Source organism: Oncorhynchus keta, chromosome 11 (genome assembly GCF_023373465.1).
Source record: "Oncorhynchus keta strain PuntledgeMale-10-30-2019 chromosome 11, Oket_V2, whole genome shotgun sequence".
NCBI classification, from domain to species: Eukaryota; Metazoa; Chordata; class Actinopteri; order Salmoniformes; family Salmonidae; genus Oncorhynchus; species Oncorhynchus keta.
In genome coordinates this window covers 14,234,501-14,378,679 of record NC_068431.1, presented here as the reverse complement: position 1 = coordinate 14,378,679, position 144,179 = coordinate 14,234,501, and the positions used below count along the sequence as shown (strand labels likewise).

General features: G+C 43.3%; 1 protein-coding gene and 1 long non-coding RNA gene across 3 annotated transcripts; one reads left to right on the top strand and one right to left on the bottom strand.

Annotated features, from left to right (window-relative positions):
• The first annotated feature begins 38,709 nt into the window (after positions 1-38,709).
• LOC118372923 (gamma-aminobutyric acid receptor subunit gamma-2) lies at positions 38,710-136,567 on the top strand. 2 transcript variants are annotated; one of them, XM_052529469.1, is made up of 10 exons: positions 38,710-39,138; positions 50,261-50,400; positions 52,519-52,586; positions 68,591-68,811; positions 69,429-69,511; positions 72,713-72,850; positions 113,609-113,761; positions 118,947-119,152; positions 125,818-125,841; positions 130,619-136,567. In XM_052529469.1, the coding sequence occupies exons 1-10, from the start codon at positions 39,023-39,025 to the stop codon at positions 130,895-130,897; spliced, it is 1,428 nt and encodes a 475-aa protein (XP_052385429.1). In that variant the 5' UTR covers positions 38,710-39,022; the 3' UTR covers positions 130,898-136,567. The 2 variants fall into 2 exon arrangements, with proteins under 2 accessions (XP_052385429.1, XP_052385430.1); XM_052529470.1 differs by lacking the exon at positions 125,818-125,841.
• Positions 79,931-80,651, bottom strand: LOC127933086 (uncharacterized). Its single transcript, XR_008147314.1, has 3 exons — positions 80,584-80,651; positions 80,134-80,193; positions 79,931-79,953 (listed from the first exon to the last, which is right to left on the bottom strand). It is a non-coding gene; the product is annotated as an uncharacterized LOC127933086 (long non-coding RNA).
• Positions 136,568-144,179: the final 7,612 nt, after the last annotated feature.

Below are 144,179 nucleotides of genomic sequence, written 5' to 3'. Positions count from 1 at the left end.
GGAAGAAAATAATTGACTGAATGACACTGAAGAGGTACCTTAACAAAAAAGATAATGACCATGTAAAGTTGAAGTCAGAAGTTTACGTACAACTTAGCCAAATACATTTAAACTAAATTTCACAATTCCTGACATTTATCCTAGAAAATATTGTTCCCTGTCTTAGGTCAGTTAGGATCACCACTTTACTTTAAGAATGTGAAGTGTCAGAATAATAGTAGAGAGAATGATTTAATTCAGCTTTAATTTCTTTCATCACATTCCCAGTGGGTCAGAAGTTTACATACACTCAATTAGTATTGGGTAGCATTGCCTTTAAATTGTTTAACTTGAGTCAAATGTTTCGGGTATCCTTCCACAAGCTTCCCACAATAAGTTGGGTGAATTTTGGCCCATTCCCCCTGACAGAGCTGGTGTAACTGAGTCAGGTTTGTAGGCCTCCTTGCTCGCACACGCTTCTTCAGTTCTGCCCACAAATGTTCTATGGGATTGAGGTCAGGGCTTTGTGATGGCCACTCCAATACCTTGACTTTGTTGCCCTTAAGTCATTTTGCCACAACTTTGGAAGTATGCTTGGAGTCATTGTCCATTTGGAAGACACATTTGCGATCAAGCTTTAACTTTCTGACTGATGTCTTGAGATGTTGCTTCAATATATCCACATAATTTTCTTTCCTCATGATGCCATCTATTTTGTGAAGTGCACCAGTCCCTCCTGCAGCAAAGCACCCCCACAACATGATGCTGTCAACCCTGTGCTTCAAGGTTGGGATGATGTTCTTCGGGCTTGCAAGCATCCCCTTTTTCCTCCAAACATAAAGATGAAGTGCTTTGAGAGACTAGAGAGACTAGTCAAGGACCATATCACCTCCACCCTACCTGACACCCTAGACCCACTCCAATTTGCTTACCGCCCAAATAGGTCCACAGACGATGCAATCTCAACCACACTGCACACTGCCCTAACCCACCTGGACAAGAGGAATACCTATGTGAGAATGCTGTTCATCGACTACAGCTCGGCATTCAACACCATAGTGCCCTCCAAGCTAGCGCTCTGGGATAGGGGACGACCGTGATGAAAGGAGTGAGGAGGAGGGGAGGAGAGCAGCTCCGTCTTGATCATCAAGCTCGAGACCCTGGGTCTCGACCCCGCCCTGTGCAACTGGGTACTGGACTTCCTGACGGGCCGCCCCCAGGTGGTGAGGGTAGGTAACAACATCTCCTCCCCGCTGATCCTCAACACTGGGGCCCCACAAGGGTGCGTTCTGAGCCCTCTCCTGTACTCCCTGTTCACAATCATCAAGTTTGCGGATGACACAACAGTGGTAGGCTTGATTACCAACAACGACGAGACGGCCTACAGGGAGGAGGTGAGGGCCCTCGGAGTGTGGTGTCAGGAAAATAACCTCACACTCAACGTCAACAAAACTAAGGAGATGATTGTGGACTTCAGGAAACAGCAGAGGGAACACCCCCCTATCCACATCAATTGAACAGTAGTGGAAAGGGTAGCAAGTTTTAAGTTCCTCGGCATACACATCACAGACAAACTGAATTGGTCCACTCACACTGACAGCGTCGTGAAGAAGGCGCAGCAGCGCCTCTTCAACCTCAGGAGGCTGAAGAAATTCGGCTGGTCACCAAAAGCACTCACAAACTTCTACAGATGCACAATCGAGAGCATCCTGGCGGGCTGTATCACCGCCTGGTACGGCAACTGCTCCGCCCTCATCCGTAAGGCTCTCCAGAGGGTAGTGAGGTCTGCACAACGCATCACCGGGGGCAAACTACCTGCCCTCCAGGACACCTACACCACCCGATGTTACAGGAAGGCCATAAAGATCATCAAGGACATCAACCACCCGAACCACTGCCTGTTCACCCCGCTATCATCCAGAAGGCGAAGTCAGTACAGGTGCATCAAAGCTGGGACCGAGAGACTGAAAAACAGCTTCTATCGCAAGGCCATCAGACTGTTAAACAGCCACCACTAACATTGAGTGGCTGCTGCCAACACACTGTCATTGACACTGACCCAACTCCAGCCACTTTAATAATGGGAATTGATGGGAAATATATCACTAGCCACTTTAAACAATGCTACCTTATATAATGTTACTTACCCTACATTATTCATCTCATATGCATACGTATATACTGTACTCTACATCATCGACTGCATCCTTATGTAATACATGTATCACTAGCCACTTTAACTATGCCACTTTGTTTACTTTGTCTACATACTCATCTCATATGTATATACTGTACTCGATACCATCTACTGTATGCTGCTCTGTACCATCACTCATTCATATATCCTTATGTACATATTCTTTATCCCCTTACACTGTGTATAAGACAGTAGTTTTGGAATTGTTAGTTAGATTACTTGTTGGTTATCACTGCATTGTCGGAACTAGAAGCACAAGCATTTCGCTACACTCGCATTAACATCTGCTAACCATGTGTATGTGACAAATAAAATGTGATTTGATTTGATTTGACATAAAGATGGTCATTATGGCCAAACAGTTCTATTGTTCTTTCATCAGACCAGAGAACATTTCTCCAGAAAGTACGATCTTTGCCCCCATGTGCAGTTGCAAACCGTAGTCTGACTTTTTTATGGCTGTTTTGGAGCAGTGGCTTCTTCCTTGTAGAGCGGCCTTTCAGGTTATGTCGATATAGCACTCGTTTTACTGTGGATATAGATACTTTTGTACCTGTTTCCTCCAGCATCTTCACAAGGTCCTTTGCTGTTGTTCTGGGATTGATTTGCACTTTTTGTACCAAAGTACGTTCATCTCTAGGAGACAGAACGTGTCTCCTTCCTGAGCGTTATGACGGCTGCGTGGTCCCATGGTGTTTATACTTGCATACTATGTTTGTACAGATGAACATGGTACCTTCAGGCGTTTGGAAATTGCTCCCAAGGATGAACCAGACTTCTGGAGGTCTACAATTTTTTTGTTGAGGTTTGGTTGATTTCTTTTGATTTTCCCATCATGACAAGCAAAGAGGCACTGAGTTTGAAGGTAGGCCTTCAAGGTACACCTCCAATTGACTCAAATTATGTCCATTAGTCTACCAGAAGCTTCTAAAGCCATGACAATATTTTCTGGATTTCTCCAAGCTGTTTAAAGGCACAGTAAACTTTGTGTATGTAAACTTCTGACCCACTGAAACTGTGGTACAGTGAATTTATGACTGAAAGAATCTCTGTAAACAATTTTTGGAAAAATTACTTGTTTCATGCACAAAGTAGATGTCCTAACATACTTGCCAAAACTATAGTTTGTTAACAAGAAATTATGTGAATTTGTTGAAAAACTAGTTTTAATGACTCCAACTTAAGTGTATGTAAACCTTCGACTTCAACCCTACCTGTGTGAAAGAGAGTCTATGATAGAGTAGCAGAGGCACACAAGGTCTTATCTGATGACATGGAGTCAGAGCTTGATAAACACATCAAGAATCTCACCAGTCTCATGGGGTTAATAGCCTCAAATGCAGAGAAATACAAATTGGCTCATCGAAACAACATTTTTGTCCCTGGTCAAGAAATGGAAGGGTAAGTGATATTGAACAGATAAATCTATATCTGAATGTAGGCATATATTTAAGATTTACAATATACCACACCCCCATACCATGAATTAAACTTTGACCTACCAGCACCATCATCCACTGTCACAGGACACCATCACCCACTTACCCCAAGGAGGCTAAACCTACCCCCAAAACAGGTAAAGTTTTGCCAAGAGGACCAGCTATATTTTCAAACTGTTTCCAGGAATACACAACATCCTGAAATATACAGTATGGAGATATCTTTGTTAGAAAGAACACTATATTTTCCTTGATGTAGTGATGCTGAATGCAACAAAAAATGGCTAAATTTACCCCATCTTATACCCTACTGTGCAAACATGCACCTCATATCAGCTCCCTGGGGAGCCAGTGGCCTCTTCACCATCCAAACACACCGACAATGGATCCTTAACGCACCTCAACACCGTGCAACCGGCTGCAAATAGCATACATGTACGTACATGGACGTGAAAACAACCTAGTGCATCATCCAACCAACTCTTTTTTTTATACCAACCTCGTTTTATCTTCTTGTTGTTCAGCGATCCAGAAGAACTCAGAACCAGCAGATAAAATGAGGAGAATGAAATACATTGAAGGCCAAATGAATAGGAGCCCTTGTGATTGCAGCAGACAAACATGGAACAACCACCCGGAGTGAAGCAAAAGCCTTCTCCCTGCATGAAGTCAACTGATTAGCTTATCTGCATTTTTACTAAACCACTTCTCTTCTCCTGTTTGGCGAGCTCCCTCCTGTCCACCGACCTGCACTGCCTGCCGCTGACAATGCCATCCTGTCTCATTAATGAAACTGAGAATTACTAAGGTCCAAAATGAAGATAGAAAACTTTTTCATAAAAAGAGTATCTTCCAATCTCTGAAGTGGTTGATGTGGCCCTCAATGGCTGAGAGACCAAGAATGTTCCAACATTCGATTCCACCAAAGGACTATAGAGGTCATGCAGTGGAAGGTCATGCAGTGGACAATGTACAGGACCACTCAAGAAAAGAGGGTTTTGAATAGGAGCTGGATTATTATTCTGGTTTCAAACCTAGAAGGCTGTGGTAGTCAGCTGCTTTAACAGGGGGCTTGGACCATCTTAATATGGCATTCCGCCTGGGGACTCAGAGCAAGAAAGATTTGCTTATTTTCTCAAGCACTTAAGCTCCAGTTGCTTCGGAACACTCACCTTTTGTCCCTCATCTTTTGAAGACACTAATGGTTTTCAAGGAAGGAACTTGACTGGGTTTTTTCCCCCTTCTACACCCAAGGTCACCTTGACATGGAGGAATGAAATGTCCTCCATCACATGACATTGCCCTGTGTTCTCTGCCTCCCGGGTAACCTTTACACACTGCCTGTTTATGTTGATGTTACTAGGGGGGATATTTTAGTGGCAGAATTACATTTTTTTCTTATGGATTCATGTTGTTTCATCTGGCTCACAGCTCCGCGCCTCTGGCATATTGACAGCCGTTTAAGTCTTTATCGCGAGACAAAAAAACACATTTTGTTTGGTTGTTCTTTGACTCTTTCTGTGACACGTTGTGTGAATACTGATGGTGGACTTTGTGTGACACTGCACACGCTGTGTGAATACTGATGGTGGACTTTGTGTGTGACACTGCACACGCTGTGTGAATACTGATGGTGGACTTTGTGTGTGACACTGCACACGCTGTGTGAATACTGATGGTGGACTTTGTGTGACACTGCACACGCTGTGTGAATACTGATGGTGGACTTTGTGTGACACTGCACACGCTGTGTGAATACTGATGGTGGACTTTGTGTGACACTGCACACGCTGTGTGAATACTGATGGTGGACTTTGTGTGACACTGCACACGCTGTGTGAATACTGATGGTGGACTTTGTGTGACACTGCACACGCTGTGTGAATACTGATGGTGGACTTTGTGTGTGACACTGCACACGCTGTGTGAATACTGATGGTGGACTTTGTGTGTGACACTGTGTGAATACTGATGGTGGACTTTGTGTGACACTGCACACGCTGTGTGAATAATGATGGTGGACTTTGTGTGTGGCACTGCACACGCTGTGTGAATACCGATGGTGGACTTTGTGTGTGACACTGCACACGCTGTGTGAATACTGATGGTGGACTTTGTGTGACACTGCACACGTTGTGTGAATACTGATGGTGGACTTTGTGTGTGACACTGCACACGCTGTGTGAATACTGATGGCTGACTTTGTGTGTGACACTGCACACGCTGTGTGAATACTGATGGTGGACTTTGTGTGACACTGCACACGCTGTGTGAATACTGATGGTGGACTTTGTGTGACACTGCACACGCTGTGTGAATACTGATGGTGGACTTTGTGTGTGACACGCTGTGTGAATACTGACGCTGTGTGAATACGCTGATGGTGGACTTTGTGTGACACTGCACACGCTGTGTGAATACTGATGGTGGACTTTGTGTGACACTGTGTGTGAATACTGATGGTGGACTTTGCACACACGCTGTGTGAATACTGATGGTGGACTTTGTGTGACACTGCACACGCTGTGTGAATACTGATGGTGGACTTTGTGTGACACTGCACACGATGGTGGACTTTGTGTGAATACTGAATACTGGTGGACTTTGTGTGTGACAATACTGATGGTGGACTTTGTGTGACACGCTGTGTGAATACTGATGGCTGACACTTTGTGAATACTGATGGTGGACTTTGTGTGACACTGCACACGCTGTGTGAATACTGATGGTGGTCTTTGTGTGTGACACTGCACACGCTGTGTGAATACTGATGGCTGACTTTGTGTGTGACACTGCACACGCTGTGTGAATACTGATGGTGGACTTTGTGTGTGACACTGCACACGCTGTGTGAATACTGATGGCTGACTTTGAGAGGGACGTTCGTTCCCATTGATTCAAACCATTGCAATTGACTGACATCAACTCTCATAAACATTCAAATTTCAGCCCTACCTAAAAATCCCCCTGAAAAAAACGTCCCCCACCTCCCTTTATTACAGTCAGTGCCTTATTTTGCACAGCCAAATACAAGACACATCGTGGGAGCTGTGTGAATACTGAGGTGGACTTTGTGGGACAGGTGTGAATACTGATGGTGGACTTTGGAGTGGGACAGGTGGTCTTTGTGTGTGAGTGGGACAGGACTTTGTGGGACAGGCTGTGTGAGATGGGACAGGAGAAAAGTAGCAAATAAATGAGGAAGAAGAAAAAACCATGCAAGACTGAATGTGGCAAAAATGAAAAACGACCTCCCTTTATTACAGTTAGTGCCTTTGCACAGCCAAAGAAGACACATGAAAGAGACAGCAGAGTTAAAGTGGGACAGGAGAATAGCAAATAAATAGAAGAAGAAAATGCAAGTGAATGTGGCAAAATGTGAGAAAAAGAGGAGAGAGTGAGAGAGAGAGAGAGAGAGAGAGAGAGAGAGAGAGAGAGAGAGAGAGAGAGAGAATATCAGCATACTCTCCATAATTCATCAGCACATCTCACTGCAGTATTTCCAGCAGGGGGAGTTGTTGCAGTATTTGGTGGTGTGAGCAGCGCGGCGTCAGGCAGGCAGACATCTACAACCAGAGACAGCCTAACTCTATCACTCCAGTTAATCTCACCAAGTGCAGTGAGGGACAGCCAACTCAGAAGAGTCCCGTGACAATAACGGAAACAGGCCTCTGTCACCGACTGTCGAAGATCACTGTAGGTGTGCAGCCAGACCGGCACAGACAGAGCCAGCCACACAGTCCCTGCACTTAGGAGGCACTGACATTTTGCCTGCTATAGTTCTCTGGTCTCACGCGGACCGGCTGAGACAGTCTGAGCTGAACTGTCTTTTATTCAGAGCTGTGGTATGCGATAGCATGGGTAGTATGGATATCTGTTTGTTTGGGTTGCAGGGACGAGTTTGCCTCTGAGCACTTAGGATGTGTAATTTCTTTCTGTGTACTATACCTGAATTTGGAAAACACGAAAAGGAACTCACCCATGGTTTTAGAGGAAATTGATGACATATTAATAATGCATAACGTAATGAATAACAGATGTTTGTGTTGAGTCATAAAAATAGATTATGCCCTGTGGTGGTGATATGAATGAAGTCTTATTTTCTGTAGCATTATGCCCGGTCGCAACGCTTCCAGGGACTCCGCTGCTACAGTACTACTCAATGTTTCCACTAGAAAGCTAAGCGTCAGTATAGAGACAAAGTAGAATCGCAATTCAACGGCTCAGACACAAGAGGTATGTGGCAGGGTCTACAGTAATTCACGGATTACAAAAAGAAAACCAGCCCAGTCACGGACCAGGATGCCTTGCTCCCAGGCAGACTAAATAACCTTTTTGCCCGCTTTAGGGACAATACAGTGCCACTGACACGGCCCGCAACCAAAACATGCGGACTCTCCTTCACTGCAGCTGAGGTGAGTAAAACATTTAAACGTGTTAACCCTCGCAAGGCTGCGGGCCCAGACGGCATCCCCAGCCGCGCCCTCAGAGCATGTGTAGACCAGCTGGCTGGTGTGTTTACGGACATATTCAATCAATCCCTATCCCAGTCTGCTGTTCCCGCATGCTTCAAGAGGGCCACCATTGTTCCTGTTCCCAAGAAAGCCAAGGTAACTGAGCTAAACGACTACCGCCCCGTAGCACTCACTTCCGTCATCATGAAGTGCTTTGAGAGACTAGTCAAGGACCATATCACCTCCACCCTACCTGACACCCTAGACCCACTCCAATTTGCTTACCGCCCAAATAGGTCCACAGCCACAGACGATGCAATCTCAACCACACTGCACACTGCCCTAACCCATCTGGACAAGAGGAATACCTATGTGAGAATGCTGCTCAGCATTTAACACCATAGTACCCCGCCCTGTGCAACTGGGTACTGGAATTCCTGACGGGCCGCCCCCAGGTGGTGAGGGTAGGTAACAACATCTCCACTCTGCTGATCCTCAACACTGGGGCCCCACAAGGGTGCGTTCTGAGCCCTCTCCTGTACTCCCTGTTCACCCACGACTGCGTGGCCACGCACGCCTCCAACTCAACCACCAACAGTGGTAGGCTTGATTACCAACAACGACGAGACGGCCTACAGGGTGGAGGTGAGGGCTCAGGAGTGTGGTGTCAGGAAAATAACTTCACACTCAACGTCAACAAAACAAAGGAGATGATTGTGGACTTCAGGAAACAGCAGAGGGAACACCCCCCTATCCACATCAATAGAACAGTAGTGGAGAGGGTAGTAAGTTTTAAGTTCCTCGGCGTACACATCACAGACAAACTGAATTGGTCCACCCACACAGACAGCATCGTGAAGAAGGCGCAGCAGCGCCTCTTCAACCTCAGGAGGCTGAAGAAATGTGGCTTGTCACCAAAAGCACTCACAAACTTCTACAGATGCACAATCGAGAGCATCCTGTCAGGCTGTATCACCGCCTGGTACGGCAACTGCTCCGCCCACAACCGTAAGGCTCTCCATACGGTAGTGAGGTCTGCACAACGCATCACCGGGGGCAAACTACCTGCCCTCCAGGACACCTACACCACCCGATGTCACAGGAAGGCCATAAAGATCATCAAGGACAACAACCACCTGAGCCACTGCCTGTTCACCCTGCTATCATCCAGAAGCCGAGGTCAGTACAGGTGCATCAAAGCTGGGACCGAGAGACTGAAAAACAGCTTCTATCTCAAGGCCATCAGACTGTTAAACAGTCACCACTAACATTGAGTGGCTGCTGCCAACACACTGACTCAACTCCAGCCACTTTAATAATGGGAATTGATGGGAATTGATGTAAAATATATCACTAGCCACTTTAAACAATGCTACTTAATATAATGTTTACATACCCTATATTATTTATCTCATATGTATACGTATATACTGTACTCTATATCATCTACTGCATCTTTATGTAATACATGTATCACTAGCCACTTTAAACTATGCCACTTTGTTTACATTCTCATCTCATATGTATATACTGTACTCGATACCATCTACTGCATCTTGCCTATGCCGTTCTGTACCATCACTCATTCATATATCTTTATGTACATATTCTTTATCCCTTTACACTTATGTGTATACGGTAGTAGTTTTGGAATTGTTAGCTAGATTACTCGTTGGTTATTACTGCATTGTCGGAACTAGAAGCACAAGCATTTCGCTACACTCGCATTAACATCTGCTAACCATGTGTATGTGACAAATCAAATTTGATTTGATTTGATTTAGATTCTATATCCACAAAGTCCGATTCCACAGCAAGTCCAAATTGGCTACAAAAATGAGTTTCTTGATCTTAATTTAAGGTTAGGACTAAGCATAATATTATCAGTGTGGTTAGGATTAATGTTAGGGTATAGAAGTTAGTGATGACCATTACTCACTGAGACTGCAGTGGGAGAAGTTGATTTTTCACCACTTAATAAATCATGCCATGTCCCAAAGCCATGGTGAGCACTGACATTACTGCTTTCAGCTGGACTCCAGATAGATTCAAATTCTTCTTCATTTGTATATTTTATATAACTTTCTTTCCTTAATTGAGAACCATCCTTCTTGCACAGCACATCCAGACTAATTAGAGTAATTAGTGCCAGGTCATAGGGTTTATATTGGTAACATTTTAGCTATAAATATTTCATTATCACTATTAAACTTGCGAGCAGGAGACACATACTGTATAGCAGTATGGTGTGACGGTGAGATAACGATTTGTAAAATGCATGCGTCAGAGCTGAAGCGGAGCACCAGGCAAAGCCTTCCCAACACAGGCTAGGCAGCAGAGTGTATGCTCGGACTATGGGTCTGCTGGTGCCGGCTGTGGGTCGGCTGGGGCCCGGCTGTGGGTCTGCTGGGGCCGGGCTGTGGGTCTGCTGGGGCCGGGCTGTGGGTCTGCTGGGGCCGGGCTGTGGGTCTGCTGGGGCCGGGCTGTGGGTCTGCTGGGGCCGGGCTGTGGGTCTGCTGGGGCCGGGCTGTGGGTCTGCTGGGGCTGGGCTTTGGGTCTGCTGGTGCCGGCTGTGGGTCTGCTGGGGCTGGGCTTTGGGTCTGCTGGGGCCGGGCTGTGGGTCTGCTGGGGCTGGGCTTTGGGTCTGCTGGGGCCGGGCTGTGGGTCTGCTGGGGCCGGGCTGTGGGTCTGCTGGGGCTGGGCTTTGGGTCTGCTGGTGCCGGCTGTGGGTGTGTGGGAGGAAAGGGTGGAGGTAAAGGAGGGGAGGCACAAAAAAAATGAAATCCAAATTTGAACGCTCCACAGAAAATACATTAAAAGTTCTAACCTAAATCTATTATACTCAAGTAAGAGGGTTAGCCAACTTAGCCTTCCACTTAATTGAATCATAGGGCCGAGTAATTGTTATCATGTTAGAAAAACAGGCCCCTGACCTAGACAGTGGACGGCTGAGAGGTAGGATAAGGTGTGGATCAATTTACAGAAGTGGATCTAATGCAGAGGGAGAGGCTGCTTCTCAGCCAGAGCACTTCTCAGCCCGACAGAGATATTGTAAATTAGACTTAATGCATATTTGATCAACTCATAAATAACCCAATAAGGCACAAATCAGAAGTTAATACACATTGCAGCCAGGGTGCATTATTTTTCATTTGTTCTGGCCAAGTATGAAAAATGAGTGTGTATCTCCAGATGTGTAACTCAAACCTTCACCATGTGAAGCTGAAATTGGCCTTTACATGTGGGGGGAAAAGGGGTTGTGCGTAAATGAAAATCTTTCAAATATAAATGCAGGCCTTCTCAAAGTATTATCTGTAAGCATCGTGCAAATTTCAGATAAGACGCTGACAAATGGAGTCTGACATTTACTTCTGATAAAGGAGTAATTATTCTGTATCATGAATTGAAGATTATTAATAGAACAGTGTTTGGTCACATTGTAAAACATTAAACACATGTAACACCAATATCCTATGCCTCTAAATCCTTAACATGGCTATGCTGTTACTCTGGCATCCTCACCTGTTAGGTGGATGGAGTCTAAATCCTTAACATGGGCTATGCTGTTACTCTGGCATCCTCACCTGTTAGGTGGACCGGAGTCTAAATCCTTAACATGGGCTATGCTGTTACTCTGGCATCCTCACCTGTTAGGTGGATGGAGTCTAAATCCTTAACATGGGCTATGCTGTTACTCTGGCATCCTCACCTGTTAGGTGGACCGGAGTCTAAATCCTTAACATGGGCTATGCTGTTACTCTGGCATCCTCACCTGTTAGGTGGACCGGAGTCTAAATCCTTAACATGGGCTATGCTGTTACTCTGGCATCCTCACCTGTTAGGTGGACCGGAGTCTAAATCCTTAACATGGGCTATGCTGTTACTCTGGCATCCTCACCTGTTAGGTGGATGGAGTCTAAATCCTTAACATGGGCTATGCTGTTACTCTGGCATCCTCACCTGTTAGGTGGATGGAGTCTAAATCCTTAACATGGGCTATGCTGTTACTCTGGCATCCTCACCTGTTAGGTGGACCGGAGTCTAAATCCTTAACATGGGCTATGCTGTTACTCTGGCATCCTCACCTGTTAGGTGGATGGAGTCTAAATCCGAACAGATGCATCATATGCCATCCTCACACTGTTATGGACAAAGTCTAAATCCAAACATTTGCTATGCTGTTACCTGGGGATCCATGTTGGCCTGGGCAAGGCAGCAAATCCTAACAGACACTGCTGTTACTCTGGCATCCTCACCTGTTAAATAAATGGAACACTTAAACAACACAATGTAACTGGGTCAATCACTGTTTCTGTGAAATCAAACTGTCCTGTTAGGAAGAACACTGATTGAAATAAATGGGCTATGCTGTTACTGCAAATGGAATCCTCACCTGTTAGGTGGAAGTCTAAATCAATTAACATGGGCTAAGGCAGGTTACTCTGGCATCCTCAGAACACTTTAGTTCCTATGCTTCCTGGCTGAACATGTTTTGGTCAGTTTTGAATGCTGGCATCCTCACCTGTTAGCATGGACCGGAGTCTAAACCCACACAAGTGGCTAGGTTAGTGCAGCCTCATCCAGTTAGAACATCAATGGAGCTGTGGCAACATGGGTTTGCTGTTACTCTGGCATCCTCACCTGTTAGTGGACCAGAGAATCTAAATCCAACAGGAGACAGGCTGTTACATCAGGCAGACCTGGAGGGCCGATGGAGGGCAAATCAACCCAGCAGCTGGACCGGCATCCTCCACCTTTGCAAGGAGGAGCAGGAGGAGTACTGCCAGAGCCCTGCAAAATGACCTCCAGCAGGGCTATGTGTCTGCTCAAACGGTCAGAAACATCCTCCCTGTTAGGTGGATGAGGGCCTAAATCCAACATGGGGGTATGCTGTTACTCTGGCATCCTCACCTGTTAGGTGGACCGGAGTCTAAATGGCTTAACATGGGCTACTGCTGCCTGGCATCCTCACAGTTAGGTGGATGGAGTCTAAATCCAACAGAGCACATGTGACAGACCACAGAGTCTGGAGATGCCGTGGAGAACGTTCTGCTGCCTGCAAAATCCTCCAGCATGACCGGGGGCAGTGGGTACATGGTGTGGGGTGGCATTTATTTGGGGGCCGCACAGCAGTGCTCAAAGACACCATTAGGTAACAAATCCTCAATATACACTGCTCAAAAAATATGCTGGTGCGGTTGGCCCTGGGTTTCTCTAAACAAGACAATGCAAGACAATCATGTGGCTGGAGTGTGAAATCAAAGTTCCTGCAAGAGGAAGGCATTGATTGACTATGAACATGATGTTGTGCAAACCTGAATCCAACAAGCAGGGGAAATTATATGCATTAGCAAGACAAGGCAGGTGGCGACCACAGAACACTTCTCAGTTCCTATGCTTCCTGGCTGATGTTTTGGTCAGTTTTGAATGCTGGCGGTGCTTTCACTCTAGTGGTAGCATGAGACAATGAGTCTACAACCCACACAAGTGGCTCAGGTAGTGCAGCTCATCCAGGATAGAACATCAATGCGAGCTGTGGCAAGAAGGTTTCACTGTAATTCTGTATCAACGTTCCAGTGTCAGAAGTTTAATCGAAGTTGACTGCCTTTAAGACAGGCCAGAAAATCAGAAAATGATGTCAGGCTTTAGAAGGGCAACAACCCAGCAGCTAGGATTAACTAATTTGAGCAAGGAGGTGTAGGAGGGATGTATTTCAGAGCCCCTTCAAAAGTGACCTCTTTGCAGGCCACAATGTGCAAATGTAAAAGAAATCTGCTCAAACGGTCAGAAACATACATTGGTAGAGGGCCCACGTCCACAGGTGGGGGAGCAATTTCCAAACCGTGAAGGTACGTTTATTTGCCAGTAGAACACCAAGAATGGCAAACACCACTGGGACCCTGTGCCTTCACAGATGAAAGCAGGTTCACACTGAGCACATGTGACAGACGTGACAGAGTCTGGAGATGCCGTGGAGAATCAATCTGCTGATCAACATCCTCCAGCATGATGCTGGAGGGGTAAGTCATGGTGTGGGGTGGCATTTATCCACAGTAAAACATGTGCCTCACCAGAACCAGAAATGACTGCCATTAGGTACTCGAGATGAGATCCTCAGACCCACAGACCATATGCCTGGTGGGCTGTTGGCCCTGGGTTTCTCCTAATGCAAGACAATCAACCTCATGTGGCTGGAGGGTAGTGAGGAGTTCCTGCAAACGAAGGCATTGATGCCCTCCAGAACCTGGCACCACCCGTTCTCCAGACCTGAAGGCCAATAAAGATCATCAAGGACATCAACCACTCCATCCACCAATGCCACGTTGCACCACAGACTGTCCAGGAGTTGGCGGATGCTTTAGTCCAGGTGCATGACACATGATACTTTGAGACTGAAAAAGCTTCTTATAATTCAATGTATCACAATCAGTGGTCAACAGCCACATACACTGAGTTGACTGCCTTTAAACACTGTCATTGAAAATGACCAGAAAATGATGCCATTTTAATAGAAGGGAATTGATAGGCTAATTAACATAATTTAGTCAATTTAAACAATGCTACCTGTGGATGTATTTCAAGGCCTACCTTCATTACTCATCCTCATTGCCTATGACATCAAGGGAAAATTAAAAGAGATCAGCTGCAAAACCTCAGAAAATGTATAGCCATTTAACTATGCCACTTTGTTCTTCCTTGTCTAGCAATTTCTCAAACGTATAAGGTACCATACATTTATCTGTACAAACAGTAGTACCATCACTCATTCAACACCATGGGACATGTTCCTTATCCCCTTACACTGTGAAAGACAGTAGTTTTGGAATCTCCTAGTTAGATTAACTTGTTGGTTATCAAAAGTGCAAATCAACCCAGAAGCAAGGACCCTTGAAGATGCTGGAGGAAACAGGTCTGCAAAAGTATCCATATCCACAGTAAAACGAGTTGATTTGATTTGAACCTGAAAGGCAGCTCAGCAAGGAAGAAGCCACTGCTCCAAAATCGCCATAAAAAAGCCAGACTCCGGTTTGCAACTGCACATGGGGACAAAGATTGTACATTTTGGAGAAATGTCCTCTGGTCTGATGAAACAACAACTGTCTGGCCATAATGACCATCTTTATGTTTGGAGGAAAAAGGTGGATGCTTGCAAGCCGAAGAACACCATCCCAACCATTGAAACACGGGGGTGGCAGCATCATGTTGTGGGGGTGCTTTGCTGCAGGAGGGACTGGTGCATTTCACAAAATAGATGGCATCATGTGGAAGGGAAATTATGTGGATATATTGAAGCAACATCTCAAGACATCAGTCAGGAAGTTAAAGCTTAGTCGCAAATAGGTCTTCAAAATGGACAATGACCCCAAGCATACTTCCAAAGTTGTGGTAAAATGGCTTAAGGACAACCAAGTCAAGGTATTTGAGTGGAAATCACAAAGCCCTGACCTCAATCCTATAGAAAATTTGTGGGCAGAACTGAAAAAGCGTGTGCGAGCATGGAGGCCAACAAACCTGACTCAGTTACACCAGCTCTGTCAGGAGGAATGGGCCGAAATCTACCCAACTTATTGTGGGAAGCTTGTGGAAGGCTACCCGAAACGTTTGATCCAAATTAAACAATTTAAAGGTAATGCAACCAAATACTAATTGAGTATATGTAAACTTCCGACTTCAGCTGTATGTTTTCCCAGCAATCTCGACACAATATCCCATAATGACAAAGACAAAAAAGTTTTGTAGAAATGTTTGCAAAGTCAGACCCTTTGCTATGAGACACAATATTGAGCTCCAGTGCATCCTGGTTCCATTGATCATTCTTGAGATATTTCGACACCTTGATTGGAGTCCACCTGTAGTAAATTCAATTGATTGGACATTATTTGGGAAGGCACATACCTGTCTATATAAGGTCCCACAGTTGACAGGGCATTTGTCAGAGCAATATCCAGGCCATGTGGTCAAAGGAATTGTCCCTTGAGCTCTGAGACAGGATTGTGTCGAGGCACAGATCTAGAGAAGGGTACCAACAAATGTCTGTAGCATTGAAGGTCCCCAAGAATACAGTGGCCTCCATCATTCTTAAATGGAACAAGTTTTGATCCACCAACTGAGCAATCGTGGGAGAAGGGCCTTGGTCAGGGAGGTGACCACGAACCCAATGGTCACAATGACAGAGCTCTAGAGTTCTTCTGCGGAGATGGGAGAACCTTCCAGAAGGTCAATCATCTCTGCAGCACTCCACCAATCAGGCCAGACAGAAGCCAAAAGGCACATAAAGACTCTCAGACCATGAGAAACAAGATTGTCTGGTCTGATGTAACCAAGATTGAACTCTTTGGCTTGAATGCAAAGCGTCACGTCTGGAGGAAACCTGGCACCATCCCTGCAGTGAAGCATGGTGGTGGCAGTATCATGCTGTGGGAATGTTTTTCAGTGGCAAGGACTGGGAGACTAGTCAGGATCGAGGCAAAGGTAAACGGAGCAAGGTACAGAGAGATCCTTAATGAAAACCTGAACCAGAGCGCTCAGGACCTCAGACTTGGGCAAAGGTTCACCTTCGAAACAGGACAACAACACTAAGCACACAGCAAAGACAACACAGGAGTTGCTTCAGGACAAGTCTCTGAATGTCCTTGAGTGGCCCAGCCAGAGTGCGGACGTGAACCCGATTTAACATCTCTGGAGAGACCTGAAAATAGCTGTGCAGCAATGCTCCCCATCTAACTTGACAGAGCTTGAGAGGATCTGGATCCCCAAATACACGTGTGCCGAGCTAAAAACCTGTTCTCGCTTCGTCATTATAGGGTATTGTGTAGATTGATGAGGGGGGAAAACAATTTAATCAATTTTAGAATAAGGCTGTAATGGAAAAAAAGGTTGAAAAAGTCAAGGGGTCTGTATACTTTCCGAAGGCACTGTACCTTCAACAAAGTCAAGTACATATCTTCTCCAAAGTCAAGTTTGAGATGTATCACAGAATTAAAGGACAAACCAGTTTGTGACGCCTGGCCTTGTTCTCAAGAGCAGAACACAAGAGTACAAGGCTTAACCTTTTCCTACCTCCTGCCGCTGCACCCTCAGGGATAAGGAGCCCTGATTAAACACAGCAGGCAGAGAGAGAAACACTTACTGTATATTGACATAAGATGACACAGGGCCATACTTTCACTGGATTTAGCACTAACCCTTTCCATAATTGTTCACCCTGTCTGTTTTGTAAAAAATTGTTATCTGTGATATTCTGATGTTAGTGTTCGTTGTCATGGTGATGAGTAAGTTAAAAAAATCTCAACAACTGATAATTACCTCAGCTCAAAACCCAAATCACTCCAATATCTTGTAAAATGTGCTAATATAAATCCTTCCTTGCAATACATTCATTGTCCTCAAGGATGTCTATATTGCACTGATGAAAAATTCACGAGTCTTATTAGGAAACAAGTCTGAGCAACATTCTGTATTATTAAATGATGCAGTTTCTGACCATCAGATTCTGATCCATATACATCCATTTCATATTTTGAGTTGACACACTTTTCAGTAAATGCTTTGTCAAGCGATTTTCTGCCATAACAGCTAAACGTAAGTTTGCAGCTCTGTATGCAACAGTATAAACAGTCATAAAGGTTATTTATTGTCTGTTTCCCCTGGTAATGCCAAGTGCACTTACCTTCATATCCGTAGTCAAGGAGAAAATGTTGAACACGCTCAAAAAACCTGGATGAATGAACAATTGTCGGCTGGGTAACTATTGCTGTCTGTATTCACAGTGAGAGAAATCTATGGCCTTGGGTTGAACAACAGCTATATAACTGCCTGATGAAAATGCAAAAAAGGCTGTGCTTTTCAATACAGCTCTTGGGCAATACATTTGATTTTCATCAACATTTTGCAGCATTCAGACCTACTGAACACAGCACAGCAGTGTGTGATATGTGACATTCTAAAGTGGCTTGCGAAAGTATTCACCCCCTTTGGCATTTTTCATATTTTGTTGCCTTATAACCTGGAATTAAAATAGATTTTGGGGGGGTTTGTATCATTTAATGTACACAACAAGCCTACCACTTTGAAGATGCAAAATATTTTCTTGTGTGACATACAAGAACTAAGACAAAAAAACAGAAAACTTGTGTCACACCCTGACCATAGTTTGCTATGTTTTGTTTGGTCAGGGTGTGATCTGAGTGGGCATTCTATGTTGGATGTCTTGTTTGTCTGTTTCTGTGTTTGGGCCTGATATGGTGGCAGGTGGCAGGTGTTAGTCATTGTCTCTGATTGGGAGCCATATTTAGGTAGCCTGTTTTGTGGGTGATTGTTCCTGTCTTTGTGTTTGTTACACCAGATAGGGCTGTTTTCAAGTGTTGCTTTAGCAGTATGCTGGAAGGTGAACCTCTGTGCCAGTCTCAAATCTCTGGAAGACTGAAACAGGTTTCCCTCAAGAGGTTCCCTGTATTTAGCGCCATCCATCATTCCTTCAATTCTGACCAGTTTCCCAGTCCCTGCTGATGAAAAACATCCCCACAGCATGATGTTGCCACCACCATGCTTCACTGTGGGGGTGGTATTCGCGGGGTGATGAGGGGTGTTGGATTTGCATCAGGCATAGCATTTTCCTTGATGTCCAAAAGCTCAATTTTAGTCACATCTGAGCAGAGTACCTTCTTCCATATATTTGGGGAGTCTCCCACATGCCTTTTGGCAAACACCAAATGTGTTTACTTATTTTTTTCTTTAAGCAATGCCTTTTTTTCTGTCCACTCTTCTGTAAAACCCAGGTCTGGAGTGTACAGCTTAAAGTGGTCTTATGGACAGATACTCCAATCCCCGCTGTGGAGCTTTGCAGCTCCTTCAGGGTTATCTTTGGTCTCTGTTGCCTCTCTGATTAATGCCCTCCTTGCCTGGTCTGTGAGTTTTGATGGGCAGCCTTCTCTTGGCAGGTTTGTTGTGGTGCCATATTCCTTCAGTTTTTTAAATAATGGATTTAATGGTGCTCCTTGGGATGTTCAAAGTTTCTGATATATTTTTATAACCCAACCCTGATCTGTACTTCTCCACAACTTTGTCCCTGACCTGTTTGGGGAGCTCCTCAGGCTTCATTGTGCCGCTTGCTTGGTGGTGCCCCTTGCTTAGTGGTGTTGCAGACTCTGGGGCCTTTCAGAACAGGTGTATATATACTGAGATCATGTGACAGATCGTGTGATACTTAGATTGCACACAGGTGGACTTTATTTAACTAATTATGTGACTTCTGAATAATTGGTTGCACCAGATCTTATTTAGGGACTTCATAGCAACGGGGGTGAATACATATGCACGCACCACTTTCACATTTTTGGAAACAAGTATTTTTTTCAATTTCCCTTGGACTATCTTAGACTATTTTGTGAATGTCCATTACATGAAATCCAAATAAATATCAATTTTGAAATACAGGTTGTAATGAAACAAAATAGGAAAAACACCAAGGGGGATGAATAGTTTGCAAGGCACTGTATTATTTCCACAATAAATATAACATACTGTAGTGGAGACTGGGGCTAGTTGGTACTCAGGTTACATTTACAGTACCAGTCAAAAGTTTGGACACACCTTCTCATTCCAGGGTTTTTCTTTATTTTTTACTATTTTCGACATTGTAGAATAATATTGAAGACATCAAAACTATGAAATAACACACATGAAATGATGTTGTAACCAAAAAAGATTCTTCAGAGTAGCCACCCTTTGCCTTGATGACAGCTTTGAACGTTCTTGGCATTCTCTCAACCAGCTTCATGAGTTAGTCACCTGGAATGCATTTCAATTAACAGGTGTGCCTTGTAAAATGTTCATTTGTGGAATTTATTTCCTTCTTAGTGCTTATGAGCTAATCAGTTGTTCTGTGACAAGGTAGGCTTGGTAAACAGAAGATAGCCCTATTTGGTAAAAGACCAATTCCATATTATGGCAAGAGCAGCTCAAATAAGCAAAGAGAAATGACAGTCCATCATTAATGTAAGACATGAAGGTCAGTCAGTACGGAAAATTTCAAGAACTTTGAATACATGATGTGTAACGGCGTTCTTCGTTTGTCAAAAGAGAGTCGGACCGAAATGCAGCGTAGTGGTTACTCATGACTTTAATAGAAAAAGTGACACATGAAATAACGATACAAAATACAAAACAACAAATGGAACGAGAAACCTAATTACAGCCTATCTGGTGAAACTACACAGAGACAGGAACAATCACCCACGAAATACAAAGCGAAACCAGGCTACCTAAATACGGTTCCCAATCAGAGACAACGAGAATCACCTGACTCTGATTGAGAACCGCCTCAGGCAGCCAAGCCTATACAACACCCCTAATCAGCCGCGATCCCAAATACTACAAACCCCAATACGAAAATACAATAACATAAACCCATGTCACACCCTGGCCTGACCAAATATATAACGAAAACACAAAATACAATGACCAAGGCGTGACATGATGAAAGTGCAGTCACATAAACCATCAAGTGCTATGATGAAACTGACTCTCAAGAGGACCAAGGAAGACCCATAGTTACCTCTGCTGCAGAGGATAAGTTAATTTGACTTACCAGCCTTAGAAATTGCAGACCAAATAAATGCTTCACAGAGTAACAGACACATCTAAACATCAAATGTTCAGAGAAGACTGCATGAATCAGGCCTTCATTGTTGAATTTCTGCAAAGAAACCACTGCTAAAGGACACCAATAATAAGAAGAGATTTGCTTGTGCCAAGAAACACAAGCAATGGACATTAGACCGATGGGAATCTGGTCTGATGAGTCCAAATTTGAGATTTTTGGTTCCAACCACCGTGTCATTGTGAGATGCAGAGTAGGTGAACGGATGATGAAGCATGGAGGAGGCAGTGTGATGGCGTATCTCAGCATTCTGCAGGGATACGCCATCCCATAGTGTTTGCACTTAGTGGGACTATCATTTGTTTTTCAACAGGACAATGACCCAACACACCTCCAAGCTGTGCAAGGGCTATTTGAACAAGAAGGAGAGCGATGGAGTGCTGCATCAGCTGACCTGGCATCCACAATCACCCAACCTCAACCCAATTGAGAAGGTTTGGGATGAGTTGGACCGCAGAGTGAAGGAAAAGCAGCCAACAAGTGCTCAGTATATGTGGGAACTCCTTCAAGACTGTTGGAAAAACATTCCAGGTGAAGCTGGTTCCAAGAGTGTGCAAAGCTGTCATCAATGCAAAGGGTGTCTAAATTGAAGAATATAACATATATTTGGAACACTTTTTTGGTTACTACGTGATTCCATCTGTATTGTTTCATATTTTTGATGTCTTCACTATTATTCTACAATGTAGAAAATAGTAAAAATAAAGAAAAACCCTTAAATGAGTACATGTGTCCAAACTTCTGACTGGTACTGTATATATATATATATTGGCTGAGCTGGCTAATAAGTGGTCTACCCGCATTAATATTTTTAATGACATTATGTCCACACCGTTCCATCACAGAAAGCAGATTTTTAACATACTTATTAAAAACAAATAGAAAGGAAAACTATTTCACTCACATTGTAAGTAATAGGTCATATTTCATAGAAATCTGGAAACACTTGACACTTAATTAAAAATATGTAAGGTGCTGTGAATTGTGTGTCTACAGATCAGCCATGTGATTCGTACATGTCAATGTTGATAAATATTGATAATGAACAACGCCCTACCGATCAGATAGTTGTGAGTACAGTGACCTCTGTCTTCCCTATGTTATAAATCACACCTATCTTGTATACAGCATGAACTCTGTTGAAAGGGTCAGCTTTATAGACAACTCTTCCTTAGATATAGGCTATGCTGTGCTGATGCCCTTTTGCATTAGCTTAACGCATGGACAGTAGTAATCTGTTGACCGTTCTGCACAGTTCTGACTGATACGAAGGACAAGTTTTATTGTTATTAAATGAGACGCAAACAATTTCAGGCTCTGCCATTTGAATTCCCCACTGTTATCTTAATGGCTTTGATTGCGCATTCTGTCTTTGTACTGAATGTGGTAACATTTCAGGGTTAAAGGCCTTTATGATAGTCCCTCATACATGCTTCTCCGGGCATTGTGTTTCATGTGTCATTAAAATCCAAAGCAGTTGATGGTAGATGTGGCTAAATGTCCCCTGGCTATAAGAACCCAGTTACTGGTCTGGAAACTATTCATCCTCACTATGACAAAAACATTACGAAAGACCAGGGTGTCATTATTTCAAGTAGAAATGTCCTTCATTTTGAGGATTTTTGATGGCAGAATGCAATGCGACACAAACCTCAGACTTGCTTGAGAAAGAAAAACTGTAATCCCCCCCCAAAAAAGGGTCATTGCTAATAGTGTTCAATAACAAACATATCCCACTGTCAGAGGGAGCCAAGAGGTTAGTGGAGGCATGGGAGAAGAGTGGCAAAACAATCATATCCCACTGTCAAAGGGAGCCAAGAGGTTAGTGGAGGCATGGGAGAAGAGTGGCAAAACAATCATATCCCACCGTCAGAGGGAGCCAAGAGGTTAGTGGAGGCATGGGAGAAGAGTGGCAAAACAATCATATCCCACTGTCAGAGGGAGCCAAGAGGTTAGTGGAGGCATGGGAGAAGAGTGGCAAAACAATCATATCCCACTGTCAGAGGGAGCCAAGAGGTTAGTGGAGGCATGGGAGAAGAGTGGCAAAACAATCATATCCCACTGTCAGAGGGAGCCAAGAGGTTAGTGGAGGCATGGGAGAAGAGTGGCAAAACAATCATATCCCACTGTCAGAGGGAGCCAAGAGGTTAGTGGAGGCATGGGAGAAGAGTGGCAAAACAATCATATCCCACTGTCAGAGGGAGCCAAGAGGTTAGTGGAGGCATTGGAGAAGAGTGGCAAAACAATCATATCCCACTGTCAGAGGGAGCCAAGAGGTTAGTGGAGGCATGGGAGAAGAGTGGCAAAACAATCATATCCCACTGTCAGAGGGAGCCAAGAGGTTAGTGGAGGCATGGGAGAAGAGTGGCAAAACAATCATATCCCACTGTCAGAGGGAGCCAAGAGGTTAGTGGAGGCATTGGAGAAGAGTGGCAAAACAATCATATCCCACTGTCAGAGGGAGCCAAGAGGTTAGTGGAGGCATGGGAGAAGAGTGGCAAAACAATCATATCCCACTGTCAGAGGGAGCCAAGAGGTTAGTGGAGGCATGGGAAAAGACTGGCAAAACAATCGTATCCCACTGTCAGAGGGAGCCAAGAGGTTAGTGGAGGCATGGGAGAAGAGTGGCAAAACAATCGTATCCCACTGTCAGAGGGAGCCAAGAGGTTAGTGGAGGCATGGGAGAAGAGTGGCAAAACAATCATATCCCACTGTCAGAGGGAGCCAAGAGGTTAGTGGAGGCATGGGAGAAGAGTGGCAGAACAATCATATCCCACTGTCAGAGGGAGCCAAGACGTTAGTTGAGGCATGGGAGAAGAGTGGCAAAACAATCATATCCCACTGTCAGAGGGAGCCAAGAGGTTAGTGGAGGCATAGGAGAAGAGTGGCAAAACAATCATATCCCACTGTCAGAGGGAGCCAAGAGGTTAGTGGAGGCATGGGAGAAGAGTGGCAAAACAATCATATCCCACTGTCAGAGGGAGCCAAGAGGTTAGTGGAGGCATGGGAGAAGAGTGGCAAAACAATCATATCCCACTGTCAGAGGGAGCCAAGAGGTTAGAAGAGTGGCAAAACAATCATATCCCACTGGCATGTGGAGAATTGGAGAGTGGCAAAACAATCATATCCCACTGTCAGAGGGAGCCAAGAGGTTAGTGGAGGCATGGGAGAAGAGTGGCAAACAATCATATCCCACTGTCAGAGGGAGCCAAGAGGTTAGTGGAGGCATGGGAGAAGAGTGGCAAACAATCATATCCCACTGTCAGAGGGAGCCAAGAGGTTAGTGGAGGCATGGGAGAAGAGTGGCAAAACAATCATATCCCACTGTCAGAGGGAGCCAAGAGGTTAGTGGAGGCATGGGAGAGAAGAGTGGCAAAACAATCATATCCCACTGTCAGAGGGAGCCAAGAGGTTAGTGGAGGCATGGGAGAAGAGTGGCAAAACAATCATATCCCACTGTCAGAGGGAGCCAAGAGGTTAGTGGAGGCATGGGAGAAGAGTGGCAAAACAATCATATCCCACTGTCAGAGGGAGCCAAGAGGTTAGTGGAGGCATGGGAGAAGAGTGGCAAAACAATCATATCCCACTGTCAGAGGGAGCCAAGAGGTTAGTGGAGGCATGGGAGAAGAGTGGCAAAACAATCATATCCCACTGTCAGAGGGAGCCAAGAGGTTAGTGGAGGCATGGGAGAAGAAAACAATCATATCCCACTGTCAGAGCAAAACAATGGCAAAACAATCATATCCCACTGTCAGAGGGAGCCAAGAGGTTAGTGGAGGCATGGGAGAAGAGTGGCAAAACAATCATATCCCACTGTCAGAGGGAGCCAAGAGGTTAGTGGAGGCATGGGAGAAGAGTGGCAAAACAATCATATCCCACTGTCAGAGGGAGATTAGTGGAGGCATGGGAGAAGAGTGGCAAAACAATCATATCCCACTGTCAGAGGGAGCCAAGAGGTTAGTGGAGGCATGGGAGAAGAGTGGCAAAACAATCATATCCCACTGTCAGAGGGAGCCAAGAGGTTAGTGGAGGCATGGGAAAAGACTGGCAAAACAATCGTATCCCACTGTCAGAGGGAGCCAAGAGGTTAGTGGAGGCATGGGAGAAGAGTGGCAAACAATCGTATCCACTGTCAGCGGGAGCCAAGAGGTTAGTGGAGGCATGGGAGAAGAGTGGCAAAACAATCATATCCCACTGTCAGAGGGAGCCAAGAGGTTAGTGGAGGCATGGGAGAAGAGTGGCAGAACAATCATATCCCACTGTCAGAGGGAGCCAAGAGGTTAGTGGAGGCATGGGAGAAGAGTGGCAAAACAATCATATCCCACTGTCAGAGGGAGCCAAGAGGTTAGTGGGGGCATAGGAGAAGAGTGGCAAAACAATCATATCCCACTGTCAGAGGGAGCCAAGAGGTTAGTGGAGGCATGGGAGAAGAGTGGCAAAACAATCATATCCCACTGTCAGAGGGAGCCAAGAGGTTAGTGGAGGCATGGGAGAAGAGTGGCAAAACAATCATATCCCACTGTCAGAGGGAGCCAAGAGGTTAGTGGAGGCATGGGAGAAGAGTGGCAAAACAATCATATCCCACTGTCAGAGGGAGCCAAGAGGTTAGTGGAGGCATGGGAGAAGAGTGGCAAAACAATCATATCCCACTGTCAGAGGGAGCCAAGAGGTTAGTGGAGGCATGGGAGGGAGAAGAGTGGCAAAACAATCATATCCCACTGTCAGAGGGAGCCAAGAGGTTAGTGGAGGCATGGGAGAAGAGTGGCAAAACAATCATATCCCACTGTCAGAGGGAGCCAAGAGGTTAGTGGAGGCATGGGAGAAGAGTGGCAAAACAATCATATCCCACTGTCAGAGGGAGCCAAGAGGTTAGTGGAGGCATGGGAGAAGAGTGGCAGAACAATCATATCCCACTGTCAGAGGGAGCCAAGAAGTTAGTGGAGGCATGGGAGAAGAGTGGCAAAACAATCATATCCCACTGTCAGAGGGAGCCAAGAGGTTAGTGGAGGCATGGGAGAAGAGTGGCAAAAACAATCATATCCCACTGTCAGAGGGAGCCAAGAGGTTAGTGGAGGCATGGGAGAAGAGTGGCAAAACAATCATATCCCACTGTCAGAGGGAGCCAAGAGGTTAGTGGAGGCATTGGAGAAGAGTGGCAAAACAATCATATCCCACTGTCAGAGGGAGCCAAGAGGTTAGTGGAGGCATTGGAGAAGAGTGGCAAAACAATCATATCCCACTGTCAGAGGGAGCCAAGAGGTTAGTGGAGGCAAGGGAGAAGAGTGGCAAAACAATCATATCCCACTGTCAGAGGGAGCCAAGAGGTTAGTGGAGGCATGGGAGAAGAGTGGCAAAACAATCATATCCCACTGTCAGAGGGAGCCAAGAGGTTAGTGGAGGCATGGGAGAAGAGTGGCAAAACAATCATATCCCACTGTCAGAGGGAGCCAAGAGGTTAGTGGAGGCATTGGAGAAGAGTGGCAAAACAATCATATCCCACTGTCAGAGGGAGCCAAGAGGTTAGTGGAGGCATGGGAGAAGAGTGGCAAAACAATCATATCCCACTGTCAGAGGGAGCCAAGAGGTTAGTGGAGGCATGGGAGAAGAGTGGCAAAACAATCATATCCCACTGTCAGATGGAGCCAAGAGGTTAGTGGAGGCATTGGAGAAGAGTGGCAAAACAATCATATCCCACTGTCAGAGGGAGCCAAGAGGTTAGTGGAGGCATGGGAGAAGAGTGGCAAAACAATCATATCCCACTGTCAGAGGGAGCCAAGAGGTTAGTGGAGGCATTGGAGAAGAGTGGCAAAACAATCATATCCCACTGTCAGAGGGAGCCAAGAGGTTAGTGGAGGCATGGGAGAAGAGTGGCAAAACAATCATATCCCACTGTCAGAGGGAGCCAAGAGGTTAGTGGAGGCATGGGAAAAGACTGGCAAAACAATCGTATCCCACTGTCAGAGGGAGCCAAGACGTTAGTGGAGGCATGGGAGAAGAGTGGCAAAACAATCATATCCCACTGTCAGAGGGAGCCAAGAGGTTAGTGGAGGCATGGGAGAAGAGTGGCAGAACAATCATATCCCACTGTCAGAGGGAGCCAAGAGGTTAGTGGAGGCATGGGAGAAGAGTGGCAAAACAATCATATCCCACTGTCAGAGGGAGCCAAGAGGTTAGTGGAGGCATGGGAGAAGAGTGGCAAAACAATCATATCCCACTGTCAGAGGGAGCCAAGAGGTTAGTGGAGGCATGGGAGAAGAGTGGCAAAACAATCATATCCCACTGTCAGAGGGAGCCAAGAGGTTAGTGGAGGCATGGGAGAAGAGTGGCAAAACAATCATATCCCACTGTCAGAGGGAGCCAAGAGGTTAGTGGAGGCATGGGAGAAGAGTGGCAAAACAATCATATCCCACTGTCAGAGGGAGCCAAGAGGTTAGTGGAGGCATGGGAGAAGAGTGGCAAAACAATCATATCCCACTGTCAGAGGGAGCCAAGAGGTTAGTGGAGGCATTGGAGAAGAGTGGCAAAACAATCATATCCCACTGTCAGAGGGAGCCAAGAGGTTAGTGGAGGCATGGGAGAAGAGTGGCAAAACAATCATATCCCACTGTCAGAGGGAGCCAAGAGGTTAGTGGAGGCATGGGAAAAGACTGGCAAAACAATCGTATCCCACTGTCAGAGGGAGCCAAGACGTTAGTGGAGGCATGGAGAAGAGTGGCAAAACAATCATATCCCACTGTCAGAGGGAGCCAAGAGGTTAGTGGAGGCATGGGAGAAGAGTGGCAGAACAATCATATCCCACTGTCAGAGGGAGCCAAGAGGTTAGTGGAGGCATGGGAGAAGAGTGGCAAAACAATCATATCCCACTGTCAGAGGGAGCCAAGAGGTTAGTGGAGGCATGGGAGTAGAGTGGCAAAACAATCATATCCCACTGTCAGAGGGAGCCAAGAGGTTAGTGGAGGCATGGGAGAAGAGTGGCAAAACAATCATATCCCACTGTCAGAGGGAGCCAAGAGGTTAGTGGAGGCATGGGAGAAGAGTGGCAAACAATCATATCCCACTGTCAGAGGGAGCCAAGAGGTTAGTGGAGGCATGGGAGAAGAGTGGCAAAACAATCATATCCCACTGTCAGAGGGAGCCAAGAGGTTAGTGGAGGCATGGGAGAAGAGTGGCAAAACAATCATATCCCACTGTCAGAGGGAGCCAAGAGGTTAGTGGAGGCATGGGAGAAGAGTGGCAAAACAATCATATCCCACTGTCAGAGGGAGCCAAGAGGTTAGTGGAGGCATGGGAGAAGAGTGGCAAAACAATCATATCCCACTGTCAGAGGGAGCCAAGAGGTTAGTGGAGGCATGGGAGAAGAGTGGCAGAACAATCATATCCCACTGTCAGAGGGAGCCAAGAGGTTAGTGGAGGCATGGGAGAAGAGTGGCAAAACAATCATATCCCACTGTCAGAGGGAGCCAAGAGGTTAGTGGAGGCATGGGAGAAGAGTGGCAAAACAATCATATCCCACTGTCAGAGGGAGCCAAGAGGTTAGTGGAGGCATGGGAGAAGAGTGGCAAAACAATCATATCCCACTGTCAGAGGGAGCCAAGAGGTTAGTGGAGGCATGGGAGAAGAGTGGCAAAACAATCATATCCCACTGTCAGAGGGAGCCAAGAGGTTAGTGGAGGCATGGGAGAAGAGTGGCAAAACAATCATATCCCACTGTCAGAGGGAGCCAAGAGGTTAGTGGAGGCATGGGAGAAGAGTGGCAAAACAATCATATCCCACTGTCAGAGGGAGCCAAGAGGTTAGTGGAGGCATTGGAGAAGAGTGGCAAAACAATCATATCCCACTGTCAGAGGGAGCCAAGAGGTTAGTGGAGGCATGGGAGAAGAGTGGCAAAACAATCATATCCCACTGTCAGAGGGAGCCAAGAGGTTAGTGGAGGCATGGGAAAAGACTGGCAAAACAATCGTATCCCACTGTCAGAGGGAGCCAAGACGTTAGTGGAGGCATGGGAGAAGAGTGGCAAAACAATCATATCCCACTGTCAGAGGGAGCCAAGAGGTTAGTGGAGGCATGGGAGAAGAGTGGCAGAACAATCATATCCCACTGTCAGAGGGAGCCAAGAGGTTAGTGGAGGCATGGGAGAAGAGTGGCAAAACAATCATATCCCACTGTCAGAGGGAGCCAAGAGGTTAGTGGAGGCATGGGAGTAGAGTGGCAAAACAATCATATCCCACTGTCAGAGGGAGCCAAGAGGTTAGTGGAGGCATGGGAGAAGAGTGGCAAAACAATCATATCCCACTGTCAGAGGGAGCCAAGAGGTTAGTGGAGGCATGGGAGAAGAGTGGCAAAACAATCATATCCCACTGTCAGAGGGAGCCAAGAGGTTAGTGGAGGCATGGGAGAAGAGTGGCAAAACAATCATATCCCACTGTCAGAGGGAGCCAAGAGGTTAGTGGAGGCATGGGAGAAGAGTGGCAAAACAATCATATCCCACTGTCAGAGGGAGCCAAGAGGTTAGTGGAGGCATGGGAGAAGAGTGGCAAAACAATCATATCCCACTGTCAGAGGGAGCCAAGAGGTTAGTGGAGGCATGGGAGAAGAGTGGCAAAACAATCATATCCCACTGTCAGAGGGAGCCAAGAGGTTAGTGGAGGCATTGGAGAAGAGTGGCAAAACAATCATATCCCACTGTCAGAGGGAGCCAAGAGGTTAGTGGAGGCATGGGAGAAGAGTGGCAAAACAATCATATCCCACTGTCAGAGGGAGCCAAGAGGTTAGTGGAGGCATGGGAGAAGAGTGGCAAAACAATCATATCCCACTGTCAGAGGGAGCCAAGAGGTTAGTGGAGGCATGGGAGAAGAGTGGCAAATCAAAATAATTCAGAACAACTTGGCAGAGCCTTACCATCTCTGAGTTTGCTGCTCCAAGAAACCTGGGATAAGTCATGTTGCTCCCGAGCACCACAACTTAAACATACATATATGGGCAACTCATGTTCACCTCAAGTCACTCATGAAACCGAATTATTTGGATTTAGTTTGATTGAGTTAGTTGATTGGAGACTTGTAGGGAGAAAGAACCCTAGATATCCCTAGAGCATGGCAAATGTTCTTCAATAGTCAACAGAAGCTGCATGTAGAATTGGGCTAAATTAATTATTTTGGGCTCTGACATCTAAAATGAAAAATGGCTTTGTACTGCCAATCTAAAAAGTCACACTTTTGTTTTGGTCTGGTAGGGGAGAACTCTAATGAATTTTGATCTGTTGAGGGCAGGGTCTCTATTTACCTCTTTTTGTTTTCTCTATTAGGTGTAATTGGCCCAGTCTCAGTACTTGAATAATGGAAATTAAGTTATACCTTGTATTTGCTTAATTGCTAATGTAATGTTGATCTTAGCAATAATTCCTTATTATTAGCAGGGGAAGTCGTTTGTCAAATATCAACATATTATAGGTGAGTAGTAACTCTATTTTTTACTATTTGATTTGTAACTCTTCTCATGTATGCATTTACCCACAACAAACATGTCTAGTTGCATGACAAGATAGGGCCTTTATTCCAGAGGATCACCTAGTTATATTTATGGATGAGGATATATATTTGGAAGACAGTTTAAATAAAAAAAAGACATACTGGCTTCTTACAAGAAAATTTGATTTGAGTTTAATCAAGCAAACCTGTTGGAATCAAATTATGAAAATTAAAGTTTCATAACTTGAGAGATTGTGGTAAAAACAAGTACATGAGGAGTTGAGGATTTAAACTTGTAATAAGATAAATCCACAGGGTGTGGAATAGTTTACCTGAGGACATGTTCATCTGATTAATGATTGCACTTTGACAACATCTTAAACCAGCTGAATATTTTGTCAACAGAATGACATACTGTATGTGTCTATGCATTACATTTACATTTGAGTCATTTAGCAGACACTTATCAAATGATGCATTTGATTTAGGGTTAGTTTAGGAATGAAGAGACAGGCTTTTTGCACAGATTGAATCAGAACAGTCATTTCTTTGTTTACAATACTCTACACTCTTAGAAAAAGTGTTCCAAAATAATTATTCCACTGTCCTGCTAGAACGGTTTTTGGTTCTCCTAGATCACTTTTTGGTTCCATGTGAATCCCTCTTGCGAAAGTGTTTTACATTGAACCAAAAAGGGTTCTAACTGAAACCAAAAAGGTTTATTCAAAGGGTTCTCCTATGGGGACAGCTGAAAAATACTTTTAGGTTATAGATAGCACCTTTTTTTCTAAGAATGTAGTCTACAATACTTTATTCTTTCCTTGTAATATGGTAATGTGGCTAATCACCTCTTCGCCATCTATAATCTCCTTTTGGATAAAGCTAAAAAGTATCACTGCATACCAGTTGATTGTTCTGATGTCAATTTGAATGGCAACCTCCCTACAGAGAGCATCAAGGCCCTGCAAACAATGTCTAAGCCGAAAGGAATAACCCGGTATGATCTACCTTAGGGAGGGGAGATTATACCTGCTTAACGGAAGCAGACCAAATACTGTATCAGAGCAGGGTTTAAATCAGCCTGTTGACGTCTTCCATAATCACAGCAGAGAGAGAGAGGGAGAGAGAGAGAGAGGGAGAGGGAGAGGGAGAGGGAGAGAGAGAGAGAGAGAGGTTAGGTGTAGCCAGGCACCCCACTGCTCACAGACCTGGAGGAAGGAGTTGCCAGCCTTGCAGAATCATACATAAAGTAGCTTTAGTGTGCTTACAAAGTGCAGGAGTGTATTTTTCCATTCAACTCCAGTTTCAAACTTGTTGGGTTGTCAACCTCTCATGGCATGATTATGTTCTGATGACTACAGTACCATCCTTGTTGTGATAGGCTACTAAAGTGTTAAATGTATCTGCACTGGCCTCCATCCCATGTGTGGAATATCAGGACACACCAGAGGTGGAAGAGGGGTTTGAGGTGCACTGAATTGATTTCATTTGGATAGGTTTAGAATACGGTGCCTTCAGAGAGTATCATACTCCTTGACTTAATCCACATTTTGTTTTGTTACAGCCTGAATTCAAAATGGATTAAAATATATTTTTGTATCACCGATCTAAACACGACACCCCATAAAGACAAAGTGAAACATGAAATGTATTACCTAAATATCTCATTTACATAAACATTCACCCCCCTTTAATTCAGCTCAGATGCATCAAATTTCGAAAAGCATGTTATCAATTTGTCATTGTGATGTATTGTTTGTAGATGGGTGAGATTTTTTAAAATCAATTTTGAATTCAGGCTGTTTAACAACAAAATGCGGAATAAGTCAAGAGGAGTGTGAATACTTTCTAAAGGTATTGTAAATAGTTAACAGACAATATGTGAGCCATAGACACACTGTATAGATAGACTTCCTGGGTACAGTGATATGGCTTAACAGTCTTGGAGGCATGTTTGTTGGTGTTGTCATTGCCAAACCTTTAATGAAAGTCCTCAACTGGGAGCTGTCTGTGTCCTAGATCTATATAGGCAGAGGAATATGTCCCCTGAGGGATTAGGAGACATGTAAATATTATTCCTGATTTTATCTTGATTTTGATCTGTGTGTTCAGATATAGTTTTTCAGAAACCGAATGATAATTGATATATCTAGTTGGTATGCACAGTGATTTGAGTTATTCGGAGGTTTTGAAATGAACTCTGCCTGGCAGACAATACATTGTCTAGTATCTGTAAAGGCCCAAGAAGCCCATGTCCATACTGTAAGGAAGCACTCACTGGAGACAAACATGTCTGCTCCTCTCTTCACGTAGCCTATGTTTGACCAACGGTAATGCGGGGCTTAACCTACTTCTAAAACAATGCTCTGACTGGATTTATACTCATGGAGTCCACATTTTCTTTGTGTCTACAATGCTTTATTTGGTGTTCGTTTGCTGAACAAATGCTGAACAGTTATCCATTAAAACAATAGCCATTCATAATGCATACTATCAACTTGCTATTGACGCTATTAAACATCACATATAGCCAATCAGCATACTGATGACATGTCTGTAGTGGAGTGATGGTGTGACAGCATTTGTGGCAGTTGTAAATCCACAATGACTCCTGTTGGCTACGCATCTGGAGTAAAATGATGATGCCATTGTGGAAGGGCAAACCTACCCAGTCCTCCCTCCTGTTGCTGAAGAGGACCCCACTTACTATACAACTCCATTATCTACCAGCAACCCAGCCTCTATGTTGTGTTCCCTTATTATGTCAACAGAGTAAATGATTCAGAACCGATTGCGCTCATTAGAACGTAATAAGAATATCTACCTGAAAGGCTAGTGGTGTAACCTAAGTATGGCATCTTCATCATGTATTCAAAGTGCCCCGTCTCCAAAATTTCAGCCTATCAATGATGCATAAGATTCTCTTTAAAAGGATGCCCTTAAAAATACATGATGCAAAATCATTTAAAAATATTGGTGATGCAATCAATGACGGAGTTGAAGGATTCAAATTGAACAGGAACAACACTATAAAACACAACAACTTAACAATTACTTCAGTTCATCTAGTCAAGTGAGTATGAAGGGGTGGTGTAGCTAAGAGGAGGCTTACATGTAAAGTGGTTGTCGCTGAGGTGCATATTGCAGGTGAGTATTAGGGAGAGTGTGTAGAGGCACTCCCTGGACAGAGTCTAGGGACAGAGTCCAGGGAGAGAGTCCCGGGAGAGAGTCCAGAGAGAGAGTCCAGGGAGAGAGTCCAGGGAGAGAGTCCAGGGAGAGAGTCCAGGGAGAGAGTCCAGAGAGAGAGTCCAGGGAGAGAGTCCAGAGAGAGAGTCCAGGGAGAGAGTCCAGAGAGAGAGTCCAGGGAGAGAGTCCAGAGAGAGAGTCCAGAGAGAGAGAGTCCAGAGAGAGAGTCCAGGGAGAGAGTCCAGGGAGAAAGTCCAGAGAGAGAGTCCAGGGAGAGAGTCCCGGGAGAGAGTCCAGAGAGAGAGTCCATGGAGAGAGTCTAGAGAGAGAGTCCAGGGAGAGAGTCCAGGGAGAGAGTCCAGAGAGAGAGTCCAGGGAGAGAGTCCCGGGAGAGAGTCCAGAGAGAGAGTCCAGGGAGAGAGTCCAGAGAGAGAGTCCAGGGAGAGAGTCCAGGGAGAGAGTCCAGAGAGAGAGTCCAGGGAGAGAGTCCAGGGAGAGAGTCCAGGGAGAGAGTCCAGAGAGAGAGTCCAGGGAGAGAGTCCAGAGAGAGAGTCCAGAGAGAGAGTCCAGAGAGAGAGTCCAGGGAGAGAGTCCAGAGAGAGAGTCCAGAGAGAGAGTCCAGAGAGAGAGTCCAGGGAGAGAGTCCAGGGAGAGAGTCCAGGGAGAGAGTCCAGAGAGAGAGTCCAGGGAGAGAGTCCAGAGAGAGAGTCCAGAGAGAGAGTCCAGGGAGAGAGTCGAGGGAGAGAGTCCAGGGAGAGAGTCCAGAGAGAGAGTCCAGGGAGAGAGTCCAGAGAGAGAGTCCAGGGAGAGAGTCCAGAGAGAGAGTCCAGAGAGAGAGAGTCCAGAGAGAGAGTCCAGGGAGAGAGTCCAGGGAGAAAGTACAACACAGGTGCCTGCGTGCTAAGGCAGTGTTCCCCAACTCAGCCTTGTGCTGTGACCGCTAAACCAACCTGCCTCTATCAAAATCCCCTATAACCTGTGCTTGCCTTGACTGAATGCCCAGGTAGCACCATGAGTAAATTCCTATATTGGTCCATCTCCAATGGTTATTGTGTATTGTGTAGCAACAGTAGTTTGATTGTATAAAGTAATTACAAGCATTCATGTTCATTAAAAGGATACAGTTATACTTTTATTCATTGACTATCATACACAAATACACAAGTGCAGTGCTGCATCAAAGGTAGCATTGGAATTACGTCAGAGGTTATTTTGCCTGAAACATTGAACGAATTAAACTGAGCAGCAATGACCGCTGGAAAATCAGCATCTAACCAACATCCAACCAAATCAATATGAAATCTCTGTACCATCTTTAGGAGATTAGTAGTGACCTGAGAGGTGTCCATGACAGTACCAATGACATGGAGGTCTGCCTGGGAGTGTGATGCTGATGCATCAGTACCTGGGGTAAGTGTTATTATGGATGTTATCAGCTGAACAACAGGAAATAGAGTCTCGGTCCATGTGAGTAGTCAGACAGAATCACATCAGTACACTGGTGCCTGTTTATCCTGTGGGTAATGACGGCACACAGAGAGGAATCTGACGACTGCAGAACATGGAGGCTGGGTATGGGAAGGAGTGGGTAACTGGCAAAATGCAGATGTTGGATCTTAATTTGATGACCCTGTTGCAGGAAAACTTTCCTGCAATGTAGGAAATGTAAAACCTGTAGTGTATTTGAGGTTTAAAAAGGTTTCTGAAGTTTTTAATTTCCACTTTGAAATGACTTGATTTTCCCTTAAGAAAAAGGCATCAACCCTTACAAAAACATCCATAAATTATAATCCACATAATAGTTCACATTTCCTGTTGCTGCAGGATTCTTTTCCTGCTGTAGCAAACTGGCTTCAGTATAAGTGAGTTATGCTGTGGCTGATTCTAATGAAGCTGATGAAGAATGAAGTCTATCGGTGATCTATAAACAAAGGATGTTTCCCTCCACCATGCAAATTACACATTTGGTCTTATGTTTGTTGTCTTCATATCAGCATATAGGGCCCATGTAGATAAGTAATTAAACCCTACGATAACTGATAATTCAGCAATGTATGTGAGCAATTATTGGAATTAATCTGTATGATACAGAGATTAGCTGAAAGAAAAGGCCTTGGAATGTGTATATAAAATCTCCAGTCAAACACTTCCAACAATCATGCCATGCTGTTTTAAAGTCCTTTGTTTATCGTGTTAATCTGTCTGAGGTGACCTGGAGAGCTGGGTCACTTATATAACACTGAATTAAACAAGAAGAATCTCATTAATCTGCAGACAACGATTGATAAAAACCGCAACCTGGGTCGTGTACTAAGGCAGTGTAATCTTCCTCCTCTCAATTTGTTATAGTAATACACAGGCTCAGATCTGTAGTATGTGGTTCATCCTGACATGTAATACTTAAGTATAGATGTTATACCCACTGGATGTAAAGGTATCATTATCTGAAATCAGCATCCAACTACACAGGCTCAAAGCTCAGTGTAGACTTCTTCACTACCCAGTGGATGTCAAGGTACCATGCGGTGGCTAAGTGTAAAAACTGGTCACTGTGAGAATATAAAGTAACAAGGACAGTAGGAGATGAATAATAATGTCATCCTCTGTCTTCTTTGCCCTTGTGTATCAGACCCCAACACACCCTCTGCTCAACACATCTCCATGCTGTTTCACTGTCACACACATGATCGAAAAATCATCTGTTTTTTGGTGTTGATGTATTTTGTCCTTAGACAAAGGAACAATGAACCATGGTTTTACGCTGGTACCCGACAACTGTATTTATTTGGGGTTATGATGAGGAAATGATTCAGAATCCCTTTTTGCGAGTCACTGATGGGAAATACAATGTTGATTCGATTTATTAGGATCCCCATTAGCCGACGGCAATGGACACATCTAGTCTTACACATAACGAAAAAGACATTACAGACAAAATGTACATTAAAAAAAAAACATTTACATTAACAATATAATGATAATGAACAAAGCAGATACTTTAGTGAGTGTACTGTAGGTGGCATGGCTGGAGAACACCAGGCTTGCCTGTGTCTAGTTTCTGTATTTGATTATACTCAAATTCCAATCATTTCTCAGGTCAGTGCAAAAAGCACAAGAAGCTGGGTTTTGTAAACATGGCAGTATGGTGATTTGTTGTGATCGCTCTAAATGTAGTTAATCATTAGTGTAGATATATGGCTGGTGATTAAAAATGGCCTAAAACTGTTAGCATTTCCACATGTTGCGTGCAGTACATTGTGAATCTGACATTTGAAGAAAAGCTTCAGGCGAGGTGGAGGAATTGTGTTTAAAACTGTTGCTAGGATAATGCAAGATATTTCAACCAACTCTCTTCCTTTTTATTCAAGGTGGTTGTTGAATACAACATTTTTCAAGGAGTTCTATTGTAAATCTGGTGAACCAGCATTAGATTTTCTTGAGATAATTGTAGCACTCCAAGCTTAAATTGGTACAAATGAGTACATGGTTTTGTTGATTAAACCAAGGAACCTCCCCATCCATACATGGCAGAGGCAGCTGGTAAGGCTAGCCATTCAATTGGATTCAGTCAAAACAAATAGTAAAACTTAACTGAACTGTCATTGCTGATTTGCAGAGGGGTCGATGCAAGGACACTGGATCCTCGTGTGTATCTGAATGAAGCAGTTTTTACCATGCAACATTGAATTGATACAGGCAAAGAGTTCATGTGCACTATCCTCATAGGACCCTCATTTTTAAAGAGTGGTGTGTGTCTGTTGTTGTGTATGGATGTGGGCTAAGTGTTCAGAGGGATTGTGGCAGGCAACCCATTACAATATGTAGAATACTGGATACATCTGGTGCCATTTACTTCTGGTGAGTGAGGTTTTCTGACACCGTTTGTTTTGAGCATATTGTTTTTGTTTGAAAAAGCAAGAACACTTTTAGTTTTCATACATCACAGAGCATCTTACATTTGAATGGCTGGTTTGTGAAGGGGAAAACTCTACAGGACAGCACATACAGCAGGTTCAAATGTCACGTGTCCCATGGTGTTGGCCAGGCGATGCATTTGGTGGATTTCAATACATATCGTATCTTGTTGTACTTGAATTGAAGCAATTTCCTGTGGAATACATTACAGAAATATAAGGTACTGTACGAAATATAGGCTACTGTACTGTGACTTTGATGCTTAGGTGTGCCAGTGTTCAACAAATGAATGCATGTGGACAGTGTACTGTACATAGGCTTCCAGGGAGCATCATGCTGCTTTATATCAGAGACTAAGTGGCAAACTTTAAGTGACTGCTGCTTATATACCCCTACTACACTTTATTCAGTAGAGAAGCAAAGCTAAGTAAGTACACGTGAAGCCTTTGACGTCACGAACGTAATTATGTGCATAAATTATATTTCAACATTTTTTTTTTTTGGGGGTTCATCCCTCAGGCAAAAGTAAACTGGGACTGACCAAATACATGTCTCCCATGTTTGAAATGACCCAGACTGAATCAGATAATTTGTCAAACAAAGGATAGCCTATTATCTGATGTTACGTTATTGTTGTTAATTAACCAACTGAGACCTCAGCATGAATGACAGGAAATAGGAACATAAATATAGACATTAATCCATGTGCTGAACAAATTTGGAGACTCTCCAAAAGAGACTATTGAACACCACCACACTGTTCGTAAATTACAATTAACAACAACACAGGGTGGGTTGTTAAAATAGCCCTGAACTACAAACCTCCAAGACCAAGACAAAATAGCCAGTATCACGCACTTTGACAACTAAAAAGTATTAAACATGTTATTTACTACGGAAATATATATATTTGTTAAAGATAGTAAATTATTGATTATTATGTTATAATCAATCAATAAATCAATGAATCAATCAACTCAATAATTTGTTTACAGGGAAAGCCAGACGGTCTAGTTTGCATTTTAACGGGGGTGCTGAAAGCAGAACGATCTGTCCGTGGTGGTGACGGATCGTTTATAGAATACGCAAGATCACATCTTTCAGCTCAATGAATCACATATTGTTCCCATAATTGTTTAAAATGGGCAAGATTTACCTATAGCCTAATTATCACCGGCATATCAGCTGTTTGTTGGCTTTATTTAATCGCACACAATTCAAAACCGTATCGAAACTAACAACTCCCTCTAAACATATAATGCGGCATTTCTATTTTAGGGAAATAACACACACAAAAAAAAACGATTTAGGGTACATTTTTAAGTATAGTAGCAAGCTAAGGTTTATTTTTCTCTCTACAGCTCTGCATCCGCGCAATGAAACCACGCATGTGTTCATCTGTGCTGCGGCAACGTGCATCAATTCCTCTTTGACCCCAGAGTTAATCTGCATTCAGATTTAGATTGACGCTCCAATATATTTCTCAGTTGCTGGATTTTAGGCTATTCCGTTGCCGCTGCATTTATGTAGTTGTTACTGTTATTTCTTAAAGTCCGGGAAGCTTGATTAGATTCAATCGGTTTTGTGTCCGTTTTGCTCAACACCGCAGAGGGTCTACATTTTCCGAACCGAACGCTAACACAAGTTGTTTAGCCTATGCTATGTGCGTGATGTACCACAGTGAGGATAGACAGTAGTCCATCTGCAATAAAGACGAAAAGAAGATGGTGATCATTGCTCCTCCAAATGTAGCATCTAAATGCTCGAAAGCGATGGCGAAGCCTTTCTTCTCTCTAAAGCTATTTCTTTGGGTGTTTTTACTCGCTAATCTTCCTACAAGGTAAGGAGAAAATAATACCAGGCTTTTATTAAAATGCCGTCGACACATACATGTGTGGCCGGGCAAATATTTTGTTTTTGGATACTAGAATGAGCGTCCGGCCCAGTTATTTCAATCTTATGTTTTCCTCTGATCTTCCTTTTATGCTTTCTATCGGACAGGATAACACCCTGCCGTTTATTAGGATGGCTTGTTACAGAACCAGGGCTCGTTTAGTTACTTGTCAAGGAAGGTATTTCGCACATTGTTGGCACCTTGGATGAGTGGTATTGGATCCGTAACTGTAAAGCTTAATGTGACTCCAATAGATATAGTCGTGTTTTTGGGAGGTTAGAATAAAAACAGTGGTCAGGTAAGGATGTCCATTATTTCCACGGGTTTATCCGCTGTATAATGAATATTATAATGGTGATGTAGGCTACTGGGCAAAGCTATTCAGATGTGAACAATATGTAAAGCTAATGTCTTGAAAATAGATGCATAGCATACCATATCATTCTAAATGATTATGTTTATGTACTGTATAAATGGCACGTGAAGACGTAGCCTATTGATGCATGAACCTTATATATTACAAGATCCAAAACGTCCTCATTCCCAGAATGTTTTTAAGGTGATGGATGTAGAACTTCAATGAAACCCATTGGTCTCATATGTACCGCCCCCTTAGCAATTAAAATCATGATTCAAAAGTAATTGTTGATTCCTGTATCTAAATCACGACTTTTCAAAATGGTAGACTTTTATATTTACATAGAAGCAGTGCAATAAAGGCAATAATAGAGAGACACATATGGACTATCTCTGGTTCACTGCTAACTCCACAATCTGTAGAAAGAAATGCTCAATTGACTTGTCACGAAAAGGCACCCATTGCACCAATAAAATATGAACACTTGAGAAGGAAGCGGATGGTTTAAGGGCTCACATCGCTTCTGTCTTGTGTGCTGCCTGAGGGTGAAAAATGGAGGGTGATAGATCAGTCTTCATTCAATCACCATCGTAGAAAACGTGGCCATGGAGTCTCTGGCCTAGATCAAAATGTCTGCACTGTGTGTTCTATTGTGTTCACACATATGCCAGCCTTTAACATGATTCAAACCTCATTTAAAAGGATTCTGTTCTCAAGAATTCAGTAGGCCAGGCTTTTCATATGCATCTGGGAACACGTAAATGAAACGCATGAAATGTAAGGAGCTCACCTTGACTGCAGCTCATGGTTATCAGAGAAAGGCAACATAAGGGTGCATCCTAGGTAGTCATAACAAGTAAACCCCTGTGAAAGAACAACACTGTATATATGGGCTGGCATGGCTAGGTACAACATAAGGTTTGAACTGTCCTAACAACTGGCTAAGGGATTTTATGTTGACACATTTTGAGGGATATATTTGTTATTACAATTGTATTACTATCTATTTGAATTATATATTATATATATATATATATATATTACATGAGTAGGAACTCTATAACCACCGTTAGTGACTTCGTAAGCACCTCAGAATCTCTGGTATTAATTGTATAGTAATAACATACTCATCCAACTTTCACTCCAACTACTTGGTTTACACTGGGCCATGCTCCACGGCCACTCATAGGGCACCCAGGGGAAACATATGCCTTCTGATGTAGCTAATCCCCAAGGAGTATCTGTAAACCCAGAAAGTGCCAAAGCTTTGCCAGCAGGAAGTAGTCCAACAATGAGAGATACCTGTAGTCTGGTGGACCTCCCTTCGACCCCAACCCACCCGGGCAGCTTGTGTTGTGATGTCTCTGCTTCCAAAAGACCAATAGAGCATCACAGGTTAGGTGATCTGCGTTGAGTGGATTATCACAATATGAATAGCTAATAATCCATGTGCAGACAGTGCTGGATTAAGGTGGGCCCTAGGTCGGGGCCATACAAAACAATGGGCATAGGTGTATTAAGCTTTATCACATTGGTGTGCCTTATCAAAGGGTATGTGTAGTGCTTGATCCATATTGCAACCATTTCTGGCAATCATACTTACAACTTGTAGTGGATGGTCAAATCAGCGCTTTGCAAGTCAGAGCTCAATTATAATTTCTGACAACATTGCATGCAATTCGGTATAGGTGGATGACACTACTGTCAAACAGTTTACCTATTGCAAACCCACCATACTCAACATACGTGTATTGTTCATTTGTCTCTCTCAGTGTGTCCTCTCTTTCTTATCACTTGATATACTCAACAACTGTTGTCAAAGAAGCAAACATACACAACTACAGTATAGCATATGGAGGACAATCATCAATGGCCTATGCTTATTATAGGAGCCAAGGGATTAAATCAAGTAAGTCACTGTTTAGCATGCCAGAAGCACGGCCCATGTTGCCCATTGGGTTAAACTGTCCATGACTATAGACTATGTTGTGATTACACAAGCAATACACTACATTACCAAAAAAACACAAGCAATACACTACATGGACAAAAGAACACAAGCAATACACTACATGGACAAAAAAACACAAGCAATACACTACATGGACAAAAAAACACATGCAATACAAACATGGACAAAAAACACAAGCAATAACATGACCAAAAGAACACAAGCAATACACTACATGACCAAAAAAACACAAGCAATACACTACATGGACAAAATAACACAAGCAATACACTACATGGAACAAAATAACACAAACACAAGCAATACACTACATGACCAAAAAACACAAGCAATACACTACATGACAAAAAACAAAAATACACTACATGGACACAAGCAATACACTACATGGACAAAATAATGGACAAAAAACACAAGCAATACACTACATGACCAAAAAACACAAGCAATACACTACATGGACAAAATAACACAAGCAATACACTACATGGACAAAAAACACAAAAACAAAAAACACAAGCAATACACTACATGGACAAAAGAACACAAGCAATACACTACATGGACAAAAGAACACAAGCAATACACTACATGGACAAAAAAACACAAGCAATACACTACATGACCAAAAAAACACAAGCAATACACTACATGGACAAAAAAACACAAGCAATACACTACATGGACAAAAAAACACAAGCAATACACTACATGGACAAAAAAACACAAGCAATACACTACATGGACAAAAAAAACACAAGCAATACACTACATGACCAAAAGAACACAAGCAATACACTACATGACCAAAAGAACACAAGCAATACACTACATGACCAAAAGAACACAAGCAATACACTACATGGACAAAAGAACACAAGCAATACACTACATGGACAAAAAAACACAAGCAATACACTACATGACCAAAAAAACACAAGCAATACACTACATGGACAAAAGAACACAAGCAATACACTACATGGACAAAAAAACACAAGCAATACACTACATGGACAAAAAAACACAAGCAATACACTACATGGACAAAAAAACACAAGCAATACACTACATGGACAAAAGAACACAAGCAATACACTACATGGACAAAAAAACACAAGCAATACACTACATGGACAAAAGAACACAAGCAATACACTACATGGACAAAAAACACAAGCAATACACTACATGGACAAAAGAACACAAGCAATACACTACATGGACAAAAAACACAAGCAATACACTACATGGACAAAAGAACACAAGCAATACACTACATGGACAAAAAACACAAGCAATACACTACATGGACAAAAAACACAAGCAATACACTACATGACCAAAAAACACAAGCAATACACTACATGGACAAAAAACACAAGCAATACACTACATGACAAAAAACACAAGCAATACACTACATGGAATAAAATGGACAAAAAACACAAGCAATACACTACATGGACAAAAAACACAAGCAATACACTACATGGACAAAAAACACAAGCAATACACTACATGGACAAAAAACACAAGCAATACACTACATGGACAAAAAACACAAGCAATACACTACATGGACAAAAACACAAGCAATACACTACATGGACAAAAAACACAAGCAATACACTACATGGACAAAAAAACACAAGCAATACACTACATGACAAAAAACACAAGCAATACACTACATGGACAAAAAAACACAAGCAATACACTACATGGACAAAAAAACACAAGCAATACACTACATGGACAAAAAAACACAAGCAATACACTACATGGACAAAAAACACAAGCAATACACTACATGGACAAAAAACACAAGCAATACACTACATGGACAAAAGAACACAAGCAATACACTACATGGACAAAAAACACAAGCAATACACTACATGGACAAAAAAACACAAGCAATACACTACATGGACAAAAAACACAAGCAATACACTACATGGACAAAAAACACAAGCAATACAAAAAACACAAGCAATACACTGGACAAAAAACACAAGCAATACACTACATGGACAAAAGAACACAAGCAATACACTACATGGACAAAAAACACAAGCAATACACTACATGGACAAAAAACACAAGCAAAAAACACACTACATGGACAAAAAAACACAAGCAATACACTACATGGACAAAAAACACAAGCAATACACTACATGGACAAAAAACACAAGCAATACACTACATGGACAAAAACACAAGCAATACACTACATGGACAAAAAACACAAGCAATACACTACACAAGCAATACACTACATGGACAAAAAACAAAAATACACAAGCAATACACTACATGGACAAAAAACACAAGCAATACACTACATGGACAAAAAACACAAGCAATACACTACATGACAAAAAACACAAGCAATGGACAAAAAAACACAAGCAATACACTACATGGACAAAAAAACACAAGCAATACACTACATGACCAAAAGAACACAAGCAATACACTACATGGACAAAAAAACACAAGCAATACACTACATGGACAAAAAAACACAAGCAATACACTACATGACCAAAAGAACACAAGCAATACACTACATGGACAAAAAAACACAAGCAATACACTACATGGACAAAAAAACACAAGCAATACACTACATGACCAAAAGAACACAAGCAATACACTACATGGACAAAAAACACAAGCAATACACTACATGGACAAAAAAACACAAGCAATACACTACATGACCAAAAGAACACAAGCAATACACTACATGGACAAAAAAACACAAGCAATACACTACATGGACAAAAAAACACAAGCAATACACTACATGGACAAAAAAACACAAGCAATACACTACATGGACAAAAGAACACAAGCAATACACTACATGGACAAAAGAACACAAGCAATACACTACATGGACAAAAAAAAGTATGTGGAAACCCCTTCAAGTTCGTGGAATGAGATGTTCGACAAGCAGGTGTCCACATACTTTTTGGTATGTAATGTATGTCAGACAAACTGCATCTACAGTATAACCCCTCAGGATGTCTATTACTGTGACCTACAGGTGTCTTGTGTGACTACCAGCCTTCATTGAAGTGACTTTTATGGAAAGCACTTTGGATACTGGACCTATTCTTAATCCTAAACAGCACGTTTCTTTCCAACAGGCACAGGGAATAAGCCTACTGTAGTGGGTGACCTGGGGATAATACAACTTTTTCAAAAGCATTTATATCACCTGCTTCCTTAAATTCCTACCTGCATGCAGCTCAGTGTGTCTAGAATTTCAGTAGGCCTCTGTAGTCCCATTTTACAATTTAACTGCTCTGCTTTTATCATGGATTTTGGATTTTGACTGGTATCATTTGCCATCCCATGCTAGTTGTAAAGAAACAGGACACCCTCTTTCCCTCTGTGTACTGTAGACCTACTGGTCCTTTTTCTTATCACCCGCTTTCCAACAGGCACAGGTATCTGAACTAATGTCTGGAACGGCAGGATTAATAATAATAATAATAATATATGCCATTTAGCAGACGCTTTTATCCAAAGCATTACAGTCATGTGTGCATACATTCTACGTATGGGTGGTCCCGGGGATTGAACCCACTACCCTGGCGTTACAAGCGCCATGCTCTACCAACTGAGCTACAGAAGGACCACATTGGAATGGCATCAAACACATAGAAACCATGTGTTTGATTATTTGATACTATTCCACGGATTCCGCTCCAGTCATTACCATGAGCCCGTCCTCCCCAATTAAGGTGCCACCAACCTCCTGCGGTTAATACAAATGAAATCAACAGTCTTGTGCCTCTCAAATTAGCCTTATCTGTCCTAAGCTGTATTTAATAATTGATGGAAAACAATACTTAAAATACTTAGGGATTTTGACAATGAGGCGCTTTATCTACTTCCCCAGATTCAGATGAACTTGTGGATACCATTTTTATGTCTGCTTGCAGTTTGAAAGGAGGTTGCTAACTAGCGCTAGCACCATTACTAACTAGCATGCTAGCAGATACCCATAGACTTCCAGTCATTGCACTAATGCTAGTTAACATTGGCTTGCAAAACTTCCTTTGTACTGGACATAAAAGAGACATTAAAAGAGAAATAAAAATGGTATCTACGAGTTCATCTGACTCCAGGAAAGTAGATAAATGGCCCAAATCCCAAAGTATCCCGTTAAACAATCATAATGTTTCTAATCTGTCTGATCCCATTTAGTTAGGCTTAACTGGGTACACAAATAGAGCTGATGCCAGAGGTGAGCTAATTAGGGAGTACCAGGTCACCACAGGTCAGGTGATCTGTCACTAATAGCTCTGTGTCCTCAGGACAGAGCACCGTGAGGCCATTTTATACAATGTCAGCTAAACTGCAATCTTACCCTCCAAGAAATGAACAAACAGAGGCATTTTCATCTTATTCCACAGGGATAGATCCTAGTACCTTCTCTATGGCGATAACAAGCAAAATGGTGTGAGGACTACGTTAAGGCAGTCAGTGTTAGCTACCATAATGAGTCTTCATTTGGTGTAGTGATTGTAAGAATGGTGTGTGTGGCTGGATAGGAGGGAGTTGGGACGGGCTGTGCCTCATTAGCCCCAGACACAAACCCAGGAAATGATAGCTTATGGAAACGTGACATAATTACTATCAACAGACAAGCAGTGATTTTCCCACCTGATAACATTATGCTCAAATATATAGTTTTAAAGTTAACATCAAATCATCCCAGAATTGTTTGTAGTATTTGAACTGATATTGAAGTAACTGATTTGGGGGTCTGTACATTATACTGGTATTTGGATATCGATGCTCCCGAGTGCCGCAGCATTTGAAGGCACTGCATCACAGTGCAAGAGGTGTCACTATAGTACCTGGTTTAAATCCAGGCTGTGTCAAATCTGGCCTTGATCAGGAGTCCCATAGGGCAGCGCACAATTGGCCCAGCGTTGTCTGGGTTTGGTCAGAGTAGGCCGTCATTGTAAATAACAATTTGTTCTTAACTGACTTGCCGAGTTAAATAAAGGTTAAATAAAAAAATAAATGTTTTATGAATCATTGGAGTTGACGATAAGAATTCAATTAGAGATCATATTTAACAGAACTACTTTAAGGAGTGTTTTCAAATACATCCTAATTGTTTTTCTGAAGACAATTGAATTGTCCTTCATCTGGTACGTGAGGAAAATGTGAATAAAAAAAATACATCTGATAGCAGTTTTCACATGATGCAACTGCGATGAAGGCCAATTTAAACCTTTCAGTATAGGAAACAGTCCTCTTGTGCTTAGCTAGGCCCTGCAGCTGTAGCATGTTCTCAATGGGGGTAGTAGCTACAATAACATTACTGTACTCCAGTGTCACATTCTAAGTTGTACATTTTGATGGGCCTCCCATTACCAAATTAGGCACGGATACTTTAGATCTGTCTGGGGGACATACACAGATTTCTCTTTCATCCAGCTGTCTCTGGGGGATTTCCGTTGACAACTGGGTTCTGCTGAAAAGTAGGAACAGCACCTGAATGCTATTGGCTCAATCGACTCTGCAGTAGATTAGAACTACAGAACAAGTATGTTTAACTATTTCAATCTTCATTCTAGTTCTATTATTAGAACAGAGGGGACTGCTGAACAATTAATCAAATGGCCACCCGGACTTTACACTGCTGCTACTCGCTGTTTATTATCTATGCATAGTCACTTTTATTTTTTAAACTTTAGATTATTGAGTAAATATTTTCTTAATTGCATTGTTGGTTAAGGGCTTGTAAGTAAGCATTTCACGGTAAGGTCTACTACACCTGTTGTATTTGGTGCATGTGACAAATAAAATTTGATTTGATTCGACATCAGGTCCATTTACAATGTCCAAGAATGGCCAAAAGATCCAAGCTGTCCTGAATCCCTCTATAAAGTCTTAATGTGTTGGTGGTGTCACCATACATTGGGGCAAAAAAGTATTTAGTCAGCCACCAATTGTGCAAGTTCTCCCACTTAAAAAGATGAGAGAGGCCTGTAATTTTCATCATAGGTACACTTCAACTATGACAGACAAAATTAGAAAAACAAACCCAGAAAATCCCATTGTAGGATCTTTAATGAATTTATTTGCAAATTATGGTGGAAAATAAGTATTTGGTCAATAACAAAAGTTTATCTCAATACTTTGTTATATACCCTTTGTTGGCAATGACAGAGGTCAAACATTTTCTGTAAATCTTCACAAGATTTTCACACACTGTTGCTGGTATTTTGGCCCATTCCTCAATGCAGATCTCCTCTAGAGCAGTGATGAGCAGTTGCTGTGCAACACGGACTTTCAACTCCCTCCAAAGATTTTCTATGGGGTTGAGATCTGGAGACTGGCTAGGCCACTCCAGGACCTTGAAATGCTTCTTACGAAGCCACTCCTTCATTGCCTTGCCCGGGCGATGTGTTTGGGATCATTGTCATGCTGAAAGACCCAGCCACGTTTCATCTTCAATGCCCTTGCTGATGGAAGGAGGTTTTCACTCAAAATCTCACGATACATGGCCCCATTCATTCTTTCCTTTACACGGATCAGTCATCCTGGTCCCTTTGCAGAAAAACAGCCCCAAAGCATGATGTTTCCACCCCCATGCTTCACAGTAGGTATGGTGTTCTTTGGATGCAACTCAGCATTCTTTGTCCTCCAAACACGACGAGTTGAGTTTTTACCAAAAAGTTATATTTTGGTTTCATCTGACCATATGACATTCTCCCAATCTTCTTCTGGATCATCCAAATGCCCTCTAGCAAACTTCAGACGGGCCTGGACATGTACTGGCTTAAGCAAGGGGACACGTCTGGCACTGCAGGATTTGAGTCCCTGGCGGCGTAGTGTGTTACTGATGGTAGACTTTGTTACTTTGGTCCCAGCTCTCTGCAGGTCATTCACTAGGTGTGGGTCTGGGATTTTTGCTCACCGTTCTTGTGATCATTTTGACCCCACGGGGTGAGATCTTGCATGGAGCCCCAGATCGAGGGAGATTATCAGTGGTCTTGTATGTCTTCCATTTCCTAATAATTGCTACCACAGTTGATTTCTTCAACCCAAGCTGCTTACCTATTGCAGATTCAGTCTTCCAAGCCTGGTACAGGTCTAGAATTTTGTTTCTGGTGTCCTTTGACAGCTCTTTGGTCTTGGCCATAGTGGAGTTTGGAGTGTGACTGTTTGAGGTTGTGGACAGGTGTCTTTTATACTGATAACAAGTTCAAACAGGTGCCATTAATACAGGTAATGAGTGGAGGACAGAGGAGCCTCTTAAAGAAGAAGTTACAGGTCTGTGAGAGCCAGAAATCTTGCTTGTTTGTAGGTGACCAAATACTTATTTTCCACCATAATTAGCAAATAAATTCATTAAAAATCCTACAATGTGATTTTCTGGATTTTTTTTCTTCTCATTTTGTCTGTCATAGTTGAAGTGTACCTATGATGAAAATTACAGGCCTCTCTCATCTTTTTAAGTGGGAGAACTTGCACAATTGGTGGCTGACGAAATACTTTTTTGCCCCACTGTATACCGTATCCCTCGGATTCCATGGTTACTGAGTTGGGTAAAGCTCTTGGTACAGTATGTTCTGACACAATGGAAATCCTTCATATTCCATCATCCATCTATTGGCGATAACAACTTCCCAGAGCCCTGAATCTGTGCTTGTTAGTTTAATCACACACTTCATGACAGTGTGTTGTCATTAGCACTTCTAGATAAGACTCATCTGTGCTGCACTCCAATGCACCATCATAGGTGTATTCACACCTCCAGCCTCAGTATCCCAGCCCCATTGCAAAACACTTTTATTCAATGTGTAATTCAGTTAACTGGCTCTTGGCTGAGTGAAGAACATTTTCATTAGGATTTTTGAGACATTGTAATGCATTGAGATGTTTTACAGAGGTGAGCCAACTCCCAAGACTAACTATTCTGCTTGAGTACTGAAAAGAGAGCAGAGAACCAAGGAATGTCAAAGAAGAAATCTCACAAATGGAACAACAGATCCACTGTTTGTACCTTGCATTTGTTCATTGTGTTATGAAAGGGCCTGAGTAACCAGAACATTCTCTCCCCATGTTTCTCTCCTGACTGGGTTTTTGGTGAAAATGGCACTCTTGGTTGAGACATGTTACAGAGGTGAGCCAACTCACAAGACGGACCCTTCTGTTCAAGCACTGACAAGAGAGCAGAGAACAATCATTCTATTACAAAATCTCACTCAAAGGAACAATGTCAGGTCCACTATTCGCACCGTGCATTTCTTCAGCGTTCTGAAAGGGCCTGGGTAACAGTCTTTCTCTCCTAACTGGGTTTTTGTTTTTGAACACTATGCTACTATTCATTGCCATTATTCTCAGTTCCAGCTGCACTGTGGGGCTGGTGTCACTTTGTGAGGACTTTCATGTAGGGAATCACATAGAGATCAGTGGCAACCAGCAGGAGTTCTGCCCTTTTATCCCGTTTCTGCCTTGTCCTTTGATTTCAACCAGCGGGCAGTGCACATTTGAATGAATGGAGCCTAAACGCATAGCAAGCTTAGCCTAGTATGATTTAGTGGTCTTTTCTGTGCTGTTGTTGTGGATTGTTGCTTTACATATTGACAGCATAACAAAATTCTCTCTCTTTTCATTTTACCTTGCTGTTTATAGTGCTGATGGAAAAATCCTTGCTTCATATTTCCTCTGTTCCCCTTTTCTCTTCCCAGATCCCTCCAGACTGAAAATGACGATGATGTGACAAACAAAACGTGGGTGTTGACTCCCAAAGTGTACGAGAGCGATGTCACCAACATCCTAAACAGCCTACTAGATGGCTACGATAACAAACTGCGACCAGATATAGGAGGTAGGTGTCATACCACTGCACATTGATTGGCTGCTGCTGCTATGGCCGCCCTCCCCAAAGACCAATCTCCATTGGCATCAACGCCTTCGTCACAATCTATCTACATCAGTATTACAGGCCATGAATGATGAGCAGACACTATCATCACTGATAGCATCATCACAGACAGCCCTCTCATTTCACGGAGCCCATTCAGTCGACAGGGCCATGGGCCCACCCCAGTATGACTTGTAAAGGTTGGTGCAACAGAAACAACATTCTAGCATTATTATGCAGACACAGTGTGAGCTGTGAAACCTGGACGTCTGGTTATCCATCATGGGCCTATTAGCCTGGTCTGGCCCTGCACTGCTGTTGGCCAAGTATAGAGCCAGTGAAGTAGCTTTCTCTCCCTTCACTTGGGCTGGCAGCTGGGGTCAGCTCCCATGTTCAGACAGAAAATACATACAGCTACAATAGATTTACAGAGGCAGCCGCCACCATCTTACCATCAAACATGATATGATGTTGCAGCCTGTCATCTCCCAGACTGCCAGAGTTACACACTGGGTATAATTAGCTAACAACTACCAAGAGTGCTACGTTGCACTGAAAACTGGGATTGCTACCATGCACTGAAAACTGGGATTGCTACCATGCACTGAAAACTGGGATTGCTACCATGCACTGAAAACTGGGATTGCTACCATGCACTGAAAACTGGGATTGCTACCATGCACTGAAAACTGGGATTGCCATACTGAAAACTGGATGCACTGAAAACTGGGAAACTGGGATTGCTACCATGCACTGAAAACTGGGATTGCTACCATGCACTGAAAACTGGGATTACTACCATGCACTGAAAACTGGGATTGCTACCATGCACTGAAAACTGGGATTGCTACCATGCACTGAAAACTGGGATTGCTACCATGCACTGAAAACTGGGATCGCTACCATGCACTGAAAACTGGAATTGCTACCATGCACTGAAAACTGGGATTGCTACCATGCACTGAAAACTGGGATTTGGATTAATTGCAGATTGTGGACAGTTCTTTTCAAGGCCATTGTGCAGCTCATTCAATTGTAATGCTGCTGCAGTCTATGTATAGCAAAATAGCTAACAAGAGAGATATGTGGGGAATGACATTTTAATTTCCTCGCATTATGATATCACAAGGACACAGGCTGCAATGTTATCTGCTAAAAAGGAAATGGTGTGCGTCATGGCATGCAGGTATAGACAAGGTATAATATAAAGCCAACCTGGAGCCAAAGGAAATGAGGACGTCCAAACGGTAGCTTGCTGCATTTGTTGTTTGGCCATAGGTTTTACACACCATTGCACCTTTGATGAGTATTCCCATGATGAATGTAGCAGTTTGTTTATACGACTGCATTAATGTTATCATCCTCAAAAGTGGTCTGGGAATTCAGAAAGCCAAGCTATGTTTTTATTTAATTTGTATTCGGTCATATTTATTGTGTTTTTCAAAGAAATCAATTTACCAGCTGGCAATTGGAACTAAGTATGGCTTTAAGTTTGAGTTTTTATCACGCTATGTTTTTGACACCGATTATGCAGTCGGAAACTCACTACATGGGGCCAGTTTATGTTCACTCACTATATAATCTCTAGTAACATTCCTTTTATGGCGAGAGAGTTTGTGATTGGAGATAAACTAGAAGCCTTGTCTATGGTGTGTCAAAGCCGTTACCACATCCATATCTTGGAAAAGCAGAGATCGTCTCAGGCTCAGGACAGATGTAGGATCCTAAAAATATTTTCTCTTACAAACAATATATCAAACCCTACAAAAATGTCCACATAATAATGATCATTTCCTGTTATTTTCCCGCTGTAGCAAACATGGTAGAGAGAGAGAGAGAGAGAGAGAGAGAGAGAGAGAGAGAGAGAGAGAGAGAGAGAGAGAGAGAGAGAGAGAGAGAGAGAGAGAGAGAGAGTCTGTTTTCAGCACCATGGACAGCTCCATGGTGTCATCATTTTACACACACACACGCTAACTGCTATAGTATTACAAGCTACTTAGCTCTGACATAAAATAGACATGAATAATACCTAAACACAGAATATTGAATGTGCATCATAACACTTGTTTTTTCTTCTTTCAGTAAAACCAACCGTGATCCACACTGACATGTTTGTCAACAGTATTGGCCCAGTGAATGCTATCAATATGGTGAGTATATAGAGAGAGTCCCCTCTCAAATTAAAATCTGCTGCTACTGCATATTATTTATCCTGTTGCCTAGTCACTTTATCTCTACCTATATTTACATAGCTACCCCAATTACCTCGTAACCCTGAACATCAACTCGGTACATGTACCCTGTGTATATAGCCAAGTTATCGTTACTCACTGGGAAACTACAGGGCTTTTGCTGTGAAGACCTATAGGGTGGATGAGTTAGGCCTGTTTGTGCAGTACTTTATAGAGACAAGTTATCGTTACTCGCTGGGGAACTACAGGGCTTTTGCTGTGAAGACCTATAGGGTGGATGAGTTAGGGCTGTTTGTGCAGTACTTTATATAGACAAGTTATCGTTACTCACTGGGAAACTACAGGGCTTTTGCTGTGAAGACCTATAGGGTGGATGAGTTAGGGCTGTTTGTGCAGTACTTTATATAGCCAAGTTATCGTTACTCGCTGGGGAACTACAGGGCTTTTGCTGTGAAGACCTATAGGGTGGATGAGTTAGGGCTGTTTGTGCAGTACTTTATAGAGACAAGTTATCGTTACTCACTGGGGAACTACAGGGCTTTTGCTGTGAAGACCTATAGGGTGGATGAGTTGTGCAGTACTTTATATAGACAAGTTATCGTTACTCACTGGGAAACTACAGGGCTTTTGCTGTGAAGACCTATAGGGTGGATGAGTTAGGGCTGTTTGTGCAGTACTTTATAGAGACAAGTTATCGTTACTCACTGGGGAACTACAGGGCTTTTGCTGTGAAGACCTATAGGGTGGATGAGTTGTGCAGTACTTTATATAGACAAGTTATCGTTACTCACTGGGAAACTACAGGGCTTTTGCTGTGAAGACCTATAGGGTGGATGAGTTAGGGCTGTTTGTGCAGTACTTTATAGAGACAAGTTATCGTTACTCACTGGGAAACTACAGGGCTTTTGCTGTGAAGACCTATAGGGTGGATGAGTTGTGCAGTACTTTATATAGACAAGTTATCGTTACTCACTGGGGAACTACAGGGCTTTTGCTGTGAAGACCTATAGGGTGGATGAGTTGTGCAGTACTTTATATAGACAAGTTATCGTTACTCACTGGGGAACTACAGGGCTTTTGCTGTGAAGACCTATAGGGTGGATGAGTTGTGCAGTACTTTATATAGACAAGTTATCGTTACTCACTGGGGAACTACAGGGCTTTTGCTGTGAAGACCTATAGGGTGGATGAGTTGTGCAGTACTTTATATAGACAAGTTATCGTTACTCACTGGGGAACTACAGGGCTTTTGCTGTGAAGACCTATAGGGTGGATGAGTTGTGCAGTACTTTATATAGACAAGTTATCGTTACTCACTGGGAAACTACAGGGATTTTGCTGTGAAGACCTATAGGGTGGATGAGTTGTGCAGTACTTTATATAGACAAGTTATCGTTACTCACTGGGGAACTACAGGGATTTTGCTGTGAAGACCTATAGGGTGGATGAGTTGTGCAGTACTTTATAGAGACAAGTTATCGTTACTCACTGGGAAACTACAGGGATTTTGCTGTGAAGACCTATAGGGTGGATGAGTTGTGCAGTACTTTATATAGACAAGTTATCGTTACTCACTGGGAAACTACAGGGCTTTTGCTGTGAAGACCTATAGGGTGGATGAGTTGTGCAGTACTTTATATAGACAAGTTATCGTTACTCACTGGGGAACTACAGGGCTTTTGCTGTGAAGACCTATAGGGTGGATGAGTTGTGCAGTACTTTATATAGACAAGTTATCGTTACTCACTGGGAAACTACAGGGCTTTTGCTGTGAAGACCTATAGGGTGGATGAGTTGTGCAGTACTTTATATAGACAAGTTATCGTTACTCACTGGGGAACTACAGGGCTTTTGCTGTGAAGACCTATAGGGTGGATGAGTTAGGGCTGTTTGTGCAGTACTTTATATAGACAAGTTATCGTTACTCACTGGGAAACTACAGGGATTTTGCTGTGAAGACCTATAGGGTGGATGAGTTGTGCAGTACTTTATATAGACAAGTTATCGTTACTCACTGGGGAACTACAGGGCTTTTGCTGTGAAGACCTATAGGGTGGATGAGTTGTGCAGTACTTTATATAGACAAGTTATCGTTACTCACTGTGTGTTTATTCCTTCTGTTATTATTGTTCTATTATTTCTCCATTTATTTTTTGATTTGAAATGTTTTGCATTGTTGGGAAGGGCCCGTAAGTAAGCTGTTCGTCTACACCTGTTGTTTACCAAGCATGTGACAAATACAGTTTGATTGAATTGATTTGATGTCTATCAGCCAATCATTGCACTTTCTCAGACATATTTTATTTCCGTCATGGTCTGGTCATGTACATGCCAAGTTTGTTTTCAAAATAGATAGATACATTGAAAGCTGTAATATTGAATGAATTGCATTATGTAATGAATGGCATAATTGTGTTCTGATTGTGTTGCTTTCATGTCATGTCATGGATTGTTGCATAAATCAAACTTAAGATTCCTTGCGCAAGGTAATATCATAGCTTTTGTTTCATTGCCTTGGCTATGGTTGTCGGAAAGACATCCAGAATTCTATGGAGTATACAAACTTGATGGAATAAGCCACTCCAAGATGGTTGTTGATATTTGTAGACAGTACAGGAGTTACTGTAAGCTGGGCTATAAAAATAGGGCAGGGTGTGTAGGGTGAGATAAGTGGACTGCATTGCTTAGAGAGACTGCAACAACATTTGTCCCTTTGTACTCCAGTTAAAATCCATGCCGAGGTTCCAATTCCATTGTAATTCAGCACAACAATCTCCATCATAGGCAAGCGCCAAGCCACAGAGAAAATCTTAACACAAGCATGGCTCTGTTACTGTCAACGTGGGGGTTTAAAGACAGTCACTCGTTTGATCTTCTTGTTCTTAATCACCTTGATCCTCCATAGCAACCAGCTCACATTTCTTAGTGTTTATGTGTGTGTGTTTGCATGTGTGCGTTGTGTGTCTGTTTGTGTGTGAGTATACCTTTGTGTGTACGCGCATGTCAAGATCATATTGATTGCCATACATTCAGATGTAATCAGTGCTGGGTACGTTCACATGAAATCACATCATGGCTGTTGTTGAGGATTGTGGTGAAGATGCTTGCTTTCCGAAAGAGAAGAGGATTATGGGTCAACTGATGATGCTGTAGTGTGTATCAAAGCATAAACAGTATAGAATGCAGGACTACTCACTTTGCCACAGCTTTTAGCAGCATCCATTTGGTGAAAGGCCTGCTTGTGTCGGAAGTTGAAATGTCCTGAAGAGAATAGCAAGATCCTGCTTTCTGGTCAGTTGTCCTGGGGTTGGAGTTTAACCGGAAGCCGTTGCTATAACAATGTTTACAAATGCTTACCTGTGCATGCACAATTCCTATTCTGAACAGGAAGCAATCTAGCTACATTTATAATGGGAATCTGACTGGTAGCAGGAGGCTTACAGTATAGTATCCTCCAAACTGGTTTCAGTAGACTATGGCTATGGAGGAAAAAGAGATACTAGATAAGTAGAAGTCTATAGGATGTTTGCAAATTTGGCCAAAACTGAGTTAAAACTTCAGTTTTGGTCTTGATGTGTCAATGTACAGTATAGTTCATGTACACAAATAAAAGATTCATTGAATGATTGTTTTACCTTATTTAACCAGGGAATCCCTAGTTTGACATAGGTTTTAGACCACCGGAGTTATAAAGTTTTAGGCAGCCTTTTACTAAAATTACACCTTATTCTAAAATTGATTAAATACTTTTTTCCCTCATCAATCTACACACAATACCCCCATAACAGGTTATTAATTATTTCTGAAAATGTATTTAAAAAAAACCCATATACAATACCAGTCAAAAGTTTGGACAACTACTCATTCAAGTGTTTTTTTTTTTTTGTACCATTTTCTACATTGTAGAATAATAGTGAAGACATCAAAACTATGAAATAACACATGGAATCATGTAGTAACCAAAAAAGTGTTAAACAAATCAAAATAGATTTTAATTTTAGATTCTTCAAAGTAGCCACCCTTGATGACAGCTTTGCACACTTGACATTATCTCAACCAGCTTTACATGGAATGTTTTTTCAAAAGTCTTGAAGGAGTTCCCACATATTCTGAGCACTTGTTGGCTGCTTTTCCTTCACTCTGCGGTCCAACTCATCCCAAACATTCTCAGTAGGGTTCAGGTTGGGTGATTGTGGAGGCTAGGTCATCTTATGCAGCACTCCATCACTCTCCTTCATGGTCAAATAGCTCTTACACAGCCTGGAGGTGTGTTGGGTCATTGTCCTGTTGATAAACAAATGATAATCCCACTCAGCGCAAACCAGATGGGATGGCATATTGATGCAGAATGCTATGATAGCCATGCTGGTTAAGTGTGCCTTGAATTCTAAATAAATCACAGACAGTGTCACCTGCAAGCATCCCCACACCATCACAACACCTCCTCCATGCTTCACGGTGGTAACCACACCTGCGGAGATAATCCGTTCACCTACTCTGCGTCTCACAAAGACAGAGCAGTTGGAACCCCAAAAGATGTGGACTCATCAGACCAAAGGACAGATTTCCACTGCTCTAATGTCCATTGCTAGTGTTTCTTATCCCAAGCAAGTCTCATCTTCCTATTGTGTTGTCATGTGTTGCTGCCTTGCTATGTTGTTGTCTTAGGTATCTCTTTATGTAGTGTTGTGTTGTCTCTCTTGTTGTCATGTGTGTTTTGTCCTATATTTATATTGTATTTATTTTTTGGTAGGCTGTCATTGTAAATAAGAATTAGTTCTAAACTGACTTGCCTAGTTAAATAAGGGTTACATTAAAAAAATGGTGTCCTTTAGTAGTGGTTTCTTTGCAGCAATTGGACCACGAAAGCCTGATTCAAACAGTCTCCTCTGAACAGTTGACGTTGAGTTGTGTCTGTTACTTGAACTCTGTGAATCATTTACAGTGGGGCAAAAAAGCCACCAATTGTGCACGTTCTCCCACTTAAAAAGATGAGAGAGGCCTGTAATTTTCATCATAGGTACGTACACTTCAACTATGACAGACAAAATGAGAGAAAAAAAATCCAGAAAATCACATTGTAGGATTTTTTCTGAATTTATTTGCAAATTATGGTGGAAAATAAGTATTTGGTCAATAACAAAAGTTTATCTCAATACTTTGTTATATAGCCTTTGTTGGCAATGACAGAGGTCAAACATGTTCTGTAAGTCTTCACAAGGTTTTCACACACCATGCAGATCTCCTCTAGAGCAGTGATGTTTTGGGGCTGTTGCTGGGTAACACAGACTTTCAACTCCGTCTAAAGATTTTCAAAGCTGTCATCAGCTCTGGAGCAGGTTTTCATCAATGATCTCTCTGTACTTTGCTCTGTTCATCTGTCCCTTTATCCTGATTAGTTTCCCAGTCCCTGCTGCTGAAAAACATCCCCAGAGCATGATGCTGCCACCACCATGCTTCACCGTAGGGATGGTGCCAGGTTTCCTCCAGATGTGATGCTTGGCATTCAGGCCAAAGAGTTCCATCTTGGTTTCATCAGACCAGAGAATCTTGTTTCTCACGGTCTGAGAGACTTTAGGTGCCTTTTGGCGAACTCCATGTGGGCTGTTAAGTGCCTTTTACTGAGGAGTAGCTTCCGTCTGACCACTCTACAATAAAGGCCTTATTGGTGGAGTGTTGCAGGGATAGTTGTCCTTTTGGAAGGATCTCCCATCTCCACAGAGGAACTTTGGAGCTCTGTCAGTGTGACCATCGGTTTCTTGGTCACCTCGCTGAACAAGACCCTTAGCCCCCGATTGCTCAGTTTAGCTGTGTGGCCAGCTCTAGGAATAGTCTTGGTGGTTCCAAACTTCTTCCATTTAAGAATGATGGAGGCCACTGTGTTTTTGGGGAACTTCAATGCTGTGAAAATGTTTTGGTACCCTTCCCCAAATCTCTGCCTCTACACAATCCTGTCTCGGAACTCTAAGGACAGTTCCTTCGACCTCATGGCTTGGTTTTTGAGTTGACCTGCACTGTCAACTGTGGGACATTATATAGACAGGTGTGTGCCTTTCCAAATCATGTCCAATCAATTGAATTTACCACAGGTGGACTCCAATCAAGTTGTAGAAACATCTCAAGGATGATCAATGGAAACAGGATGCACCTGAGCTAAATGTTGAGTCTTGTAGCAAAGCGTCTGAATACTTATGTAAATAAGGTATTCCATTTATTTATTTTGTTATGTAAATTTGCAACAATTTAAAAAAGTTTTCACCTTGTCATTACGGGTTATTGTGTGTAGATTGATGAGGAAAAAGTATTATTTAATTCATTTTAGAATAAGACTTTAGTTAACGTAAACATTTTTCGGACAAAGTCAAGGGGTCTGAATACTTTCCGAATTACCAGTATATAGTCTATGCATAATATATCTTTATTAAAGGTTGGTGGTTCAAATCCTGAGCTGACTAGGTTACAAATCTGTCATTGTGCCCTTGAGCAAGACAAGCGTGTCTACTAAATGACTTAAATGTTAAATGTAAATTATTATACTTTTTATTTTTTACTGCGAAAGCCCATTATCTCAGAGACTTAGATCAGACTGGGGTGGAATGGGATGGACCCCTCTACTGTGTTGAGAAAGGTGGGATGGGTAGTACTTTTCAGCTCCCGCTTGGAAGGCCCAAATGAAAAGGCCTAGAAAGCCATGTCATTGAATTTGGGCTGTGCATTAAAGGTCTGCCGGGTAACAGGGTTGCTTTTTATTTTGTTCATGACTCTTTGTTATGGATTTGGGCTTTACTGTTAGTCATTACCTTTTCTCCAATGCTTAGCCTATGTCCTCTCACACACAAATCTCTCTCTCTCTCTCTCTCTCTCTCTCTCTCTCTCTGTATCTCGGTATCTCTCACTCTCTCTGTATCTCGGTATCTCTCTCTCTCTCTCTCTGTATCTCGGTATCTCTCTCTCTCTGTATCTCGGTATCTCGGTATATCTCTCTCTCAGTATCTCTCTCTCTCTCTCCCTCTGTATCTCGGTATCTCTCTCTCTCTCACTCTCTCTCTCTGTATCTCGGTATCTCTCTCTCTCTGTATCTCGGTATCTCTCTCTCTCTCTCTCTCTGTATCTCGGTATCTCTCTCCCTCTCTCTCTCTCTCTCTCTCTCTCTATCTCTGTATCTCAGTATCTCTCTCTCTCTCTCTCTCTGTATCTCTGTATATCTCTCTCTCTGTATCTCGGTATCTCTCTCTCTCTCTCTCTCTCTCTGTATCTTGGTATCTCTCTCTCTCTCTCTCTCTCTCTCTGTATCTCGGTATCTCTCTCTCTGTATCTCGGTATCTCTCTCTCTCTCTCTCTCTGTATCTCGGTATCTCTCTCCCTCTTTCTCTCTCTCTCTCTCTCTCTCTGTATCTCTGTATCTCAGTATCTCTCTCTCTCTCTCTGTATCTCTGTATATCTCTCTCTCTGTATCTCGGTATCTCTCTCTCTCTCTCTCTCTCTCTGTATCTTGGTATCTCTCTCTCTCTCTGTATCTCAGTATCTCTCTCTCTGTATCTATATCTCTCTATCTCTCTCTCTCTCTCTCTCTCTCTCTCTCTCTCTCTCAGTATCGTTAGATAATGCTCTCTCTCTCTATGTATATCTCTCTCTCTCCCTCTCTCTCTCGGTATCTCTCTCTCTCTCTCTCTCTTTGTATCTCTCTCTCTCTCTCTCTCTCTCTCTCTCTCTCTCTCTCTCTCTCTCTCTCTCTCTCTCTCTCTCTCTCTCTCTCTCTCTCTCTCTCTCTCTCTCTCTCTCTCTCTCTCTCTCTCTCAAACACACACATGACCACACACACATACACTCCTCTCTCCTTTCTCCAGTGCTCTATTGAATAGCCTTCATATATATTTCCTAGGCCTGTTGAATGGGAGACAGAGAGCATTGCAGGAAGGGTTTTGTCAGAGTGAGAGCAAAGTGCTTCTCAGGATATGAGGTTAGATAATGCTCCTGCTAAACAAGGGAAGCCATTAATTGGCCCGTTAAACATTTCATTTTCAGGTTGAGGGGCTCAAGGTGGCCCAGTGTAGCTGCATTCTTTAATAGGAGCAAAGGATTCATGGTCTTGGGGAAGCCATTTTGCTTTAGGAAAGTGCTCTGCCAATGTACCCCAGACAGCAGTTTTACCATGTAGTTGTAAAACTGCCCTCAGTTTAAACGGGTTCGGTGGAACATGGAGAGTGATTTGTATTCACTGTTTTGGAGGACACTCGTTCCTGTTTAGGGTCTCAGGGTGTTCTACAGTAGTTTTTATTCATTGTTAAATTTCAACACAGAATTTAACTTGTATGTACACTACCGTTCAAAAGTTTGGGGTCACTTAGACATTTCCTTGTTTTTGAAAGAAAAGTAAATTTTTGCCCTTTAAAATAACATAACATTTATCAGAAATACAGTGTAGACATTGTTAATTTTGTAAATGACTAGTGTAGCTGGAAACAGCTGATTTTGAATGGAATATCTATATAGGCGTACACAGGCCCATTATCAGCAACCATAACTCATGTGTTCCAATGGCACATTGTGTTTGCTAATCCAAGTTTATCATTTTAAAAGGCTAATTGATCTTTAGAAAACCCTTTTGCAATTATGTTAGCACACCCAAAAACTTTTGTGCTTATTAAAGAAGCAATAAAACTGGCCTTCTTTAGACTAGTTGAGTATCTGGAGCATCAGCATTTGTGGGTTCGATTACAGGCTCAAAATGGCCAGAAACAAAGACATTGCACTTACTGCAAGGCGCTCTGGATAAGAGCATTTGCTAAATTACTAAAATGTCAAATGTAAATGTTTTACATACAGATCTCATATGTAGCATTTGTACAGTTCTTTATTAAAATGTAGTTATGTGTTATATTTGATTGTGTAAAACCTAGCAGTACTACTTATTTCTCTGAGAGTGAGTATTATTTACCCAGTATTATTCATTTCTCTGAAATTAAACCATCAAGTGATTTTAAACAAATTGCTGTCATTGAACAACCTCATGCCATGAACAACCTCATGCCATGAACAACCTGCCATGAACAACCTCATGCCATGAACAACCTCATGCCATGAACAACCTGCCATGAACAACCTCATGCCATGAACAACCTCATGCCATGAACAACCTGCCATGAACAACCTCATGCCATGAACAACCTCATGCCATGAACAACCTCATGCCATGAACAACCTGCCATGAACAACCTCATGCCATGAACAACCTCATGCCATGAACAACCTCATGCCATGAACAACCTGCCATGAACAACCTCATGCCATGAACAACCTGCCATGAACAACCTCATGCCATGAACAACCTGCCATGAACAACCTCATGCCATAAACAACCTCATGCCATGAACAACCTCATGCCATGAACAACCTGCCATGAACAACCTCATGCCATGAACAACCTCATGCCATGAACAACCTGCCATGAACAACCTCATGCCATGAACAACCTCATGCCATGAACAACCTGCCATGAACAACCTCATGCCATGAACAACCTCATGCCATGAACAACCTCATGCCATGAACAACCTCATGCCATGAACAACCTGCCATGAACAACCTCATGCCATGAACAACCTGCCATGAACAACCTCATGCCATGAACAACCTCATGCCATGAACAACCTGCCATGAACAACCTCATGCCATGATCAACCTCATGCCATGAACAACCTCATGCCATGATCAACCTCATGCCATGAACAACCTCATGCCATGAACAACCTGCCATGAACAACCTGCCATGAACAACCTCATGCCATGAACAACCTGCCATGAACAACCTGCCATGAACAACCTCATGCCATGAACAACCTGCCATGAACAACCTCATGCCATAAACAACCTCATGCCATGATCAACCTCATGCCATGAACAACCTCATGCCATGAACAACCTCATGCCATGAACAACCATGCCATGAACAACCTCATGCCATGAACAACCTCATGCCATGAACAACCTCATGCCATGAACAACCTGCATGATGCCACAACCTCATGCCATGAACAACCTCATGCAACCTGCCATGAACAACCTCATGCCATGAACAACCTGCCATGAACATGAACAACCTCATGCCATGAACAACCTCATGAACAACCTCATGAAACAACCTCATGCCATGAACAACCTGCCATGAACAACCTCATGCCATGAACAATCTCATGCCATGAACAACCTCATGCCATGAACAACCTCATGCCATGAACCTGCCAACCTCATGCCATGAACAACCTCATGCCATGAACAACCTCATGCCATGAACAACCTCATGCCATGAACAACCTGCCATGAACAACCTCATGCCATTAACAACCTGCCATGAACAACCTCATGCCATTAACAACCTCATGCCATGAACAACCTCATGCCATGAACAACCTCATGCCATGAACAACCTCATGCCATGAACAACCTGCCATGAACAACCTCATGCCATGAACAACCTCATGCCATGAACAACCTGCCATGAACAACCTCATGCCATGAACAACCTCATGCCATGAACAACCTCATGCCATGAACAACCTCATGCCATTAACAACCTGCCATGAACAACCTCATGCCATGAACAACCTCATGCCATGAACAACCTGCCATGAACAACCTCATGCCATGAACAACCTGCCATAAACAACATCATGCCATGAACAAACTTCCATGAACAACCTCATGCCATGAACAACCTCATGCCATGATCAACCTCATGCCATGAACAACCTCATGCCATGAACAACCTCATGCCATGATCAACCTCATGCCATGATCAACCTCATGCCATGAACAACCTCATGCCATGAACAACCTCATGCCATGAACAACCTCATGCCATGATCAACCTCATGCCATGAACAACCTCATGCCATGAACAACCTCATGCCATGATCAACCTCATGCCATGATTAGATAGTGGAAATAACACACCAATCTCTTTCATAATTGATTTAATAAAAGCTAATTTACCAACATTTATGAAAACAGATTAGTATTTGGACAGTGACACAATTTGCATAATTTTGTCTCTGTACGCCACCACAATGGATTTGAAAGGAAACAATCAACATGTGCTTTAAGTGTATACTTTCATATTTAGTTCAAGAGTTTTGTCAAAATGATGGTATGAACCGTGTAGAAATTAAAACCTTTTTTATACATAGCCCCCCAATTTTAGGGTCTCAAAAGTAATTGGACAAACTAACATAATCATAAATTAAATTGTGAGTTGTAATACTTGGTTGCAAATCATTTACAGTCAATGACTGCCCTAAGTCTGGAACCTATAGACATACCAGATGCTGAGTTTCTTCCCTGGTGATGCTCTGCCAGGCCTTTTCTGCAGCTGTCTTCAGTTCCTGCTTGTTCTAGGGGCGTTTTGCCTTCAGTTTTGCCTTCAGCAAGGGAAGTGCATGCTCAATTGGATTCAGATCAGGTGATTGACTTGGTCATTGCAGAACATTCCACTTCTTTGCCTTAAAGTCTTGGGTTGCTTTCACAGTATGCTTCGGGTCATTGTCCATCTGCACTGTGAAGCGCCGTCCAATGAGTTTTGAAGCATTTGGCTGAATCTGAGCAAGTAATATAGCCCTAAACACTTCAGAATTCATTCTGCTGCTTTTGTCAGCAGTCACATCACAATAAATACAAGGGGACCAGTTCCATTGGCAGCCATACTGTACATTCCCACGCCATAACACCACCTCCACCATGCTTCACAGATGAGGTGGTATGCTTCGGATCATGAGCAGTTCCTTCCTTTCTCCATAACTCTTCTCTTGCCATCATTCTGGTACAAGTTGATCTTTGTCTCATCTGTTTTTGAAGCTTACCAATAGTTTACATCTTGTGGTAAACCGTGTGTATTTACTCTGGTGAAGTCTTCTCTTGATGGTTGACTTTGACACAGATACACCTCCCTCCTGGAGGGCGTTCTTGATCTGTCCAACTGTTGTGAAGGGGTTTTTCTTCACTAGCGAAATAATCTTCTGTCATCCACCAGTTTTTTCCCATGCTCTTCCTGGCCTATGGGTGTTCCTGAGCTCACCAGTGCATTCTTTCTTCTTAAGAATGTACCAAATAGTTGATTTGGCCACACCTAATGTTTTTGCTATTTCTCTGATGGGTTTGTTTTGATTTTTCAGCCTATTGATGTCTTGCTTCACTGGCAGTGACAGCTCTTTGGACTTCATATTGAGGGTTAACAGTAACAGATTCCAAATGCAAATGCCACACTTGAAACCAACTCTAGACCTTTTATCTGCTTACTTGTAAATTAACTAAAGAGTGAATAACACACACCTGACCATGGAACAGCTGAGCAGCCAATTGTCCAATTACTTTTGGTCCCTTAAAGTGAGGTACGTTGAAGGGGGTACCACATATAAATCGTGCTGCAATTCCTACACCGTTCACCTGATTTGGATGTTAAATACCCTCAAATGAAAGCGGAACGTCTGAACTTTCAGCTCATATTCATTATTTAATTTCAACTTCAATATGCTGTGGTAGACAGCTAAAATAATAATAACTTGGTCAATGTCCAAATATTTATGGACCTGACTAGGGTTGCAAAGGGCTGGAAACTTTCTGGTAAGTTTCTTGAAAATTTCCATGGGAAGCCCTGGACTTTGGGGAATTTTGCTTAAATTCATGTAAAAAGTTAGCTTATAACTGTGAACCTTTTTTCGTGCGATATACATCAGGCAATTCTAGGTCTTTTTGCATGTTTTGGTTAAAATATCCCCAATTCAATGGAATTCCAATCCTCTGCATGCACAGTGCATTCTTCCATCACATGTGCAGTGCCCTCTTCCATGTACAGTTGATTCTCAAGATCTTGCACACTGAGATGCTATTGAGCCCACACTACTAAACTGTCTGAGTCAAGGACTACATGCTTTCTGGTAAGCTTTGATTACAATACTGGGTGGGGTGAATATATTTTATATGACATACATGATTGTTTTGTTAACTAGTAAATAGGAGCCTACAGCAAAGTGTGTTTAAATAATTTGCTAACTTGTTAGCAATTTCTGCTAGTCAGGTTTTGCTACCATGTGGGTTGCTTGAGCCTGCTAACTGAGGAGTGTTAATTCACCTGTTTTCATACATGTTTCATTTTAAGACATTTATTTTACAAAGGAGTTGTTTAATCTAACTGCTTAACTATTTATCTGTACATTGAATTATATTTGTTTGTTTTTTACTCATTTTTAAAAAATCTTTACAGGAAAATGCCAAGGGCACTATCTGATGTGTGGAGACGTTTCACTGCAGCTAATGTAGAAGGAAAAGCTGTGTACATTTGCAAATACTGTACCAAATCATATGTGAAGAATGCAACAAAGATGCAGAATCATCTGGCCAAGTGCATAAAGTTCCCTCAGCGCTCACAACAAGCAACCTCTGACAGAAGTCCCTCTACTTCTATTCGAGGTGAAAATTATGAATCTGACACCTTATCGATAGCAACAGCTCATGGTCCTCCTGGAATCAGAAGTTTTTTTACTCAATAGAGGAACGTAGTCAGAGAAATTCTGATGAATGTCTTGCTCAAGCTGTGTATGCAACTGGTTCAACTCTGATGCTCACAGGCAATGTGTATTGGAAGAGATTTCTGAATGTTCTTTGCCCAGCATACACCCCTCCAACCAGACAGGCTTTATCTACTCATTTGCTGGATGCAGAGTTCACCAGAGTTCAGGTGAAGGTCAAGAAAATCATAGAGAAAGCAGACTGTATTGCAATCATCTCTGATGGGTGGTCGAATGTTCGTGGGCAAGGAATAATTAACTACATTATCTCCACCCCTCAATCAGTATTGTACAAGAGCACAGACACAAGGGACAACAGACACACCGGTCTCTAAATTGCAGATGAGCTGAAGGCAGTCATAAATGACCTTGGACAGAAGGTATTTGCACTGGTGACAGACAATGCTGCGAACATGAAGGCTGCTTGGTCTAAAGTGGAGGAGTCCTACCCTCACATCACACCCATTGGCTGTGCTGCTTATGCATTGAATCTGCTCCTCAAGGACATCATGGCACTGAAAACAATGGTTACACTACAAGAGCGCCAAGGAAATGGTTAAGTATGTGAAGGGTCATCAAGTTATAGCAGCAATCTACCTCACAAAGCAAAGTGAGAAGAATAAGAGCACCACATTGAAGCTGTCCAGCAACACCCGTTGGGGTGGTGTTGTCATCATGTTTGACAGTCTCCTAGAGGGGAAAGAGTCTCTCCAAGAAATGGCCATATCACAGTCTGCCGATATGGACAGCCCCATCAAGAGGATCCTCCTGGATGATGTATTTTGGGAGAGAGTGGTAAGCAGCCTGAAACTCCTGAAACCTATAGCAGTAGCCATTGCACGGATTGAGAGAGACAATGCCACCCTGTCTGATGTTCAGACTCTGCTTGCAGATGTAAGATAAGAAATCCATACTGCCCTACCCACTTCACTGTTGCTCCAAGCAGAAGAAACTGCAGTTCTGAAATACATCAAAAAGCATGAAGACTTCTACCTGAAGCCCATACACGCCGCAGCGTACATGTTGGACCCCAAATATGCTGACAAGAGCATCCTGTCTGGTGATGCGCATCAACAAGGCCTATGGTGTCATCACTACCGTGTCTCGGGGAAGGTTCTTGGAAGTCTGGTGAAGTATATTTCCAAGCAAGGGCTTTGGGATGGAGATGCAATATGGCAGTCATGCCAACGTATATCATCAGCCACCTGGTGGAAGAGACTTTGTGGATCTGAGGCTCTTTCCCCTGTTGCGTCATCATCCTCCAAATCCCACTAACATCTGCCGCCTCAGAGCACAACTGGTCCTTGTTTGGGAACACACACACCAAAGCACGCAACAGGCTGACCAATACGAGGGTTGAAAGATTGGTGGCCATCAGGGCAAATTTGAGGCTTCTTGAGCCTGACAACCAGCCATCCTCAACAAGGTTGGAAAGTGACAGTGAAGATGAGGCCTCAGTCTAATGTTCAAGAGGTGAACATTGAGGAGATCCAGGGAGAAGACATGGACGCCTGAGAAGAAGACAACCAAAGCTTTAGTTTCCAGACTATCATTTTACAGATGTATGTAGAAAATGTTTTTAGGTGATTTTTTTAGGTGATTTTTTTTGTTGTTCAGTGAAATCATCCCATGTGAAGAGTCAACTCATTTAATTAAAATTCTATTTGTAACTAAATAGTTTTTTTTTACATTTCTATTGGAAGGATTTAATATGTTGCAATTATGTCTTCTTATGATAAAGTAAATGTTCATGTTTCTGTCTCCATATGATATGTTCAATATCTCCAATGCAAAAAAACATCTACATTTAAATGGTAATAATATTAATTTGCATATATTTCTGTTAATTCCCATGTATTCCCGTTAATTCCCACGGAAAGTTTCCACCTCTGAATATTCCCCAAAATGTGTAATCCTAGACCTGACTAAATATAGCATTTTGGAATGAATCTCTTCCAAAGATGACTATGGATGGAATCAACTCAACTGCCATAGTGATAGGCAATTAGGCAGTGGTGATTTACTGCTGCCTGTGTACACACTTACCTGCATATACCTGTGAGTGGGGTCTAACTAGTAATATTAGGTTCCTGCAGTAGTAAAAAACATTCTCTGATCCCCGCACATTGACTCTGTACCGGTACCCCCGAATATAGCCTCGTTACTGTTATTTTATTGTTGCTATTTAATTATTTGTTTATTTCTTTTAAACTTTTTTATTTCTTAACACTTATTTTTCTTAACTGTATTGTTGGTTAAGGGCTTGTCAGTAAGCATTTCACAGTAAGGTCTACTACACCTGTTTTATTCAGCATGTGACAAATAACATTAGATTTGATTTGACCTTGTATAATAACGCACCGCGGGTTTAATAGAATCAAGCCTGTTCTTTTCCCTCCGCAGGAGTACACCATCGACATATTTTTTGCCCAGACGTGGTATGACCGGAGGTTAAAGTTCAACAGTACCATGAAGGTCTTGCGTCTCAACAGCAACATGGTGGGCAAGATCTGGATCCCTGACACCTTCTTCCGCAACTCCAAGAAGGCCGACGCCCACTGGATCACCACACCCAATCGTATGCTCCGGATCTGGAACGATGGACGGATACTCTACACACTGCGGTGAGATGTTGTCCAATGAAGAAGTACCACTGGGAGACTCTGACACAAATGAGGAAACAGACAGTTTCCAGTTGACTGTATTTGACAGGCGGTAGTTGATTGAGCTTGACTGATTGCGCTTCAGACCACATTAATCATCCTAATTTGGTGCCTCTGGTTAAGAAGGAAGAGTAGATTCAGCCTGGCTAGCTAGCTAACTCTCCCTCACACTGTCTAATGAGAAGATGAACTTTGGTGGACTGGACTCCTCAACCCAGCAGTGATTGATGTTCTCACAGAATGCAACCACACTTCATTAATTCCTTCACCAATGACTAATTATAATTAAAAACAATGTTTTTTAATTTTTAATTTAACCTTTATTTAAGAACAAATTCTTATTTACAATGACGGCCTAGGAACAGTGGGTTAATTACCTTGTTCAGGGTCAGAACGACAGATTTGTACCTTCTCAGCTCAGGGATTCAATCTAGCAACCTTTTGGTTACTGGCCCAACACTCTTAAGTCCAATGAACAATAGAAATCAGACAGGATAGTTTCAGAACAGAATATGTTAGATGCTTTGTTGACAACCCGACCAGCACAGCAGATGCAAACTGTGTTTTTCTGTTTGTAGGTTGACTATTGATGCCGAGTGCCAGCTTAAACTGAACAACTTCCCAATGGATGAGCACTCCTGTCCGCTGGAGTTTTCCAGCTGTAAGTCTTGCCATGGGCTCTTTACTACCCCACCACCACTCTCTCTTGTCTCTCTCGCTCACACACTCTCTCTCTCTCTCCATGGCCTCCACATGCCACTTTCTCTCTCTCTCCATGGCCTCCCATGCCTACTTCCAACAGCAGTAGCAGCCAAGAACAAGCACTATACCATGAAGACATCAGCACAGTGCACAACATGCTGCTGTGTTTTTAGTGCTTTTCTATTGTGAGAGAAAGCAGTAATAGAGGGGAGAAGCAGTACAATGAAAGAGGGAGTATAACATTAACCTCCAAACCTACAGTAACCAGACAGGGTTGGTAAGAGAGACCAGTACAGTAACCAGACAGGGTTGGTGAGAGAGACCAGTACAGTAACCAGACAGGGTTGGTAAGAGAGACCAGTACAGTAACCAGACAGGGTTGGTGAGAGAGACCAGTACAGTAACCAGAGGGTTGGTGAGAGAGACCAGTACAGTAACCAGACAGGGTTGGTGAGAGAGACCAGTACAGTAACCAGACAGGGTTGGTGAGAGAGACCAGTACAGTAACCAGGGTTGGTGAGAGAGACCAGTACAGTAACCAGACAGGGGTTGGTGAGAGAGACCAGTACAGTAACCAGAGGGTTGGTGAGAGAGACCAGTACAGTAACCAGACAGGGTTGGTGAGAGAGACCAGTACAGTAACCAGACAGGGTTGGTGAGCGAGACCAGTACAGTAACCAGACAGGGTTTGGTGAGAGAGACCAGTACAGTAACCAGGCAGGGTTGGTGAGAGAGACCAGTACAGTAACCAGACAGGGTTGGTGAGAGAGACCAGTACAGTAACCAGACAGACAGGGTTGGTGAGAGAGACCAGTACAGTAACCATACAGGGTTGGTGAGAGAGACCAGTACAGTAACCATACAGGGTTGGTGAGAGAGACCAGTACAGTGACCAGACAGGGTTGGTGAGAGAGACCAGTATAGTAACCAGACAGACAGGGTTGGTGAGAGAGACCAGTACAGTTACCAGGCAGGGTTGGTGAGAGAGACCAGTACAGTAACCAGACAGACAGGGCTGGTGAGAGAGACCAGTACAGTAACCAGACAGACAGGGTTGGTGAGAGAGACCAGTACAATAACCAGATAGACAGGGTTGGTGAGAGAGACCAGTACAGTAACCAGACAGACAGGTTTGGTGAGAGAGACCAGTACAGTAACCATACAGGGTTGGTGAGAGAGACCAGTACAGTAACCACACAGGGTTGGTGAGAGAGACCAGTACAGTAACCAGACAGGGTTGGTGAGAGAGACCAGTACAGTGACCAGACAGGGTTGGTGAGAGAGACCAGTATAGTAACCAGACAGACAGGGTTGGTGAGAGAGACCAGTACAGTTACCAGGCAGGGTTGGTGAGAGAGACCAGTACAGTAACCAGACAGACAGGGCTGGTGAGAGAGACCAGTACAGTAACCAGACAGACAGGGTTGGTGAGAGAGACCAGTACAGTTACCAGGCAGGGTTGGTGAGAGAGACCAGTACAGTAACCAGACAGACAGGGTTGGTGAGAGAGATCAGTACAGTAACCAGGCAGACAGGGTTGATGAGAGAGACCAGTACAGTAACCAGACAGAGAGGGTTGATGAGAGAGACCAGTACAGTAACCAGACAGACAGGGTTGATGAGAGAGACCAGTACAGTAACCAGACAGACAGGGTTGATGAGAGAGACCAGTACAGTAACCAGACAGACAGGGTTGGTGAAAGAGATCAGTACAGTAACCAGGCAGACAGGGTTGATGAGAGAGACCAGTACAGTAACCAGACAGACAGGGTTGGTGAGAGAGACCAGTACAGTAACCAGACAGACAGGGTTGGTGAGAGAGATCAGTACAGTAACCAGACAGACAGGGTTGGTGAGAGAGACCAGTACAGTAACCAGGCAGGGTTGGTGAGAGAGACCAGTACAGTAACCAGACGGACAGGGTTGATGAGAGAGACCAGTACAGTAAACAGGCAGGGTTGGTGAGAGAGACCAGTACAGTAAACAGGCAGGGTTGGTGAGAGAGACCAGTACAGTAAACAGGCAGGTTTGGTGAGAGAGACCAGTACAGTAACCAGGCAGGGTTGGCGAGAGAGACCAGTACAGTAACCAGGCAGGGTTGGCGAGAGAGACCAGTACAGTAACCAGGCAGGGTTGGTGAGAGAGACCAGTACAGTAACCAGACAGACAGGGTCTGTTACAGGATTGCTGTTGCAGGATATCTGTTATAGGATATATGCTATAGGATATCTGTTACAGGATATCTGTTACAGGATATCTGTTGCAGGATATCTGTTGAGGGATATCTGTTACCGGATATAGGTTACAGGATATCTGTTACAGGATATCTGTTACAGGATATCTGTTATAGGATATCTGTTGAGGGATATCTGTTACCGGATATAGGTTACAGGATATCTGTTACAGGATATCTGTTGCAGGATATCTGTTATGGGATATCTGTTACCGGATATCTGTTACCGGATATCTATTACAGGATATCTGTGGCAGGATATCTGTTATGGGATATCTGTTACCGGATATCTGTTACCGGATATCTATTACAGGATATCTGTGGCAGGATATCTATTACAGGATATCTGTTATGGGATATCTGTTATGGGATATCTGTTATGGGATATCTATTACAGGATATCTGTGGCAGGATATCTGTTATGGGATATCTGTTATAGGATATCTGTTACCGGATATCTATTACAGGATATCTGTGGCAGGATATCTGTTATGGGATATCTGTTATAGGATATCTGTTACCGGATATCTATTACAGGATATCTGTGGCAGGATATCTGTGGGCAATTCAACTAAAAAGCCCATTACAGCTTGCACTTGGGAAAGCTAATGTGCATTAAATCACCCCATTTAGTATGATGTAGGCCTGTACATGGTAGTGTTCTTCTCTGGACTTGACTGAAGGTCAGTCGTTATCAGACTATTAGTGTCCAGTCACTATTTAGGATTGCTCCTTACAATGTCCCTGAATATTGGTTATGTCTACATTAAAGTCACCCTAAACCTAATTACCATTGGAGTGGAAAATATGTACATAGCATTACACATCACCTGTTTAACACGTTTTATTATTGGATGGATTCAGTCATAGACCACCACAGGTAGTAATTTCCCGAGCTAACTGTCTCTCCACCCTCCCTCTGTCCAGATGGCTACCCCAGAGAGGAGATAGTGTACAAGTGGAAGAGAAGCTCCGTGGAGGTGGGAGACATCCGCTCCTGGAGGCTCTACCAGTTCTCCTTCGTTGGCCTGAGGAATACCAGCGAGATTGTCAGGACTGTGTCAGGTAAGTCTTTCCTTTTCTTTCTCTTTCTCTTTTTTCCTTTTCTTTCCCTCACTCTTTCTTTTTCTTTCCCTCACTCTTTCTTTTTCTTTCCCTCACTCTTTCTTTTTCTTTCCCTCACTCTTTCTTTTTCTTTCCCTCACTCTTTCTTTTTCTTTCCCTCACTCTTTATTTTTCTTTCTCTCACTCTTTCTCTGTTTCTCTGTCTTTGTCTCTCTCTCTCTCTCTCTCTGAGCTTCCCTATTCTGAATGTGGTTTACTCAAGGCGCCTCCCTCTTTTCAATAACCCCCCTTCTGCTTTCTGGCATTTGCAGCATGCACACACCCTGGTGAATTAAAAGACTATGTGCCTAATACATAACATAGGAAAACATATGCATTATGCATGCACACATTTTTGGTTGGATTCCAAAGCAGGAAATGAATTTGTCTCCTGAGGAAAATGGCTCTGCAGTAGAGCAAGTACTAGAGGCTGGTTAGAGGCTGTTTGGAGTTGAATGTTTCTAATGTGTGGTGGTGTGTCAGGAGCCTTGTATGGAAATGCATGAATTTGTTGGGAAGTCACTGTGATATTCTCTGGCCTACAGCCTGACAGAGAGCTTTATCTTTGGCCTGTACACACTATTTGGTCATTAAAACATCTGGGTTTGCAAGGTACATGGCTGAAGTCTTCTCTAGGGGAAAATAATGTATGTAAAACTAAAGGCCAACCTATAAATCACAGTGTTTAATCAGTCAAGAAGATATACCGCCATTTAAGCAGTTATTTTCCCTAACTGGCAGTTACAGAAGAAGTGCTAACCAGAGGAAACATTATCAATTCCCATTGTCATAAATGTGGCAAGTCTTTTGGCTTCTGGAGGGAAATTAAGAGAGATCTTAAAAAGATACTACATTTATTTAGGCTATTCGCTTAAATGGATATTGATCGAACAGAATGGATCTTTGTTGGCTACATTCCATCAGTGTAAGACAATCACCCTGGCCTAAAGAAACAGAAATTATTCTAGCAGATATGCTTTAGTAGAGCAATTATGTCTGGTATTTTCTTCATATTACAGTCTCACTATATTTTGAAGGCGATGTTGTTGTCCTGAAAGGTACATCCGTTTAGTAATCAATTTAACTGCGAAGGGAACATAATGTACTATGCATGTATTATTACAAATCCTTTTTAATCATTGCTTTGATGACTAGGTTACAGATGGTAGACATGATGGTTACAGTTAACATTACAGGTATGATGACTAGGTTACAGATGGCAGACATGATGGTTACAGTTAACATTACAGGTATAATGACTAGGTTACAGATGGCAGACATGATGGTTACAGTTAGCATTACAGGTATGATGACTAGGTTACAGATGGTAGACATGATGGTTACAGTTAACATTACAGGTATGATGACTAGGTTACAGATGGTAGACATGATGGTTACAGTTAACATTACAGGTATGATGGATGACTAGGTTACAGATGGTAGACATGATGGTTACAGTTAACATTACAGGTATGATGACTAGGTTACAGATGGCAGACATGATGGTTACAGTTAACATTACAGGTATAATGACTAGGTTACAGATGGCAGACATGATGGTTACAGTTAGCATTACAGGTATGATGACTAGGTTACAGATGGCAGACATGATGGTTACAGTTAGCATTACAGGTATGATGACTAGGTTACAGATGGCAGACATGATGGTTACAGTTAGCATTACAGGTATGATGAATAGGTTACAGATGGCAGCCATGATGGTTACAGTTAACATTACAGGTATGATGACTAGGTTACAGATGGCAGACATGATGGTTACAGTTAGCATTACAGGTATGATGACTAGGTTACAGATGGCAGACATGATGGTTACAGTTAGCATTACAGGTATGATGACTAGGTTACAGATGGCAGACATGATGGTTACAGTTAGCATTACAGGTATGATGACTAGGTTACAGATGGCAGACATGATGGTTACAGTTAGCATTACAGGTATGATGACTAGGTTACAGATGGCAGACATGATGGTTACAGTTAGCATTACAGGTATGATGGTTAGGTTACAGATGGCAGACATGATGGTTACAGTTAGCATTACAGGTATGATGGTTAGGTTACAGATGGCAGACATGATGGTTACAGGTATGATGACGAGGTTACAGAGAGCAGACATGATGGTTACAGTTAGCATTACAGGTATGATGACTAGGTTACAGATGGCAGACATGATGGTTACAGTTAGCATTACAGGTATGATGACTAGGTTACAGATGGCAGACATGATGGTTACAGTTAACATTACAGGTATGATGACTAGGTTACAGATGGCAGACATGATGGTTACAGTTAGCATTACAGGTATGATGGTTAGGTTACAGATGGCAGACATGATGGTTACAGTTAACATTACAGGTATGATGACTAGGTTACAGATGGCAGACATGATGGTTACAGTTAGCATTACAGGTATGATGACTAGGTTACAGATGGCAGACATGATGGTTACAGTTAGCATTACAGGTATGATGACTAGGTTACAGATGGCAGACATGATGGTTACAGTTAGCATTACAGGTATGATGACGAGGGTTACAGATGGCAGAGATGATGGTTAAAGTTAACATTACAGGTATGATGACTAGGTTACAGATGGCAGACATGATGGTTACAGTTAACATTACAGGTATGATGACTAGGTTACAGATGGCAGACATGATGGTTACAGTTAGCATTACAGGTATGATGACTAGGTTACAGATGGCAGACATGATGGTTACAGTTAGCATTACAGGTATGATGACTAGGTTACAGATGGCAGACATGATGGTTACAGTTAACATTACAGGTATGATGACTAGGTTACAGATGGCAGACATGATGGTTACAGTTAGCATTACAGGTATGATGACTAGGTTACAGATGGCAGACATGATGGTTACAGTTAGCATTACAGGTATGATGACTAGGTTACAGATGGCAGACATGATGGTTACAGTTAACATTACAGGTATGATGACTAGGTTACAGATGGCTGACATGATGGTTACAGTTAACATTACAGGTATGATGACTAGGTTACAGATGGCAGACATGATGGTTACAGTTAGCATTACAGGTATGATGACTAGGTTACAGATGGCAGACATGATGGTTACAGTTAGCATTACAGGTATGATGACTAGGTTACAGATGGCAGACATGATGGTTACAGTTAGCATTACAGGTATGATGACTAGGTTACAGATGGCAGACATGATGGTTACAGTTAGCATTACAGGTATGATGACTAGGTTACAGATGGCAGACATGATGGTTACAGTTAGCATTACAGGTATGATGACTAGGTTACAGATGGCAGACATGATGGTTACAGTTAGCATTACAGGTATGATGACTAGGTTACAGATGGTAGACATGATGGTTACAGTTAGCATTACAGGTATGATGACTAGGTTACAGATGGCAGACATGATGGTTACAGTTAGCATTACAGGTATGTTGACTAGGTTACAGATGGCAGACATGATGGTTACAGTTAACATTACAGGTATGATGACTAGGTTACAGATGGCAGACATGATGGTTACAGTTAGCATTACAGGTATGATGACTAGGTTACAGATGGCAGACATGATGGTTACAGTTAGCATTACAGGTATGTTGACTAGGTTACAGATGGCAGACATGATGGTTACAGTTAGCATTACAGGTATGATGACTAGGTTACAGATGGCAGACATGATGGTTACAGTTAGCATTACAGGTATGATGACTAGGTTACAGATGGCAGACATGATGGTTACAGTTAGCATTACAGGTATGATGACTAGGTTACAGATGGCAGACATGATGGTTACAGTTAGCATTACAGGTATGTTGACTAGGTTACAGATGGCAGACATGATGGTTACAGTTAGCATTACAGGTATGATGACTAGGTTACAGATGGCAGACATGATGGTTACAGTTAGCATTACAGGTATGTTGACTAGGTTACAGATGGCAGACATGATGGTTACAGTTAGCATTACAGGTATGATGACTAGGTTACAGAGAGCATATTCTTTAAAACCTCCATGTAATGATCTGAACTAATAATGTGGAAGATGTACATACATTCTCGGATGACAACGGAACCAACTCCTTTCAGCATATAGCCATGAACAAGGGGTTATGTTTAAGTTACTATTTTAAGTAGTCTATTTATCATGTAAACTATTGCATTTGTAGATAGTGAAATGTAAGCTGACCTGTTGAAAGTGTAAAGCTGTGTATGGAGAAGATAAACTGAATGGAGCCACACAATCTGTGTCTTTCTGACCAGATGAATCCTGGCACACTTCATCCTCATAGCTATTTCATCAAACTTCAACTTCTCCTCCTGGAACCCAATCAGAGACAGAATTAAATGGTCTGTTTATTTTAGGAGGCAGTTTACAAAGCAGCACTCTATCTGTCTGCCGTGAGCGGCTGCTCCGACAGCTGTTGTCTTTCATAGTCACACAGTAGCTTCTGATCCCAGGGATACCACCAGCTCTGAAGTCAGTCAGTGAAACAGGGAAAATACAACACACGGTCTTGGAATAACACTCACTGTTTATACAACTGAGAGGGAATTACATTGATTGGAGATAGTAGACTACATTTAGATTCCTTTACCTTCCAATAGATGCAGGACTAAATGGCGTTCTTTCTGTTCTTTTGACTCAAAGGTTAGATAAACAAACAGCTGTTCTGTTACAGGACAAGGGAAAGTGGAGCCGTGATTGTAATGGTGCAGTCCATTGTGGGGCCTCGGTTTAACATTCTGAAACACCATCTGGTGAAAATGTATTCCGAGGGGGCGGAGGAGGGATCATGCCATTGCCCTCTGTATTTTAACTACAGTTTCATCCATGCTGATATGGAAAATGTTGACTAGTTGCCCTCAGAGCACATAGCTTGAGTTATATTTCAAATTTGGCCAAAAGCACAAAAAGAGAGAATTAAAGACAACACCACCTGCTCCTCCGCTGTGGTTGTTTGCCTTATAAGGAGGCTGTGTCTGCTTTGATTTGGTGTTTCTCCTCTGGCAACGTCAACGAGCTTAGTCCTTCATTGTGTCGCACCACATCAATGCCCCTCAGGGCCACAAATCTACCTGCCGAGCCCTATGTCCTCCTCAGTGTCTTGATCCAGCTCCCTGCTGCTGTCCGCTGCTGCTGACAAACCAAGATACTAGCTTCTCAGTTTCTTAAGGACAAGCAGTCTGAGAGTGAGAAACACATCAGAGAGTGAGAACATGAGGGAGGGAGAAGGAGAGTGAGAACATGAGGGAGGGAGAAGGAGAGTGAGAACATGAGGGAGGGAGAAGGAGAGTGAGAACATGAGGGAGGGAGAAGGAGAGTGAGAACATGAGTGAGAACATGAGGGAGGGAGAAGGAGAGTGAGAACATGAGGGAGGGAGAAGGAGAGTGAGAACATGAGGGAGGGAGAAGGAGAGTGAGAACATGAGTGAGAACATGAGGGAGGGAGAAGGAGAGTGGGAGAGAGAGACAGAGAGAGCGAGAGAGACAGATACTAAGACAGCAAAAGTAAATTACTTGTTGTGGATATTCTACACAGGGACACTCAAAGTCAATCTTAAATTAATAATGGTTTATTATCAGTTAAGTGGGGAGGTTCTAACATACTTGATACCCCGTAGTGAATGTGTGTCAGGAGTTATCTCGGGGCAGTCCCGTTACTTCCCTTATAGACTGGTTATAGACACTTTTACCAGGCACAAGCAGGGACCAAGGATTGTTTATGACACCAAATACTTTTTCTTCACAAAGTAACATTTCCTTCACAAGGGTCTGATAGTTAGTTGTGAGTCGGACAATGTTTTTTATTCCATGTGATTTGTTCCCGCCAAACACAGACCTTTTAGTTTGTGGGCATTTGAGTTAATCATCAGCATTATTGCAAAAGGACCTCCCCACATTCATTAGTTTCCTTCTGAGCGCATTAACAGAATAAATTAATTGTAAAAGCATCGTTTAAACAGAGCACGATTTAGGGCTATCGTCTCAAGCGTAAAAAGAGTCAATTGCATTCTCCATGTTTCATTCTCCATGTTTCAATTTCCATTTTCCACATTTCCACTCTCTCTTTAAGATGAGTCATAGTATTGATTTTGAGCAGAGTAACTGATGGTTAATTTGTTATTTATTTGTGTTTTGTTGTGTTTTCGGGACGAGTGCTATTCTTAGAAGGACCTTCTAGCTGCTGTGGCGTGCAGCTCTCTTGTCTGTGTGATTTAGCTGCAGTGGAGAAAGCCTCGGGACACATCAGCAGCCTCCCCACAGATGAGCCATTGACAGGAGAAATCTGGAGGCATTGTGGATGACAGGAAGTGGCCGGGGTGAGGGACTAGCACAGCACTCAGGACACGCGCCGCCAGCCCGCCCACCCCCCGACCCGCCAGCCCACCATCCTCACACAGCGGTGTGTCATTCTCTGTAGCCCTTCAGTTCTGCACATGGGGGCCAGCAAAGGAACAAAGAAAACCCACCACAGCTTCTCCGAGGTGACCCGTCCTAGGGGGACAGTAGTGACATTACACTGAGCACTGACCAATTTATCTCCAGCAAATTCCCTTTTATATGGTCTACATTCATTCAACTCTAATGAATGTGTATTATGGGGTTTCTTAATCTCAGAATTCCTGGATGTTTTGTTGTTGTTGCTGGACATCCTCTATACAAGCTCCTGATAGATGGATGGATGGAAGGCTTTGGTTCCATCAGCGTGCGTTAGTTGTACTGTACTCTAATATCAACACTTAGGGTGAAGAGACAAACTGTGTGGCAGGAGGTTAGGGAATTATCCCAGGGACACCTTGGTAAAAGTCGTGCAAAAGGTTCGATAGAAGAAATCCACAGTAGATTCAGGAGAGACGCTGTTTTAGAAGAGCACGAAGAAGATACATTCACAGGGCAGATTGAGCTGGGTAACACCTATCGAAGTTACATTGAGCTGGGTAACACCTATCGATGTTACATTGAGCTGGGTAACACCTATCGATGTTACAGTGAGCTGGGTGACACCTATCGATGTTACATTGAGCTGGGTGACACCTATCGATGTTACATTGAGCTGGGTAACACCTATCGATGTTACATTGAGCTGGGTAACACCTATCGATGTTACAGTGAGCTGGGTGACACCTATCGATGTTACAGTGAGCTGGGTGACACCTATCGATGTTACAGTGAGCTGGGTAACACCTATCGATGTTACAGTGAGCTGGGTGACACCTATCGATGTTACATTGAGCTGGGTGACACCTATCGATGTTACAGTGATCTGGGTGACACCTATCGATGTTACAGTGAGCTGGGTAACACCTATCGATGTTACAGTGAGCTGGGTGACACCTATCGATGTTACAGTGAGCTGGGTGACACCTATCGATGTTACATTGAGCTGGGTAACACCTATCGATGTTACATTGAGCTGGGTGACACCTATCGATGTTACATTGAGCTGGGTGACACCTATCGATGTTACAGTGAGCTGGGTAACACCTATCGATGTTACATTGAGCTGGGTGACACCTATCGATGTTACATTGAGCTGGGTGACACCTATCGATGTTACAGTGAGCTGGGTAACACCTATCGATGTTACATTGAGCTGGGTAACACCTATCGATGTTACATTGAGCTGGGTGACACCTATCGATGTTACATTGAGCTGGGTGACACCTATCGATGTTACAGTGAGCTGGGTGACACCTATCGATGTTACAGTGAGCTGGGTAACACCTATCGATGTTACAGTGAGCTGGGTGACACCTATCAATGTTACAGTGAGCTGGGTGACACCTATCAATTTTACAGTGAGCTGGGTGACACCTATCGATGTTACAGTGAGCTGGGTGACACCTATCGATGTTACAGTGAGCTGGGTGACACCTATCGATGTTACAGTGAGCTGGGTGACACCTATCGATGTTACATTGAGCTGGGTGACACCTATCGATGTTACAGTGAGCTGGGTAACACCTATCGATGTTACAGTGAGCTGGGTGACACCTATCGATGTTACATTGAGCTGGGTAACACCTATCGATGTTACAGTGATCTGGGTGACACCTATCGATGTTACATTGAGCTGGGTGACACCTATCGATGTTACATTGAGCTGGGTAACACCTATCGATGTTACAGTGATCTGGGTGACACCTATCGATGTTACAGTGATCTGGGTGACACCTATCGATGTTACAGTGAGCTGGGTGACACCTATCGATGTTACAGTGAGCTGGGTGACACCTATCGATGTTACAGTGAGCTGGGTGACACCTATCGATGTTACATTGAGCTGGGTGACACCTATCGATGTTACATTGAGCTGGGTGACACCTATCGATTTTACAGTGAGCTGAGTGACACCTATCGATGTTACATTGAGCTGGGTGACACCTATCAATTTTACAGTGAGCTGGGTGACACCTATCAATTTTACAGTGAGCTGGGTGACACCTATCGATGTTACATTGAGCTGGGTGACACCTATCAATGTTACAGTGAGCTGGGTGACACCTATCGATGTTACAGTGAGCTGGGTGACACCTATCGATGTTACAGTGAGCTGGGTGACACCTATCAATGTTACAGTGAGCTGGGTGACACCTATCGATGTTACAGTGAGCTGGGTGACACCTATCAATGTTACAGTGAGCTGGGTGACACCTATCGATGTTACAGTGAGCTGGGTGACACCTATCGATGTTACAGTGAGCTGGGTGACACCTATCGATGTTACAGTGAGCTGGGTGACACCTATCGATGTTACAGTGAGCTGGGTGACACCTATCGATGTTACATTGAGCTGGGTGACACCTATCGATGTTACAGTGAGCTGGGTAACACCTATCGATGTTACAGTGAGCTGGGTAACACCTATCGATGTTACATTGAGCTGGGTGACACCTATTGATGTTACAGTGAGCTGGGTAACACCTATCGATGTTACAGTGAGCTGGGTGACACCTATCGATGTTACATTGAGCTGGGTGACACCTATCGATGTTACAGTGAGCTGGGTGACACCTATCGATGTTACAGTGAGCTGGGTGACACCTATCGATGTTACAGTGAGCTGGGTGACACCTATCGATGTTACATTGAGCTGGGTGACACCTATCGATGTTACAGTGAGCTGGGTGACACCTATCGATGTTACAGTGAGCTGGGTGACACCTATCGATGTTACAGTGAGCTGGGTGACACCTATCGATGTTACATTGAGCTGGGTGACACCTATCGATGTTACATTGAGCTGGGTGACACCTATCGATTTTACAGTGAGCTGGGTGACACCTATCGATGTTACATTGAGCTGGGTGACACCTATCAATTTTACAGTGAGCTGGGTGACAACTATCAATTTTACAGTGAGCTGGGTGACACCTATCGATGTTACATTGAGATGGGTGACACCTATCGATGTTACAGTGAGCTGGGTGACACCTATCGATGTTACAGTGAGCTGGGTGACACCTATCGATGTTACAGTGAGCTGGGTGACACCTATCAATGTTACAGTGAGCTGGGTGACACCTATCGATGTTACAGTGAGCTGGGTGACACCTATCGATGTTACAGTGAGCTGGGTAACACCTATCGATGTTACAGTGAGCTGGGTGACACCTATCGATGTTACAGTGATCTGGGTGACACCTATCAATGTTACAGTGAGCTGGGTGACACCTATCGATGTTACAGTGAGCTGGGTGACACCTATCGATGTTACAGTGAGCTGGGTGACACCTATCGATGTTACAGTGAGCTGGGTAACACCTATCGATGTTACATTGAGCTGGGTGACACCTATCGATGTTACAGTGAGCTGGGTGACACCTATCGATGTTACAGTGAGCTGGGTGACACCTATCGATGTTACAGTGAGCTGGGTGACACCTATCGATGTTACATTGAGCTGGGTGACACCTATCGATGTTACATTGAGCTGGGTGACACCTATCAATGTTACAGTGAGCTGGGTGACACCTATCGATGTTACAGTGAGCTGGGTGACACCTATCAATTTTATAGTGAGCTGGGTGACACCTATCGATGTTACATTGAGCTGGGTGACACCTATCAATGTTACAGTGAGCTGGGTGACACCTATCGATGTTACAGTGAGCTGGGTGACACCTATCAATTTTATAGTGAGCTGGGTAACACCTATCGATGTTACATTGAGCTGGGTAACACCTATCGATGTTACAGTGAGCTGGGTGACACCTATGATACAGTGAGCTGGGTGAATGGAATATGAATGACAGTCATCCAATATGCTGTAATAGAAAGTGGATTGAACGAAGTAGAAAGAAATACTTAACAATGTTCATACAGTCTTTTATTGCTGCTTACAGATATTCAATGTGTAACATAAGTGAGTAGACTTTTGGATTCTACACTATTTGGTGTTCGCCTGTCCAGAAAAAAAACTGTGATTCAGTAATAATGCATTTATCACATTTATCAAGTGCTTTTTATCTGATCTCCACGTACCTCTCAGTTTGTGTGAAAAGGGTTAGAAATGCTCCACACGGTATATAATCAATTTACCACGGTGGTGCGGCTGTATTCTCATAGTAGGAACTGGTCTCTGAACCCCTTACTTCCTCCTGGGTCATGCCAGTGATGAGCAGAGCAGAGAGGTGGGAATGGAGGCTGTGAGTCAGGCACAATCCCCTGTGCTGAGTCGAAATACCAATCCCCTGTGCTGAGTTAAAATACCAATCCCATGTGCTGAGTTAAAATACCAATCCCATGTGCTGAGTTAAAATACCAATCCCCTGTGCTGAGTTAAAATACAAATACCATGTGCTGAGTTAAAATACCAATCCCATGTGCTGAGTTAAAATACCAATCCCCTGTGCTGAGTTAAAATACCAATCCCCTGTGCTGAGTTAAAATACCAATCCCCTGTGCTGAGTTAAAATACCAATCCCCTGTGCTGAGTTAAAATACCAATCCCCTGTGCTGAGTTAAAATACCAATCCCATGTGCTGAGTTAAAATACCAATCCCCTGTGCTGAGTTAAAATACCAATCCCCTGTGCTGAGTTAAAATACCAATCCCCTGTGCTGAGTTAAAATACCAATCCCCTGTGCTGAGTGTGCTGAGTTAAAATACCAATACCCTGTGCTGAGTTAAAATACCCCCTGTGCTGAGTTAAAATACCAATCCCCTGTGCTGAGTTAAAATACCAATCCCCTGTGCTGAGTTAAAATACCAATCCCATGTGCTGAGTTAAAATACCAATCCCCTGTGCTGAGTTAAAATACCAATCCCCTGTGCTGAGTTAAAATACCAATCCCCTGTGCTGAGTTAAAATACCAATCCCATGTGCTGAGTTAAAATACTGAGTTAAAATACAATCCCCTGTGCTGAGTTAAAAATACCAATCCCCTGTGCTGAGTTAAAATACCAATCCCCTGTGCTGAGTTAAAATACCAATCCCCTGTGCTGAGTTAAAATACCAATCCCTGTGCTGAGTTAAAATACCAATCCCATGTGCTGAGTTAAAATACCAATCCCCTGTGCTGAGTTAAAATACCAATCCCCTGTGCTGAGTTAAAATACCAATCCTGAGTTAAAATACCAATCCCCTGTGCTGAGTTAAAATACCAATCCCCTGTGCTGAGTTAAAATACCAATCCCATGTGCTGAGTTAAAATACCAATCCCCTGTGCTGAGTTAAAATACCAATCCCCTGTGCTGAGTTAAAATACCAATCCCATGTGCTGAGTTAAAATACCAATCCCTGTGCTGAGTTAAAATACCAATCCCCTGTGCTGAGTTAAAATACCAATCCCATGTGCTGAGTTAAAATACCCCCTGTGCTGATTAAAATACCAATCCCCTGTGCTGAGTTAAAATACCAATCCCCTGTGCTGAGTTAAAATACCAATCCCATGTGCTGAGTTAAAATACCAATCCCATGTGCTGAGTTAAAATAGCAAGTTAAAATACCAATCCCCTGTGCTGAGTTAAAAACCACCAAAAATACCAATCCTGTGCTGAGTTAAAATACCCTTGTGCTGAAAATACCAATCCCCTGTGCTGAGTTAAAATACCAATCCCATGTGCTGAGTTAAAATACCAATCCCCTGTGCTGAGTTGAAATACCAATCCCTGTGCTGAGTTAAAATACCAATCCCATGTGCTGAGTTAAAATACCAATCCCATGTGCTGAGTTAAAATACCAATCCCCTGTGCTGAGTTAAAATACCAATCCCTGTGCTGAGTTAAAATACCAATCCCTGTGCTGAGTTAAAATACCAATCCCCTGTGCTGAGTTAAAATACCAATCCCTGTGCTGAGTTGAAATACCAATCCCCTGTGCTGAGTTAAAATACCAATCCCATGTGCTGAGTTAAAATACCAATCCCATGTGCTGAGTTAAAATACCAATCCCTGTGCTGAGTTAAAATACCAATCCCATGTGCTGAGTTAAAATACCAATGCCCTGTGCTGAGTTAAAATACCAATCCCCTGTGCTGAGTTAAAATACCAATCCCCTGTGCTGAGTTAAAATACCAATCCCATGTGCTGAGTTAAAATACCAATCCCTGTGCTGAGTTAAAATACCAATCCCCTGTGCTGAGTTAAAATACCAATCCCATGTGCTGAGTTAAAATACCAATCCCCTGTGCTGAGTTAAAATACCAATCCCCTGTGCAGAGTTAAAATACCAATCCCATGTGCTGAGTTAAAATACCAATCCCCTGTGCTGAGTTAAAATACCAATCCCCTGTGCTGAGTTAAAATACCAATCCCATGTGCTGAGTTAAAATACCAATCCCCTGTGCTGAGTTAAAATACCAATCCCCTGTGCTGAGTTAAAATACCAATCCCATGTGCTGAGTTAAAATAGCAATAACCTGTGCTGAGTTAAAAAATACCAACACCTTGTGCTGAGTTGAAATACCAATCCCCTGTGCTGAGTTAAAATACCAATCCCCTGTGCTGAGTTAAAATACCAATCCCCTGTGCTGAGTTAAAATACCAATCCCTGTGCTGAGTTGAAATACCAATCCCTGTGCTGAGTTAAAATACCAATCCCCTGTGCTGAGTTAAAATACCAATCCCATGTGCTGAGTTAAAATACCAATCCCCTGTGCTGAGTTAAAATACCAATCCCATGTGCTGAGTTAAAATACCAATGCCCTGTGCTGAGTTAAAATACCAATCCCCTGTGCAGAGTTAAAATACCAATCCCATGTGCTGAGTTAAAATACCAATCCCATGTGCTGAGTTAAAATACCAATCCCCTGTGCTGAGTTAAAATACCAATCCCCTGTGCTGAGTTAAAATACCAATCCCATGTGCTGAGTTAAAATACCAATCCCCTGTGCTGAGTTAAAATACCAATCCCCTGTGCAGAGTTAAAATACCAATCCCATGTGCTGAGTTAAAATACCAATCCCCTGTGCTGAGTTGCTCCCCTGTGCTGAGTTAAAATACCAATCCCATGTGCTGAGTTAAAATACCAATCCCCTGTGCTGAGTTAAAATACCAATCCCCTGTGCTGAGTTAAAATACCAATCCCATGTGCTGAGTTAAAATAGAATAACCTGTGCTGAGTTAAAATACCAACACCTTGTGCTGAGTTGAAATACCAATCCCCTGTGCTGAGTTAAAATACCAATCCCCTGTGCAGAGTTAAAATACCAATCCCATGTGCTGAGTTAAAATACCAATGCCCTGTGCTGAGTTAAAATACCAATCCCCTGTGCTGAGTTAAAATACCAATCCCATGTGCTGAGTTAAAATACCAATCCCCTGTGCTGAGCTAAAATACCAATCCCCTGTGCTGAGGTAAAATACCAATCCCATGTGCTGAGTTAAAATAGCAATAACCTGTGCTGAGTTAAAAAATACCAACACCTTGTGCTGAGTTGAAATACCAATCCCCTGTGCTGAGTTAAAATACCAATCCCCTGTGCTGAGTTAAAATACCAATCCCCTGTGCTGAGTTGAAATACCAATCCCCTGTGCTGAGTTGAAATACCAATCCCATGTGCTGAGTTAAAATACCAATCCCATGTGCTGAGTTAAAATACCAATCCCCTGTGCTGAGTTAAAATACCAATCCCCTGTGCTGAGTTAAAATACCAATCCCCTGTGCTGAGCTAAAATACCAATCCCCTGTGCTGAGTTAAAATACCAATCCCCTGTGCTGAGTTGAAATACCAATCCCCTGTGCTGAGTTAAAATACCAATCCCCTGTGCTGAGTTAAAATACCAATCCCATGTGCTGAGTTAAAATACCAATCCCCTGTGCTGAGTTAAAATACCAATCCCATGTGCTGAGTTAAAATACCAATGCCCTGTGCTGAGTTAAAATACCAATCCCCTGTGCAGAGTTAAAATACCAATCCCATGTGCTGAGCTAAAATACCAATCCCATGTGCTGAGTTAAAATACCAATCCCTGTGCTGAGTTAAAATACCAATCCCCTGTGCAGAGTTAAAATACCAATCCCATGTGCTGAGTTAAAATACCAATCCCCTGTGCTGAGTTAAAATACCAATCCCCTGTGCTGAGTTAAAATACCAATCCCATGTGCTGAGTTAAAATACCAATCCCCTGTGCTGAGTTAAAATACCAATGCCCTGTGCTGAGTTAAAATACCAATCCCCTGTGCTGAGGTAAAATACCAATCCCATGTGCTGAGTTAAAATAGCAATAACCTGTGCTGAGTTAAAAAATACCAACACCTTGTGCTGAGTTGAAATACCAATCCCCTGTGCTGAGTTAAAATACCAATCCCCTGTGCTGAGTTAAAATACCAATCCCCTGTGCTGAGTTGAAATACCAATCCCCTGTGCTGAGTTGAAATACCAATCCCATGTGCTGAGTTAAAATACCAATCCCATGTGCTGAGCTAAAATACCAATCCCCTGTGCTGAGTTAAAATACCAATCCCCTGTGCTGAGTTAAAATACCAATCCCCTGTGCTGAGTTAAAATACCAATCCCCTGTGCTGAGTTAAAATACCAATCCCCTGTGCTGAGTTAAAATACCAATCCCCTGTGCTGAGTTAAAATACCAATCCCCTGTGCTGAGTTAAAATACCAATCCCATGTGCTGAGTTAAAATACCAATCCCCTGTGCTGAGTTAAAATACCAATCCCATGTGCTGAGTTAAAATACCAATGCCCTGTGCTGAGTTAAAATACCAATCCCCTGTGCAGAGTTAAAATACCAATCCCATGTGCTGAGCTAAAATACCAATCCCATGTGCTGAGTTAAAATACCAATCCCCTGTGCTGAGTTAAAATACCAATCCCCTGTGCAGAGTTAAAATACCAATCCCATGTGCTGAGTTAAAATACCAATCCCCTGTGCTGAGTTAAAATACCAATCCCCTGTGCAGAGTTAAAATACCAATCCCATGTGCTGAGTTAAAATACCAATGCCCTGTGCTGAGTTAAAATACCAATCCCCTGTGCTGAGTTAAAATACCAATCCCATGTGCTGAGTTAAAATACCAATCCCTGTGCTGAGCTAAAATACCAATCCCCTGTGCTGAGGTAAAATACCAATCCCATGTGCTGAGTTAAAATAGCAATAACCTGTGCTGAGTTAAAAATACCAACACCTTGTGCTGAGTTGAAATACCAATCCCTGTGCTGAGTTAAAATACCAATCCCCTGTGCTGAGTTAAAATACCAATCCCTGTGCTGAGTTGAAATACCAATCCCCTGTGCTGAGTTGAAATACCAATCCCTGTGCTGAGTTAAAATACCAATCCCATGTGCTGAGCTAAAATACCAATCCCCTGTGCTGAGTTAAAATACCAATCCCCTGTGCTGAGTTAAAATACCAATCCCCTGTGCTGAGCTAAAATACCAATCCCCTGTGCTGAGTTAAAATACCAATCCCCTGTGCTGAGTTGAAATACCAATCCCCTGTGCTGAGTTAAAATACCAATCCCCTGTGCTGAGTTAAAATACCAATCCCATGTGCTGAGTTAAAATACCAATCCCCTGTGCTGAGTTAAAATACCAATCCCATGTGCTGAGTTAAAATACCAATGCCCTGTGCTGAGTTAAAATACCAATCCCTGTGCAGAGTTAAAATACCAATCCCATGTGCTGAGCTAAAATACCAATCCCATGTGCTGAGTTAAAATACCAATCCCCTGTGCTGAGTTAAAATACCAATCCCTGTGCAGAGTTAAAATACCAATCCCATGTGCTGAGTTAAAATACCAATCCCTGTGCTGAGTTAAAATACCAATCCCCTGTGCTGAGTTAAAATACCAATCCCATGTGCTGAGTTAAAATACCAACCCCTGTGCTGAGTTAAAATACCAATCCCATGTGCTGAGTTAAAATACCAATGCCATGTGCTGAGTTAAAATACCAATGCCCTGTGCTGAGTTAAAATACCAATCCCCTGTGCTGAGTTAAAATACCAATCCCATGTGCTGAGTTAAAATACCAATCCCCTGTGCTGAGCTAAAATACCAATCCCCTGTGCTGAGGTAAAATACCAATCCCATGTGCTGAGTTAAAATAGCAATAACCTGTGCTGAGTTAAAAAATACCAACACCTTGTGCTGAGTTGAAATACCAATCCCCTGTGCTGAGTTGAAATACCAATCCCCTGTGCTGAGTTAAAATACCAATCCCCTGTGCTGAGTTGAAATACCAATCCCCTGTGCTGAGGTAAAATACCAATCCCCTGTGCTGAGGTAAAATACCAATCCCCTGTGCTGAGTTAAAATACCAATCCCATGTGCTGAGTTAAAATACCAATGCCCTGTGCTGAGTTAAAATACCAATCCCATGTGCTGAGTTGAAATACCAATCCCCTGTGCTGAGGTAAAATACCAATCCCCTGTGCTGAGTTAAAATACCAATCCCTGTGCTGAGTTAAAATACCAATCCCCTGTGCTGAGGTAAAATACCAATCCCATGTGCTGAGTTAAAATAGCAATAACCTGTGCTGAGTTAAAAAATACCAACACCTTGTGCTGAGTTGAAATACCAATCCCTGTGCTGAGTTGAAATACCAATCCCTGTGCTGAGTTAAAATACCAATCCCCTGTGCTGAGTTAAAATACCAATCCCATGTGCTGAGTTAAAATACCAATCCCCTGTGCTGAGTTAAAATACCAATCCCATGTGCTGAGTTAAAATACCAATGCCCTGTGCTGAGTTAAAATACCAATCCCCTGTGCAGAGTTAAAATACCAATCCCATGTGCTGAGCTAAAATACCAATCCCATGTGCTGAGTTAAAATACCAATCCCTGTGCTGAGTTAAAATACCAATCCCATGTGCTGAGTTAAAATACCAATGCCCTGTGCTGAGTTAAAATACCAATCCCTGTGCAGAGTTAAAATACCAATCCCATGTGCTGAGCTAAAATACCAATCCCATGTGCTGAGTTAAAATACCAATCCCCTGTGCTGAGTTAAAATACCAATCCCTGTGCTGAGTTGAAATACCAATCCCCTGTGCTGAGTTAAAATACCAATCCCCTGTGCTGAGTTAAAATACCAATCCCATGTGCTGAGTTAAAATACCAATCCCCTGTGCTGAGTTAAAATACCAATCCCATGTGCTGAGTTAAAATACCAATGCCCTGTGCTGAGTTAAAATACCAATCCCCTGTGCAGAGTTAAAATACCAATCCCATGTGCTGAGCTAAAATACCAATCCCCTGTGCTGAGTTAAAATACCAATCCCCTGTGCTGAGTTAAAATACCAATCCCATGTGCTGAGTTAAAATACCAATGCCCTGTGTGTAATGAGTTTCCTCCTCTTCTTCCGAAGAGGAGTTAAACGGATCAGAGGACCAATCCGGCGTGGTAATTTTCCATGGTACTTTTTAATGCTTTCAGGTACACATGAACAAACTAACAAAACAAGAAATGTGAAACTCAAATTACAGTCCTATCTGGTGCACTGAGACAGGAAACAATCACCCACAAACACACAGTGAAACCCAGGCCACCTAAGTATGATTCTCAATCAGAGACAACTAATGACACCTGCCTCTGATTGAGAACCATACTAGGCCGAAACATCGAAATAACCAAAACCTAGAAAAACAAACATAGACTACCCACCCAACTCACGCCCTGACCATACTAACTAAACACAAAACACAGAAAATAAAGGTCAGAACGTGACAGTACCCCCCCAAAGGTGCGGACTCCGAAAACCTTGACCTATAGGGGAGGGTCTGGGTGGGCGTCTGTCCGCGGTGGCGGTTCTGGCGCGGGACGCGGACCCCACTTCACGATTGTCTTTGTCCGCCTTATTAACAGAACCACATCCTCCATCTCCACTATCTTACTTCCCACCAGGAACATGATGCCGAACGGGACGTACCACATGATCCAGGACACCAGCACCATGGTGGCTTCATTGAAAGCGTTGAAGAAGCGTATGAGCTCCTCCCCTCTTCTCCCAGCTTCCTCAGTGCCACACCGAACACCATGGCAAAGAGAACCAGGCCCAAGATGTTCATACCATCTGGTTCTGTGCCCACAGGAACCATGGCAACCCCTCTCAATGACCCCACTGGACAGAGGGGCAGCTCGGGACAGAGGGGCAGAAGCTCTGGACAGAGGGGCAGGGGCCCGGCGCCTCTGGGCTGAGGGGCTCTGGCGCCTCTGGGCTGAGGGGCTCTGGCGCCTCTGGGCTGAGGGCCCGGCAGCGCCGGACAGGCGGGAAATCCGGCAGCGGCGCCGGACAGGCTGGAGGCCCGGCAGTGGCGCCGGACAGTTGGGAAATCCGGCAGCGGCGCCGGACAGGCGGGAGGCTCCGGCAGCGGCGCCGGACAGGAGGAAAGCGGCGCCAGACAGGCGGGACGCTCCGGCAGCGGCGCCAGACAGGCGGGACGCTCCAGCAGCGGCGCCGGACAGGCGGGACGCTCCGGCAGCAGCGCCGGACAGGCGGGAGGCTCCGGCAGCAGCGCCGGACAGGCGGGAGGCCCGGCAGCTGAGTTACAGGCGAGAGGCTCCGGCAGCGGCGCCGGACAGGCGGGAGGCTCCGGACAGGCGGGAGGCTCCGGCAGCGGCGCCGGACAGGCGGGAGGCTCCGGCAGCGGCGCCGGACAGGCGGGAGGCTCCGGCAGCGGCGCCGGACAGGCGGGAGGCTCCGGCAGCGGCGCCGGACAGGCGGGAGCACCTGCAGAGAGGAGACAGAGAGACAGCCTGGTGCGTGGAGCTGCTACAGGAGGCAGCGGCGCCGGACAGGCGGGACGCTCCAGCAGCGGCGCCGGACAGGCGGGAGGCTCCGTGCAGCGGCGCCGGACAGGCGGGAGGCTCCCAGTGGCGCCGGACAGGCGGGAGGCTCCGGCAGCGGCGCCGGACAGGCGGGAGGCTCCGGACAGGCGGGAGGCCCGGCAGCGTTAAGGCTCCGGCAGCGGCGCCGGACAGGCGGGAGGCTCCGGCAGCGGCGCCGGACAGGCGGAACGCTCCGGCAGCGGCGCCGGACAGGCGGGAGCACCTGCAGGGAGGAGACTGAGAGACAGCCTGGTGCGTGGGGCTGCCACAGGAACTACCAGGCTGGGGAGACTTTCAGGAGGCTTGGTGTTAGGAGGAGCCTGAAAGACCGGGCTGTGGGGGAGCACTGGAGCTCTGGTGCGCAACCTTGGCACCACTTCCCCAGGCTGGACAACTACTCGAGCCCGGACCCTCAAGAGTGCAGGCACAGGTTGAACCGGGCTGTGGGTAAGCACGGGAGATCTAGTGCTTACTACACGCACCTCTCCCCTAGGCTCCACTCCCACAGTTGCCCGAGAGCGGAGCGCAGGCAGAGGACGCACTGCACCCTCCCAGCGCCCGGAGACACAGCACGCAGAGCCGGCGCAGGATAACCTGGACCAAGACTGCGTACCGACCAGACCCGCTGAGCAGGCACCATACGCCCTGGCTCAATGCCCACACTGCATGGCACTCTCGGGGCTGCCCTATAGCGCACCGGGCTATGGACACGCACTGGCGACACCGTGCGCTCAACCGCATAACACGGTGCCTGACCAGTAATGCGCTGCTCATAATAAGCACGAGGAGTGAGCTCAGGTCTGCTACCTGGCTTAGTACCACACCTCGTGTGCCCCCCAAAAAAAAAAAAATTTGGGGCTGCCTCTCGTACCTGTCGCACTGCCGTGCTGGCTCCTCATATTGCCGCCGATCAGCTTTCGCTGCCTCCAGCTCTGCTTTGGGGCTGCGATTTTCCCCAGCCCGTGCCCAGGGTCCCTCTCCGTTCAATATCTGCTCCCATGTCCAGGAGTCCTGTGATGGTGGCCTCTGTTGTTGATGCTGCTGCTGCTGTCGTCGCTGTCCTTTACCACGCCGCTTGGTCCGATTGTGGTGGGTGATTCTGTAATGAGTTTCCTCCTCTTCTTCCGAAGAGGAGAGGCGAAACGGATCAGAGGACCAATACGCGGCGTGGTAATTTTCCATGGTACTTTTTTAATGCTTTAAGGTACACATGAACAAACTAACAAAACAAGAAATGTGAAACTAAATTACAGTCCTATCTGGTGCACACACAGAGACAGGAAACAATCACCCACAAACACACAGTGAAACCCAGGTGATGATTCTCAATCAGAGACAACTAATGACACCTGCCTCTGATTGAGAACCATACTAGGCCGAAACATCGAAATAACCAAAACCTAGAAAAACAAACATAGACTACCCACCCAACTCACGCCCTGACCATACTAACTAAACACAAAACACAGAAAATAAAGGTCAGAACGTGACACTGTGCTGAGTTAAAATACCAATCCCCTGTGCAGAGTTAAAATACCAATCCCATGTGCTGAGCTAAAATACCAATCCCATGTGCTGAGTTAAAATACCAATCCCCTGTGCTGAGTTAAAATACCAATCCCTGTGCAGAGTTAAAATACCAATCCCATGTGCTGAGTTAAAATACCAATCCCTGTGCTGAGTTAAAATACCAATCCCTGTGCAGAGTTAAAATACCAATCCCATGTGCTGAGTTAAAATACCAATGCCCTGTGCTGAGTTAAAATACCAATCCCCTGTGCTGAGTTAAAATACCAATCCCATGTGCTGAGTTAAAATACCAATCCCCTGTGCTGAGCTAAAATACCAATCCCCTGTGCTGAGGTAAAATACCAATCCCCTGTGCTGAGTTAAAATACCAATCCCCTGTGCTGAGGTAAAATACCAATCCCCTGTGCTGAGTTGAAATACCAATCCCCTGTGCTGAGTTAAAATACCAATCCCTGTGCTGAGTTGAAATACCAATCCCCTGTGCTGAGTTGAAATACCAATCCCCTGTGCTGAGTTGAAATACCAATCCCCTGTGCTGAGTTAAAATACCAATCCCCTGTGCTGAGTTGAAATACCAATCCCTGTGCTGAGGTAAAATACCAATCCCCTGTGCTGAGGTAAAATACCAATCCCATGTGCTGAGTTGAAATACCAATCCCCTGTGCTGAGTTGAAATACCAATCCCCTGTGCTGAGGTAAAATACCAATCCCATGTGCTGAGTTGAAATACCAATCCCTGTGCTGAGGTAAAATTCCAATCCCCTGTGCTGAGGTAAAATACCAATCCCCTGTGCTGAGTTGAAATACCAATCCCCTGTGCTGAGGTAAAATACCAATCCCATGTGCTGAGTTAAAATAGCAATAACCTGTGCTGAGTTAAAAATACCAACACCTTGTGCTGAGTTGAAATACCAATCCCTGTGCTGAGTTGAAATACCAATCCCCTGTGCTGAGTTAAAATACCAATCCCTGTGCTGAGTTAAAATACCAATCCCCTGTGCTGAGGTAAAATACCAATCCCCTGTGCTGAGTTAAAATACCAATCCCATGTGCTGAGTTAAAATACCAATGCCCTGTGCTGAGTTAAAATACCAATCCCCTGTGCAGAGTTAAAATACCAATCCCATGTGCTGAGCTAAAATACCAATCCCATGTGCTGAGTTAAAATACCAATCCCCTGTGCTGAGTTAAAATACCAATCCCATGTGCTGAGTTAAAATACCAATCCCCTGTGCTGAGTTAAAATACCAATCCCCTGTGCAGAGTTAAAATACCAATCCCATGTGCTGAGCTAAAATACCAATCCCATGTGCTGAGTTAAAATACCAATCCCCTGTGCTGAGTTAAAATACCAATCCCCTGTGCAGAGTTAAAATACCAATCCCATGTGCTGAGTTAAAATACCAATCCCCTGTGCTGAGTTAAAATACCAATCCCCTGTGCAGAGTTAAAATACCAATCCCATGTGCTGAGTTAAAATACCAATCCCCTGTGCTGAGTTAAAATACCAATCCCCTGTGCTGAGTTAAAATACCAATCCCATGTGCTGAGTTAAAATACCAATCCCCTGTGCTGAGGTAAAATACCAATCCCATGTGCTGAGTTAAAATAGCAATAACCTGTGCTGAGTTAAAAAATACCAACACCTTGTGCTGAGTTGAAATACCAATCCCCTGTGCTGAGTTAAAATACCAATCCCCTGTGCTGAGTTAAAATACCAATCCCCTGTGCTGAGTTGAAATACCAATCCCCTGTGCTGAGTTGAAATACCAATCCCATGTGCTGAGTTAAAATACCAATCCCATGTGCTGAGCTAAAATACCAATCCCTGTGCTGAGTTAAAATACCAATCCCTGTGCTGAGTTAAAATACCAATCCCTGTGCTGAGCTAAAATACCAATCCCTGTGCTGAGTTAAAATACCAATCCCTGTGCTGAGTTGAAATACCAATCCCCTGTGCTGAGTTAAAATACCAATCCCTGTGCTGAGTTAAAATACCAATCCCATGTGCTGAGTTAAAATACCAATCCCTGTGCTGAGTTAAAATACCAATCCCATGTGCTGAGTTAAAATACCAATGCCCTGTGCTGAGTTAAAATACCAATCCCCTGTGCAGAGTTAAAATACCAATCCCATGTGCTGAGCTAAAATACCAATCCCATGTGCTGAGTTAAAATACCAATCCCCTGTGCTGAGTTAAAATACCAATCCCATGTGCTGAGTTGAAATACCAATCCCCTGTGCTGAGTTAAAATACCAATCCCCTGTGCTGAGTTAAAATACCAATCCCATGTGCTGAGTTAAAATACCAATCCCCTGTGCTGAGTTAAAATACCAATCCCATGTGCTGAGTTAAAATACCAATGCCCTGTGCTGAGTTAAAATACCAATCCCCTGTGCAGAGTTAAAATACCAATCCCATGTGCTGAGCTAAAATACCAATCCCATGTGCTGAGTTAAAATACCAATCCCCTGTGCTGAGTTAAAATACCAATCCCCTGTGCAGAGTTAAAATACCAATCCCATGTGCTGAGTTAAAATACCAATCCCCTGTGCTGAGTTAAAATACCAATCCCCTGTGCAGAGTTAAAATACCAATCCCATGTGCTGAGTTAAAATACCAATGCCCTGTGCTGAGTTAAAATACCAATCCCCTGTGCTGAGTTAAAATACCAATCCCATGTGCTGAGTTAAAATACCAATCCCTGTGCTGAGCTAAAATACCAATCCCTGTGCTGAGGTAAAATACCAATCCCATGTGCTGAGTTAAAATAGCAATAACCTGTGCTGAGTTAAAAAATACCAACACCTTGTGCTGAGTTGAAATACCAATCCCCTGTGCTGAGTTAAAATACCAATCCCCTGTGCTGAGTTAAAATACCAATCCCCTGTGCCGAGTTGAAATACCAATCCCCTGTGCTGAGTTGAAATACCAATCCCATGTGCTGAGTTAAAATACCAATCCCATGTGCTGAGCTAAAATACCAATCCCCTGTGCTGAGTTAAAATACCAATCCCCTGTGCTGAGTTAAAATACCAATCCCATGTGCTGAGTTAAAATACCAATGCCCTGTGCTGAGTTAAAATACCAATCCCCTATGCAGAGTTAAAATACCAATCCCATGTGCTGAGCTAAAATACCAATCCCATGTGCTGAGTTAAAATACCAATCCCCTGTGCTGAGTTAAAATACCAATCCCCTGTGCAGAGTTAAAATACCAATCCCCTGTGCTGAGTTAAAATACCAATCCCCTGTGCTGAGTTGAAATACCAATCCCTGTGCTGAGTTGAAATACCAATCCCATGTGCTGAGTTAAAATACCAATCCCATGTGCTGAGCTAAAATACCAATCCCCTGTGCTGAGTTAAAATACCAATCCCTGTGCTGAGTTAAAATACCAATCCCCTGTGCTGAGTTAAAATACCAATCCCCTGTGCTGAGTTAAAATACCAATCCCCTGTGCTGAGTTGAAATACCAATCCCCTGTGCTGAGTTAAAATACCAATCCCTGTGCAGAGTTAAAATACCAATCCCATGTGCTGAGTTAAAATACCAATCCCTGTGCTGAGTTAAAATACCAATCCCATGTGCTGAGTTAAAATACCAATGCCCTGTGCTGAGTTAAAATACCAATCCCCTGTGCAGAGTTAAAATACCAATCCCATGTGCTGAGCTAAAATACCAATCCCATGTGCTGAGTTAAAATACCAATCCCCTGTGCTGAGTTAAAATACCAATCCCCTGTGCAGAGTTAAAATACCAATCCCATGTGCTGAGTTAAAATACCAATCCCCTGTGCTGAGTTAAAATACCAATCCCCTGTGCTGAGTTAAAATACCAATCCCATGTGCTGAGTTAAAATACCAATCCCCTGTGCTGAGTTAAAATACCAATGCCCTGTGCTGAGTTAAAATACCAATCCCCTGTGCTGAGGTAAAATACCAATCCCATGTGCTGAGTTAAAATAGCAATAACCTGTGCTGAGTTAAAAAATACCAACACCTTGTGCTGAGTTGAAATACCAATCCCCTGTGCTGAGTTAAAATACCAATCCCCTGTGCTGAGTTAAAATACCAATCCCCTGTGCTGAGTTGAAATACCAATCCCCTGTGCTGAGTTGAAATACCAATCCCATGTGCTGAGTTAAAATACCAATCCCATGTGCTGAGCTAAAATACCAATCCCCTGTGCTGAGTTAAAATACCAATCCCCTGTGCTGAGTTAAAATACCAATCCCCTGTGCTGAGTTAAAATACCAATCCCCTGTGCTGAGTTAAAATACCAATCCCCTGTGCTGAGTTGAAATACCAATCCCCTGTGCTGAGTTAAAATACCAATCCCATGTGCTGAGTTAAAATACCAATCCCATGTGCTGAGTTAAAATACCAATGCCCTGTGCTGAGTTAAAATACCAATCCCCTGTGCAGAGTTAAAATACCAATCCCATGTGCTGAGCTAAAATACCAATCCCATGTGCTGAGTTAAAATACCAATCCCTGTGCTGAGTTAAAATACCAATCCCCTGTGCAGAGTTAAAATACCAATCCCATGTGCTGAGTTAAAATACCAATCCCCTGTGCTGAGTTAAAATACCAATCCCCTGTGCAGAGTTAAAATACCAATCCCTGTGCTGAGTTAAAATACCAATCCCTGTGCTGAGTTAAAATACCAATCCCCTGTGCTGAGTTAAATACCAATCCCATGTGCTGAGTTAAAATACCAATCCCATGTGCTGAGCTAAAATACCAATCCCCTGTGCTGAGTTAAAATACCAATCCCCTGTGCTGAGTTAAAATACCAATCCCTGTGCTGAGCTAAAATACCAATCCCCTGTGCTGAGTTAAAATACCAATCCCCTGTGCTGAGTTGAAATACCAATCCCCTGTGCTGAGTTAAAATACCAATCCCCTGTGCTGAGTTAAAATACCAATCCCATGTGCTGAGTTAAAATACCAATGCCCTGTGCTGAGTTAAAATACCAATCCCCTGTGCAGAGTTAAAATACCAATCCCATGTGCTGAGCTAAAATACCAATCCCATGTGCTGAGTTAAAATACCAATCCCCTGTGCTGAGTTAAAATACCAATCCCCTGTGCAGAGTTAAAATACCAATCCCATGTGCTGAGTTAAAATACCAATCCCCTGTGCTGAGTTAAAATACCAATCCCCTGTGCAGAGTTAAAATACCAATCCCATGTGCTGAGTTAAAATACCAATGCCCTGTGCTGAGTTAAAATACCAATCCCCTGTGCTGAGTTAAAATACCAATCCCATGTGCTGAGTTAAAATACCAATCCCCTGTGCTGAGCTAAAATACCAATCCCCTGTGCTGAGGTAAAATACCAATCCCATGTGCTGAGTTAAAATAGCAATAACCTGTGCTGAGTTAAAAAATACCAACACCTTGTGCTGAGTTAAAATACCAATCCCTGTGCTGAGTTAAAATACCAATCCCCTGTGCTGAGTTAAAATACCAATCCCCTGTGCTGAGTTGAAATACCAATCCCCTGTGCTGAGTTGAAATACCAATCCCATGTGCTGAGTTAAAATACCAATCCCATGTGCTGAGTTAAAATACCAATCCCCTGTGCTGAGTTAAAATACCAATCCCCTGTGCTGAGTTAAAATACCAATCCCCTGTGCTGAGCTAAAATACCAATCCCCTGTGCTGAGTTAAAATACCAATCCCCTGTGCTGAGTTGAAATACCAATCCCCTGTGCTGAGTTAAAATACCAATCCCCTGTGCTGAGTTAAAATACCAATCCCATGTGCTGAGTTAAAATACCAATCCCCTGTGCTGAGTTAAAATACCAATCCCATGTGCTGAGTTAAAATACCAATGCCCTGTGCTGAGTTAAAATACCAATCCCTGTGCAGAGTTAAAATACCAATCCCATGTGCTGAGTTAAAATACCAATCCCATGTGCTGAGTTAAAATACCAATCCCCTGTGCTGAGTTAAAATACCAATCCCTGTGCAGAGTTAAAATACCAATCCCATGTGCTGAGTTAAAATACCAATCCCTGTGCTGAGTTAAAATACCAATCCCCTGTGCTGAGTTAAAATACCAATCCCATGTGCTGAGTTAAAATACCAATCCCCTGTGCTGAGTTAAAATACCAATCCCATGTGCTGAGTTAAAATACCAATGCCCTGTGCTGAGTTAAAATACCAATCCCTGTGCTGAGTTAAAATACCAATCCCATGTGCTGAGTTAAAATACCAATCCCTGTGCTGAGCTAAAATACCAATCCCTGTGCTGAGGTAAAATACCAATCCCATGTGCTGAGTTAAAATAGCAATAACCTGTGCTGAGTTAAAAAATACCAACACCTTGTGCTGAGTTGAAATACCAATCCCCTGTGCTGAGTTGAAATACCAATCCCTGTGCTGAGTTAAAATACCAATCCCCTGTGCTGAGTTGAAATACCAATCCCCTGTGCTGAGGTAAAATACCAATCCCCTGTGCTGAGGTAAAATACCAATCCCATGTGCTGAGTTGAAATACCAATCCCCTGTGCTGAGTTGAAATACCAATCCCCTGTGCTGAGGTAAAATACCAATCCCATGTGCTGAGTTGAAATACCAATCCCCTGTGCTGAGGTAAAATTCCAATCCCCTGTGCTGAGGTAAAATACCAATCCCCTGTGCTGAGTTGAAATACCAATCCCCTGTGCTGAGGTAAAATACCAATCCCATGTGCTGAGTTAAAATAGCAATAACCTGTGCTGAGTTAAAAAATACCAACACCTTGTGCTGAGTTGAAATACCAATCCCCTGTGCTGAGTTAAAATACCAATCCCCTGTGCTGAGTTAAAATACCAATCCCCTGTGCTGAGTTAAAATACCAATCCCATGTGCTGAGCTAAAATACCAATCCCCTGTGCTGAGTAAAATACCAATGCCCTGTGCTGAGTTAAAATACCAATCCCCTGTGCTGAGTTAAAATACCAATCCCCTGTGCTGAGTTAAAATACCAATCCCCTGTGCTGAGCTAAAATACCAATCCCCTGTGCTGAGCTAAAATACCAATCCCCTGTGCTGAGCTAAAATACCAATCCCCTGTGCTGAGCTAAAATACCAATCCCCTGTGCTGAGCTAAAATACCAATCCCCTGTGCTGAGTTAAAATACCAATCCCCTGTGCTGAGTTAAAATACCAATTCCCTGTGCTGAGTTAAAATACCAATCCCCTGTGCTGAGTTAAAATACCAATCCCCTGTGCTGAGCTAAAATACCAATCCCCTGTGCTGAGTTAAAATAGCAATAACCTGTGCTGAGTTAAAAAATACCAACACCTTGTGCTGAGTTGAAATACCAATCCCCCGTGCTGAGTTAAAATACCAATCCCCTGTGCTGAGTTAAAATACCAATCCCCTGTGCTGAGTTAAAATACCAATCCCCTGTGCTGAGTTAAAATACCAATCCCCTGTGCTGAGTTAAAATACCAATCCCATGTGCTGAGCTAAAATACCAATCCCCTGTGCTGAGTAAAATACCAATGCCCTGTGCTGAGTTAAAATACCAATCCCCTGTGCTGAGTTAAAATACCAATCCCATGTGCTGAGTTAAAATACCAATCCCCTGTGCTGAGCTAAAATACCAATCCCCTGTGCTGAGCTAAAATACCAATCCCCTGTGCTGAGCTAAAATACCAATCCCCTGTGCTGAGCTAAAATACCAATCCCCTGTGCTGAGCTAAAATACCAATCCCCTGTGCTGAGTTAAAATACCAATCCCCTGTGCTGAGTTAAAATACCAATGCCCTGTGCTGAGTTAAAATACCAATCCCCTGTGCTGAGTTAAACTACCAATCCCATGTGCTGAGTTAAAATACCAATCCCCTGTGCTGAGTTAAAACACCAATCCCCTGTGCTGAGTTAAAATACCAATCCCATGTGCTGAGTTAAAATACCAATCCCATGTGCTGAGCTAAAATACCAATCCCATGTGCTGAGTTAAAATACCAATCCCCTGTGCTGAGTTAAAATACCAATCCCCTGTGCTGAGTTAAAATACCAATCCCATGTGCTGAGTTAAAATACCAATCCCCTGTGCTGAGTTAAAATACCAATCCCCTGTGCTGAGTTAAAATACCAATCCCATGTGCTGAGTTAAAATACCAACAACCTTTTTTTTCTCCATTTCCATCCAGCCTGAGACAGGCTAGTAAGTCCGTAAGTATCACCTGGACACAGACGCTGCTGATGAACCAAAGAAAATATATTGCTTTGGGAAAATAACTGCTTGTTTTCCTCCCCATTGACTACCACCTGCATATTAAGAGCTATTGTGGGCACCAGATAGGGGGATAGAGAGAAACCGGGGGAGAGGGGGATAGAGAGAAACAGAGGGAGAGGGGGGTAGAGAGAAACAGGTAGTGAAACAGGGAGATGTGGGATAGAGAAAAACTGGGGGAGACAGAGATGTGAATAGAGAAAAACCGGGGAGAGAGAGGGATAGAGAGAAACAGAGGGAGAGGGGGTTTTCCTCCCCAGGTAGTGAAACAGGGAGATGTGGGATAGAGAAAAACTGGGGGAGAGGGGGGGGGGGGGGAAACAGGGAGATGTGGAATAGAGAAAAACCGGGGGAGAGAGGGATAGAGAGATACAGGGAGAGGGGGGTAGAGAGAAACAGGTAGTGAAACAGGGAGATGTGGGATAGAGAAAACTGGGGGAGAGGGGGGAGAAACAGGGAGATGTGGAATAGAGAAAAACGGGGAGAGAGGGATAGAGAGATACAGGGAGAGGGGGGTAGAGAGAAACAGGTAGTGAAACAGGGAGATGTGGGATAGAGAAAAACTGGGGGAGAGGGGGAGAAACAGGGAGATGTGGAATAGAGAAAAACCGGGGGAGAGAGGGATAGAGAGATACAGGGAGAGGGGGGTAGAGAGAAACAGGTAGTGAAACAGGGAGATGTGGGATAGAGAGAAAGCGGGGGAGAGGGGGATAGAGAAAAACCGGGGGAGAGAGGGATAGAGAGATACAGGGAGAGGGGGGTAGAGAGAAACAGGTAGTGAAACAGGGAGATGTGGGATAGAGAGAAACCAGGGGAGAGGAGGATAGAGAGAAACATGGAGAGGGGGGTAGAGAGAAACCGGGGGACAGGGGGAGAGAGAAACGGAGTGAAACAGGGAGATGTGGGATAGAGAGAAACCAGGGGAGAGGAGGATAGAGAGAAACATGGAGAGGGGGGTAGAGAGAAACAGGGAGAGAGGGGTAGAGAGAAACAGGGAGGGGGTGGGTAGAGAGAAACCAGGGGAGCGGGGGATAGAGAGAAACAGGGAGAGGGGGGTAGAGAGAAACAGGTAGTGAAACAGGGAGATGTGGGATAGAGAGAAAGTGGGGGAGAGGGGGATAGAGAGAAACAGGGAGAGGGGGATAGAGAGAAACAGGGAGGGGGTGGGTAGAGAGAAACCAGGGGAGAGGGGGATAGAGAGAAACAGGGAGAGGGGGGTAGAGAGAAACAGGGAGAGAGGGGTAGAGAGAAACAGGGAGGGGGGTAGAGAGAAACAGGGAGTAAAACAGGGAGATGTGGGATATAGAGAAAGCGGGGGAGAGGGGGATAGAGAGAAACAGGGAGAGGGGGGTAGAGAGAAACAGGGAGGGGGTGGGTAGAGAGAAATCAGGGGAGAGGGGGATAGAGAGAAACAGGGAGAGGGGGGTAGAGAGAAACAGGTAGTGAAACAGGGAGATGTGGGATAGAGAGAAAGCGGGGGAGAGGGGGATAGAGAGAAACAGGGAGAGGGGGGTAGAGAGAAACAGGGAGGGGGGGGAGGGGTAGAGAGAAACAGGGAGTAAAACAGGGAGATGTGGGATATAGAGAAACAGGCAAATAGATGACAAGATAAACAGAAAAGGAGAGATGAAAATAGACCACAACATCCCAGCATCCCAAAGTCTCACAACAGCTCCTAAACCAGAGAACATGAAGCCCTACTGTACAATCACAGTAACGGTTGAAATTCTAAACAGGGATTTGAATTTGCTAATACTTTCCACTTATTCTCTCCCTCATTTGATGGAGTGTAACCACAGCATCCTGCCTTGGTGCGCGTCAGATGAATAAACTAGGACACAGGAATACATTGAGCAGAAATTAAATCAACCCCTTTGTGAGTGTGGGACATTGTAAGGCTTCGTGACAGTTGTTATTTCTTGGCACAGGATGGAGGCAGCGAAGTGAGGTATAGTGTATAAACAGGCTGGGCTGTCAGGGACCTGCCGATTGGCAGGTCCCCAGTGTCTGCTGGTGCACCCTGCAAGGGAATGCCGTCACGCTGACACATCCTGGCATGTCATTATCTGAGCTGAGAGGCCTTGGAGGGCTGCACTGGGGGCCGTCAGGGGGCTAGACCAGCTCAGCCAGCACACACTTTAATATCACTTAATAGCCTTCCATCCACTCCCACCACACTGTTGAGATAGCACAGCAGCTAGCCCAGTATCGGGCATTGAGTTTTGAGCTGCAGGAAACAGTGCAGACTCAACGCCACTCTGAGGAGCAGTAGCTGGGAGGAGAGTCGTGGAGATCATGATCAAATTATCCAGCCATGTAGTCTTCCCTGAGAGCACAGTGAATAGTAAATGGGTATCGTGTTCCCGAGTCCATGGCTCACTTCTCCATCCATTACTGCTCTCAGCCACAATTGGACTGACTGTACTGGACCGTCTCCAAGCTAATAACCAAGGAAACGAGGAGGAGAGAGGAGACTTGTTGCTCGCTGGTTACAGTAGTTTCTGACAATTGTTTATTGTTTACTACAACAGAAAGTGTTATAGTGTGTAATCTCTTCATGGAAACCTGAGCTAGTCATCATATTTCTGTGACTTTACATTAGATGTCAGATCACTGCAGGCGATAAGACGATCACTTTGCTTTCACACATGGTAAATTGGGCACTATCCATGAATCTCTGTGATATAAGACCGCTGCTACATCTTTGCTGTCGTGTAAGCAATTTTGCACCTTTCTCATGTCCACATTAAATGTGAAATATTCTCAGTTTGTAGTAACCCCTCACAAAATCACTCTTGAGCGTATTACTTTGCAAGTAAAATGGATCCCTGCCTAGTGAAAAGATTGCTATGACAACCCGACCATTCTCGCTAGCACACGCATTGCTCTGTCTGTCTGTCTGTCTGTCTGTCTGTCTGTCTGTCTGTCTGTCTGTCTGTCTGTCTGTCTGTCTGTCTGTCTGTCTGTCTGTCTGCCTGCCTGCCTGCCTGCCTGCCTGCTCTGTCTGTCTGTCTGTCTGTCTGTCTGTCTGTCTGTCTGTCTGTCTGTCTGTCTGTCTGTCTGTCTGTCTGTCTGCCTGTCTGTCTGTCTGTCTGTCTGTCTGTCTGTCTGCCTGCCTGCCTGTCTGTCTGTCTGTCTGTCTGTCTGCCTGCCTGCCTGCCTGCCTGCCTGCCTGCCTGTCTGTCTGTCTGTCTGTCTGTTTGTCTGTATGTCTATGCATGTCCAGTACAGTATGAGTATGACTGAACTGACCCCTGCCTTGTGTTTTAATTGAAAGCCTACCCTAATGCCCTGTGTGCTGCATACCTCTGAGCTACAATAATGGTGCATCTCCTTGCTGCCGCCAACCACAGCATTGGCTTGCGTCACTAATTAGATCTTGTCTTTTTGAATTTTAGATGATCATACTTTTCCCAGCACATCCAGGATTAGAGATTGCTCATCAGGACTCTTTTTGTAACTGTGAGGAGAATTAGTCTCCCCCTAAACCAGTTCAAATGGATAGCGAGCAGAGGAAGATAAGAACATAAATATATTAGGTATGGGGACTGACTGGACTAGGAGTAAAACAATTCTGGTCTGGGTGATTACGTAAGAGGTGTGAACTTCATCTCTCAGGATATACATCAGAAATACTTTAATAACCTCCTAAAGGGTTCTTTAGCTGTTCAAATAAGAGAACCCTTTTTGGTTCCAGTTAAAATGTTTTTCTGTTCCAGGTAGAACCCTTTGGGTTCAACATGGATCCCAAAAGGGTTCTACCCAGAACCAAAAAGGTTTCTTCAAACGGTTCTCCTATGGGACAGCCAAAGAACCCTTTTAGGTTCTAGATAGCACCTCTTATTCTAAGAGTGTGGCCACATTTTTTGAGTAACCTGGAATGTAACTGTAGAGGGAGACTGAATGTCTCTGAATTCAAATGACCTTTGCTGTGTTCATGTGAACATCAAAACTACAATATAACAATTTTCCAATTTTCCATTTTGAAATACATGAGCATGGAGATAAACTGTGTGTAAACATGATGTAATCCCAACCTGCCGTATTCTAAAATAATCTACTGTGCCAATTTGCTTTTTAATATTTTGCACTGTCGAAATATCACCCACTGGCTGTCTTCCACAAATAGCTGAATTTCATTTTTTAAAATAACAAATCTGTTGTTCTGGTAATATTTTCTGTTACAGCAGAGTTCCCCAACTGGTGGCCCGGGCGCCAAATTTGGCCCACGGGTAGTTCTATTTGCCCCCACAAGTTTTCGGGGGGATATATAAACTCAGCAAAAAAAGAAATGTCCTCTCTTTTTATTTTGACAGTTATTAAAATACCACAAGAAAGATGCCAGTAGAAAGGCCTCTTTAGTGTCCTAAGTTTTAATAACTGTGACCTTAATTGCCTCCCATCTGTAAGCTGTTAGTGTCTTAACGACTGTTCCACAGGTGCATGTTCATGAATTGTTTATGGTTCGTTGAACAAGCATGGGAAACAGTGTTTAAACCCTTTACAGTGAAGATCTGTGACATTATTTTGATATTTATGAATTATCTTTGAAAGACAGGGTCCTGAAAAAGGGATGTTTATTTTTTTGCTGAGTTTATATACAGTTGAAGTCAGAAGTTTACATTCACCTTGGCCAAATACGTTTAAAATCAGTTTTTCACAATTCCTGACATTTAATCCAAGTAAAAATTCCCTGTCTTAGGTCAGTTAGGATCATCACTTTATTTTAAGAATGTGAAATGTCAGAATAATAGTAGAGAGAATGATTTATGTCAGTTTTTATTTGTTTCATTACATTCCCAGTGGGTCAGAAGTTTACATACATTCATTAGTATTTGGTAGCATTGCCTTTAAATTGTTTAACTTGGGTCAAACGTTTCAGGTAGCCTTCCACAAGCTTCCAACAATAGGTTGGGTGAATTTAGGCTCCAAGTGATTTTAATTGAAGAAATCTGTTCCCAAGTATTCCCACGGATATTAGAGAGACGTGATAGTATATAAATGTAAGCAAGGTTTGAAATGATTCGGTTTTAGTCAAACATTACATCTGTTTAGGTTTAGGCTTCTTGCGGTCAATTTGCTGTCTATAAATTATTTGTAATTATGTTCCGGCCCCCGACCAACCGCTCAAGAACAAATCGGCCCTCACCACCCCCTCTTCTAGCTGGCCACACAGTGACAGTGCTCAACACCCCCTCTTATAGCTGGCCCCACAGTGACAGTGCTCAACACCCCCTCTTACAGCTGGCCCCACAGTGACAGTGCTCAAGACCCCCTCTTATAGCTGGCCCCACAGTGATAGTGCTCACCACCCCCTCTTATAGCTGGCCCCACAGTGATAGTGCTCAACACCCCCTCTTATAGCTGGCCCCACAGTGATAGTGCTCACCACCCCCTCTTATAGCTGGCCCCACAGTGATAGTGCTCACCAACCCCTCTTATAGCTGGCCCCACAGTGATAGTTCTCACCACCCCCTCTTATAGCTGGCCCCACAGTAACAGTGCTCACCACCCCCTCGTATACCTGGCCCCACAGTGATAGTGCTCACCACCCCCTCGTATAGCTGGCCCCACGGTGACACCCCCTCGTATACCTGGCCCCACAGTGATAGTGCTCACCACCCCCTCTTATAGCTGGCCCCACAGTGATAGTGCTCACCACCCCCTCTTATAGCTGGCCCCAGAGTGATAGTGCTCACAACCCCCTCTTATAGCTGGCCCCACAGGGATAGTGCTCACCACCCCCTCTTATAGCTGGCCCCATAGTGATAGTGCTCACCACCCCCTCTTATAGCTGGCCCCACAGTGATAGTGCTCACCACCCCCTCTTATAGCTTTCCCCACAGTGATAGTGCTCACCACCCCCTCTTATAGCTGGCCCCACAGTGATAGTGCTCACCACCCCCTCTTATAGCTGGCCCCACAGTGATAGTGCTCACCACCCCCTCTTATAGCTGGCCCCACAGTGATAGTGCTCACCACCCCCTCTTATAGCTGGCCCCACAGTGATAGTGCTCACCACCCCCTCTTATAGCTGGCCCCACAGTGATAATGCTCACCACCCCCTCTTATATAGACTGCTCTGTGGTTGTGCATAACGTCTTCTCTGCCATCCTGTCAGCAGATGCCTATGACCATAGGACGGCCAGCATGTGCCGCAGGTCCCAGCCTGCTTGTCTCCATCATGCCAGTTTACAGATGTCTGTCTCAATCCCAGGGGATGAGAGAGAGATTCTCCAGTGGCAGCAGCTCTTCTCCTGATCTGCAACCCAACCTGGGATTACCATATCTCTTCTCATGAAAGCAGTCTCCTCCGGCAATATGTAGCCACCAACATTACTGGGAGTGATGTTTCAGCATTTCCTCCGTCCATCCAAAGAAAACAAAAATCATCTAAAAATGGAAAATGGAAGTGCTTCTTTATCACTGTAGTCTTGTTGCAGTGGTATCTGGAATGGTAGGAGCATGGGCAGAGTGAGGCCTGTGTTATGTGCATAATACTATCCAGCAGTCCCAGAGGTTTTAACAGTGTGCTCTGATGAATGATCTTCCCTGCCAAGTTATTATTGCGTTCCATAACTCTTTATAGGAGAATATTACATTTGTGACGTTTCTTACTAAATTTCCTGCTTCGGGAAAATATGCAGCTATACTAATAAAAATACACAAAACAATACCTCAATATAAACAATGAGTTCGATTTTGAGTCGTTATGTAGTCTAAGTGGTGAATTTGTCACAGAATTCTATATTTTTCAGCTTTTCAGAAAACATCAGAACACACCAGAACATCTCACACCAGTAGCCCACCAGTTGAAATGATTCTGTTTTAGTCAAGCATCATATCTGTTTAGATAGAGGGAGAAATCTTTCAACCCAGATAGACTAATTGAATCCAAGATCTGTCTCAACCTGATTAGAGAAAAGGGTCCATATTCATTGGTATGACCCAACCAAACCCATTGAGCCAATTTCCAACCATCTTCAATGTTCCTGGATAAGAGCTTTGTATTTCCTCATGTCAAAGAGAAGTAAAGTAAATGTATAAATGTTTTAGGTATAGGCCCCAATAAGGAGTTGCCTGGTTGTGAGAAGGAAGCGTTGTTTCATGCATTCACGCGGTGTGATGATTAAAGCAGAACTTCTACACCTACGTCATGTGTTCCACTATCTTGTGGGTTGACAGATGAGATCTCCTGGAAGAGAGAGGAGCTTTGAGGTGTGTGTGTGTGTGTGTGTGTGTGTGTGTGTGTGTGTGTGTGTGTGTGTGTGTGTGTGTGTGTGTGTGTGTGCGTGCGTGCGTGCGTGCGTGCGTGCGTGCGTGCGTGCGTGCGTGCGTGTGTGCGCGCGCACATGCGCTGGCTTCTCATTAGGGAGAAGCAAGCAGGGCCCTTTGATGTCCTGAAGCGCACAGAGAAATCCATTGGGACAAGCCGACTACTTCACCCACTGAAGCTCTGTAGATTCTGGGGAAGGAGAGAGAGACAGGGGGATGTATGCAGTACATGCCAAGGACCCGATATTACATTTCACTAAATCATTTGGGAGGGATATTTTTTGTTTGTATTTCTCTGAATACACAAAATAGAAAAGAGCAGAACCAGGAATGGTTGGCCATGATAATGTGATAATAGCAGAGCCAGGAATGGTGACTCGTGGGCCATGATAATGTGTTAATAGCAGAGCAAGAAATGGTGACTGGTGGGCCATGTTAATGTGTTAATAGCAGAGCCAGGAATGGTGATTGGTGGGCCATGATAATGTGATAATAGCAGAGCCAGGAATATTGACTGGTGGGCCATGATATGTGATAATAGCAGAGCCAGAAATGGTGACTGGTGGGCCATGAAAATGTGATAATAGCAGAGCCAGGAATGGTGATTGGTGGGCCATGATAATGTGATAATAGCAGAGCCAGGAATGGTGACTCGTGGGCCATGATAATGTGTTAATAGCAGAGCCAGAAATGGTGACTGGTGGGCCATGATAATGTGATAATAGCAGAGCCAGGAATGGTGACTCGTGGGCCATGATAATGTGTTAATAGCAGAGCCAGAAATGGTGACTGGTGGGCCATGATAATGTGATTATAGCAGAGCCAGGAATGGTGACTCGTGGGCCATGATAATGTGTTAATAGCAGAGCCAGAAATGGTGATTGGTGGGCCATGATAATGTGATAATAGCAGAGCCAGGAATGGTGACTCGTGGGCCATGATAATGTGTTAATAGCAGAGCCAGAAATGGTGACTGGTAGGCCATGATAATGTGATAATAGCAGAGCCAGGAATGGTGACTCGTGGGCCATGATAATGTGTGTGTTTCCAGTTGTTTCAAGTGTTTCCAGTTTCAGAGATTTTTGTAGTTCGTTCCAGTCATTGGCAGCAGAGAACTGGAAGGAGAGGCGGCCAAAGAAAGAATTGGTTTTGGGGGTGACTAGAGAGATTTACATTTACATTTAAGTCATTTAGCAGACGCTCTTATCCAGAGCGACTTACAAATTGGATATATACCTGCTGGAGCGTGTGCTACAGGTGGGAGATGCTATGGTGACCAGCGAGCTGAGATAAGGGGGGACTTTACCTAGCAGGGTCTTGTAGATGACATGGAGCCAGTGGGTTTGGCGACGAGTATGAAGCGAGGGCCAGCCAACGAGAGCGTACAGGTCGCAATGGTGGGTAGTATATGGGGCTTTGGTGACAAAACGGATTGCACTGTGATAGACTGCATCCAATTTGTTGAGTAGGGTATTGGAGGCTATTTTGTAAATGACATCGCCAAAGTCGAGGATTTGTAGGATGGTCAGTTTTACAAGGGTATGTTTGGCAGCATGAGTGAAGGATGCTTTGTTGCGAAATAGGAAGCCAATTCTAGATTTAACTTTGGATTGGAGATGTTTGATATGGGTCTGGAAGGAGAGTTTACAGTCTAACCAGACACCTAAGTATTTGTAGTTGTCCACGTATTCTAAGTCAGAGCCATCCAGAGTAGTGATGTTGGACAGGCGGGTAGGTGCAGGTAGCGATCGGTTGAAGAGCATGCATTTAGTTTTACTTGTATTTAAGAGCAGTTGTATGGCATTGAAGCTTGCCTGGAGGGTTGTTAACACAGTGTCCAAAGAAGGGCCGGAAGTATACAGAATGGTGTCGTCTGCGTAGAGGTGGATCAGGGACTCACCAGCAGCAAGAGCGACCTCATTGATGTATACAGAGAAGAGAGTCTGTCCAAGAATTGAACCCTGTGGCACCCATAGAGACTGCCAGAGTTCCGGACAGCAGACCCTCCGATTTGACACACTTAACTCTATCAGAGAAGTAGTTGGTGAACCAGGCGAGGCAATCATTTGAGAAACCAAGGCTGTCGAGTCTGCCGATGAGGATGTGGTGGTTGACAGAGTCGAAAGCCTTGGCCAGATCAATGAATACGGCTGCACAGTAATGTTTCTTATCAATGGCGGTTAAGATATCGTTTAGGACCTTGAGCGTGGCTGAGGTGCACCCATGACCAGCTCTGAATCCAGATTGCATAGCAGAGAAGGTATGGTGAGATTCGAAATGGTCTGTAATCTGTTTGTTGACATGGCTTTCGAAGACCTTAGAAAGGCAGGGTAGGATATATATAGGTCTGTAGCTGTTTGGGTCAAGAGTGTCCCCCCCTTTGAAGAGGGGGATGACCACAGCTGCTTTCCAATCTTTGGGAATCTCAGACGACACGAAAGAGAGGTTGAACAGGCTAGTAATAGGGGTGGCAACAATTTCGGCAGATCATTTTAGAAAGAAAGGGTCCAGATTGTCTAGCCCGGCTGATTTGTAGGGATCCAGATTTTTCAGCTCTTTCAGAACATCAGCTGAATGGATTTGGGAGAAGCAGAAATGGGTTGGCTTGGGCGAGTTGCTGTTGGGGGTGCAGTGCTGTTGACCGGGGTAGGAGTAGCCAGGTGGAAAGCATGGCCAGCCGTAGAAAAATGCTTATTGAAATTCTCAATTATGGTGGATTTATCAGTGGTGACAGTGTTTCCTATCTTCAGTGCAGTGGGCAGCTGGGAGGAGGTGTTCTTATTCTCCATGGACTTTACAGTGTCCCAGACATTTTTTGAGTTAGTGTTGCAGGAAGCAAATTTCTGCTTGAAAAAGCTAGCCTTGGCTTTTCTAACTGCCTGTGTATAACGGTTTCTAGCTTCCCTGAACAGCTGCATATCGCGGGGGCTGTTCGATGCTAATGCAGAACGCCATAGGATGTTTTTGTGGTGGTTAAGGGCAGTCAGGTCTGGGGAGAACCAAGGGCTATATCTGTTCCTGGTTCTAAATTTCTTGAATGGGGCATGTTTATTTAAGATGGTTAGGAAGGCATTTAAAAAAAATATCCAGGCATCCTCTACTGACGGGATGAGATCAATATCCTTCCAGGATACCCCGGCCAGGTCGATTAGAAAGGCCTGCTCGCTGAAGTGTTTCAGGGAGCGTTCTACAGTGATGAGTGGAGGTCGTTTGACCGCTGACCCATTACGGATGCAGGCAATGTGGCAGTGATCGCTGAGATCTTGGTTGAAGACAGCAGAGGTGTAGTTAGAGGGGAAGTTGGTTAGGATGATATCTATGAGGGTGCCCGTGTTTAAGGCTTTGGGGGGGTACCTGTTAGGTTCATTGATAATTTTAGTGAGATTGAGGGCATCAAGTTTAGATTGTAGGATGGCTGGGGTGTTAAGCATGTTCCAGTTTAGGTCGCCTAGCAGCACGAGCTCTGAAGATAGATGGGGGGCAATCAGTTCACATATGGTGTCCAGAGCACAGCTGGGGGCAGAGGGTGGTCTATAGCAGGCGGCAACGGTGAGAGACTTGTTTTTAGAGAGGTGGATTTTTAAAAGTAGAAGTTCAAATTGTTTGGGTACAGACCTGGATAGTAGGACAGAACTCTGCAGGCTATCTTTGCAGTAGATTGCAACACCGCCCCTTTGGCAGTTCTATCTTGTCTGAAAATGTTGTAATTTGGAATTAAAATTTCAGAATTTTTGGTGGTCTTCCTAAGCCAGGATTCAGACACAGCTAGAACATCCGGGTTGCTAAAGCAGAGTGTGCTAAAGCAGTGAATAGAACAAACTTAGGGAGGAGGCTTCTAATGTTAACATGCATGAAACCAAGGCTATTACGGTTACAGAAGTCATCAAAAGAGAGCGCCTGTGGAATAGGAGTGGAGCTAGGCACTGCAGGGCCTGGATTCACCTCTACATCGCCAGAGGAACATAGGAGGAGAAGAATAAGGGTACGGCTAAAAGCAATAAGAATTGGTCGTCTAGAACGTCTGGAACAGAGAGTAAAAGGAGGTTTCTGGGGGCGATAAAATAACATCAAGGTATAATGTACAGACAAAGGTATGGTAGGATGTGAATACAGTGGAGGTAAACCTAGGTATTGAGTGATGAAGAGAGAGATATTGTCTCTAGAAACATCATTGAAACCAGGAGATGTCATTGCATGTGTGGGTGGTGGAACTAATAAATTGGATAAGGTTTCCAAATCAGATTTCCAGTATATCTACCTGTTTATTCATTGTCTGTATGGCATGTATGCTTATTGTAGTTCTCTATGGGGATTAAATCGTGTTGACTGCATTGCCTTCCTGCATATTATATACAGTAACTTCCATAATATGGTGATCCAGTGTTTTTCTTTTTCTCATCTTCCCTCTCTCGTAGGAGATTACGTTGTGCTGACAGTCTTCTTCGACTTGAGCAGAAGGATGGGTTACTTCACCATTCAGACCTACATCCCCTGCACTCTCATCGTTGTTCTCTCCTGGGTCTCCTTCTGGATCAACAAGGATGCTGTGCCTGCTAGAACATCCTTAGGTAACAACAAGCAAGGAAAATCTGGATAGGGTATTTAAAAACCTCTTCAGTTTCACACCAACCTAGCCTCGACATAAACACACAGTGCAGCATTATCAGTGAAGTGTATTATCAGTGCTTCTCATAACACAGGACTTGTGGTGGTCAGGACCAACCCTCAGTGACCCAGAGAGGCTTCAGGAACTAGTCCTTCTTGAAGATATGAGCCCAGATGAGCACATCTGTTTTCATACATATCTTAATTAGACATTCATTATGCATTACAGCAGGGGAGATGCAGCCTCAGTGTGAAAATACAGGTGGCCAGCTTTGCTTAAGGCAAAAAGGGGGACTTTTTTGCAGAATGTGTGAACCTTTGAACCCGCTCTTGTCTCCGAAGGGCGGACGACTTCAGAGTATGTCCTCTTATAGTTACATATTCTTTAGTCAGCTCTTTGCTCCAAGCTTCTCAAACCTGAACACAAGCACTCACCAGGACCATTAGAAGCATTGCTGATTGTAAATCAATCCAGAACACGGACATCCACTTCCAATCAGAGAAGAGACTTTTCACCTTTAGTGAATGTCCCTATTGCTGTGAGAGGTTAACTTGTTATTTTATTTATTGCAGGTGTCCATATCTTATTGTTATCTTATAATCTTCATGTAATATTACATATTAGGACAAAATTAATTGCCTTGCAACATGAAAATGGAGTCAAATGGCTTAATTTTCTTCCCAAAGATAACAGGGTGGTGAATGTTGGTTAGCTAGCTGTCACATTATTCTTAATCCTTCAGTGCCATCCAACCAAATATGACAATCACTCCAGGCACCTCCATAGATATTGCAACATTAATCTTGAGACATGATGATGTCTCTCATTTTGCATGAAAAATAGACACAAATAAAACCATATTAGCCGCAAAGCCCTCGTGATCTATTATAGTGTTTTGTTAAAGAGCTGCGGTGTGTGTTTGAGGCAGGGATGCTGGAAGCTGTACTCACTAAACACGCATCTGTAGTATCTGTGTGCTATGTTAAAGGGTTTCCCCTGGTGTGGTATCGCCCTCCATATCATCATGTCTCGATGACAAAGATCCCATGCAGTGTTAATTTCGTCAACAATAACTATGACAAAAAATATTACTCAACGACCTATTTTTCCCGACGACAACGAATGATGATAATGAAACGAGATGCCGTGGAAAAAACTAAACACAGCAAAAAAAGAAACAACCTCTCACTGTCAACTGCGTTTATTTTCAGCAAACTTAACATGTGTAAATATTTGTATGAACATAACAAGATTCAACAACTGAGACATAAACTGAACAAGTTCCACAGACACGTGACTAACAGAAATGGAATAATGTGTCCCTGAAGAAATGGGGGGGGCAAAATCAAAAGTAACATTTACTATCTGGTGTGGCCACCAGCTGCATTAAGTACTACAGTGCATCTCCTCCTAATGGACTGCACCAGATTTGCCAGTTCTTGCTGAAAGTTTCCAGTCATTTCTGGGGGGAATGGCCCTAGTTCTCACCCTCCGCCCCAACAGGTCCCAGACGTGGGAATTGCGATCCTGGCTCTTCGCTGGCCATGGCAGAACACTGACATTCATGTCTTGCAGGAAATCACGCACAGAACGAGCAGTATGGCAGGTGGCATTGTCATGCTGGAGGGTCATGTTAGGATGAGCCTGCAGGAAGGGTACCACATGAGCACAGCGTTGAGATTGCCTGCAATGACAACAAGCTCAGTCCGATGATGCTTTGACACACCGCCCCAGACCATGAGCCCAGAGTACAGGCCTCGGTGTGACGCTCATTCCTTCGACGATAAACCCGAATCCGACCATCACCCCAGGTGAGACAAAACCGCGACTCGTCAGTGAAGAGCACTTTTTGCCCTGTCTGGTCCAGCAATGGTGGGTTTGTGCCCATAGGCAACGTTGTTGCCGGTGTTGTCTGGTGAGGACCTGCCTTACAACAGGCCTACAAGCCCCCAGTCCAGCCTCACTCAGCCTATTGCAGACAGTCTGAGCACTGATAGAGGGATTGTGCGTTCCTGGTGTAACTCGGGCAGTTGTTGTTGCCATCCTGTACCTGTCCCGCAGGTGTGATGTTCAGATTTACCGATCCTGTGCAGGTGTTGTTACACGTGGTCTGCCACTGCGAGGACAATCAGCTGTCCGTCCTGTCTACCTGTAGTGCTGTCATAGGTGTCTCACAGTACGGACATTGCAATTTATTGCCCTGGCCACATCTGCAGTCCTCATGCCTCCTTGCAGCATGCCTAAGGCACGTTCACGCAAATGAGCAGGGACCCTGGGCATCTTTCTTTTGGTGTTTTTCACAGAGTCAGTAGAAAGGGCTCTTTAGTGTCCTAACTTTTCATAACTGTGACCTTAATTGCCTACCGTCTATAAGCTGTTAGTGTCTTAACGACCGTTCCACAGGTGCATGTTCATTAACTGTTTATGGTTCATTGAACATTTACAATGAAGATCTGTGAAGTTATTTGCATTTTTTTTTGAAAGACAGGGTCCTGAATTTATAACTGTAAAAAATGAGTTTTCATTTTTAGTTGACGAAAAGACTCATGGACATTCAATTTGACATGAAGCTGCTTTTCATCTGTATTGTCCAATCATACGCATGCATGCCTTCGCAGAATACGGAATGCGATTCTCTCATTGGTTATGATTGGGAGAAAAGAGCTGAAGTCCTATACATAAATTGTTTAACCTGTATCCAAGGCTTTGTAGCCTATATAGTAAATCTTGGCTGGCATTGGTTACAATCTTCCACAATAGCAATGTGCCAGTTGTATACAGGGATAGTAGGCCTAGTTGGACACGGCTATCTGAATGTGCACATGATGGAAGATAAGAGGTAAATATTAATTATTTAATGGGGGAAAAATGCACTGACTAAAATTGTCCGGAGTTTTAGTCAATTGATAATAACTGAAACTAATGATGGATAAAATGACTAAAGTGTGACTAAGGCTGAAATATATTTTAAGACTAAAACTAAATATAAAATAGCTGCCAAAATGAACACTGATCCCTTTGCCCCAGATGGCTGGTGGTAAGGCTGAACTTGAAAGAAGAGATACACTACATGACCAAAAGTATGTGGACACCTGCTTGTCGAACATTTCATTCTAAAATCTCAGGCATTAATATATAGTTGGTCCCCCCTTTGCTGCTTTAACAGCCTCCACTCTCCTGGGAAGGCTTTCTACTAGATGTTGGAACATTGCTGCGGGGAGGGACTTGCTTCCATTCAGCTACAAGAACACTACTGAGGTACCATGTAGAACCATGAAAAACAACCCCAGACCATTATTCCTCCTCCACCAAACTTTACAGTTGTCACTATGCATTGAGGCAGGTAGCGTTCTCCCGGCATCCGCCAAATCCAGATATGTCCATCGGACTGCGTGATTCATCACTCCAGAGAATGCATTTCCACGCTTGGCATTGTGCATTGTGATGTTAGGCTTGTATGCGGCTGCTTGGCCATGGAAACCCATTTCACGAAGCTCCCGACGAACAGTTCTTGTGATGACATTGCGTCCTGAAGCAGTTTGGAACTCGGTAGTGAGTGTTGCAACTGATTTTTACACACTTCAGCACTCTACAGTCCTGTTCGGTGAACTTGTGTGGCCTAGCACTTCGCGGCTGAGCCGTTGTTGCTCCTAGACATTTCCACTTTACAAGAACAGTACTTACAGTTTACCGGGGCAGCTCTAGCAGAGCAGAAATTGTATGAATTGACTTGTTGGAAAGGTGGCATCCTATGACGGTGCCACGTTGAAAGTCACTGACCTCTAGTAACAACATTATACTGCCAATGTTTGTCTATGGAAATTGCATGGCTGTGTGTTCAATTTTTTGCACTTGTCAACAACGGGTGTGGCTGAAACAGCTGAATCCACTAATTTAAAGGGTGTCCACATAATGTTGTATATATTGTGCATGTTGTGGATCAAGGGACCACAACACTTGGTTGCTACGCCGTCCATTATGGGGAAACTGTACGTCATAATGTGTCAAGTGTTTACAATTTAACAGCATTTCATAATCTTTTAGTTTTTTGTAATCCAGTACTCGAATACTCTGCCTTGATTTCTAATCACTATACTTAATGATACCGTTTCCTCGGATTCCTTTAATTTGTTGGAGTTGTCACGCCTTGGTCTTAGTATTTTGTGTTTTCTTTAATTATTTGTTCAGGCCAGGGTGTGACATGGGGTTATTGTATTGTCGTATTGGGGTTTTTGTAGGCATTGGGATTGTGGTTGATTGGGTGTGTCTAGTATAGGCTTGGCTGCCTGAGGCGGTTCTCAATCAGAGTCAGGTGATTCTTGTTGTCTCTGATGGGGAACCGTATTTAGGTAGCCTGGGTTTCACTGTGTATTTCGTGGGTGATTGTTCCTGTCTCTGTGTAGTGTTCACCAGATAGGCTGTAATTAGGTTTCACGGTCCGTTTTGTTGTTTTGTATTTGTATCAGTTATTTCATATTTGTATCAGTTATTTCATGTACCGCGATTCATTCCTTAAAGACATGAGTAACCACCACGCTGCATTTCGGTCCGACTTTCTTTCGACAAACGAAGAACGCCGTTACAGGAGTAGTATTATGGGAAATATACTGTATGTGTTAGATATGTTACATTACCAGAGAAAGCACTTAGGCATGACCCAGCTCACACACGTTTTTGCATGCGTAAAGTATGTAATTCATTTAAGACCCATAAGGATCAAATAGGAAGCTCTCTTCAAAATAGATGTGTGCAGCATGCTAAAATAGTTCAAACATCCCCACTGTGTATCATACATATTGTATTTTGTTCAACCAGTCTGAGATTGCTCCATTCTAATAATCTCTGTGAATATATTTTTGTACAGAAAGTTTCTTTGAATTTTTGATCAGTTTTTTCTCACGTCTATGAGACTAGGGAGGTCAATAAAATAATTATATATATATTAAATATATAAATATACTCTGAACCACTCTTACAACTCTATTTTGTTAGTCTCCGACATATCCTACATTTTTTTTTGCCTCCACTACACCAACTCCCCAAGTACTAAAATCAAAACCCTCTAAGAATGGCATACTGTTATCTTTTGTTGCTATAGCCTTTCTGTACCCTCGTCTGACCCTCTTGGCCATCTGGTCTATTGACAGGCATCACCACTGTGCTGACCATGACTACGCTGAGTACCATAGCCAGGAAGTCGCTGCCTAAGGTGTCCTACGTGACGGCCATGGACCTCTTTGTGTCCGTATGCTTCATCTTCGTCTTTGCCGCGCTGATAGAATACGGAACACTGCACTACTTTGTAAGCAACAGGAAGCCAAGCACAAAAAAGGACAAGAAGAAGAAAAACCCGGTGAGTCGTTTATCCAAAACAAAGTGGGCACACAATGACTCTTCTCAAGTAATGAAGATAAAATTGTCAGAATAGCTGAGATAAATGTCAGACACTTTTTGAGCTTAATGTGTTTGCAAAGAATGTTGACCGTACCTGTGAGAATGTGTTTATATTAGGAATAGGCCAGGTCAAGGGGTGGGGATTACAACACTCTCCAAACACAGAGTTATTTCCTGTCTCTGAAAGCCTCGCCAATCACTGTATTACTGTGTCACTGTAATGCAAAGCCTTCTACTACTAGGTTCTTTGAAGGGAGCATTTCATTGTGAGGCCACCTCGTGCCATGCAGTCTACGAGAGACATAGAACCTGTCCTTAATCCATACCACAGCTGTGCAGTACTATTTTAAAACCTTGTCACATGACCAGAAGGTGTCGGGGCTTTAAATCCCCACAACATCATGACGGCTATAGTAAAAGCACCAGAGTTAGCTAGCTAGGTACTTATCAGGCTGTGGAGTGCTCCAGTTTCAGCTTCTCTGTAAGTAAGATTTGCTTTTGGATATAAATGTGTGCTGGGTGAATGAGTTTTGACGATCTGAAGGTGTAATGCCAGTTTGCTTTCTCTAAGGGGTTGTTCTAAATGAGGTTCTTCACATGGTCTGCCAAGTTGTGATGCAGAAGCCTTTGACTCAGATCCTTTTGATCTTCATGAATAAAAAAGGAAATCGAGGAAATAACATATTTTAAATTCTCATAGGTTTTGGGTGTAAGGGTCTAACCATACTAATTTCTCATTGGATAATGGGTGTAATGATCTATCCGTTTTATTTTCCCATAGGTTTTGGGTGTAAGGGTCTGACCATTTTCATTTCTTATGGGTTTTGGGTGTAAGGGCCTATCCATTTTAATTTCTTATGGGTTTTGGGTGTAAGGGTCTGACCATTTTCATTTCTTATGGGTTTTGGGTGTAAGGGCCTAGCCATTTTCATTTCTTATGGGTTTGGGGTGTAAGGGTCTGACCATTTTCATTTCTTATGGGTTTTGGGTGTAAGGGCCTATCCATTTTCATTTCTTATGGGTTTTGGGTGTAACGGCCTGACCATTTTCATTTCTTATGGGTTTTGGGTGTAAGGGCCTATCCATTTTCATTTCTTATGGGTTTTGGGTGTAAGGGCCTAGCCATTTTCATTTCTTATGGGTTTTGGGTGTAAGGGTCTGACCATTTTCATTTCTTATGGGTTTTGGGTGTAAGGGTCTGACCATTTTCATTTCTTATGGGTTTTGGGTGTAAGGGCCTAGCCATTTTCATTTCTTATGGGTTTTGGGTGTAAGGGCCTATCCATTTTCATTTCTTATGGGTTTTGGGTGTAAGGGTCTGACCATTTTCATTTCTTATGGGTTTTGGGTGTAAGGGCCTAGCCATTTTCATTTCTTATGGGTTTTGGGTGTAAGGGTCTGACCATTTTCATTTCTTATGGGTTTTGGGTGTAAGGGCCTATCCATTTCATTTCTTATGGGTTTTGGGTGTAAGGGTCTGACCATTTTCATTTCTTATGGGTTTTGGGTGTAAGGGTCTGACCATTTTCATTTCTTATGGGTTTTGGGTGTAAGGGTCTGACCATTTTCATTTCTTATGGGTTTTGGGTGTAAGGGCCTATCCATTTTCATTTCTTATGGGTTTTGGGTGTAAGGGCCTATCCATTTTCATTTCTTATGGGTTTTGGGTGTAAGGGTCTAACCTGTTTTCATGTCTCATAGATTTTGGTTGTTAGGTTCTGACCGTTTTCATTTCTTATAGGTATTGTCTGTAAGGGTCTAACCATTTTTATTTCTCATGGCTTTTAGGTATAAGGGTCTATCCATTTTCATTTCTCATAGGTTTTTGGTCTATGGGTCTGACCATTTTAATGTATTATGGGTTTAAGTGTCTAACATTTTTTAATTCTCATGGGTTTTGGGTATAAGGGTCGATCCATTTTTATTTCTCATAGGTTTTGGGTGTAATAGTCTAACCATTTTCATTTCTCATTGTGATGTTCATCTGAAGAAGTAGACCAAGGTGCAGCCTGGTAAGTGTTCATGATCTTTAATACTCAGAACACCAAACAAAAACAACAAAAGGAATAACGAATGTCACGTTCTGCCGGCTTCACAGAGCTAACAAAAAACAAGATCCCACAACATAGGTAGGAAAACAGGCTACCTAAGCATGATGCCCAATCAGGGACAACGATAGACAGCTTCCTCTGATTGGGAACCACACTCGGCCAAAACCAAAGAAATACAAAATATAGAATGCCCACCCCACCTCACACCCTGACCTCACCAAATAGTGAAATAAAAAGGCTCTCTAAGGTCATGGCGTGACAGTACCCCCCCAGGTGCGGATTCCCGGCCACAAACCTGAACCTATAGGGGAGGGTCCGGGTGGGCATCTACCCTTGGCGGCAGTTCCGGTCCAGGGCATAGCCCGCCCTCCGCCTCTGGCTTCCCCCACTTTAGTGGCGCCTCTGGTGCGGGGACCATCGTCACCGGCCACGGACTGGGGATCCTCGCCGCAGACCCCAGACTAGGGACCCTCGTTGCAGGCTCCGGACAGGGGACCGTCGCCAGAGGCTCCGGACTGGAGACCCATGGAGCAGGCACAGGATGAACCGGACTGTGGGGGAGCACTGTAGATCTGGTGCCTATCCTTGGCACCACTCTTCCAGGCTGAATGCCCACTTTAGCACAGCACCTCCAGAGCGCAGGCACAGGTTGAACCGGGCTGTGTGGGAGCACTGGAGATCTGGTGCTTACAACTCGCACCGCTCCTCGTGGCTGAATGCCCACTTTAGCCCAGCACGTGTGGAGCGCAGGCACAGGACACACTGAGCTGTCACAGCGCACCGGAGGCACAGTGCGCAGAGCTGGCGCGGGATTCCCTGGGCCGAAACGGCGCACCGGAGACCAAGAGCGCTGAGCTGGCACAATCCACCCTGACTGGATGCCCATTCTAGTGTGGCACTTGCGGAGAGCTGGCTCCGAGTGCACCGGGCTGTGCACGCGCCCTGGCGACACCGTGCGCTTTACTGCATAACACGGTGCCTGCCCGGTCACTCGCTCCCCGCGGTAAGCATGGGGAGTTGGCTCAGGTCTATAACCTGACTCCGCCAATCTCCTCTTTAATACTCAGAACACCAAACAAAAGCAACAAACGGAATAACGAACATCACTTTCTGCCGGCTTCACAGAGCTAACAAAAAACAAGATCCCACAACATAGGTGGGTAAACAGGCTACCTAAGTATGATTCCCAATCAGAGACAACGATAGACAGCTGCCTCTGATTGGGAACCACGCTCGGCCAAAACCAAAGAAATACAAAACATCGAATGCCCACCCCACCTCACACCCTGACCTCACCAAATAGAGAAATACAACGTCTCTCTAAGGTCAGGGCGTGACACTCATAGGTTTTGTGTGTTGTAAGGGTCTAACCAGTTTCATTTCTCGTAGGTTTTTGGGTGTAATGGTATATCCATATTCATTTCTCATAGGTTTTGAGTGGAAGGGTCTAACCATTTTAATTTCTCATAGGTTTTGGGGGTAAGGGCCTAACCATTTTAATTTATTATGGCTTTTGGGTGTAAGGGCCTAACCATTTTAATTTATTATGGCTTTTGGAGGTAAGGGCCTAACCATTTTAATTTATTATGGCTTTTGGAGGTAAGGGCCTAACCATTTTAATTTATTATGGCTTTTGGGGGTAAGGGCCTAACCATTTTAATTTATTATGGCTTTTGGGGGTAAGGGCCTATCCATTTTCATTTATTATGGCTTTTGGGGGTAAGGGCCTAACCATTTTCATTTATTATGGCTTTTGGGGGTAAGGGCCTAACCATTTTCATTTCTCATGGGTTTTGGGTGTAACCATTTTCCGTTCTCATAGGTTTTTGTGGTGTAAGGGTCTAACCATTTTAATTTATTATGGCTTTTGGGTGTAAGGGCCTAACCATTTTCATTTATTATGGCTTTTGGGGGTAAGGGCCTAACCATTTTCATTTATTATGGCTTTTGGGGGTAAGGGCCTAACCATTTTCATTTATTATGGCTTTTGGGGGTAAGGGCCTAACCATTTTCATTTATTTTTGGGGGGTGTATGACTTTTCCGTTCTCATAGGGGTAAGGGTCTAACCATTTTAATTTATTATGGCTTTTGGGTGTAAGGGCCTAACCATTTTCATGTATTATGGCTTTTGGGTGTAAGGGCCTAACCATTTTCATGTATTATGGCTTTTGGGGGTAAGGGCCTATCCATTTTCATGTATTATGACTTTTGGGTGTAAGGGCCTAACCATTTTAATTTCTCGTGGGTTTTGGGTGTAATCGTCCATCCATTTTTATTTCTCATAGGTTTTTGGTCTAAGGGTCTAACCATTTTCATTACTCATAGGTTTTGGGTGTAATAGTCTAACCATTTTAATTTCTCATAGGTTTTGGATGTAAGGTTCTAACCAATTTAATTTCTCATAGGTTTTGGGTGTAAGGGTCTATCTGTTTTAATTTCTCATAGAACAAAAACCGAATGGTCTAAGCAGTTTCATTTCTCGTAGGTTTTTATAGTGTAAGGGTCTATCCATTTTCATTTATCATAGGTTTTGGGTGTAAGGGACTAACCATTTTCATTTATCATAGGTTTTTGTGGTGTAATGATTTAACCATTTTCATTTCTCATAGGTTTTGGGTGTAAGGGACTAACCATTTTCATTTCTCATAGGTTTTGGGTGTAAGGGACTAACCATTTTCATATCTCATAGGTTTTGGGTGTAAGGGTCTGACCATTTTCATTTCTCATAGGTTTTGGGTGTAAGGTACTAACCATTTTCATTTATCATAGGTTTTTGTGGTGTAATGATTTAACCATTTTCATTTCTCATAGGTTTTGGGTGTAAGGGACTAACCATTTTCATTTCTCATAGGTTTTGGGTGTAAGGGACTAACCATTTTCATTTCTCATAGGTTTTGGGTGTAAGGGACTGACCATTTTCATTTCTCATAGGTTTTGGGTGTTTTCATTTCTTATGGGTTTTGGGTGTACTAACCAATTTCATTTCTCATATGTTCTCATTTTCATTTCTCATAGGTTTTGGGTGTAAGGGACTAACCATTTTCATTTCTCATAGGTTTTGGGTGTAAGGGTCTGACCATTTTCATTTCTCATAGGTTTTGGGTGTAAGGTACTAACCAATTTCATTTCTCATATGTTTTGGGTGTAAGGGACTAACCATTTTAATTTCTCATAGGTTTTGGGTGTAAGGGACTAACCATTTTCATTTCTCATAGGTTTTGGGTGTAAGGGACTAACCATTTTCATTTCTCATATGTTTTGGGTGTAAGGGACTAACCATTTTCATTTCTCATAGGTTTTGGGTGTAAGGGACTAACCATTTTCATTTCTCATATGTTTTGGGTGTAAGGGACTAACCATTTTCATTTCTCATAGGTTTTGGGTGTAAGGGACTAACCATTTTCATTTCTCATATGTTTTGGGTGTAAGGGACTAACCATTTTCATTTCTCATAGGTTTTGGGTGTAAGGGACTAACCATTTTCATTTCTCATAGGTTTTGGGTGTAAGGGACTAACCATTTTCATTTCTCATAGGTTTTGGGTGTAAGGGACTAACCATTTTCATTTCTCATAGGTTTTGGGTGTAAGGGACTAACCATTTTCATTTCTCATAGGTTTTGGGTGTAAGGGACTAACCATTTTAATTTCTCATAGGTTTTGGGTGTAAGGGACTAACCATTTTCATTTGTCATAGGTTTTGGGTGTAAGGGACTAACCAATTTCATTTCTCATATGTTTTGGGTGTAAGGGACTAACCATTTTCATTTCTCATAGGTTTTGGGTGTAAGGGACTAACCATTTTCATTTCTCATAGGTTTTGGGTGTAAGGGACTAACCATTTTCATTTCTCATAGGTTTTGGGTGTAAGGGACTAACCATTTTCATTTCTCATAGGTTTTAGGTTTAAGGATTTAACCATTTTCTGAAAATTAAAAAATGAATAAGTAAATAATGATGTCCTATTTCAATGTTATGAAATGTTATGATGGTACAGTAATTGTTCAAATAATTGTCTGTAGACAACAACAGTGTGTATGTAGACAACGACAGTGTATTTATAATCAATCTGTTAAATGTAAGCATACTGGAACTGATGTGTTATTCCATTAGGACTAATTGTTTGATAAACAGGAAATAAAAGCAGTAAAAAGGCATTTTTGAAGATACAGTAGTGTGAGAGTTTAAAGTACTACAAATCCATGTTCAATGTGTTTGTCAGATAAAAATGCCTTTAACTGAGCTTTAAAATGCCATTGTCTTGTCTTGGTGTAACGGGTCAGCTCTGAGCCCAACTAGGATCAATATCATCCCTAAATCGTTGATGTCAAGTTTGTTTCATGGATATGGCACATCTCTAAATGTAAAATTGACTGGGGATCAACCTGGTCCACAATTTGATGTATCCAGTCCTGCATCTTCCTCCTGTATGTGTCTCGCCAGTATGTTGTTCCCTTCCTACTTCTACGGTGTTATTTTCTTTAGACATTCTCTCTGTCTCTTTTTACATTTGTTCTTTTTTGTGTTGTTCTCTTTTAATTCTACATATTCTTTGTTTCCTGTTGGGACAAAAGCTCCTCCGGCTATTTTCCTCAAAGGTATATTGCCTGTGTCTGAGTTTCATCTATTGACTGCATGTGTCTGCTGCATTTTGCCTGTCTCTGTACCCAGCTAGTGTACCTCACTGCTACATGTCTGTTTTAGAGACCATTTCTTTACCTTTAACTCAGAATGTCTTCCGCAATACCACCAAACAAAGCGCTCACTGTGCAGAGGCAGCCAGACATACTTGTGTAGTGACAACATTCTGCTCTCTCACATAACCAGCACACACACGTCCACAGCTAGTAAAAAGATGGTACAAAATGGTTTCATTCTGACTTATTTTATTTTTTACACTGTGCAATTTTAACAATAATGCAGTGGCAGCTCTATTTCCCCTGTCAAGCTAAGCTACCCGTGTGTTTGTGGGGCTTTTAACCTGATGCTTCCTATAGAATCAGCAGAGCCTTAACAGACTGAAATAGACAACCCCTACACTGTGTTAAGCCTAATTAGTAGTGATCATTTTAATGGCTCCACATGCAGCAGAGTAGATTTAGCCCCAGTAATCTCTAAAACACTCACAGGTAACTGCCAAAATAATGGAAACACTTAATGAGACATACAAAGTATATTGAAAGCAGGTGCTTCCACACAGGTGTGGTTTCTGAGTTAATTAAGCAATTAGCATCCCATCATGTTTAGGGTCATGTATAAAATGCTGGGCAATGCTGCTACTATGGCCAAGCCCCCATAGGATGACATTGCCCCATCCACAGGGCACGAGAGGTCACTGAATGGTTTGATGAGCATGAAAACGATGTAAAGCACATGCCATGACCATCTCAGTCACCAGATCTCAACCCATTTGGACATTTATGGGAGATTCAGGAGCGGCGCCTGAGACAGCGTTTTCCACCACCATCAACAAAACACCAAATAATGGAATTTTCCGTGGAAGAATGGTGTGAATCCCTCCAATAGAGTCCCAGACACTTGTAAAATCTATGCCAAGGTGCATTGAAGCTGTTCTGGCTGGTGGTGGCCCAATGCCCTCTTAAGACGCTTTATGTTGGTGTTTCCTTTATTTTGGCAGTTACCTGTATATTTAACACTCAAGTAAAGAAGATGATGTGCTTTAAAAAACAGAATCACCCTGAATCTATTATATGGAAGTGTAACATTTCTTAATGGGGTAATTTGACTGAATTTAAATACCATTAGTCAGAGGATACTGTACGTATGGTAAACATTTGAACCAGCCATTTAAAGTGAGATCATTTTTATAGCTATTTTAAATAATGGACAAAAAATGAACTACAGCTGACACTAAGCTTTGATTATAGTGGTAGTTATTCAGAGTAGGAGACTAAGGCCTATATTCAACCTGTAAAGCTGAACTTCCACGGTGCGGATTGAATAGAGCCCTTAGTGTTTCCGTCAATTATTTATTTTGAGAGGTTGTCTACTTCATCCGGTTAAAGCTGGTTATGCCACTTTTGTTTGCAAACCCCGGCCACACTGCAGGATCTGGGTTTGCTCTTCTGCTTGAGCTAGCTTCCACTACACGCTTCCTTCTCCCGTGCAACCCCCCCTTTGAGAACCGAGTCACATGACCCGATGCTGCTTCCTGGTGCAAATCTAGGTTGATGATAAAAGGTTAAAACAATGTAATAATTCCATGCGGAAGCGTTGGAAAATAAACAAGTTCATTGGACCAGCGCCATTACTGATTCTACAGAATTAACGAGCGAAAGTGACTGGAAGCAAATGTTAGCAGTACAAAAAGCTTCCCATTTTAGCGAACTACTCACCAAACACAGCACAACTGTTTTACTGTCATTATATTCTTTACAAAAATATAAAAAATGATCTGCAGCCACTTTATTACTTGATTTCTCGACCATTGGTGACATTTTCAATCCTATTCCTTTAGAATCAGCCACAGAGCTGGTCCAATTAATGTGTTTATTTTCAAACGCTCCACATGGAATTATTAGGTTGTATTAACCTGTATCTGTTCGACCTAGCTGCAAATCCCCTGGTTGTCAATCAATCAGAGTATAATGTGGAACCAACCAATCTTTACATGTGGTTATGCATCGTTTTCAAAGGAACTACAAGCATCCTTGTATTCTAGTGCTGGGCAAATTTGAGCTGCAGAGAAGGAGCTACAGTCAAATCAGTGTTTTGATATTTTATAATGACACATGCCTTTAAACAATTTAACCCCAAAGCTTATGGTGTTTGATGGTGCTTGACACACATATGGTTAATTTTATGAGGACATTAGGAAAGCAGTATGATTACCTATACATAGCACTAGTATGACATCCATTAACTACAATAAAGCCTAATGAAAAGGAAAAAAAACTCCAAGAGGCTAAAGGATATGGGATAGGGCCTAGAGGTTAGGGGTTGGTGCCTATGGGTTAGGGGCTAGGGGTTAGAGGCTAGGGGTTAGGGAGTAAGGGTTAGAGGCTATGGGATAGGGCCTAGAGGTTAGGGGTTGGTGCCTATGGGTTAGGGGCTAGGGGTTAGAGGCTAGGGGTTAGGGAGTAAGGGTTAGAGGCTATGGGATAGGGCCTAGAGGTTAGGGGTTGGTGCCTATGGGTTAGGGGCTAGGGGTTAGAGGCTAGGGGTTAGGGAGTAAGGGTTAGAGGCTATGGGATAGGGCCTAGAGGTTAGGGGTTGGTGCCTATGGGTTAGGGGCTAGGTGTTAGAGGCTAGGGGTTAGGGAGTAGGGGTTAGAGGCTATGGGATAGGGCCTAGGGGTTAGGGGTTGGTGCCTATGGGTTAGGGGCTAGGGGTTAGAGGCTAGGGGTTAGGGAGTAGGGGTTAGAGGCTATGGGATAGAGCCTAGGGGTTAGGGGTTGGTGCCTATGGGTTAGGGGTTAGAGGATAGGGGTTAGGGAGTAGGGGTTAGAGGCTATGGGATAGGGCCTAGAGGTTAGGGGTTGGTGCCTATAGGTTAGGGGTTAGAGGATAGGGGTTAGGGAGTAGGGGTTAGAGGCTATGGGATAGGGCCTAGAGGTTAGGGGCTGGTGCCTATGGGTTAGGGGTTAGAGGATAGGGGTTAGGGAGTAGTGGTTAGAGGCTATGGGATAGGGCCTAGAGGTTAGGGGTTGGTGCCTATGGGTTAGGGGTTAGAGGCTAGGGGTTAGGGAGTAGGGGTTAGAGGCTATGGGATAGGGCCTAGAGGTTAGGGGTTGGTGCCTATGGGTTAGAGGATAGGTGTTAGGGAGTAGGGGTTAGAGGCTATGGGATAGGGCCTAGAGGTTAGGGGTTGGTGCCTATGGGTTAGGGGTTAGAGGATAGGGGTTAGGGAGTAGTGGTTAGAGGCTATGGGATAGGGCCTAGAGGTTAGGGGTTGGTGCCTATGGGTTAGGGGTTAGAGGCTAGGGGTTAGAGGCTATGGGATAGGGCCTAGAGGTTAGGGGTTGGTGCCTATGGGTTAGAGGATAGGGGTTAGGGAGTAGGGGTTAGAGGCTATGGGATAGGGCCTAGAGGTTAGGGGTTGGTGCCTATGGGTTAGGGGTTAGAGGATAGGGGTTAGGGAGTAGGGGTTAGAGGCTATGGGATAGGGCCTAGAGGTTAGGGGTTGGTGCCTATGGGTTAGGGGTTAGAGGATAGGGGTTAGGGAGTAGGGGTTAGAGGCTATGGGATAGGGCCTAGAGGTTAGGGGTTGGTGCCTATGGGTTAGGGGCTAGGGGTTAGAGATTAGGGGATAGGGGTTAGAGGTTAGGGAGTAGGGGTTAGAGGCTATGGGATAGGGCCTAGAGGTTAGGGGCTTGGGGTTAGAGGCTAGGGACTAGAGGCAAGGGGTTAGAGGGTAGGGACTGGAAGTTAGAGGTTACGGGATAGGGCCTTGAGGCTAGGGCTAGAGGTTAAGGACTAGAGGTTAGGGGGTAAGAGGTTAAAGGCTTTGGGCTCTGTTCAGTTAGTAGCGATTCCATTCAGTTTATTTGAAGTGGAACAATACAATACTGTCTGTAACTGCGTCATTATATTTCTAAATGAATCACACACAAAATATTATGCTGGGTCAGCAGAAACTCAGTCTTATAGGAGAGAAGACATATGTGCAAAGGTGGTTTGCCATTTTGAGATAAAAGCCCATGAAAATTCTAATTGTGCCTCCTTTGACTGATGGAGCAAAGGACTATTTTAGGAATTGTCAGAAATGAAAGGCTGTGCTCTCAAGTGGTGAGCAGGCTTTAAAGGAGGTTGATTTAACCCATTTAGGGATAGGAAATGGAGGAACAGTGAGTCCCTGCTCAACAGTCTTTCTTATCGTACAGCTTACATCATTATCCATTTAGAATACATTCAAATGTTCCCCCTCTGAAATCCACTCAATGGCATCCACATACAGAACAAGAATTATGTAATTTGAGTGAATCATTATGCAAAAATGGACTGTGTTTAGGTTTGGGACTAATGATAACCATGATACTCCTCGTATTTTCCCATGACGTGCAAAACAGAGCTTAAAATAGGTTGCCCAGCACTAGCATCATCTTTCGACTAAATAAAGCCCAATACACAATGTATCCTACAGAAGCCAGATACTTTGTACTTTTGGCTTTACCCATAGATGTCATTTGCATTATGTGTTCCAAAGGGAATAGTCCATTGTCAGCTTTAAGCCACTCTAATTAAATACAGGTACCACTGATGGCTTATTTGTGTTTTACTGAAATGCTTAAAAATATTAAATTTCCAAGTGAAGTTAAAAATTATATTTTGTGTACTAAGATAGAGACTAAATTAGGTCCCCCATGTTTCACCTCTTAAACTCCAGTTGCTAACTGTGCTCTTTGTTAAAAGCAGACCCCTACGGTGGACATACGCCCTCGCTCAGCCACCGCCATCCAGATGAACAACGCCACCCACATGCAGGAGCGGGATGAGGAGTATGGCTACGAGTGCCTGGACGGCAAGGACTGCACCAGCTTCTTCTGCTGTTTCGAGGACTGCCGCTCTGGGGCCTGGCGGCATGGGCGGTTGCACATCCGTGTCGCCAAGATAGACTCGTACGCTCGCATCGGTTTCCCCACCGCTTTCGGTCTCTTTAACCTGGTTTACTGGATCTCCTATCTCTATCTCTAGATCCAGCGTGTAGCCAGACGTAGAATATACGTTCTGCTCCAACAAGACCATTTTTAAGAAGGGGACCCACTGAAATGTTTTCCTTTTATTTTTGTTTCTCTTTTATTTCATTATTTGATCATTCATATTTTTTAAAGCAAAAGTTGTAGCAAACCCAATAGGCATGCAGGGATCTGGAGTCTGATAGTGGAACTACGACTGTGCTTTGTGTAAGCAAGAACCTAAGCTCACCATAGTGATTCTGCATGACTACGTTTCCCAGATTCCCCTTGGTCAGGTATTGGTTTATGTAGAAGTTATTCAATATCAGGGCCGCTTCAATGTTTTATTTGTATTTGCCCTTAGTCAGCATATTAGATCACAGTTTTTTTGTATGAACAAGTTACGCATGCATGTGCTACACAAGACAAATGGCAGATATGTCAGATATGACATCAGCTTATTTTTATTTATCGCTATATTCATCCATCCAAAATACAAAAAGCACTTTAATAGTTATATAGGTTGAACAGTAAGTATGATTTTACATTTTACTTTGATGTTTCTTTTAGCTAACTGTTAAACATTACTTTAGCAGTGTTAAACATGACTTTAGCAGTGTTAAACATGACTTTAGCAGTGTTAAACATGACTTTAGCAGTGTTAAACATGACTTTAGCAGTGTTAAACATGACTTTAGCAGTGTTAAACATGACTTTAGTAGTGTTAAACATGACTTTAGCAGTGTTAAACATGACTTTAGCAGTGTTAAACATGACTTTAGCAGTGTTAAACATGACTTTAGTAGTGTTAAACATGACTTTAGCAGTGTTAAACATGACTTTAGCAGTGTTAAACATTACTTTAGCAGTGTTAAACATGACTTTAGTAGTGTTAAACATTACTTTAGCAGTGTTAAACATGACTTTAGCAGTGTTAAACATTACTTTAGCAGTGTTAAACATGACTTTAGCAGTGTTAAAACATTACTTTAGCAGTGTTAAACATGACTTTAGCAGTGTTAAACATGACTTTAGCAGTGTTAAACATTACTTTAGCAGTGTTAAACATGACTTTAGCAGTGTTAAACATGACTTTAGCAGTGTTAAAACATTACTTTAGCAGTGTTAAACATGACTTTAGCAGTGTTAAACATGACTTTAGCAGTGTTAAACATTACTTTAGCGATGTTAAACATGACTTTAGCAGTGTTAAACATGACTTTAACAGTGTTAAACATTACTTTAGCAGTGTTAAACATTACTTTAGCAGTGTTAAACATGACTTTAGCAGTGTTAAACATGACTTTAACAGTGTTAAACATGACTTTAACAGTGTTAAACATGACTTTAACAGTGTTAAACATGACTTTAGCAGTGTTAAACATTACTTTAGCGATGTTAAACATGACTTTAGCAGTGTTAAACATGACTTTAACAGTGTTAAACATTACTTTAGCAGTGTTAAACATTACTTTAGCAGTGTTAAACATGACTTTAGCAGTGTTAAACATGACTTTAACAGTGTTAAACATGACTTTAACAGTGTTAAACATGACTTTAGCAGTGTTAAACATGACTTTAGCAGTGTTAAACATGACTTTAGCAGTGTTAGACATGACTTTAGCAGTGTTAAACATGACTTTAGCAGTGGTAAACATGACTTTAGCAGTGTTAGACATGACTTTAGCAGTGTTAAACATTACTTTAGCAGTGTTAAACATGACTTTAGCAGTGTTAAACATTACTTTAGCAGTGTTAAACATTACTTTAGCGATGTTAAACATGACTTTAGCAGTGTTAAACATGACTTTAGCAGTGTTAAACATTACTTTAGCAGTGTTAAACATGACGTTAGCAGTGTTAAACATGACTTTAGCAGTGTTGAACGTGACTGTAGCAGTGTTAAACATTACTTTAGCAGTGTTGAACGTGACTTTAGCAGTGTTAAACATGACTTTAGCAGTGTTAAACATGACTTTAGCAGTGTTGAACGTGACTTTTTTTCATGTGTGGTCAGAGCGCTAGAAAAGACTGTTTATGGTCGACTGTACAGACACTGTGTATATATGTTATTATGTAGTGGTTTACATTTATTGCATGCACCTTTCTGGCCAAAATTCAACACGTTTTAAGGTATTCTATTGTTGGCTATGGATGCAAAAAAAGAACACGGCTGATTATTCATCTTTTTTTGAGGAAAAGTAGAAAATTAGACAAAAATACTTTCAGATGTTGACTTCTAAGTTCATGTTCATCTCCACCAATATGTATTAAAACAGGATCAATACAGACCTTACAGGCAAAAAAAAACGTTATATCAACTTTTATGAACGTATAGTGATCTGAGAACCTAATCTTCCTTTTCAAACACTTCAATTGACACAGGTGTGGCTGTGCTGGCTCCTATGGGAAGTGTGTAGATAAGAAATAGGCATCAAAATCATCCAACAAATATTCTGCTCCTTTTTCTCCCCGACAACCACTTGGTAGACGTGAGTATTACACAAACACAGCAAGCAGTGTTTTACTTCATTCAGCTGGCACGTTGAGTGTCTACACTGGAAGCGGCTGTAGTTCTGAATGCCTACACCCATCAAAATGCCCAAACTCTCAGTGACAGAAAACACACTCCCATTTGCCATAAGACTGAACAGCATTGCTTAGTCACTGCATTAAAACAGATCAATCTGTCTCAATGGGTGGTTTAGGGGGACTTAAGGCAAAAAAACAAACTATTTAACTGGAGGAATATTGCTGAACTTGACAGCTCCGTGGAGAAGAAAGCATCTGCTTGTGACCAGACCAGATGCATAAGCCTTACTCTCTTTGAAGAGAAACACTGTGGAAATTACAATGATCTGACGCTGAAAACATATTTAAAGATCTGGGAGAAGTTCAGGAATTCATTCTGGTTTGTTTTGTTGTTGTTTTTTCCAGTGTTTATGATGCATCATTAAATCATTCATGTGTCAGTACGACATTACTCATGTACTGTATAGTGTAGCACATTGTGAACGTCAAAATAAGTACTCAAACTGCTTTGAGTAGTAATGTGCTTCACATCATACGGTACAGAGGTCTTACAATGCAACTTGAGGGATATTTATATACCCAAATCATAGCCAACCGTTTCCAAACGAGTACCTTAGGCAAAGGCAGCCCAAGGATGTTAAAGAGCAGTGCTTGAATCGAAATAAATAAGTCATTATGCATATTGTAAGTCACATGATATTATGTACATAGTCGATCACAAAAGGAAACACTTAACAAACCCTTACATTTTTGAATGGGGAACTTATTGGTTTGTTGTCTTTCCTTCATTTAACCCTTTTCATTTATATCATTATATTATGCTTGAACCTGTGGGATATTGGGGGGTATTTTTCAAGGAAATTGTACTTCCCTATTTTAGATGGCCCTTAACAAAACAGAGATGGAGAATGTCATTTGTCAACAACGAGACACACTTTCGTTCTATGTAGAAATTAATTTATCGTGTTGTAGTTGTATTATTTTCCATGTTGTGGTCTACATAGGCGTTAAAGACCAGTTATAGTCTGTTCATTGAATGTTATGGCTAAAAAGGTAGGTGGCAAAGTTACTTATTAACCAGCCTCAATTGAAAATATATTTTCAGACATTTTACTGTGATGTTAGCTACTCCCTGAGGTACTGAACAGATGTGCTACTCTAGAGTGATCTTCAGAGTTTCTGAATTAACTGTACTACTAATGTTAGTTGAATGAAGTGGAAACTGAAGCGCTTTCATTCACTAGTGGTCCTATATATTGTACCTGTTGAGAAGCTATCACTCAGTAACAGGGTGTGTCTTAAGCATGTATGTTGTTTTTTGCACTTCTTGAAAAGAAAGGAATTTATTTTTTGGGCCACTTGATAGTTTACTTAAGGTCCAATGCAGCCTATTTCTGGGTAACAATTAAGAACCTTACTGTGATAGTTTTTTCAAAAATGAACAAAAATAGCTTCTTAGCGAAGAGCAATTTCTCGAGCAAGAATTTTGCTAGGACCTTCTGGGAGTGGTCTGAAAACTATCTGTGAATGGCGGAGAGGTTTGGAACTCTCTTATTTACATTTTAGTAACTTAGGAGACGCTCTTATCCAGAGCAACTTACAGGAGCAATTAGGGTTAATTGCCTTGCTCAAGGGAACATCGACAGATTTTTCACTTAGTCAGCTCAGGGATTTGAATCAGCAAGCTTTTGGTTGCTGGCACAACGCTTGTAACTGCTAGGCTACTTGATGTCACCAGGCAGGCCAAAACTGAAATTACAGGTGGTCTTTTCAAACAGCTCTTACACTAAAAGGGCATTATCATAATTTTCTCAATTTTACAGTATTATTCCAACCTCATAGTCTGAAAATGTATTTTTTTTAAACAAAACATTTTAGACTGCACTGGGCCTTTAATATGTAGTGTTTACTTCTTTTAAAATGTAAAGGAATGAAAGGTTATGGAAGAACAACTAAGTGCCAAACTTTGACACAAATGTGATATATCCTTTCAGAAACCCATAGTATCCAATGATCTCTAAATCGAAATGAACTGTTTTGCTGCACTGGAATTTTTGGAAATAATGTGTGAACGAGAAAAACCCGTTTTGTGTTCTTAGAGAAAATATATTTAACACCATTTTTATATCATTTACTATTGACACATACAGCATGAAAATATGACAAACATGTGACTTTTATTTGCATATCTTTAACATTTTCTCATGGTCTATTGCTTATGAACAAATATCCAGGCACAAGGACTGGTGCTTGTGCCTAGCTTTAGCTTTATCTAAATGTCTCCTTCTTTCAGCACACTTTCATAAATTCAAGTTTCACCAATGAAAAGAGAATGAGTTATCATAAGGCATTATGTTTTGTTTGTTTATATGAAGGACTGAGTGCAGTCATAAAGTAGAGATGTTTTAAACTGAGGAAGTAGTTACTGAGGTATCAAGCCAACCAGTCATTAGAGCTTGAGAGGTCATGTTATTGAACGGCGATGGCATATAAAATCTGATTATTATCAACTATTTAAATATTACTTTACTATAACCACAAAAAAAACATTATTTTGTATTTTTGTGATTTCTTGATTTTCTTGTGCTAGTTTACAGTATGGTACATACAGTTGTATAAACTGTTGAAGGTTTTGGAAGTCTGCTGGTACTTGCAAAGATATCATAAAATATACAGTATTTGCACAAGATATATAGGTCAATCACAAAGATGACTATATTTGACATTTATTAAGTAATGTGGTATCAATCAGCTTAATTTGGCCTCATGCCTTGCCTCTGTCTATTCCACCATCACATTTATGTTAGCTGAAGACTCAACAATCACGGAAGACAGAGTTATTTTATTTTGGGCAAACTATAAATAAGACCCATGTGAAGATCACATGTCGATCATTTATATTGTTATATATTTTGTCAGACTGGGAAAAACAATAAAATATACCACACCATCATTGCTGTATTGGGTTCCAAAAACAAAATAAATATATTATAAATTCCATTGATATGTTAGACGTTTGCCATCTCTATATATTTCTTGAGGATATTGATGAATTATTCTTGGGGTCTGCATAATACACTAAATGTACTGAAAATATCCTTTTCATAAGGGATTTGCACACAGCTGTGTGAATTTTATAATAAAATTATTGCATTTATCAATGTGTCTTGTTTGTCAACTCAACACCTTATGTACATTACAATACATCTATTTAATAAACATTGCTGTTATTCTAGCAATGGCATGGTATAACACAAAGAAATGTGACTATGCATCAAAACATGACACTCTGGAACATTTGATGCTGGTTTCTCACGCTGTATAGACCAGGGGTATTCAACCTATGAGGTCGGGAGCCTGCTGGTTTTCTGTTCTACATGATAATTAATTGCACACACCTGGTGTCCCAGGTCTAAATCAGTCCCTGATTGGAGGGGAACAATGAAAAAAATACAGTGAAACTGGTTTAGAGGTCCAGAGTTGAGTTTGAGGGTTATAGACCATATAATACCTGAAGTCCATCATGATAATCACCGGGGAGAACAGATTCAAATCTGTATTGAGCTACGATAAAGCACTTGGTCCCTTGACAAAAAAACAGAAAACAACAGATGACATCATATTTGGAGGCATGTGAAGCAGTTTTTGATTGGCGAGTTGAGGTGTGGTCGACTGTGCAGTGATGTGATGGGAACATCGGCAGTAGCCCAGTGTTTGATGTGTTTCAGGGCAGCAGCGTGCTGGGCTGGCTGGCTCAGGCAGATTTTGACTTGGCATCCCCTCATCCCCTGGGTTGAGTGGCAGCTGCTGGGGCAGAGATGGCAGCGAATCACCCTGGTTATTACACAACCCATGATCAAAAGTAGCCTTTCATCCACAGAGGTGCAAGCTCTTCTGAGGAAAAACTGGAACTACAAGGAGATCCCCCCCCCCTTCATGAAATGAATGCCTGAGAACTCGTCTGTTTGTAAACCCCATCTCCACAACATTTCGAATTGTCTTAACTAACTGACAACTGGATTATCGGATGTGCATATCCCTGGAATGTTGGCATGAACAGGTCACTCTATAGGACTTGCTTTTTTTTACTAACCCACATAGGCAATGTGGTTGGAGGGCAAAGTCATTCCAGGGACATAAAAAATAGGGATTTTTGTAAGACAAACTCCAAGACATGGTGAAATTTAAAGGGAGAGTTCATCCAAATAACAACATGTCTCATCGTAAAGTCATACAGGCTACCTAAAACATATTCTATGGACCTGGAGATTCAATAACCTCCACATTTGGATTTATGGATAAAGCGTGGTTGGGCGATCAATTTAGCATGTTTTTTAGTCCAAGAGTTTTGCAATCAGCAATGCTGAAGTACCACTATGGAAATAAGCTTCTGAGCTTTATTGTGTTATCTTTGATTTTTTAAATGTATGTGGTGGCGTCTCCGGTTGGAGCGCTGTTGTGTTTTTTAATGTATGTGGTGGCGTCTCAGGCTGGAGCGCTGTTGTGTTTTTTAATGTATGTGGTGGCGTCTCAGGTTGGAGCGCTGTTGTGTTTTTTAATGTATGTGGTGGCGTCTCAGGTTGGAGCACTGTTGTGTTTTTTAATGTATGTGGTGGCGTCTCAGGCTGGAGCGCTGTTGTGTTTTTTAATGTATGTGGTGGCGTCTCTGACTGGAGCGCTGTTGTGTTTTTTAATGTATGTGGTGGCGTCTCAGGTTGGAGCGCTGTTGTGTTTTTTAATGTATGTGGTGGCGTCTCAGGTTGGAGCGCTGTTGTGTTTTTTAATGTATGTGGTGGCGTCTCCGGTTGGAGCGCTGTTGTGTTTTTTAATGTATGTGGTGGCGTCTCAGGTTGGAGCGCTGTTGTGTTTTTTAATGTATGTGGTGGCGTCTCCGGTTGGAGCGCTGTTGTGTTTTTTAATGTATGTGGTGGCGTCTCAGGTTGGAGCGCTGTTGTGTTTTTTAATGTATGTGGTGGCGTCTCAGGCTGGAGCGCTGTTGTGTTTTTTAATGTATGTGGTGGCGTCTCCGGTTGGAGCGCTGTTGTGTTTTTTAATGTATGTGGTGGCGTCTCTGACTGGAGCGCTGTTGTGTTTTTTAATGTATGTGGTGGCGTCTCAGGTTGGAGCGCTGTTGTGTTTTTTAATGTATGTGGTGGCGTCTCAGGCTGGAGCACTGTTGTGTTTTTTAATGTATGTGGTGGTGTCTCAGGCTGGAGCACTGTTGTGTTTTTTAATGTATGTGGTGGCGTCTCAGGCTGGAGCGCTGTTGTGTTTTTTAATGTATGTGGTGGCGTCTCTGACTGGAGCGCTGTTGTGTTTTTTAATGTATGTGGTGGCGTCTCAGGTTGGAGCGCTGTTGTGTTTTTTAATGTATGTGGTGGTGTCTCAGGTTGGAGCGCTGTTGTGTTTTTTAATGTATGTGGTGGCGTCTCAGGCTGGAGCGCTGTTGTGTTTTTTAATGTATGTGGTGGCGTCTCAGGTTGGAGCGCTGTTGTGTTTTTTAATGTATGTGGTGGCGTCTCAGGCTGGAGCGCTGTTGTGTTTTTTAATGTATGTGGTGGTGTCTCAGGCTGGAGCGCTGTTGTGTTTTTTAATGTATGTGGTGGCGTCTCTGACTGGAGCGCTGTTGTGTTTTTAATGTATGTGGTGGCGTCTCAGGTTGGAGCGCTGTTGTGTTTTTTAATGTATGTGGTGGCGTCTCAGGCTGGAGCACTGTTGTGTTTTTAATGTATGTGGTGGTGTCTCAGGCTGGAGCACTGTTGTGTTTTTTTAATGTATGTGGTGGCGTCTCAGGTTGGAGCGCTGTTGTGTTTTTTAATGTATGTGGTGGCGTCTCTGGCTGGAGCGCTGTTGTGTTTTTAATGTATGTGGTGGCGTCTCAGGTTGGAGCGCTGTTGTGTTTTTTAATGTATGTGGTGGTGTCTCAGGTTGGAGCGCTGTTGTGTTTTTTAATGTATGTGGTGGCGTCTCCGGCTGGAGCGCTGTTGTGTTTTTTAATGTATGTGGTGGTGTCTCAGGCTGGAGCGCTGTTGTGTTTTTTAATGTATGTGGTGGCGTCTCCGGCTGGAGCGCTGTTGTGTTTTTTAATGTATGTGGTGGTGTCTCAGGCTGGAGCGCTGTTGTGTTTTTTAATGTATGTGGTGGCGTCTCAGGCTGGAGCGCTGTTTTGTTTTTTAATGTATGTGGTGGCGTCTCAGGTTGGAGCGCTGTTGTGTTTTTTAATGTATGTGGTGGCGTCTCAGGCTGGAGCGCTGTTGTGTTTTTTAATGTATGTGGTGGTGTCTCAGGCTGGAGCGCTGTTGTGTTTTTTAATGTATGTGGTGGTGTCTCAGGCTGGAGCGCTGTTGTGTTTTTTAATGTATGTGGTGGCGTCTCAGGTTGGAGCGCTGTTGTGTTTTTTAATGTATGTGGTGGTGTCTCAGGCTGGAGCGCTGTTGTGTTTTTTAATGTATGTGGTGGTGTCTCAGGTTGGAGCGCTGTTGTGTTTTTTAATGTATGTGGTGGTGTCTCAGGCTGGAGCGCTGTTGTGTTTTTTAATGTATGTGGTGGCGTCTCAGGTTGGAGCGCTGTTGTGTTTTTTAATGTATGTCTCAGGCTGGAGCGCTGTTGTGTTTTTTAATGTATGTGGTGGCGTCTCAGGCTGGAGCGCTGTTGTGTTTTTTAATGTATGTGGTGGCGTCTCAGGTTGGAGCGCTGTTGTGTTTTTTAATGTATGTGGTGGCGTCTCAGGCTGGAGCGCTGTTGTGTTTTTTAATGTATGTGGTGGTGTCTCAGGCTGGAGCGCTGTTGTGTTTTTTAATGTATGTGGTGGCGTCTCAGGTTGGAGCGCTGTTGTGTTTTTTAATGTATGTGGTGGCGTCTCTGACTGGAGCGCTGTTGTGTTTTTTAATGTATGTGGTGGCGTCTCTGACTGGAGCGCTGTTGTGTTTTTTAATGTATGTGGTGGCGTCTCAGGTTGGAGCGCTGTTGTGTTTTTTAATGTATGTGGTGGCGTCTCTGACTGGAGTGCTGTTGTGTTTTTTAATGTATGTGGTGGCGTCTCTGACTGGAGCGCTGTTGTGTTTTTTAATGTATGTGGTGGTGTCTCTGACTGGAGTGCTGTTGTGTTTTTTAATGTATGTGGTGGCGTCTCTGACTGGAGCGCTGTTGTGTTTTTTAATGTATGTGGTGGTGTCTCAGGCTGGAGTGCTGTTGTGTTTTTTAATGTATGTGGTGGCGTCTCAGGTTGGAGCGCTGTTGTGTTTTTTAATGTATGTGGTGGTGTCTCAGGTTGGAGCGCTGTTGTGTTTTTTAATGTATGTGGTGGTGTCTCAGGCTGGAGCGCTGTTGTGTTTTTTAATGTATGTGGTGGCGTCTCAGGTTGGAGCGCTGTTGTGTTTTTTAATGTATGTGGTGGTGTCTCAGGCTGGAGTGCTGTTGTGTTTTTTAATGTATGTGGTGGCGTCTCAGGCTGGAGTGCTGTTGTGTTTTTAATGTATGTGGTGGCGTCTCAGGCTGGAGCGCTGTTGTGTTTTTAATGTATGTGGTGGCGTCTCAGGCTGGAGCGCTGTTGTGTTTTTAATGTATGTGGTGGCGTCTCAGGCTGGAGCGCTGTTGTGTTTTTTAATGTATGTGGTGGCGTCTCAGGTTGGAGCACTGTTGTGTTTTTTAATGTATGTGGTGGTGTCTCAGGCTGGAGTGCTGTTGTGTTTTTTAATGTATGTGGTGGCGTCTCAGGCTGGAGTGCTGTTGTGTTTTTTAATGTATGTGGTGGCGTCTCAGGCTGGAGCGCTGTTGTGTTTTTTAATGTATGTGGTGGCGTCTCAGGTTGGAGCGCTGTTGTGTTTTTTAATGTATGTGGTGGTGTCTCAGGTTGGAGCGCTGTTGTGTTTTTTAATGTATGTGGTGGTGTCTCAGGTTGGAGCGCTGTTGTGTTTTTTAATGTATGTGGTGGTGTCTCAGGTTGGAGCGCTGTTGTGTTTTTTAATGTATGTGGTGGTGTCTCAGGTTGGAGCGCTGTTGTGTTTTTAATGTATGTGGTGGTGTCTCAGGTTGGAGCGCTGTTGTGTTTTTTTTAATGTATGTGGTGGTGTCTCAGGTTGGAGCGCTGTTGTGTTTTTAATGTATGTGGTGGCGTCTCAGGTTGGAGCGCTGTTGTGTTTTTTAATGTATGTGGTGGCGTCTCAGGTTGGAGCGCTGTTGTGTTTTTAATGTATGTGGTGACGTCTCAGGCTGGAGCGCTGTTGTGTTTTTAATGTATGTGGTGGCGTCTCAGGCTGGAGCGCTGTTGTGTTTTTTTAATGTATGTGGTGGCGTCTCAGGCTGGAGCGCTGTTGTGTTTTTTAATGTATGTGGTGGCGTCTCAGGCTGGAGCGCTGTTGTGTTTTTAATGTATGTGGTGGCGTCTCAGGCTGGAGTGCTGTTGTGTTTTTAATGTATGTGGTGGTGTCTCAGGCTGGAGCGCTGTTGTGTTTTTTAATGTATGTGGTGGCGTCTCAGGTTGGAGCGCTGTTGTGTTTTTAATGTATGTGGTGGTGTCTCAGGTTGGAGCGCTGTTGTGTTTTTAATGTATGTGGTGGCGTCTCAGGTTGGAGCGCTGTTGTGTTTTTAATGTATGTGGTGGCGTCTCAGGTTGGAGCGCTGTTGTGTTTTTAATGTATGTGGTGGCGTCTCTGACTGGAGCGCTGTTGTGTTTTTTAATGTATGTGGTGGCGTCTCAGGTTGGAGCGCTGTTGTGTTTTTAATGTATGTGGTGGCGTCTCTGGTTGGAGCGCTGTTGTGTTTTTAATGTATGTGGTGGCGTCTCCGGTTGGAGCGCTGTTGTGTTTTTTTAATGTATGTGGTGGCGTCTCAGGTTGGAGCGCTGTTGTGTTTTTTTAATGTATGTGGTGGCGTCTCAGGCTGGAGCGCTGTTGTGTTTTTAATGTATGTGGTGGCGTCTCAGGCTGGAGCGCTGTTGTGTTTTTAATGTATGTGGTGGCGTCTCAGGCTGGAGCTGTTGTATTTTTAATGTATGTGGTGGTGTCTCTGACTGGAGCGCTGTTGTGTTTTTTAATGTATGTGGTGGCGTCTCTGGCTGGAGCGCTGTTGTGTTTTTTAATGTATGTGGTGGCGTCTCAGGCTGGAGCGCTGTTGTGTTTTTTAATGTATGTGGTGGCGTCTCAGGTTGGAGCGCTGTTGTGTTTTTAATGTATGTGGTGGCGTCTCAGGCTGGAGCGCTGTTGTGTTTTTTAATGTATGTGGTGGCGTCTCTGGCTGGAGCGCTGTTTGTTTTTAATGTATGTGGTGGTGTCTCAGGTTGGAGCTGCTGTTGTGTTTTTAATGTATGTGGTGGCGTCTCAGGTTGGAGCGCTGTTGTGTTTTTTAATGTATGTGGTGGCGTCTCAGGTTGGAGCGCTGTTGTGTTTTTAATGTATGTGGTGGCGTCTCAGGTTGGAGCGCTGTTGTGTTTTTTAATGTATGTGGTGGCGTCTCAGGTTGGAGCGCTGTTTTGTTTTTTTAATGTATGTGATGGCGTCTCAGGCTGGAGCGCTGTTGTGTTTTTAATGTATGTGGTGGCGTCTCAGGCTGGAGCGCTGTTGTGTTTTTTTAATGTATGTGGTGGCGTCTCAGGTTGGAGCGCTGTTGTGTTTTTAATGTATGTGGTGGCGTCTCAGGTTGGAGCGCTGTTGTGTTTTTTAATGTATGTGGTGGCGTCTCAGGCTGGAGCGCTGTTGTGTTTTTAATGTATGTGGTGGTGTCTCAGGTTGGAGCGCTGTTGTGTTTTTAATGTATGTGGTGGCGTCTCAGGCTGGAGCGCTGTTGTGTTTTTAATGTATGTGGTGGCGTCTCCGGTTGGAGCGCTGTTGTGTTTTTTAATGTATGTGGTGGCGTCTCAGGTTGGAGCGCTGTTGTGTTTTTAATGTATGTGGTGGCGTCTCAGGTTGGAGCGCTGTTGTGTTTTTAATGTATGTGGTGGCGTCTCAGGTTGGAGCGCTGTTGTGTTTTTAATGTATGTGGTGGCGTCTCAGGTTGGAGCGCTGTTGTGTTTTTTAATGTATGTGGTGGTGTCTCAGGTTGGAGCGCTGTTGTGTTTTTAATGTATGTGGTGGCGTCTCAGGTTGGAGCGCTGTTGTGTTTTTAATGTATGTGGTGGCGTCTCAGGTTGGAGCGCTGTTGTGTTTTTTAATGTATGTGGTGGCGTCTCAGGTTGGAGCGCTGTTGTGTTTTTAATGTATGTGGTGGCGTCTCAGGCTGGAGCGCTGTTGTGTTTTTAATGTATGTGGTGGCGTCTCAGGTTGGAGCGCTGTTGTGTTTTTAATGTATGTGGTGGCGTCTCAGGCTGGAGCGCTGTTGTGTTTTTTAATGTATGTGGTGGCGTCTCAGGCTGGAGCGCTGTTGTGTTTTTAATGTATGTGGTGGCGTCTCAGGTTGGAGCGCTGTTGTGTTTTTTAATGTAGGTGTGGTGTTTTTTAATGTATGTCTCAGGTTGGAGCGCTGTTGTGTTTTTTAATGTATGTGGTGGTGTCTCAGGTTGGAGCGCTGTTGTGTTTTTTTTTAATGTATGTGGTGGCGTCTCCGGCTGGAGCGCTGTTGTGTTTTTTAATGTATGTGGTGGTGTCTCAGGTTGGAGCGCTGTTGTGTTTTTAATGTATGTGGTGGCGTCTCAGGTTGGAGCGCTGTTGTGTTTTTAATGTATGTGGTGGCGTCTCAGGTTGGAGCGCTGTTGTGTTTTTTAATGTATGTGGTGGCGTCTCAGGTTGGAGCGCTGTTGTGTTTTTAATGTATGTGGTGGCGTCTCAGGCTGGAGC

Excerpts from the sequence above, each read along its gene's own strand:
- LOC118372923 (XM_052529469.1), top strand. The coding sequence starts at position 39,023 with ATGGTGATCATTGCTCCTCCAAATGTAGCATCTAAATGCTCGAAAGCG. Across the intron at positions 69,512-72,712 it reads TCCGCTGGAGTTTTCCAGCT|ATGGCTACCCCAGAGAGGAG; the intron begins GTAAGTCTTGCC and ends CCCTCTGTCCAG. Across the intron at positions 125,842-130,618 it reads TCCGGCTATTTTCCTCAAAG|ACCCCTACGGTGGACATACG; the intron begins GTATATTGCCTG and ends TGTTAAAAGCAG.